The 144,179-nt window shown below is 39.7% G+C and overlaps 10 protein-coding genes across 12 annotated transcripts; 6 read left to right on the plus strand and 4 right to left on the minus strand.

Annotated features, from left to right (window-relative positions):
* Positions 1-26,276: 26,276 nt before the first annotated feature.
* card14 (caspase recruitment domain family, member 14) lies at positions 26,277-39,805 on the minus strand. 2 transcript variants are annotated; one of them, XM_053341183.1, is made up of 20 exons: positions 39,494-39,805; positions 37,422-37,559; positions 37,010-37,335; positions 36,102-36,260; positions 35,865-35,984; positions 35,317-35,442; positions 33,998-34,147; positions 33,795-33,911; positions 33,170-33,270; positions 32,577-32,632; positions 32,282-32,342; positions 31,408-31,615; positions 31,195-31,321; positions 30,214-30,454; positions 30,071-30,134; positions 29,850-29,970; positions 29,571-29,735; positions 28,756-28,871; positions 28,394-28,509; positions 26,277-27,380 (listed from the first exon to the last, which is right to left on the minus strand). In XM_053341183.1, exons 1-20 carry the CDS (start codon positions 39,705-39,707, stop codon positions 27,173-27,175), a joined length of 2,934 nt encoding a protein of 977 aa, XP_053197158.1. In that variant the 5' UTR covers positions 39,708-39,805; the 3' UTR covers positions 26,277-27,172. The 2 variants fall into 2 exon arrangements, with proteins under 2 accessions (XP_053197158.1, XP_053197150.1); XM_053341175.1 differs by having other exon boundaries at positions 31,408-31,624.
* Positions 39,806-45,648: 5,843 nt separating this feature from the next.
* ccdc40 (coiled-coil domain containing 40) lies at positions 45,649-53,354 on the minus strand. Its single transcript, XM_053327166.1, has 18 exons — positions 53,226-53,354; positions 52,863-52,968; positions 52,282-52,418; positions 52,092-52,175; positions 51,522-51,741; positions 50,562-50,719; positions 50,344-50,466; positions 49,968-50,089; positions 49,446-49,689; positions 49,153-49,335; positions 48,740-48,985; positions 48,413-48,626; positions 48,135-48,304; positions 47,942-48,033; positions 47,459-47,573; positions 46,760-46,948; positions 46,516-46,674; positions 45,649-46,087 (listed from the first exon to the last, which is right to left on the minus strand). Exons 1-18 carry the CDS (start codon positions 53,352-53,354, stop codon positions 45,836-45,838), a joined length of 2,943 nt encoding a protein of 980 aa, XP_053183141.1. The 3' UTR covers positions 45,649-45,835.
* A 1,524-nt stretch (positions 53,355-54,878) lies between these two features.
* Positions 54,879-85,125, minus strand: LOC128381238 (testis-expressed protein 2-like). Of its 2 annotated transcripts, XM_053341203.1 has the most exons (13): positions 84,990-85,125; positions 84,337-84,426; positions 68,566-70,108; positions 67,013-67,213; positions 66,382-66,697; positions 65,914-66,149; positions 65,471-65,656; positions 64,737-64,836; positions 59,352-59,478; positions 58,376-58,489; positions 57,738-57,947; positions 57,138-57,258; positions 54,879-57,014 (listed from the first exon to the last, which is right to left on the minus strand). In XM_053341203.1, the coding sequence occupies exons 3-13, from the start codon at positions 70,081-70,083 to the stop codon at positions 56,865-56,867; spliced, it is 3,279 nt and encodes a 1,092-aa protein (XP_053197178.1). In that variant the 5' UTR covers positions 70,084-70,108; positions 84,337-84,426; positions 84,990-85,125; the 3' UTR covers positions 54,879-56,864. The 2 variants fall into 2 exon arrangements, with proteins under 2 accessions (XP_053197178.1, XP_053197170.1); XM_053341195.1 differs by lacking the exons at positions 54,879-57,014; positions 57,138-57,258; positions 57,738-57,947; ... (2 more) ...; positions 84,337-84,426; positions 84,990-85,125 and adding an exon at positions 74,845-74,971 and having other exon boundaries at positions 64,475-64,836.
* A 1,055-nt stretch (positions 85,126-86,180) lies between these two features.
* On the minus strand, positions 86,181-87,352 carry LOC128381288 (myeloid-associated differentiation marker-like). The gene has a single exon (XM_053341264.1). The coding sequence runs from the start codon at positions 87,120-87,122 to the stop codon at positions 86,223-86,225; it is 900 nt and encodes a 299-aa protein (XP_053197239.1). The 5' UTR covers positions 87,123-87,352; the 3' UTR covers positions 86,181-86,222.
* A 5,935-nt stretch (positions 87,353-93,287) lies between these two features.
* On the plus strand, positions 93,288-95,491 carry LOC128381264 (perforin-1-like). The gene is made up of 3 exons (XM_053341226.1): positions 93,288-93,299; positions 93,440-93,975; positions 94,105-95,491. The coding sequence occupies exons 2-3, from the start codon at positions 93,440-93,442 to the stop codon at positions 95,294-95,296; spliced, it is 1,728 nt and encodes a 575-aa protein (XP_053197201.1). The 5' UTR covers positions 93,288-93,299; the 3' UTR covers positions 95,297-95,491.
* Positions 95,492-102,148: 6,657 nt separating this feature from the next.
* LOC128381279 (perforin-1-like) lies at positions 102,149-104,451 on the plus strand. Its single transcript, XM_053341251.1, has 2 exons — positions 102,149-102,684; positions 103,124-104,451. The coding sequence occupies exons 1-2, from the start codon at positions 102,149-102,151 to the stop codon at positions 104,289-104,291; spliced, it is 1,704 nt and encodes a 567-aa protein (XP_053197226.1). The 3' UTR covers positions 104,292-104,451.
* A 3,249-nt stretch (positions 104,452-107,700) lies between these two features.
* On the plus strand, positions 107,701-109,843 carry LOC128381272 (perforin-1-like). Its single transcript, XM_053341238.1, has 2 exons — positions 107,701-108,236; positions 108,450-109,843. Exons 1-2 carry the CDS (start codon positions 107,701-107,703, stop codon positions 109,636-109,638), a joined length of 1,725 nt encoding a protein of 574 aa, XP_053197213.1. The 3' UTR covers positions 109,639-109,843.
* Positions 109,844-121,097: 11,254 nt separating this feature from the next.
* LOC128366457 (perforin-1-like) lies at positions 121,098-123,068 on the plus strand. The gene is made up of 2 exons (XM_053327179.1): positions 121,098-121,630; positions 121,901-123,068. Exons 1-2 carry the CDS (start codon positions 121,098-121,100, stop codon positions 123,066-123,068), a joined length of 1,701 nt encoding a protein of 566 aa, XP_053183154.1.
* An 8,330-nt stretch (positions 123,069-131,398) lies between these two features.
* On the plus strand, positions 131,399-133,350 carry LOC128366466 (perforin-1-like). The gene is made up of 2 exons (XM_053327190.1): positions 131,399-131,934; positions 132,162-133,350. The coding sequence occupies exons 1-2, from the start codon at positions 131,399-131,401 to the stop codon at positions 133,348-133,350; spliced, it is 1,725 nt and encodes a 574-aa protein (XP_053183165.1).
* Positions 133,351-137,735: 4,385 nt separating this feature from the next.
* LOC128366476 (perforin-1-like) lies at positions 137,736-139,889 on the plus strand. Its single transcript, XM_053327203.1, has 3 exons — positions 137,736-137,781; positions 137,961-138,490; positions 138,707-139,889. Exons 2-3 carry the CDS (start codon positions 137,961-137,963, stop codon positions 139,887-139,889), a joined length of 1,713 nt encoding a protein of 570 aa, XP_053183178.1. The 5' UTR covers positions 137,736-137,781.
* Positions 139,890-144,179: the final 4,290 nt, after the last annotated feature.

The raw sequence follows: 144,179 nt of genomic DNA on the forward strand, positions 1-144,179 counted from the left end.
CAATCCTAATGTTACGTTTTAGCTGCAATTTGGGGATATTTACGCTTTTCCTTCAATCCTGGAACCCCGTTGTCAACCCCTCCCAAACTCCCTGGAGTAGCACTCAAACAGCCCCTTGAGACCACAGATTTACAGGATCATCTTCCTGTATGTGTGTATGTGTGAGCATAGAGTGGTTTGTAGATTGCTGAGGGGTATAGATTGATTTGGTTCTGTTAAGAAGAGAGGATTTGTGCCACAGCGAAGCTTTAGCTCCTTTAAAGTCTCTCTCTCTTGATTTCTCTCTCACTCTCTCTCTTTTCAATAGGGACAGGGAAGTAATTAACAGCTACTTAAATTCCCTTGATGGATTTTGTGGACAGAGGAGAGAGGGGAAGGGGGTTGTGTGGTGAGATGCGCTCTATCCTCTGAAGCTTAATGCTGCCATTTGCTGAGTATAATTTTGTACTAGAGATTTTTTTTAAGACTAGTTAGAAAAAATGTATTTCCTGATGTAACATTATTCAGTAATGAAGCAGAATACTACTAGAAGCTGCTAATACATTATGAAAGCCTCTTTGCATTTATGCCAGCGACCATTGATTGCATCAAAATTTAAACTCCCTCCTAGCTCTGTGGTTCAGCACAGAGCTGCCTTGCCTCACATACTGTACATGCTTTTAAGGCTTATAAATCCCTGTCCAGCATATTCTATGAGTCAAACTCTATATTATATTCTTTACTCTTTAACCTGCAATCAAATAAAGACTTAACTCCTGAACATCCTGCTCCTCTTACAAGTTCCTTACACGTTTTAATTATTCACACCTCGAACGTGAACCAACTTCCTGTTGACATGTCCCCACTTGTCAACAGGAAGCCAATAAAGTCTATACTGTCCACCACATTTTTACAAGTAAAGTCAATCACAAGCACATTTCACTCCACCGATCAAACAGTAGTCTCCAGATGGAAACGGCAGCACTTCCTGTCAACATGGTTCACCTTCCTCTCCAGTCCCCCTGTGCTAACGGCTGTGTCATGTGTGTCAGGGCTGCCAGATCAGATGTCCCGTGTTCTGCGCGGATATCAAACCAGACAATGGACCTCCTGCTGCAGGCAGAGAGAATGCCGTCTACCCAGAAAGCATTCATTTCCCTTCTCGGGCTAATCCTCCATCCCAGGAGAGACAAGCAGGAGGCTAATGAATACAGAGGAGGAAATGTGAGTCTGTAAGGCGCTGCATGCTCTACACCATCAACTGCACACTGTCTTTATATACGAATACACATTGTTTGGATAAATTCATGGATGTAGTAACACATCCACACATATACTGCACACACACACACACACACACACACACACACACACACACACAGTTTATTTGCTTTGTAAATCCTATCCAAAACAGCAATTAGATAAGTATCATTATGAAATAATGTGATTATGGAACTAATATGGCCTACTTTCCACACAGGTGACCATGTGTGCGTGTGTGTATATGTGTTTGTGTGTGTGTGTGTATATGTGTTTGTGTGTGTGTGTGTGTGTCTTGTATAACCATGCCAATGAAATATTCACTGTCCATCAACCTCAGCTTACCTCATGCTGTTATGCAAGCAGGAGCTCAAACACAACATTTTGTTCAGTTAAAGTATTATTTTTTTTGTCTGTTTTGTTCACATAAGGTTTATTAAAAGTTTCCATTTATGAAATTTGTATTAAATTAAAATTAGATTTGAAAGATAGATTAGATTTAGATTAGACATTCTTATATTTCTAAAAGTCAGAGTTGACCGTATTTGCAATGCACAAATGAATAAAATCATCACTTCTTATCTAGAAAACAAAATGAAAAAAAAACACCAACATACACAGAATGTTGATTACATCAAATGAAGAATAACTGCAGTTTGTGGTGGAGCCAGCTCTATTGTAATCATCATGAAAAATGTATTAATACATGATAACATTATTCTTTGAATTGAACTAACATTAATAATATGCACTGTTACCGTTTTTCATAACACATTTTTTTTACCAAGTCTAACTTCTGTTCTTTGTTGCTGCAGTGACCTGTTTAAAAAAAGAGTAGTGTGGCTTTTGTTGGTGTGCTTTTTAGAATCAGCCTTTAACACAACACACTGTGTTAATGTATTTGTGTCTTTTACCACAAAAAATAGGCTTGTCTCACACAGTTTTGGTGATATCATGGTATTACTGTAGCTATAATGTGAGGTGGCAGAAAAGGAAAGAGTCTTGATTCTGTGAAAGTGAGGGCTAACACCTCTAAAGCTACCTGTCCAGCCAAACCTGTAATTTGCGTCCATCAGGTGTCTGATAGCTTTGCTATAAGTACCTACCATTACTAAGAGCATGGCTGGGGACTGATCGACGCAGCTGGAGGTGTGGCCCTCCTTACCTCGTGTGCTCACAGATACACACACCTCTTAACTTAGGGGCTAAAAGCATTATCAAGGCCTTTTACACTTCACTGGATCAATATATTGGCTCTGAATAGAAATTATTACTTCTATTTTGAGAACGTTTGCTTGAGATTACCAATTGAGGAGATTATATTTGTGTGTGTCTGTGGTGTGTGTGTGTGTGTGTGTGTGTGTGTTAGTGTGTCAGAGTACCAGGGCCATCTCAAGCTGAGGGACAGATGCCTCATGAGTGCCCTTCACCTAGATCGATAGCCCTCGCTCTAGGTTTTAATTAGCTAATCAGTGGAACATGGGCTTTTAAGCGCGGTGGAGAATGCGTTTAAAGCCTGTCGTCAATACCTGTTAAAATGGCTGTTTCAGCTGTGGGTGCACATGCAAGGCCATTGACTTACAGGCACAGTTTTTTAAGGCATTTGAACTAGCTTAATGCTGTAATGAAACTCAACGAATAAATGGAAGGGTAAGGTGAGTTAAACAGCCAGGAATGGTCACAAAACTGCACAGAGGTATCTGCTCATGGGTGTGTCATCATTAGTCTCCAAGAGTGCACAAAATAGAGACAGAATTAAATTTTCTCATTATTTGTCTGTGAAACTTCCCCTGAAAAAAAAAATCACCTGCCTGTAAATGATTCTTCTGCTCTGAGTAATGCTGCCTTCCACTTATTCCTCCAAATTTGACACAACACTTAATTCAACTATACATTTGTAACTGTTAAGCTTTCTGTTAACATCATGTTGACACAGATATGTTGACATTCATGCAGTAACAAGCGGTCAGCTTACACACTAAGATTAGCAACACAACTGCTTGCAAAGAGGATGTTTGTTGGCTTACAAAGGAAAAAGAAAAACTACGCCCCGGTGGATCCTGGCTGAGTTGTTTCATGACTGGCCACTGTGTACACTTGTCACATACTGTAAATACCAGAGGGATCAAGATGGAGTGACACAGCGCCAAGAGACAGGCTGAGTATTCAGCAGCCACTATAAACTGTTTGGTAAATATGCTTGTGTGTGTGTGTGTGTGTGTTTGTGTCAGAGGTCAGGGTGGGGAAGAGTGTGTGTGGCAATGAATTGGGATGGCTTGTTTTCTGTGTGAGTGTCAGTGTGTGTGAGAACGCCCACATGTCACAAACCCTAATTTATGAGCTTTTCAGGCATGTCAGCAGACCCAGTGTGCGTGACTTGGTGCCATGTATTTGTATATGCATGTGGACTCTGTGTGTGTTTGCGTATCTGTTTACACAGTCACGTTGTGGGGACATGCTTCCCTTATGGGTACAAAAATCTAGTTCCCTTCACATAAATCATTATTCTTAGGGTGAAAACTTTGGTTAAAGTTAAGGTTAGTTTTGGGTTGTGTTAAGGTTAGGGTAATTGTTAGGGTTAGGCATGTGGCGGTTGTGTTTAGCTTAGCAATTCTCCTGAAAATGTAATGTCCTCTCAAGTGATGGAAACACGCGCATGCGTGCGTGTGTGTGTGTGTGTGTGTGTGTGTGTGTGTGTGTGTGTGTATGTGTGTGTATGTGTGCCTGCCTGCCTGCTGACATTCATGTTTACCTTGAGCTCAAGCGTGGAGGTGGTGTCTGAGTTTAGGTGACAACATGCCAGTGGTTTTCCAGAGCTGCACCATCACCTGTGGTCATCTGTCAACTTCCAGGACAGTACAGAGGCCTCTGGATGAAACAATCTGAATAAACCACAGACTGGAGGATGAAAGACAGAAAGACAAATACACAGAGGGAAATAGGTTATTAGTTTATTACAGCTAATGCAAGAGAAAAATAGAGAAAAAGACAGGACAGGGACAGCAAAGGAAGTTAAAGGAAGTCAACAAGAGCTAAAGCTGAACCACTAGGCTTTTCTACCTGAGTGACACTTTGCATTTCCTCTCTGTTTCAAAACTAACCACTGCTTATCTCTGGGACAACTCCCACATAGCCACTAGTGGCCTGTAATTATGACTTTAGTTTGATTTAGCTTCACTGTGATGATATGGCGCAAAGTTAGAAAAACACAACTGATGCAACCTAGAGCAACTGTTTAGTCTCTCAATGCTCAGACATTTGCATGCAGCCACAACTGAAACAAACTTTGCTTCCAGATCCAACATATATGTGCACATACACAGAGTTTCAGACACACATGTTTGTATATACACAAGCATTTTTCTGGGACCTCTGTGGTAAAAAGTGACATAAGATAAACTACTTTTGACAACCTTGAGAAACCACTTTAAAAATACTGTTTTATCCAACTGTATCTACAGCGAGAGTGACCAAAAGCTCAAGATAGATATCCTTGTCGATTGTGAGTCACCCACTTTGTCTGGTGCCCTGCTGCTGCTGCCGGATGTCTTGGTTGAGACTATCCCAGCGGCTTTGCTGCTAGACAATGACGACAGCCTCTCATCTGTGACTGCAACATCTTTGACCTTTTGAAATCTACCTCCAACTTCAGTTATTAGTGATTTCCTGAAGGTTATGGCCATGGCAGGGGAGTGTGTAAGGTTCACACTGTTTGTGCCTATCCTGCTACGGTACACCTGGGCAATATGCTTCTGCATTCTCCCATGATCCATGATGACTCAGGGAATGAGGTGAGGAGGGTGTCTGGTATTTGGTTTTTGATGCCTGTGAGGTTAACCAATGGTCACACCCAGTTTCATGCTCATGTTAACTTGCTGGGTTGGGATCCCTACTGCTCCACGCAATTTGGATTATAAAATAGTAGAAGGGCCGCAGCGATTAACCTGGGTAGGGCCCAGTGAGGCAGTCCCAGTGGCGACTCTAGCTTGTATGGCACCCTGGGCATTATACACTGTGAGACACACATAATCAGTGGGCAATTGCATACATGTGATTGGAGGAGAGTATTACCCATAGAGCCCAGTAGAGGACTCTATGGATAATACTCATATGGAACCAGGGTTAGAATATTGTATGCTTCGTTTCATCACATCATTGAAATGATGAGGTGAGACCAGTTAAATAATTCCTCATTGATTTCCTTGTTACCTTTTTATAACTACCACAAAGGTAGAGCAGTAGAGCTGGGTACCACATGTATCTCTACAAAACATCATGGCAATCCATCCAGTAGTTGTCATTGGATAACAGTTGATATTTCTGACTGGAACAAAGTAGTGAACCAACTGACCAAAAGATCAACTTTGCCATCCCAAGCGCCACGCCACTAGCTTTGCTACAAAGAGGCAGACATGGAAAAGAACGACTAAGCACCTAATCCACAAAGAATGGATTGCACCCACCAACATCACTGTGAATTGTGCAGCATTTGCACTCACAATCTGCTCTGTTTCAAGATCTTATCCACAAAAGATTTTTGCGCTAATAATACGCTGGAAGAAACACACCCATAACGTTATGCAGCTAAGTGCAATTTGCCCTTGTTTTGTTTGTGTGAACAGAGCAGTTTCCATTGTTTCAGGCTTTCCTCCTCCCTGTATGCCTTTAGGCACACAGGGAGGAGGAATGAAACTGGCAAAGAGCGCAAAAGCCTCAAGCTGTGCGTCTTTAATTAATAGAGGTGGTGACACACAGAACTCCCCACAAACACAAACCAAACTTTCATGTATTTTGTTTCTTTCACTTTCCTAGTATTTCACATCTATAATATCATCAAATGAAATGTCAAATGCCAGATTACAGCTATTAATGTGACTCAAATGTGGGTTGGATAAATGCCTGAATTAGATGGGTTTTTTTGCCTCGTTTGCTCCGGTTAGGAGCCGTGCAATCATTTGGTGGATTTGGCCCCAAGTTTTTCAGACAATGTGATAAGTGGCTTGTAAAGACACTGACATTGATTGACACTGTTGGGTTGTCAGTGCTTTTTTATTGATCATCTTTTTGGCAGTAGGATCATATTCACACATACAGTATATGCAAATAGCTTAGCTGTTGTAATGTGTATTTCCCACACAGTAGAGTAAAATAATTGTGTTTATATCCAAATAGTTCCTCTCAACAATATATTACTATGTGATTACAACATCCATGGAAGGCCATCAGTCCTTCCATGGATGAAGAGTTTACCCTGTGTGTCATCATTACAGTGCAAAGCACAAAGCAGAGATAAAGCTTCTCCCAGTTTTATTACAAGCTTTCAATCAAACGAGGCTCTGTCACTGTGAGACTTAATTGAAAGTTAAACCTTTAGATTCTGTCAGCTCTTAGATAACACTGAACTATATATGATGCCTAGCTGGGGGTTTGTTTCAAATATTGTAGTCTGGAAAAACTGAAATACTAAGGATGACTTGAAAGAAAGAGGACTGCAATATTTACCAAGCATCCAGCACCACACATATTTAAAATATTTTAAGATACATTCTGAAGGTCTTGTCTTGGCAGGCTAATTATAATGTTCTTTTGGATTAAACCCTTCTCCCTAAAGCAATAACAGCTTAAGCAGGAGGTTTTGAAAAAGGCTCATGCTGCCCTTTGTGGTCTAAGCAGAAATGTTTCTCATTTGATAAATCCACTTTCTCCCCATGAAGACGGCTGACCTTCAAACGTTATGATTTTAATCACTTTCAGATAAGACTAACTTCACAAAATCCGTAGAGACATTTTTCCGAAAGTCCCTGCAGCTCTTTGTTATCAACAACAGCTTCAAAAGATTATTGTCGTGTTTTTTAACCACAATAAAAACCCACACAAAATAAATGAAAAGGGAATTTTCTGAAAACTGAGCTCTTTTTCAGAGCTGTTTTGATTATTATTAAGTGTTAAAGACAAAACCCTTTCATTTAGCTTGCTGTATTAGTACTATATACCCCCAGATATTATCATGCTAGGGCTGTTATAATAATCACAACACAGCCATTCCACACTATAGACAAGCTGCAGAGGATGGCAAGCAACCACAACAACCATGGTTTTTTCTTTCTTAAAAAAAGAGAGACTAAGCCCTTCTTGTTTTATACTTAAATGCATATGTATTCTTTCTCCTGCGACTCCAATGGTCCAATCTGGTGGCTCTCGAGGGGCCCACCCACTGCACGCAGTGCTGCCCAGCCCTCAGAACATAGGCCTCAGAACACAGGGCTGGGCAGCAGTGAGCTGACTGGGGAAAAGTTCTGATGCTGAGTAATTAAAAACACATCTGTAAGAATATTTTGTCTCGGTTAAGTCTCCCGGGTTGCAGCGCGGCTGAGCAGGCTGCCATTTAACCTGCGAGGTAAAGTAGCTTTCCGCTTATCATACAATCTTAAAGCGCTTCCAGTCAGACTCCATTCATAAATCCCAAATTTAAGGGGACTCACTGTAGGCCAACTTTGTTTCCTGCCACAACAGGAAGTGTTTTCCATGTTCAGGTAGTACTGCTCCATTCAGCTGACATGTATCAGACTAACCTGCCTTGATTGTCTCACACAAAAAAGGTGCTAATATCACATTGACTGCATACTGCGCTGTTGAGCTACCTTGAATCACTGCAGGGGAAATTCCTTCACCATGACAGCCCTAAATCATACACAGAAATCATCACACTAGATAAAAAATAAATTATTTAAAATGAATAATTTCAAACTATGTACTGTGTATGTCTTACATTTTAGACATGATGAAAGAATACAGCGACCTTAGAGAAAGACAAAAAGCAGAGAATGCCTTATAGGAAAATTTAATTAAATTCAGGGTCTGTCACTACTATATTCTGCTGGCATGCACACAGTTTGCTCTGCCACATCATCTGCCTGCCACAGTGCATGAGATCACCAGCACATTACCGCTTTACAAATCCATGGCTGCTTTTATGAGGTGTGATTGCTTGTCCCTGAGAACTCAGGGGAATTCAATATTTTTTCAAAAAGGTATAATACACACCAGTATCTGGCAATAAAAGAAAGAACAACAAAAGTGTCCATTTTCACTAGAAAAGAGAGAAGTAGGAAGAATATGAGTGAATTGGTCAGAGCGCAAGGAAAGGAGTGTGTGTGTGTGTGTGTATGTGAGGAGAAATCATTCACTGGTTTAATATGATGACACCAGGCCGGCCAAGGCCATTATCAACCTTGTAGACTGCTCTGAACACAGACAGAGAAGCAGAGAGAGAGAGCACATCCCCACTTTAATAAAAGGGACCCTTTGCCATTGTCTGATTAGAAATATCATTTCCTGATGCCCGTCTTTTTCCCTCCATTAAATTGGTCAGAGCTGAGTAGGGATAGACTGTATATAATAAGCTGGAAGGAAGGAGGACTGTAAAATAACTGAGGTGACAGACAGAGAATGCCTGCACATGCTAACAGGCACATTCTCACACACACACACACACACACACACACGTATGTGTGCACAGACATCTACACACCATCGTGTGCTTGCTAAACCTGGTAAGGTGCGGGCGCTTTAATCTAAATCGTCTGCCTCTGCTCTGATTTGCTTCCATGAGTTTAATCTCCTGCCTCTTCAGCCTGTCCCTCAAAGAAAACACAGGCATAAATAAACCAGTAGCTTTCAGCAGGAACACACACACACACACACACACACACACACACACACACCAGGTGACCTACATAACAAACCTGATCACCATCATTAACAGCAGTATCGTCTGGTATTGTGCATCAGTGTAAATCACATTATTCATGTATTCACACTGTTACTGAGATGATTGTTATGTAAAGTGTATTCCAGTGTGACATCAAGCAGTTGTATTTCATTGCTATCACTGTGGCTTTTACTATCAATTAGTATCATAATTATTCATGAGGCTAATTATCATGTCATTTTTCACGTGTAAGTTAGAATCACTGCCACAGCAAATAGATAACGATTACTATTATTAAATGGTTCATCTCCCTATGTGAGTGTGCGTGTGTGTCTTTGCATGATTACATTATCATCACGAGGAGAAATGGCCATTTTAGAATGAAACAGACACTCCTTCCCAGCTGAGTGAGGGAGATGGCCTGATAAGTAGGGAGATAATAAATAGCCTGATCCTGTCGTGAACAGCATGCAGACAGCCTCACACGCACACACATGTTAACTCTCTCTCTCTGCCCCTGTGGCCAAAAAGGCATCTGCTGCTCATGCTGATGTCATCTGGAGATAATAACCAGGCCCAGCGTGGCACCGGGCCACAGGCAGCGCCTCAGACCCCCCCCACACTGCATGGGCTTACTATGATCTGGCAACCTGCAACTGGGTGGACTGAGGACCTGGCAACCCCCAGCTGGGGGGTTTGGGAAGGTGGGGAGATGAGGGAGTGGGGGTGTTGTAGGCATGCAAAGTATAGCCGCTGGGCTGAAGGGCACCAACAGTGAACAGTTAACAAGTTACTCTGGGTATGTTCGATGTCTGGCAACCCACAACTGGAGCGGATATACAGTTTTCTCCCCTGCTAGGAGCCCGACAGCCTGGAGTAACTGTACAGCTCAGGGAGTGGCACTGCCTGCAGTTGAGGTGGATATTTGACAAACAACAGGAACTGTAAACTGGCAGCAAAATCCACATGTAACCAAAGTCCTCCAGTGAACACAACCCTCTGCCTTTGGGTGTAGATTGTATGTCAAGCCGTGTAAGTGTCCTGGGTTGTGCACAGGTGAGGTCATTGTTTGTACATTGTTAGCTTTGGTATATTTTCAATTAACAAGGTACTAAATTTCAATTTCCAGTTGCTTTACTGGCATGGTGCAGTAATTCCATGCACTGCCAGAGATGTTACCATTCATGTAAAAGAGCAAAATATTAACAAATCCCAATATTTACCAGTTTTCATAAAAATGTGAAAACTGTATTTTTTCACTGACAATATAGATAATACATTTGCATTTTCACTCTACATAAATGTTATATCATTCAAAAACTGGGAAGAATATTCTGGCTATTTAAGGTGTTTTGATCAAATTCAAATTAAGCCTTAAGATACAGAATTAATGCCAGAGAAGGTTTAATAATATAGCAATGCACAGTCAAACACATAATATGTCTATGAATATATTTATCAGTCCCCCTGCTACCCATAAGTTGATACAATCATCTTATTCCACACTGCCAAACTTCATTACAGAGTGCATATCTGTATCAGCTCATTCCAAGTCTTCATTAAAGCTATATCATGGTTTCCCTGGCTTAAGTATTCAAACCCAGGACTCCATGAAGCCCTAAATAAAATACTCAGCTGAACACCATGTATAGATGTATTTCAGTGTGTGTATACCCATATGGGAATATATGTTGGGGCATGATTGTACAGTAACAGTCAAACTTATGGACACTTTATTCATTCAAGTTAATGGGAAGGTGTGTCTAAAGTTTTGACTGATGCAATAAGTGCATATAGAGGTATGACCACATGTTTATGTACTGCATGTATCTCTCAATTTTGTAAGTAAAGTGCAGGCTTTAAAAAACAACATTTCCATTATTTTGAGAAATAAAGATTGTCTTAAAATGGAAACATTCTAGATGCTATCATCTTATACACACTTCCCCAAAATCCAGCCTGACATATTTTATTTCTTTGGAAACTTTGGGACCTCTGCAAGAAGGTTAAATTAGGTTCTGTGGTTTTGAACAATGTTTGGCAGTACATCATGTACGTACTTGTTATGACTGATCAGTAGGTCAGTGAGGTTTAAGGGATGAAGATGTGTGTGTTACCGACATTTTAATCTGAATGGTCAAAGTATGAGTAGACTTATCAAGACTTCCATATTTAATACTGTAGCTAAACCAGCATTTCTCTCCGTGCTGTCTTTTACATTCCCAGCAAAGCACAGACGCACACACACAAACTGACATTATGTTACCACAAGGTCGACCACTCTCGCCATAATTCACCTTGCCAGAGTCCTCTGCGGGTTAGTAAATCTATCTGCGTACACGATCACAGTGAGGTAAGAGCACAGTATCTGCTCACCGCCCTCATGTGCTGAAAGGGGCTGAAACGAGAGAACAGAACTGAGAAATTGAGTTACTTTGGACAGGATGGCTCCCTCTCTCACCGCCCACCTTAACTGTGGTCCATTATAGGAGCTATTAAAGGAGCTAACAGGCGTCAATCTGCCCATTTGGACAACAGCGAGTGGGTGGACTATTAAGTGGCTGCCTCAATGGCCTCTCCTATTGTCTTCCTCTTTTTCTCTCCCACTGACACACTCAACCTTTCATCTGCTCCGTTTTCTCCTCTCTGGTTTCATCTATTCATTATTTCTTTTTTGTGTCAATCTTAATTATCTGCCTCTTTATTTCGTATATGTCTCAAATTGCCTTCTTCAATTTTACATTCATCTTGCACCTTCTGTCTCTTTCTTGATCTACTTCTCTCTCTGTCTTTTCTATCGGTCTCCCTCTTCTCTTAGACCTGCTATCCGTGGCCATCACCCTCTCTGCTGCCTGTGTCTATGGAGAAGAAGGAAGCCTTGAAGTAGAAGAAATCAAATTGTCTGCTAGCGTCTAATTCCCCCTGACATCCACTTCAGCCTCGCTGTCTTTACCCGCATCCTGGAGGGAGGAGCGGGGAGGAGAAGGAGGAGGGGAGTAGGGAGATGGAGGATGGGATGCGGTGGGGGGTAGTAAATGAAGGAGCAGGGGTGAATGTGTGTATGTGTGTGTGCGCGCAAGGGAAAGTGTGTGTGTGTAGGGGGGGCAGTTGGCTGCAGGCGGATTCTGACTCCCTGTGCTTCTTGTCAGATCGACCATGGATCAACCTGCGCCTCAGACCTCACCTCAGCATGAATTTCCAACACATGCACACCTGCACGCACACACACACACAAAGGACAAACTACTACATCCTTCTGTTATAATACAGCTACAAATAAATTATTATTTTTGGGTGAATCAATATAGCAGATGTTAGTAAGTTAGTAAATATGGACATGCATACATGGATATCAAACATTCTTATACTAAACGCAGAGCTAGACTGGTATATTAGAGGGCCAAGGTGTGAACATATTAAAGGATCTAAACTTAATTTCCCCTTCAGCTTTGATATTTGTTGGTAGGGATGCAATGATTCATTTTATTATCAATTAGTCTTCAACATGTCAGAAAATGGTGAAAAACATTGATCAATGTTTACCAAAGGCTGAGAAGCAACCAAAAAAGAATCCACAACCCAAAAGATACAAAAGAAACCAGAAACCAGGAACTGTTGATCGACTAATCAATCCATTGATCCTCCTCTTCCTGTAGGATCCTATGGCATTTCCAGGCAAGAAAAGATATGTAGTCCCAAGCATGTAACAGGTTTGCCTCAGGGTCTCCTACCAGTTGGACGTGCCTGGAATACGTCCAGAGTGAGGCATCCTAACCAGGTGCTTAACCACCTCCGTCTGCTCTTTTCGATGCAATGGAACAGTGGCTCTAATCTGAGCTCCCTCTGGTTGTCCGAGCTCCTCACCCTAACTCTGAAGCTAAACCCAGACACTCTCCTCGGCTGCTTGTGTCCGTGATCTCAGTCTTTCAGTCACTACCCAAAGCTCATGTCATGATCATAGGTAAGGGATGGAACATAGACAGACTGGTAAACTGACAGCTTTACCTTCAGGCTCTGCTCTTTTTTTACCACAACAATCTGGTACAATGCCTGCATTACTGCTGATACAGCACCTATCAGCAACCTCACAATCCATCTTACCATTGTTACGAACTGGCTCAAAGTCCATAACAGAAATGGGAATCACACATGACAACACGTATCTAAAATAATATTTATTACAAACATAAGTTAAATAACCAGTAAATAATCAGTTATATCCGTCATGAATGCAGTGTGTGGATGAGTGAAATGTGTGGTGCGATATGTGCCAACTCAACCGAAACCCAAAAGTCTAACCCATCTGGTTGGTGGAGGCCTGGAAGGAAGAGAAGAGAGCAAGTAATTACAAAGCAGCCAGCTAAATAGGCTGAGGCCTAAACTACACAGGTGTAGGTAGTTTCCCTGACGTCCTCTAGTCCCACCCACTGGCTCCTGAGCCAAGAAGCCCAAGGAAAAAGGGAGAGAGGGACGTCACACCCTCCCCCTTAAAAACTTCCAGGTTGACCATCCAAGACATGTAAACCATTCCACTTAATGCAGAATGTCACTTAACATTAACTGAAACCAAACTGCCTTCCAATTGTGAGTGTGTTGTAAACAAACCAACTTGGCCAAATACTTTTGACACCTTCCATGCGCCAAGCCGTCACCTGGTACCACCTCAGCAACCTTGGGTCCTTAGGAGCAAATTAAGAGGCAGATTAAATGAGAACAGGTGTAACAGAAGACATGTCAAAGCAACAAGACAACTTTAGGTCCAACATATAAAGTTGTAACAGCTATGCAAACTTTTTTCACAGGAAACAGTGAGAAGCTATGGTCTATGATAAACACCTGAGCCCAAATATGCCCAAGTATTCACCAAGTCATCTGCAGCTAGACAAATCAATGTCTTGCCCTTACAAATCCCAGCTATCCAAACCACAACACTGGAACAGAAGATACCAAACCAAAGTAGACATACAAAAGGATCCTCCAACCAAAAGCACCAAGGCTAACAAGCCACCAAAAATGTCCTGAGACACATGTGCCAACACAAAGAGGACCTTGCTACACCAACAAACCCCATGCACAAACAACAGCATGAGCTGTAGTATCTTCTACCAAAGCTGACAGACTCCACATTCCAAATAACAGTCTCACTGTCATAAAATCCAGTTCCATTTCCAAACCAAATTGGGTATATGTTAGTCCTAAAGTATACCTGATCCATTTAACACTAAAGCATGTTCCTTTGGCCAGTTCCTAGCAACCACCACTTTATATTGAGACATATTGGCATTATTGAATTTGGAAAGCATGTGCAAGTTTCAGGTACAAAAGCACAGAACAAGCCATTACCAACGCCTGTGGGCTACAGAAACAGACTTTTAACATTAGTGCTGGCACCATAAGTACAATACAAGGTATGGGACAGCCATGATCACAACCAGACCTTCCCCAACCCTATCTAACTGCCACCAAAACTATCTAACTCCACTCAACCCTAGTCTTCGTGCCACTACTTGTGGGGGGTTCTTATGCACTGCAAACCACTGGGGCAGAAGAGCAACTGGAAAACCAGCGACCCCTCCGCATCCAGGGACGTGCTCCCGAGACAACTGCTCTACCCACGTTTGCAGCCACATTAAGTATGTACATGACCAATCCCCTAATGGGAAAAAGCCACTTAAACCTAACTGGGGATCCATGAGTCAACAAAAATGGCTATCCCAATCCAGGCATTGCAATTAAAAAGGCTAAACACTTACCAAATGCAGATCAGTTGAACTAAAAACAAAACAAAAGTTAACTGAATAAAACCCAAACAGGGCACAAATGCTACTCCTATTTCCAACCCCACAACCAGAATCTATGGAAGAACAAACAAATTCATGTGTGAAACCCATACACATTGGCAACACAATACATGCTACCAAGGCCTATTCAAATGCCATGTGAAAACAGCATGCCTAAGGCTGTAAGCAAATCAGTCAGACAACCAGTCTCACAAAAATCATGTCATAATCACATTACGCTTTTAACCTTAGCAAGACAAAGTTTAGACAAGCCCCCATTTGTTACGAACTGGCTCAAAGTCCATAACAGAAATGGGAATCACACATGACAACACGTATCTAAAATAATATTTATTACAAACATAAGTTAAATAACCAGTAAATAATCAGTTATATCCGTCATGAATGCAGTGTGTGGATGAGTGAAATGTGTGGTGCGATATGTGCCAACTCAACCGAAACCCAAAAGTCTAACCCATCTGGTTGGTGGAGGCCTGGAAGGAAGAGAAGAGAGCAAGTAATTACAAAGCAGCCAGCTAAATAGGCTGAGGCCTAAACTACACAGGTGTAGGTAGTTTCCCTGACGTCCTCTAGTCCCACCCACTGGCTCCTGAGCCAAGAAGCCCAAGGAAAAAGGGAGAGAGGGACGTCACACCATCACTTGTGAACAAGACCCTGAGATACTTGAACTCCCTCACTTGGGGCAGCAACTTACTCCCAACCCAGAGGGAGCAGTCCACCTTATTCTGGTGGAGCACTATAGCCTCAGATTTGACGGTGCTGACTCTCACCCTGGTCGCTTTACATTCAGCTCCATCTCCATACACCAATAAAGAGGCATACCAGCCATGACAGCCAAAAATGTCCAGAGCCTGCAGCATCTCAGGATGAATCTCATCCACACTTGGCGCCTTGCCACTGAGAAGCTTTTTGACTACCTCAGAGACCTCTGCCAGGGATATGAGTGCCATGGATATGAGTGAGATCTTCAAGTGTTCGTTTCATCACCTGACAATGTTCCCACCAAGGTCAGCAGTTCTCCACCCTTGCTTAAAACAGCCTAGGCCAAGCCCTGCTTTTCCTTCCTGAGTTGCCTGAGGGTTTGCTAGAGCTTTTTGAGGCCAACTTAAAGTCCTTCTCCATAGCATATCTGAACACCTCCCACACCCATGTTTTTGCTTCAGCAACTACCTGCACTACTGCCCTTTTGGCCCTTCACTACCCATTTGCTGCTTTAAGGCAACCCTGGACCAGCCAGACTTGAAAGACCTCCTTATTCAGCTTCCAGCAGGTTTTCGGGTTGCCACCTTGACAGGCACCGATGACCTTTCTGCCACAACTCTGAGCAGCCACAACATGGCCCACTCAGATTCCATGTCCCCAACCTTCCCTAGCTGAAATTCCTAGGGAGGTGCGAGTTAAAGGCCTTATGAACAGGGGTTTCCACAAGATGTTCCTTATCCACCCTCACTACTCATTTGGGTCTCCCAGGTCTGTCTGTCAGCCTCTGCCACCATTGAATCCAACTCACAACCAGGTGGTGATCAGTTGACAGCTCTGCTCCTTTCTTTACCCAATTGTACAAGAAATGCAAATATCTGCTGACACAACTACAAAGGCAACCAAATCTATAACCTAAGGTGTTCTGGTACCAGGTACACTTATGAACAATATTATGCTCGAACATGGTTTCTGATATGGCCCATCCATGGCTAACACAGAATCAAATAACCATGCACCACTTGATCAGGCAGGCCGTTCCTTTAGGTTTCTCTGTTGTTGCCCACGCAAGCATTGAAGTCCCCAAGCAGAACCATGGACTTGCTTGGGCAAACAGCCAACATTTACTGTATCAAGAGCTTCGGCTCTTACAAATGTTTAAACAATTAACAACTAATTAAGATTAACTGAGCAAAAATGTTGTGTTTAAGATACAAATGATAGGCTGTATTCTTGCATCTGCAGCAACATAATAGTACAGTAGCAGGAATCTAAAAAAAGATGTATAAAAGCCCCAGTACATTATTTAAAGAAAGTGCTTGAAGTTGGTTGAAAGTGTCCAAGCTTTCATTATTTATAGAACTTTGCAGCATATAAACTGCATGTTACAAATGTGCAGTAAGTCTATTAAGTAAATACACTAACTGCTCAACAGTTGTTGTCAACTGCATTCTGCACACTGTCTTAGTCAGAGCTTGTTGATGCACAGTACATACAGTATATTCTTAAAAAATACCTGTTTGATATACTGTAAAATTATCAGCATTTTTACTCAATTTCAGCATTAGGATAAACACCAAAAAGCCACCATAAAGGTATACTTTGGCTTTTGTATCTTAATAAGCCTTGCTGTTGTGTGTGTGTGTATATATATATATACATACATACATACATACATACACATACACATACACATACACACACACATATATATAAAATTAAATTTAACACTGCTTATAACATAGATGGTTCCACATTTTAGTGTTTTTAAAAAAAGATTAAAGTCAAATTCATTCTGTGACAATATTCTACTGGCTACAAAGTGGAATCAACGGTTGATACCTTTCATTGAGACAAAACCCATGAAATGAGGTAATAACAGGAGACCTCCAGTCTCGTCATTATCTGTGGTTTACTGTGAGTAAATGACATCATTATTAGAGAGTATTGATTGTCTTCTAGCTGGGTGACAGCAGGTCATCTAATAGATGGTCCTTATTCCAGCCAGGGCTACATTTATAGACTGGAGAGAGCTTAAGACCAACACATTAGCGCTTCACTGGCAATGGGCAGTAAAATACAAGATGTGATTATTGAACAGAACATTGACATTATGTCTGTTATTTATATTAAGACTGAAGAAATGAAAACATCTATGCTTGTATTACAGTGCTTACTACAATTCAGTAATTTTTGTGAAAATCACAATAATCATCCATTTAGAAATATACATTTGTGCTCATGTTAGATATAGATAGATATATACTTTATTGTACCCGAAAGGAAATTCGTCTTGGGTGCTGAGACCACTGCTGCCAGAGTTAAGAACAAAGAAAGAAAATAAAAGTAAAGTTGCACATTTGCACAACAATAATACTTGACTGAATTGCACATTTGCGCAACAATGTTCAAAAAAATAAGTTCAACATGATCCCACTTGACTTTTAAAACAAGTTACATTAAACAACAATTCACCCTTCTGTATCTGCGCTGTGTATTGCTGTTGTGCTAAACAGCACTGAGACAAGGAGTTTTCTTCTAATAAATTACCTAAAAGGCACACAAAAAACTAAGGATATTATTGTCTTTTGATAGGCACATTCTCAATGAGATTTGGAAATATTTTCCACACAAAGCACACTGCTATTTTACATGACCAAACTCTAGGAGTATTTGACTGTGACTGTCTTTATTAGCCAGCTTTATGTGTGTCTTCCTCACTGTCTCTCTCTTCCCCAAGTACATACATTTTTTTTATAAACCCTTTATTCTTCTTCTGCTTTCTTACTGCTTCAATGTTTAAAAGAGTTACAATCAATTCTTCATGTCTTTTCAGACATGGAGTATGTTTCATTGCTGGCTTTCCCCACTCTGTAAAAGTGATGCCTTTTTTCATACAAGACATTTGTCTTTGAGTGTCTATGAGTGTTTCTTCTGACTTTATTCAGACATGACAGAACATTTATTGAAAGTCATAAGCGTGCAAGACTGATGAGAGGATTCACCTCAACAACTTAAAATACGCTCTTTCACTGTTTCCTTGTATGCTCTTTGTATTTCATTCTATTCATACATTTAATCTACATAAAAATCTTTGTGACAGCAAAAACGTTAACCCTATATGAAAAAGCAAAGTAAAAGAAAAATCTTAACCTGAAAGTGAATGCTCTTTTCAACAAAATAAATCTTCTAAAGTTCTCGCCTTTAACTCCTTTCTTTTGCTCGCTGTATCTCCTCCTTCTTTCTCCCCCTCTCTCTCTGAAACCTCCCTCTCTTCACTGACTGAGTAGGATGGTGCTGCCAAGTGGTCGGGCCATCACCGCAGTGACTCTGACCCTGGCATTGTGTATCTCTGACTCTCACTGACCTCTGGGCACAATGGCTCCACTCACAGCCTTCCAGCCTGCCTCAACCCTCACTGTCAGCCAGAGAATGGAGGGGGAGAGAAGAACGGCTGGTGGAGGAGGGTGGGTGAGAGGAGGGTAAAGAGGGAGAGAGAGGTATGTGTGTGTGCATCTGTATGTGTGAACATGCATGATACAGTAAGTCAACTTGGTTCGGTGACAACTGTGGTATTGCTTACATTGTAAAATGCACATTACATGAACCCTAATGTTTCCAGTATTTCCTCTAACTATATTTTTGCTCACTGTTTGACAGCATCACTCACAGACGCACATGCATATGCGCACACAGACACACATACATCTGCTATCTTTATAAAGATTTGGATCATATGCGTCTGTACAAGAATGTGTGCAAACAAGTTTTGTAGTGTAATGATCTGTGGTGTTGAGGAAGAGATGCCAAACATCCCGTGACTGCTTGTTCTCCTTCTCTTTTATTTTCCTTACATATACATTTTATTCAATGAGATTTATGTTTCTGGTATTTTAAAGATGGACTACTAATTGCTTCTTAGTTTGTAAATAATCGGTTTAATATACAAACAGGGAGTGTAATATAACAAACAAAGCAGTGCTTGTTGACTACTTGCTGGTGTTACTAAGCCGGGCTTGTTGTGGCACGTTCACAGTTGACGATTCCAATAAAATCCATTCAAAGAAGACAGCTCACTTGAACCTACATTTTAAATACGACACGTGTCTATTTTCAAATACTGATATAAAACAAAAGCCCAGTAGTGTGACACTTTGCAAGCTTGCAGTGGACTGATTTTAATAAACAGTGAGTCCAACACAACTCAGAAACAAACTATTTTGCTGTCAACCTGTCACTACATGGTGGCATGCTAGAAGTTACAGATTGTAGTTTTTATATCCTATAATAAATATTCCTGACTGTCTGATGAGATATCATGCCTACACTTGCTTGAACATGAGCACTTATCAGTTTCTATACCAGTGACCTGCAAAAACACATCAGTTCTTTCAGCTTATATATCAAAAACATAATCTACTGTGCATATTTGTAGTAGATGATTACACATGTTGGATGATTATAAATGGTGCACACATTCCAATACAGTATATTAAGTAAATCTCATTAACAGGCTACATTTACATAAATTATACAAAAATCAGGTTATTGGTGATTACAATCTATTTTACATGAGCAACAAAAAAGTGACAGAATAACCAGTAACACATTAGCAATTTAGCTATTCTTAATTACAGTTGCTCCCAGAAACAAACAAAAGGTAATAATGAAGCACAATGGTTGGTTCTTTTTTGTGTTTTGAAATTTGCATTGTATCTGGATTTTAAACTTAATATTTGTGCACTCACTCTTGCATAAATTTTGATGCATGCGTGCTGGATCTTCAGTGAATGTCTCTTGATATTTGTGCTTTTACCTTATATCTTGTATATGTTATGTCCTTGAGGGTCATACTTACTTTTGTTTTTAAATGATTCCCATCCCTCTAGGAATTTCCAGGTTTGTAGTCTGTTAGATGTTAATCTTTCTTTAATCTGATACATTAACCTGTGTGCATATTTGATGTTTTATTGTAAATGCTTTGTTCAACAGGATTACAATATTACTGACATCTGATTTGCAGCTATTTGGGTCTCCTAAAACTCGTCAAACTATTTTTTGATTATAGTTCAGTACTCACTTTTGATGCAATGATTGACAACTAAGCAGAATGAGGTAGAAACAAGCCTTGATGTCAATCCTGCTTCCTTCTCATCAGTGCTTCAAATGCATTGCAATCACACTGTAGTGTGTATTATTTTACACTGTAATGTCACATTTGATACATACCTTTGTGATCAAACACTACACACCTTTTATTTTATCTGGTCAGTGCCACAAGGCTACGTGCATGTCTTTAGAGCTAAAATAAAAGCAACTGATGATAGACACTGTTGGGCGTTGATACTCCTATTGTGCACTGACAAACTGTTGACTGAGAAGAGTATGTGTGTGTATGTGTGTGTGTATGTGTGGGTGTGTTGCCTGGAGAAACTCACACATGGGTTTTCAAGCCACTCCTATGTGACGTCTTTCACATCATGCCAGGTCATCTGAGGGTCACTCTGTGAGGAGAGAAGTGACTTCTACGTTGGTTTTAAATTCCATCCCCAAGAACAACAAAATTCAAGAATGAGTTCAACAACATTTTTGCTGGTTGGCACTTAATTAGAAATGGTTCATTTACTGTAAATTACCATAACTATCAATACATATCAGAGCGGTGTGGCTTTTTTGACCAGTTTTATCTGGTGCTGTGTGAAATTACTTCTAAGCAAACCCTTTAAATCTCCACTAATTGATTAATGAGTTAATTAATAATTTTCACATTAACAATAAATCAAATGAATCATGGTCATTACCAATTCTACTGGTTCCCTCAGTTCTATTGAGTTTTCAACCTGTTTTAGCCTATTGTTTTGGTTTCCAGCCCATGACTCCTCACTCATCAACAACATTTCTATATGCAGCGGGCAGCTGTTTGTAATGAAACAGCTCTGATAAAACTACTGTACAATTCCTGCCAAGAACCCAACAGCAGACAGGCAAAGTAAGTGACTAACTGTTTGAAGGCAGAGACACATATTTCCCCCATGAGTTTGACACAGAGCTAAAAAGGAGACTGAATATTGGACTTACATTTGCCAAGTTTCCAGAAACACTCCAAATGACTCCCATTGAAGGCTAATGTTGCTGAGTGTGTTGGAGGGTAAATAGGCACCCATTGCCATAAATCTTTATTAAGTGCCATTAACTGTTTTTAGGTGTGCCACGGCAATAAAAAATAAAAAATTAGTCAATATGGCTTTAATGTTTATCAAATCAAATAAATCAACAGTATTACCATAATCTTAAACCTGCTTCTGTCAGGAGGTGTGTCTGAAATCACTCCCTTATTTAGTACTCCCTCAGGGGATTTATTAATCTTTCGTCACTGACAGGTGTAGTGTTGCAATACTGTTATTTTCATACATCTGTAAGATGTGACACATTGCATTGTGGGATTGTCAGTAGACAGCGGCGTAAATGCAATGGATACATATTTTTGTGATTTTTTGAGGAATCCCAACACTCAAATAAAATGGACATACAATGTAGTGTAGTATAGGAGCTCTGATCAGGCTAAATAAGTGAAAACACCTGTGTGGGTGGACCATGTGTGAGAGTTGGTGCAAGCAGAAGGTGTTTATTGACTACCAACGGCAACAGGAAAGAATAATATAATGAACCAATTATTTTGAAATAAAACCCATGGCTTACATCTTTGTTGCAAATGATACATTTTGGGCCACAGTGACATAAGCCATTTTCATGCTACTGCACACATAGCATCCTCATATTCATATCATGCAACTCAAGTTACAGCTGTTGTGTAACAATTTTTCCTTTTTTTCCCCTTCAATTTCAATTTGTTACTGAGGTATGAAAAATGTACTGAGTAGAGCTCAAGATGGCCATATTGTTTTTAATTAATGTGACAGTTTAACTCTCACATCAAGGAGGGAGGAATTTGGCAGTGAGAGGCGTTTCTGATTGTAAGATGAAAGCGTTCACACTTATAGTGCACAAAGACACGGCTCCTGACTGTAAATCTCACAGATATGGACATAGACGACAGACAGATATGCATGCATACGAGGGCACGCACACACACACACACACACACACTGTGATTTAGGGTAATTGTAAATAACAAGTCTTCTGCTCTGACATCAAACCTCTATCAATTAAACATCAAATATTCCTCCCAACAGTTTTTTCTGCCAAACACATTCCTTATTCCTTTAATCCCAAAAACTGAAACTCAACCCAGTTAAAATGCCAGTGGAGAGCGAGCGAGGGAGCAAGGGAGAGAGAGACAGGGGAATCAAAGCATGTTAATCTAGCCCTACAGTGCAGTATGCAAGTTGCATGTGTGTGTATGTTTGAAAAAAGAGATAGTATACAAAGAAGGAGCCAGAGTAGATGCATATAATAATTTTTCTTTTTGAACCCCCCCACCCCTCTCTCTCTTTCTTACCCCTTCCTCCAGCCATCCAAGGTTTCTTTTTCTCTCTCTCTCTCTCTCTCTCTCTCTCTCTCACTGTGTCACTGTCTATAATGCACTCTGACAACACACAAATCACTGGAGTGGTTTCCCAGCAACAGGGGGGAGGGTTTGGGGTTTTGGACCCTGATGGAGCCAAAAACGTCTTCCAGGAGAGGAAATTGATTCAGTGGAAGTCTTAAAAAAATCCTTCAGATCCAGTCAATAATCACCACCAGATAAAAGAGGCGGGTGTGATGGTAGGGGGTGTAGGGAGCATTGATTATCCTTGTTTTCTGCTGCCCGGTACACACAGGCAGTAAAATCAAGAGCTGGGAAACAGCCACAGAAACAGCATGATAGTCTGATGAAAGACAGTGGTGCTTTGGGCTTGTGGTCAGAAATCAAATTGTCCCCTCTCATCTTCCCCTTGCTCTTCCTTCTCTCAGTAGGAACCATGTTTTCCTCCTCTCAACCACTCCCTCTTTACTGACATTCATTTCTCTCTGCCTCCCCCCTGAGGCAGCTGGAGGTCATAGCACCATAGCTTTGAGCTATCAAAAACGATTCCCAGTCACTAACTGTAAACTGCACCTGATTTGTTTTCTTTTTAAAGACTTAGTGACTCATTATTTCCTCCATGTGGTACCACCTTACACAAAGACACACTTACAACGTTTTTAAATGTCAGTAATGACTTCCTGGAAATTAGTACTTATTATAATTTGAGATATAAAAATAAAAAATACAGTCACCTGCCACTTCATTAGCCTCCCCTGTACAATCTAATTCAATCCAATATAACAGCTCTTCCATAAATTCTACTTTTTTCAGTTTTTGTTAAGGTGATAATTCTACTTTATGTTTATTACTGAGGTTGTACTATGTGGTGGTGGTGTACTGGGGTGCATTATATTGACTGGTGTTCCTAATATTTTGCCCACCTCATAATGGAGTGGACAAGATATTAAGAACACCATTCAATATAGTGCACCATAGTACACCTCAATGGCCCACCATGACCTCAATAATAAACAAAGTAGAACTGTCAGCTTCTTGACAATGTTAACAAAAACTGAAAATGTATAAACTTCATAAATACAGAAATTACTTACTTACCTTATGAAGTGGTCAGTGACCATATATGACTCATAACATGGCAGCCTAAAAATATTTTAATATATGTGTGATCTGTAAAGCACTGAGAAATTATTTACCAACATTTAATTCAATCATTGCAGTTGACAAATCATTTACAATGGGCAAATCCTATATAATCCAAGTATTCCTAATTGTAAAGTTGTTTACATAGGATATCATTTATGAGTATAGAGCCACCTTTCTGAAATAGGCTGGAAATTATCTGTAGTATAGAGTGGATAAAATTACAAAATTGTAATTCTATTCAATAAATATGATGGTTTTATTACATTAAACTACAAGTAGAATTTTACACGATATCATTTGAATTAAATCAACTTGGACATTGTAGCTTTCTTGCAATGTTCTGCTCCTCTGTGTTCAATTGTAACTCAGTGTGAACCCGCATTAAAGTACTCAGATACATGAACAGGTTTAAGAGGTGTGAGTTGAGGCCTGAGGACAAATTGTCAATTATCTGCAAAGCTGTAGGCTAAACTGCACAGTGTGGCTACAGTAAACTCTTTAATCCCTTCTACAAATGAACTTGAAATATTTTAGGTAAGTTTACAGAACAAACACAGTCCAATTAAGCTAGCAGGAGTTATTTTACCTGTCTCTCTGTCTCTCCGTGCAGCTGCAGCCAGGTGAAACCCCTCCGGTGTCGAGGTGTTTGGACAAAGTTAATAATATTGACATTAAATAAACCAAACACGGACATACAGGAGGCGCCATACTGCGACGTCTCCTCTTGGAAGCAGCGTCGATTTTGCTCCCTCGTGTGGTGACGCAGCTCAAAAATACCGCCTAAATCGCGCACGCGCCGCAGCCTCTCAATTAAAGCCTTAATTAATTGCACCTGGGGCGTTTTTAGAACATGGGATTATAATTATTAATGTTAAATATAAAGATAGAAGATTGAACGTTGAACGGCTTTAGTCAAATAATTGATTAAAAGATAGACCATGTCATAAATTAAGATTGTGGAAGAGCAGGCGTTGTTCTTTAAGTTTTGTTTACTCACCAGTATGCTGTCAACATACTGTAGGGTAAGAACACAACTGAAGTTACTGTGTGTGTGGAGTATGTTTGTTTTCTACATTATACCAGGCAAGTGTCATATTTTTCAAATCAAAGTTTTGGTACAAATATTCAACATTGCATATTGTTTTTTTGTCTCATATTAAACCACAGGACTTATTATCCTTCTCAAACAAACCCATAAACTCACCATTTTAAATATACAGATTTTATTTAAAGATGATGCATATGTCCAGGTAATCATTTGGGTTTTAGGTCACTGTTTTGTTGAGGGCTTCTGCTGGCTCCAATAGAACAGTCTGTTGCACCTCTGGGAGAGCTGCATCACTCTGTCCCCTCTGTCTATTTTTGGAAGTAGAGAGGGGACAGGGGTGGTCTCAGAGGTTGCACTCAGAATTTTCTTCTTTCTTGGTTTGGAGAGGGAAGGTGGGCCCCTCCTGCTCTGTTTCCCAGTTTTCCGGCTGCATGTAGAAGGACCTTTGTTCAGAGTATCTATGTGTGGATGGTCTGGGGGCTTCAAATGAAGATGTGGCAGGAACACAGATCTTAGAGGCTACAGTCTTTCCAGGAAACAGCACGTTCTTGCCCTCCTCACATGCAACTGGTCCATAAGCTTCACATAGCCAAGAAGATAACATTTATACACAAATATCATTTACAGTCATACAGTACAAAAATATTTAATAGATTATTTCACGAATGAGTGTTACCTTTCCTTCTCTGTTTTGGTATCATCTGGTTTTCAATGGAAGACATTGTGTCATCTAGTGTAATTTGTGCTGTGAATCTTCAGATTACTATCAGAACTTTTAGATGGACATTATCATTTAAAAAATAATAATATGTACATGTTATTCTTTAAACTTACACATATACATTCCTCCCATTTTCTTTAAAGTAAAATTTATCGGAGCTGAAAGTTAGAGTAATGATTTTCTCTTTTCGCACACTTTTTGTATGAAATGTAGCCTGTCTTCATTAAAGCCTGAACTGATTCCACCTGAGACATTTTGAAAATAAGAAAGACGGATATTAATCTTCGAACACCGGAGAGTAAAACACATAAAAGGCTTTATTTGTTCTGAAGAATCACCCTTTTAATCTTTCCATCTGAACCTTTTTATCTTTCAGCTGCTTTCAACTTCATTCACATATAGTAGTTTTTGAAAACTCGGTAATCGAAACATTGACAAAAAACACTGGGGCTGCAAAAATAGTAAGAGTAGCGACGAACTGCAATATTATTTAAATATTATGAGCCTCAAACTTTTATGACATATACCATTAAATATTGCAATCACTCATGTCAGGATAGTTGTTAGTCTACAAATCTATAAATATGTTGTGGAAGAACAGAAATGGTCACTGATGTTGACTGACCAGTACATTTCTAATTAATATTTAGAAAAAGATTTTGGAAATAAATCATTTTTGTCCTTTTAGTCTAGTTTTACCAGTTCTTTTGTCGAATTTAGGCCCACAGTGCTAACACTGGAACACCACTATATATATATATATATATATATATATATTTATTCTTTGATTGTTTATTTTAATAATGATCACATTTGATGCAAACTGAATAAAACTGACGGAAACGTGCTGTATTCTAATTAAGTACATGAAATGGTTTTGGCACATCCACAGCAATAAAAGGAAATCCCTCACAGTGGGAGAAATTGATCTACAACATATTGTAGAGATACAGTACATACTCATAGTAAATGTCCTCATGTCAAGTATACATTTGACCTAACACCTGTATTTGTTTTAAACAAATGCCTCCAAAAGGGAGGCAACACACAACACCAAAAATGTTTCTGGGTGAAGTAAAGAATGAATACATTGTTAAAAAGAAAATTACACATTATGAGAATCCTTCATTCACCTAGTTACTCATAAGTATCATAGATACATACATGTGTTTACAAAAATAATTGTAAAGTTTGTTTATACTATTATCAATATATTACACTGTTTTATCATGTTGATGAAAAAGCCCTTTTCAAAATTAAAATTCTTCTTCTTATTTTTTATCTTCTGCATTCTGATTTTTTTTTCTTTCTATTTTTCCGTTCACCACAGGTCAGGCTCCACCCAGACGATCTTCTTCTGCTCTTCCCAGATGATGGTCCGCAGGCTGGTCAGCAAGGAAGTCTGGTCACACCAGGACTCTGAAGCCACGTTGTGATACAGACACGGCAGCTTGTCCAGCAGGGGCTCCTCGCTCCTTGAACACGCCAGCAGCTGCTCTTCTGACTGGCCGTGGCGTTGCAGCTTTGACCTAGAAGTGTTGAGAGAGAGAAAGAAAAAAAGAAAGAAAGAAAGAAAGGAGTGACAACATGATTTTTTGATCCAGTTTTTGCTTGCTGGTTTTGGTGGTGCTGGTTTCAGTTTTTGTTCATAGTTCTAATATAGAAAGCAGTATCATAACAATATATTTCTCTATTGCACAACTACAATTGAGTTTGACTGTACACGATTATTCAGTTACATAAAACACTGAACATTAGGTCTTGAATCACAGAAAACAGACTTCCTTCTAGGTGCATGTTGAACATAAATCATCACAGCCACAAGAGGATATCCTGTAACTGCTGTGTGGTTTTTATTCAGTGGAAGAAGACTGAACATTGCTTTTCTGCTTTTGCTTATTCAACTGATAAACAGAGGCTGTTCATTAAAAATGAAAGCCTGTTTTTTGGTTGAATATCATTCAGGGAAATGTAGGAAGATTACCAGATTTCAGGGCACTACTGAAATACACTGAACGTGGCAACATCGTGATATGCAACAGTGTAATAAAGGGTGGATTACGTCTTTAAAGTTGAGCATTTCATGTTAATTATTAAGAGGATGCAACAAGGAAGCGAACCACATTTAAGATGTAAAAGCCTCCATCATTTCTACTAATATTTACTCAGTTTATGTCTTTCCAGGATTGTAGCACATCAAATGTTTAATAAATAAATTCAGACAAGTGACACAAGAGGTCATGAGAATTATTGTATACCTGCATAGCATGTAATCATGACTTGTTTTCAATGTGTGATGTGTACTCTTCCATTTCACAGTAATGCATGTGTGACTGCAGTCAGTATGAGTAGAAACTTAATGTGGAAATGAATCTTTTTCTACAGCAATGAAATATGGGGTCAGATATCAGTGTGATGAGCAGTTCACAGACAGATAAGTACTCATACGTGTACTTTACAGAGATTATCTGAATGTGATATCAGAGTCTTGAGCAACCACATGAGCTCTGTCAGCATTTGTATGAAAAAGGAGGGAGTTTACCTCAGCTTACGAGCACTGCGGGCAGACTGTCTGATAAAAATGATGATAGGGAAGATGTCTGCCCTGTGCAGGCGACGCACGCAGTCCAGTCCCAGCGGCAGAACACAGTGAATTCCCTACAAGATGAGAAGGCAAAAAAATGGAATATGAGTACAAAGAGATTTTTAAATAAACACAAAAGAAGTACAAAGAGGAAATATAGAGAAAAAGGAAATATGTTTATGTGCAGGCAACCTAATAACTAATTAACCATTTACTGTAGGTCCTTCCCACCCTCTTTCACACCACTAGTTCCTACAGTAAGTCACAGCTCTTGAGTCACTAGCCATCACAAACTCTGATTTGGTGTTAAAAGCTCTGACCTTCGCCATGATTTTCTCGACGCTCTGCAGGGTGTAGCAGTTTCTTCCCTGATCACACTCCTCCAGAATCTCGGACCTCTGCAGTCGGGCGGCGTGATCACTGGAGCTCAGAGCCTCTGCAGCATGGGAGGGACAAAAAGGAGTGTAAATAGAAACAGACAGGGATGGGAAGAAGAGATAACATAGTATATGAGGTCATGGACATCATTTTCTTTCAAGCTCGAAATGGAAATGTGTCATTTTATCTCCAGTCGTTGTATAATCTGTGATTTATTTATGCATTTTTAAATTGGCGTATTATCTTAAACTTTATTTGATTTTTTTCTGTATATCCTGTATTTTTATTCTTGTAAATATCCAAGTCTTATGCAATCAAAATTTACTACAAATATCATTCAAAATTCATTTTACCTTATCACCACAGGGACCACTGGCTAGCATTTACTGTCTTTATAGCCTCAATCATTTTTATTACTATTTATTCTCAAAGTTTATTTCCTTCCTGACTTTCAGCAACAGACAAACCCATAAAATGTCAAACAGTGTACAATATGAGATTGGTTGTTTACTAAGGCAGCAAAACATACTTCTATTACAGCGTGACATCAGAAATAGAGGGAGACATACATAAGCTATTTCACCAATAAAACTTGTGATCCATCAAGACAAACAACCTTATCTGCCGGCTCAGGAAAGTGTGTCCCTGCTCAATATTGAACATTTTGACTTCAATGGTATACGCTCAGGTGGAGAAAGATATGAAATATGAGTGCGCAGAGTTCCATGTCAGTATATAACAATAACATTTCTCTTACCAGGCTTACAGAGCTGAAAGCCCTGCCAGCCTCCCAGCTTCTTATCCAACATGCGTCCCAGAATGGTGGGCAGCAGCAGCACGGGCCTGCAGACGGGTGGGTAGTGGGGGGTGACCAGAGAGTAGGGCATGAGGGTTACACAGCTTCTGGGTGCTGATGCGTCACCTGCACGGGAAAGAATACACACTGTTATATTGTACACATTTGCAGAATATTCAAGAAGAAATGGAGCAGAGTACTTTTGTACTTGTGTGACTGTACTGATACATGTTCAGGTACCTGACTCTGGGCTCTTGGTCTGTTCATCCTCCACGCTGACCCACAGCGGGTTCCTGCCAAGTCGCCCAGTGCTGACAATCCTCACTGCTTTCTGTTGATTCTGAGCCACCACACGGCCAGCCTGGTGAGAGAGAGGAATATTCCAAGGTGTGATTTAACACTGTGGAAATGTGGATTGGAGGGGGGGGGTTATTGGATGGCAGTAAATAAATTATTCTTACCTTTTTAGATTTCTTTATTTGAAAACTCATTTCTTCAATTGTTCGAATCAGAAGTCCCTGTGCCCTGTGACATCAGAAAATCATGACACAAAAACCTCCAGTATTCAAATACTAATGTCTACATTCTTCATCAGTGTATCTACCTGTAATAGTTGGGTACAGTTCCACTCTGGAGGTCCAGAAGTTGACAGGGGTGCACTTGGCTGGCGTGCCATGAGTCCACAATGCCTGCTGGTCGTGTGTTGGTCACATGCAGGATGTCGTTGCAGGAAACAGTCAGGGTGCCACTAGGACCAGCAGGGAGAGTCATGTTGACGCGCACGTAGAAGGAGTCTCCTGAGGATGTCTCATTGTTCTGCAGCTGCTGCAGCAGCAGCTCATAGTCTGAATAACAAGAAGAGAAAAACACTTAAACTAAAGCCCCTAAATATTTGTATCTGACAAATGATTTACATGATGCAATCTGTTCAGAATTAGACTTCTAGTGTTCGTTGGGCCAATATCTATAAAAAAAATCCACGGTCCTCCACCCATCACACCCAATAGAATTATGTGTACACAGACAGAAACAATTAGATAAGAGGATTTAATGGACAACAGAGGAGCCATTAATATTGGATTGTCTATTAAACCCTGCTGTGGGCTTTGCTTTGTTTGTAGAGTATGTAAACGGCAGCCATGACATGAATGCAAATTTGATTTATTTACTTGTGAAGTTATTAAACTGAAGTTTGTTTTTTTTCAGCCTAATTGATACTAACTAGTATAGTTTAGAACTCTAAAATCACTGTGATCTGCTATAATATGATGTTGTGTATGTAAAAAGCAAATTGTTGTGTATCTGAAAATGAAATAGGCAAAATGTTTTTTGCACAGATTGTCCCAGTGCCAATGAACTGGAATTACGCTTTAAACCATTTTAGTTTTTATCATGGAAAATATAAACTTATATGACTTATTTACAGTATGAATATTTAGGCCATTTTGGCTTAAAGGAAAAAAGATATGTTTCAGAATGAAATGTAACATCTACATTTAAACGCTGTAGAAATGATTCATACACCATCTTGTTTTGTTGAAGATGTCTCATTAAAAACGTGTCAGAAAAACACTGTGGGAGGTACCATCTTGCTTGGGCCGGAGGGAGAGGTGGCAGAGTCCTGTGATCTGGCCGAGAGCCCATACAGCTTCCTCTAAAGTGGAATCCTCCAGCACCATCCTCAGAGCCTTCTTGTTCTGCTGGTACTTCACCTGCAGAGCAACAGTATGATGAGAAACACCTTCACAGCTAGCAAGATGAATACAAGTACTGTGCTCCCAAACACACTTCCACTTACCTCCACTATTTGTGCCCCAGGGCTGATGCCAACAGTGTTGGCAGCACTCCCGTCTGTCACCTGGTGCACAAACACTCCGGTCTTATTGCCTCCCAGCACTGTTAGCTGGCTCAGTAGCGCCTCCCCCTGGAAGGAGATGGTGAGAACGCGGCCGTTGACCCGAATGGCTTTTGGGCGAGAACGCATTAGGAAGGGCGGGGCCGAAGTTCTAGACAGGCTGAGAGAAGATAAAGAACGAATAAAATGCTTAATTAAACACTTAAATCATTGCAGAGATTACAGTTTACTTTCATGACAAAGAAACATTTTACTTCATGACGTAGCTGAAATCCATTAAATACTGTGCTTTGTAAATGGTAGAACAGTGACAGTTTTAAAAAAGTTGAATTCATAAGCAATAAAACCCACCCTTGTACACCTTAAAGTTACTTGATTCATTAAAGTCATTGTATTTATTGTTCGGTTGCAAATCGTTTGCAGTCACCGTCTGCAGTCTAGGACCCACATCCTGTAACACATGCTCAGTTGTATGGGGACAGGTGACAAAATATTCCACTTTTATTTATAGTCTATGGGTTATGAATACATGTTGGAGAAAAGAGCCAAAACAATGACAAAGCTCTCACTGCCCTACTTCTAGTCTGCACTTTATGAGCTCTTACTGGATGTTGTGTGTCATTCAGTAGTGTACATTATTGATTATTAATCTCCAGTGCCATTATTAACTCTACTGAATTTATGATTTACCTCAAGACTATGCACAGCCTTCAGTGTGCAGTGTGTCAAACACATTCAGGTAGACTCCCATCTGCTCTACTGAAACATGTTAAGTAACATGAAGCTGTCTATTTATAACAATGATGGATCACCTCACCTGTCGGCGCTGGTGCATTTAGAAGAGGAAAGCCTTGGAGTCTGTTTGTCTTCACTCCCCACTAAACAAAAGAGAGGCTGTTTAATGATTTGGCATCAAGGTTGTTTCCCTGGAAATAATGTGCCAGGGTTAATGTGTCACTTTACAGCTGTGGCAAGGGGACAACACTGAACAAAAGCTGATGAAGGTCCTGCTAAACAACAGCAAACCATAAACCCCCTCTACCTCCACAACAATGCACACACAAGTACACAGTCACTTAAACAAAGAGAGATCATATGTTTTCTATGCATACCGCTGGGGAGGAACACAAAGTCTTCCAGTATGGAATCAGTCTCTGCTGTTTCCAGGCTACAAGAGAAAAAAACAGCCACATGAGCACCTGCGTTAGATTTCTCTGTCTCCGTCTTGCACAAACAACCAGGAGCACACACAGTATTAATCCTGAGGTGCACACTTTATACCGAGTTCATTTAAATAAAGAAGAATATGCTTTTCATTTGAGACAACTATCTAGTTAGACTGGTTTGGTGAGGGGTGTGAGGTTGTTGCACTATATGTTGAATGATTTCCTCTTGGCTGCACTTATTTGTGTCTTTTTTTGGAATCGTCTGATCCTAATTTAGCCCCTCTTATCTCTGTAAATTGATAATCCACCAGAAACAGGACCCTGTCACATTACATCAACAGAAAGGAATGCAGCAGACAACACCTGGACTGTTAAAGTTTGTTAAGAGCGACGGAACATATGTTGTACTTTCAAATAAAATGATGAAATGAACACACACACACACACACACACACACACACACACACACACAAACACAAACACACACACACACACACACACACACACACACACACACACACACACACACACACACACACCTGCTGTCTGCATACAGAACTTCCTCCCTTCTGCGGATCGAGTCTGGACTGGGGGGCTCTGCGTTCCGGGATCGGATACTATTTGCTGCTGTATCTTCATACTATACACAAACAAATATAAAATCAGAACAATGCAGAAAAAATGTTTTAATGTCTATATATTTCAAAAAGGGGTAAAAATCTTACAATATGACCACCAACATGATTGTTTTCAATACCATAATATAATTTAAGCCATTGAACAAAAACATATTTTTTAACAAACCCCTTTCCTCATTTGGGAAAATCTCCCAAACTTCTCGATGCATGGATGTTTAATGTTGCCTTGACAAAAACATAAACTGAATTATAAAACTAAACAAAAAATCTGATTAAAGTAAACAGGGCTAGGAATCAAAACTGAATTCCAGAACTGGACAGTTTCTCGGTTTTGTGGACACGTTGCGGTCGGTGTTCATAAAGTATGATATCTAGTGCTGAAAAAAATCATTATGGCTGATCTTACACAGACACACACACACACACACAGACACACACACACAGACACACACACAGACACACACACACACACACACACACACACACAGACACACACACGCACACACACACACACACACACACACACCTCAGAATTGAAGGATGTCATGGGATTGACTGCATCCATTCGGCACAGTCTACGTCTATTTGGGAATGACGATTCTTCACTGCTGGACCTCCGGCTCTCCCAGCCGTCCTCCCTCTCCTTTGACACAAACATAATGCGCCACATTAACATCATTATTCATCATGTACATCTCTATGCTCATATTTGTTTGTGTGAGAAATTACCTCAGAGCTCTGTCGTTCTTCTCTGTGGCTGTGTTTGCCTTGCAGGCTGAAGACCCTGTCCTGGGTCTCCACCAGCTGTGACCTCAGGGTGTCCTTCTCAGCCAGGATACGAGCGATCATGGCCTGAGCTTCGTCCCTGGACAGGTACGCCTAGAAGCACATTAGTGCTCATATTTATTTTACGCAGAATCAACCATGCACAGACACACCTTGTTCTTTCACCTTGCTCGTTCATGTAGATAGATACAGTAGAACCACGTTTATGCTCCATTTAGAAACCACAATGTCATGACAACCACAATACTAAACTTTTCAAACACCACCTGTAACATAAACCAGGATACACATGTCTCATACAGGGATTTCCTGACTAAAGAATAATGGCATGATGTTAACAAATATGCGTCTGTGGTTGACACCATTTTGATACATTCTTGTGAACACATCAACTCAGAACAATACATGATAGAATCTTGGAGAGGATATAATGTTTGAGTCACATAGCACATATAACACAACAACAGTACATCAAACAATACAAATCAGGTGACATTTAGTGCAAAGATAAAGAATAAAGAAGAATAAATATGAACGTGACTTCAAAGTGCATTAGTACAATAAATAAACAAGAATGAAGATTGCATAGTTAATGGGAGATAGAGTAGGCCACTCTGAATAGGTGCGTTTTCAGGCGGGATTTAAAGGTAGAGACCTAGAGAACCTCTTGCATGCTACATGTATATCTTATCTCACTAAAGCTACAACAAACATCTTAGGCTCTTAATCCACAATGATAATTATTGTAGGACACAATGCAACTCAGATATCGCTTGAAATCAGGAAGTTGAATTAACACTTAATCTTATGGACATATGTGTCCCACATTACACAGCAAGCATGAGCTGGTAATTACACCCAGGAGCTGTCAAGTATAATCAGTCTTGTGTTGTGGAAGTCTTGCATAACTCTAGTGGAGCAGTTGGCAGCTATGTGACTACTTGAAAGTTCTTCAGGTGTGAACAATGAACATTATGAACAATGTCCCATTATGTAAAGAGGAGCGAATGGAGGTGAATGAAAGAGAAGAATAGCACGAGAAGAACCCTTTACTGCAGGTGGAATGTAGCAAAAAGAGTAATGTGTCCAGTAGAAGAGAATTGAACTAGTGTCCCTTCAGAAAAATAAATAACTACACACCTTATCAACAAGGAAAACAAACAACATGATGTGATGGAAGATAAAAAACTGATTCTTTAAATTTGTTCAAAAGGAATTTAAAAGGGCGTGTTTGAGTGAAGGCACTGATATAAGTGACTTACTAGGTCTCTCTCTGTCTGGACCTCCCTCATCTGGATCTGGATCAAGGTGCTCTTCTGCTGGTGCATATTACAGTCTAGGGTCAGCTGCTGCACCTGAAGGCTCAGGCACTCCTTCTGATCCAGGAGCTGAACACAAATACACACGTTACACCAATGAGGCGTCAGGGATTTGGGGTAAGCATTGCAGACACACATAGAATCTGATGAGTAAGTTTATTTTCATACAAAGCAACACATGGAACATTTGAAATAAAGAGTGGTGCTATGTGGTATTGCCATTAAAAAAACAAATGTAACTCTTTAAATTCTAATTCAAAGAGACTGTTCAACTATGATATTATTTGATGTCTCCACATAATGCAACACTGCTTAGAAAAACTGCTAAAACTGGACATTTTCCATGGTTATGCATGGCAGCCCACAGCTACTCATTTCCATGATGATTTCCAAAAAGCTGAATTTGCATGGCATTTCCTGATGTCCTGATGTTTTTGGGACATAAACAAACACACACACACACAAGCAAATACACACACACACACACACACCTCTTGTTTCTCTCTGACCAGCTGCTCATTTTCCCCTCTGTAACACCTGAGCTGTTCCGCAAGCTCCACCTGGCTACCTATGGCCTCAGCCAGGTCCTGGGCCAGAATGTCCTGACAAGCCTGAGAAGGACACAACAGCGACAGCAGATGAGATATATGAAGACATTTTATTGACTCTTTCACTGTAAACCACATCTGCTAATAACATAGAATGATTAAGTTATAAATTATTCTCACTGGGTTCAGCTTTTCTGCTTTTGCCAGCTGGCAGCGCAGAGCTCTGACTTCCTCTTGCAGTTGCGGTGTGGCAGGAGTTGAGGCACACCTGATCGACTGGCGCTTCTGGTACTCGTTCTCCATCGAGGCTTTCTGCAGCTCAGTTTGCAGCTGGTACACCTGCTAGCACACAAGACAAAATAATGCAGATGGAGCGATTAATCTGTGGTTTAAAAAAAAATAGATTTTTAGTTAAAAACATTTCCATTCGTTTGCCCAAGGTGCCATCCATGGATGGTTTCATTTTCTCACCAACAATCCTCTAATGTATTCAACCTACAATTATACAAAAGCAGTGAATCCTCATGTTTGAGAATCCAGAACTGTTGAAAGTTTTACATTTTTGCTTGATAAATGACGAATAATGTGACTGTAAAATACATTTTTACTAGTAGTTTTAGTTGATACAAATATTATGAATGTGACTCAAATGGTTAATTATTACAAATATTTGCTACTATGTCACCTGTATGTGTATAAGAAAATGACATTGTTTCTGTGCTTTAATTACATGCCATTGCATACAGAACCATGTGATTGTAGAACTTTGAAAAGGTTTAAATATGTCTGAGAGATTGATCAAAAAAAGGCCACAGCTGGTGTTGAAGATGCCAAGAAATCCTAAAAATGCTGGAATGTATCCCATAATACAATGGTGTGAAGGCAAAGCACCTCTAGAGTCACAATAGAAGTTATACAGCTCTTTTCACAGAAGGTGTCCATTTGCATCGAGCTACAATGCTCAGATTTCAGTTGTTTAACGTTGACCCTGTTAGGAGTTTCCACTGAGATCACCGCTTTGTGTTTCAGAGAGCGAGGAGAAACTGGATTTCAGAGTTTGTCAAGGTTAGAAAGTGAGAATCACTGACCTGCAGGTTGAGGTCATGGAGGCGTATGTTCACAGCAGATTTCTCCTCAATGGTTGCTGTGTAGCGCATATACAAGTCACACTTCTCATCCTTCAGCTTGGTGACTTCACGTTGCAGAGAACACAAGTGTCGTCGTATGTGTTCATTTTCAGAGTGAAGACATCTGGACTTCTCTTCCTGCTCCATTAACTGCCTGATTTCTGACTCCAGGGTGGTGCAGCGTGCTTTCATTCTGCCAGCCTCACAACGTGCCTCCTGGAGCTCTTTCTGCATCCCGGTTACTGCTCTGACCAGATACTCTGTCAACTCTGAATACTTTATCAGGCCTGCAAGGAGAGTGATGCAAGTCAGACATAAAGCAAGTAAAACACACATTTTCCATTAAAATGCAGGAAGACTTTAGGCCACAGACCGCTGAATTTAGAAGGCTCAGTGCTGGGCTTGCGTCCAGTGACCTGGGTGTACAGAGTCGGGTAATGGATCATCAGGCTCTCCAGCAAAGCCACACCACCATTTCTCCCCTGGGTCCTCAGCAGATCCAGCATGTAGCCTTTAAACAATAGAAGGTAATTTAATACCATCTATAACTCCAACCCTAACCGTTGACAAAACAGATTTCATATAAAGATAAAAGGTCACGTTCTTTTACATGGATACAGCTTGATTCAGAAACAAAAGCACTGCATTATTATTTCCCAACAATAAGAATGCAAATTGGACCTATTATGTTAATTCTCACCTTTATATTTTTATATTTCCACTAGGATAGCTTTGCATGATTCACAGTTAATAAACTCATATATGTTATAACAGCCATTCATGCAGCCCTTCAGTTCAGCCTCTGTCTCTTAACAGGTAGTCTCAGGTTATGTCTCTTGAAGGCCCTCATCCCGATGATTCCACTCTACTCTGATCTCAACTTTTCAGAATCATGCCAGAGGGCAGCCATATTAGAGTTGTGTTAACAGGAACCTTTGTTATTTTTGGATTTAAACTTAATTTTGTGTCTAAGTGACTAATGGGTACAACAGTTTTTGAAACTGGTCCAGTACTGAATGGGGTTAGATTCAGCTGGCAACCGGAAAATGGGCTACAATGTAATCCGAAAAGGCAATAGCAGCCTGTCAATGTAAAAGTGCATGTTTTTTGCCACTGACAGAATTAAATTATTATTAGTGTTTATCAAAATGATGGAAAAGAACATAAAGAGAAATAAAACTTTTTTCTTTACCTTTCCCTTTATCCAGTCTGCTTGCTATTGTGCCTGACCAAGTCTCGCTCAAGAAAAGTTTTGTTCTGAAATCTCACGAGAGTTGAGTTGTTGTCGGAATCAGCTAAATATTTAGCCATGACACAGTTGGAGAGAGAAGTGCCTGGAGGAGTTTGTTGTGTTGGAGGACAGGAGGCGTAGCTTAATGTTATCTAAAAATGTTTCAATGTCATAGCTAAAGATTTTGCTGATTTCTGCAATAATCTAACTCTTGCGAGATTTCATATGGCCCTGTTGAATTACATTGCAGCCTGTTTGCCAGCTGTAGCGCTCTCACTCAATACTGGACCAATTTATAAAACTGTTGTCCTCATTAGACACAAAATGTCTAATGAATGAGGAAAGTAGCGTCTAGGTTGAAAAATACCAAAAATTCCCTTTAAATTACTGCCAATGCAAACCCAACATTTCCTGTTTTACACACAGCTTAGAATTAAAAGCTTTTAAAAAAACTAAATAACAGGAGACTTTTATTGTGAGGAATTTACAGGAAATTAAATGTCTTCCTTACTTTAGCAGAATTTAGAATATTAGCAGAAAAATAGCTATAAAATAGTTGACACTAAAGCATATGAAGATATATACTGTAGGATCCATAGGAATAGTAAAAGCAGCCACAGTGATGATGATGTTTGATGAAGAGTTGCGCACCTCCAACAGGTAAACAACTTATTTTACTTTGCCCTGCTTTGTAATGGGAAAAAACTCAAAGAGTGCCAGCTTGTCTCAAGTCATGGCTCGGAGTGACTACTGCCAAAATATTGAAAAATGCCATAATGTGATCAGAGCGGAGAAGTGAAAGTGTACACTGTTGGGCAGATGACCATATGAAGAAATCGGTCACAAGCTTACATCAGCTCGGGTTGACAGTAGAAAAAACGCTGAGACAGAGCAGTTAAAAGCCGGTGCTATTGTAACATTATATATACATATATATGACCTAAAATAAGGAAAAGCACAATAAATCCCCTTTACATTTTTGAAGAATGTGTTAATGAGCATGCAGATAAGCGCTTAGACTCAGTCAGGAGACATGGCATGTTGATTTTACTGAGACATATTTGATGTCAGTACAGCAGGTGTTACAGGAATGTCCTTTTTCTCTTAGTAATGCAATCTACAGTTAATGTAAACAAGCCAGGTGCAGTAAAGAAAAACAAATAACTGACGTGACATCTACGCTTTTAACTAAAATATCAAGTCAAGATTCTCACTGGTTCTCATGCTGCGGTTGGTGAGGTTGTGGCAGGAGAGGATCTCGTCCTCATCCATCTCGGTGAGCACCCTGGCCTGCCTCAGGTACGGGATCAAGGTGCATGGTCGCACTCCCAGGCAGATCCGATGGCGGTTGTCATTAATCAAGTCCCATAGTTCCTCCTCGGCCATCTCCTTCAGGTCCGGACCCTCTGCAACACACTCCCCCGCCATCCTGAGTGTGTTGTGTTGTGTATGTGTGAAAAAGCCTACTGCTGCTGCTGAGATGACGGACACAGCTGGGGTGAGCTGAGCAAACACACACCCTTAGTGGTAAAGACACTAGTCACCAGCTCATTCCTTGAGCTTGACAAAACAGCAGTCTGACTTGAAGAGAGCAAAAAAAGTATTATAAAAAAAATCCAAGCCACACCCACGTTTGTGTAAAAGCATGCATGTGTTTATGAGTGGGTGTGTAGGAAAACCTGTCAGACAAGATCTCTGTCTGCGATGCAGCACAATAAAGAGTGTTGGTATAAACAGAGGCTGGTGCTGAAACACAGTCTCTCACAACACACAAAATCAGATATTAGACACACACACAAAAAACATTAGTCAAGTGAGACACACATGCGTCTTTTCCATTCACACGTTTGTTTGCTCTCCAGATCACATCACAAACCTCTTCCTCACTATTCTTTATGAGATGTTTGTTGAACAGAGTCAGGCGGCAGCCTATTCTGTAAATATACAAAGGCTCTCTAACGCTGTAACATTAGATGACATGCGAGTCCACCTTAATAATTCCTAATCACAATAAAGCAAACACACATACCACACTGCTGACGAAAGCAAACACCGAGCTGTCAAGTGCAAAGTCCTCCTTTAAAGAAGGAAATGAGGTTGGGGGGGGGGGGGGGGGGGGGGGGTGCGCTGGTGTGGGCTATGACTGTAAGGTCAAAGAGTTTCTCATCCTGCTAGCTAACCTACCAATCATGTACCGTAAAGGGTTTATGCTAACAAATAAACGTTATCAGGACAACCTATTGTAAATGACTGACTGGCATACAGACTCTGCAGGATGTCCGGATTCAACTCACCAACAAAAGGAAATATGGAAATGGGAAGTCATAACGGATAGTGTTTATATCTGTAAAAACATACATGTTTGACTATGAATTGCAAACATTCATGTTGGGCATGTCTTACAGGGGATGTAAACTGTCTCTCATTCACAGAATTACTTCTGTATTTTCAGTGAATGAAGGTAACAGGAAATTGCTACAATTAGTGATGCATTAAGGTGCAAGTAGGCTACCAGTAAACTGCAACAATAAAAACTATTACTCAGAAAATGATTTGATGATGTAACACCTTGATAAATGACGCATCACACAGTCAACAGCTAAGAAGTGAGATTTCTGAAGTGGTGGTGATGCTGCCAAATTGTAAGCAGTCTTTCAAATTCACAAACCGCATGGCTTAAGTACTCAGCACAAAAACACATATTCATAATACGTTTACAAAAAGGAGTAACAAAATATGACTCCCCCCAACCCACCCAACAATACATCTATAAAACTCAGTGCTACTGTAATATGACCAGCCTCTGCCAACAGTGCAAATCTTTATCATCTCAGTAAAAATCATTTCATACAGTACAAACAGGAAAATGCCACACTTCCAGGGATTTCCCCGTTGGACATGTGTGATAGTAGACAAGGCAAACACAACAGTGATAAAAAATGAACTGCTAATGCAAAAACAAAAACAAACTAGCACATTCTTTGATATTTGGCTGCAGAACAAGTAGTACTTACATCAAAATTACACTATACGCTTACAAACTACAAAATCAGGAAATTCATAGGGGAATGTGATACACATACTCAATAAGTTACATGTTTCATTAACACCAGATAATGGCTGACTTTTACCTTAGAGTGTGACTAATGGCAGCTCAGGAATTTCACACAGTTAACTCTAACTAAGTAATAACACTGTAACCACAAACACGTTTTCAAGATCAGCAGAGACATTCTTTGTACATGTAGCAACAAAAGACAATTCAACCTTAAAACCTAAAGCTTAACAAGCAGTTTTTCTGTGTGAAGTGGGGTGTGTTCCCATTTTCACTTGCTTAGTGTCACATATGTAGGTAAGACTAAGCATACATGTCAACTGAAGCGTACTCTTCACTAGACTTGGTCGGAGGGTGAGAAGCAGATAAATGACTTGCACTAAAACTTACTAAGAAAGTAAAAGTTATTATTAACATATGAAATAATTAAGTTGAGAGATGGCACAGTTCCAAATCTATGCTATTTTTTTTTGTTTTGTCAGGTTACTGAACAATGAACAACCAACAACAAGTCAAACCCACAAAGCAAAACAAGATAAGAAAGAGAGAAAGAAGGGGAAAAAAAGAAGAGAAAGAAAATTATATATATAGTCATATGTACATGCACATTCATAAACCTATAGATGCACTCATAAACCAACATAATGTATGCATACCCATGCACTCACATACTCATTCTTTTACACATGTATACATATGTATATATACATATGTTGGTAAATGTTAGATACCCTCCTCTTACAACTAGGATCTAACTCCAGTAAAGTCTTCAACATATTCTCAACTGTTAAGCAGGGAAATGAGAAGTACTTTTTGGCAAAACTGTGTACACTCTTAAAACCAATGTGTTGAAAATAACACAATTTTTGTTGGTTTTTAACACATCTCTATGTCCAGATAAGGACAACACAGCTTGCGTTAATTTTAACATTTTGTGTGGAACTTTGAACTCTGTGTAGAACTTTCCCCTCAGGGAAATACTGAAATTTAACACATTTGTTGAAATCATCATTGCACAAATAATGTGTTGATTTCTAACACATTTGTTTTAAGAGTGTACCTGCAGTGCTATTTTCAAATGTGTACATTTTAAGATTATTCAACTAGGGTTTTTATCTTCTCTATCTTTAACAAAGTACAGGGAAGTGTCTGTTATCTATAGTAATATATGATCTTGTTTATAAGAGACCACTTCCTAAGGTGCTGTTAACTTAGACGTCTTGCTGGCTCAGTTGAAGCTAATTTTGATGCTTTTGTTTTACTCTGGTGTAAGGTGTTTGTGAAGGTTTAGAGAGGTTAAGAGGAGACTGAGTTCATTATATTAGCTGTGTGTTCATCCATGCTCCAGAGCTTGCGTGTGAATGCTTCCAGTGCTAGTGACTCTATAGGGTTCCTGCGGGTACTGTGGAAAGTCCTAACAGACACCGTACAAGAAGGTGCTCACGCTGAGCATGCTATCTGAGGAGCCGGTTCCACAGCATTGCATGCATACGCCACGTGCGGATGTGCTGCGTCCGAGGATAACTTGCACGTGCTTGGGTCCGTAAAGCCACCAGGTAGACCAGGTACTGCACAAGTTGAGGGAGTGAAGTACTTTTGGTGTGTATTTGCTGTAAATTAGTCACAGTCATGAAATAAAAGCAGATTTTTGTGTGCTACAGGCAGCCATTGTCGGTTACTGCTCACAAAAAGACAGACAATTGGAAAAAATTTGATTGGATCAACTCTAACAAGTAGTTTCAAACAGGAGGGCTTTGTCACTGAGAAAACCATACGTTATCTTTAAATGAGCAGTACATTACTTAGCCTCTTTGTCCCATGCACTTCATATTTCAGTTAGTACATCTATTTGTTTTGGACCAAACGTCGTGAAAAAAACATTTTTCAAATGATTTAACTCTTGAAAAGTCTTCCTACAGTTGTACTACCACCAGAAAATGTTACCCTTTTAACCATAATTAAAGGTACACTGTATGTTGGTATTATCCTCCTGAGACCCAGCCCATTGACTTGTGTCCTTTGTACTGGACATTTTGTTCACATGCAGTTCTTTTTACTCTTAGTCTATCAATCCCTGCTCTATTGTGAAGAGAAAGGACATCCTGGGCTTTCCAGTTATATGATGTGACAGGCTGGGATGCTGGGAACTTCCACTTTCTGTTCTTTCAAAAAGGATGGCATAATGGTAAGCGCATTTTATAAAAAGAGAAGAGATAAGTCAAATATTGTTTATCTATTGTTATTTTACTATAATATTCATATACTGTGTGTACTTGTTTATTAATCTGTTAGGAATGTTATGTTTAGTTTTGAGAGCAGTTAAATTATTTGTGTTTGAAATAATCGTTATTTTATGAATGCCAACTGTAGAGATTTCCAAAGTGGTGTCATAAAATATAAGCAAATGTTCTGAGGAATCCAATGGTTGTGCTTGAGTATGGACAATAGGAAACCATATTACATTCATAACACTGGAATTGTCCCAATAATGCACTACCAGCTGACCTCCTGCTCTTACCTTTAATTTATTGGTGTTTTCCCCCCATCAAATCAGATTGACACCTGTGCTACCTGGGCTTCCAGACTGTTAAGATGACCCTACAACCTGTGCTGACTGGAGTCCAATTCAATACTTTACTTTTTCAGTACACTGACAAGAAAGTCTTTTCGATTTGCCAGCATTCACAAATCAAAGAGAGCTGCGAACTAGAGAAGTGTCTCTTAATACTAGTCCACATGAAATAAAGGTCATCTTTGGAATACCATTCAACATGGCCTGCTTTAGTTATCCAAGAGTTAAACATTTTTGGGTTAAAAAAAACAAAAGTGCCAAAACAAAATGGCAAGGAATAGGTGGAGGAGCTGTCCAGCCAGGCAGTAAGTTCCAGGCAAGCCAAACCTACAAGGTCTTTGTCCTTGGTCTGATGCTCGATTTCAAAGTGTACCAAGACAAGAATACATTTAGGGGCCCAAGGTTGGGCGTTGGAGCAGCAGCAGTCCTACGCATGGTTGAATTTGTTCCCACAGGAAGTCACCTACCAATACTTCAGAACAACTGATCTCATGGATGCTTCCATTGCATGTCAAACAGAACCAGGAAATGAATGTTGCGAGTGATCATTCAATCCTTGATGTTGCCATCACAAATTCCTGGATCCACTTAAAGTCTGACAGCAAAGCACTTAACTGACCAGTGAAGAACACTGAACAGTACCTGGACTTCAAATTGCACCCGGCTGACGAGCTGCTGGATAGTCCAGAACATGATTGAAGACAGTGAAGAGTATGAGCCACCAACCAAAATGAGGATTTCACAACAATAAGCCATCTATGCGCAGACTAGGTGCCACACACATACCAGAGATGATGGAAATCAAGCATGCAGAACCATGTACAAATAAGGGCTGTAAAAATATGACGTAACATGAGGTGTGCCAAATACAAAAGGTGCCAAAAAAGAGGAATTGCTTCCAGGATTATCTCCACTAAAAATAAAACATGCAAAAGAAGAAATTACCATTTAATCACAATAAAAATAAATGTATCTCTTCTACTTTAGTTCTACTGTTCCTTGTTCAAATAAACACACTGATAGGAGTCAAGGGGACATTTCACACTAAAATGGTCCTGTGGTCCACTACAGTGGACATGCTTTAAAATAAGAAAATAATAATAATGATAATAATAATAATAATAATAATAATGTATATATATATATATATATATATATATATATATATACACAGTATACATTTGTGTAAAAAGTCTAAATTGTAATATGTTTGATTTCTTTTAACCTTAAACAAGAAGAAAGTAATTAGATGTTTTTTTCATTGGTTCCCTGTATATATTTATGTAAAATGGAACTGATATATAACCAATGTAACCAACAACACATCTTGTTTGGCAACAGTATACTATATTAGAAAACGCTGCTGTTTCACCAGACGTCAACAGGAATAACTGGACTGTCGGCATAATCGCTAAGTGCTTTGAAACTCACAAAATGAGGATGTGACTACAGAGATTAAGCATCTATGAAATATGATCATATTGACCCAGCGCAGGATTTAAAGAGCTCAAATGAGCTGCTGTCTTCCCTTTTTTCAGTTACTGGCCAAATGAAAGTTGAGTTCAGTACATGATTTAGGTTATCCAACAGGGAATTAAAAATGTTCTTGTCAGTGCTGGATTAATGGTTTGGAGAATGGCCACACTGACCACCTTTTATTTATGCTTCCACGAGATGATAAATCAATCAGGAAAGTGGATGGATAGTAGCCAAGTACTGTGAACAATTTAATAATTTTGTATTATTTTTTAATACACTCTTTATTTCATTGTGTTGTTTTCCTTTAAAAGCACAACAGAATGCATACATCAAAATAAATGACCTTACTTATCTATTCTTTCCCTCTTATCTTCACCACATTTTTACTCACTTTCCCTCCCTCTGCACGTGTCCTGTACTCACTGCCATGTCTAAATCCTCCCCTCAATCTCAGGACGTCTCTTGCTCCAGGGCCTGTGTGCGTACTGCCAGTGATAGCAACAGCTTGCGGAACGCCCCCTGGTGCTGAGGGAACTCCTCACATATGCGATGCAAAATAGTGTCGACAGCGTGCACACGCTCCGTCTGGTTCTGCAGAGCGGCTCCCACGGACTCACTAGTAGATAAGGCTTGGTAGCTACCTTCACACACCCCCTGCAGCTTCTTGGTCTTGCTCTGCAGTGCCACCAGGTGTGAAAGGTTCTAGACAGGCAGAGGGAGATACAGATAATGTGGGGTGTTTATGTGTTTTATACTTTTACTTGCTAAATGTTCACCACAGACCACAGAAAATGGAACAAACCGCAAGTAGTCACCTCTCTATTTTTGTCTGGTGGGAGTGGTTTCCATTACTGGAAACTGTGATGCTGTTGTCATAGTTAACATAATCCAGAGAAAATAACACTCATCACACCTTCACTAGAATTATGCATGTGAGTTCTGAGTGGAGCTATTTTTACCCAGGGAGTTTAATGATAAATGATGACATTAGGTGGCTCCTTTTCTTTACATATACAGTAAACTGGTGGTAACACAACATTGTCAAAGAAATTTACAGTCTATCTCTGAGGCACACAGTATTGTCAAGATTTATAGTATATGTAATGCAGTACAGTGTATAGGCTCCTTACCCTGTCTTTGGTGTCTTGGAGATTTACAACGTCAGGGTCAAGGAGGAAGGTTTTACCTCCCAGTTCTATCAGCTGCTGCTTCTGCTGTGCAAGCCTGTCACTCAGACTCACCTGGCTCTTCTGTAGGTCCCTGATCACTCGCTCACATTCTATAGCATGCTGAAGACATAAATACTATATATGAGATCATTGCGCAACCTCCCACATGCAAATATGCATACATGGAAACTGGAACATTTTCTACCTTGTGTGTTTCCTGGATCTTGCGCTGCAGCCCCTGGGTGATGCGGCTTAGCTCGGCCTTTGTGGTCTGTTTGTTAGAGCTCTGAGCCATGGCCTCCTTGCGAAACACGATGGTCTCCCTCCTCGCCACTGTGTCTTCACTCTCCCTCAGCAGCCGCTCCTGCTGCTTCATCAGCTGGCTGACTCGCACCTGCACAAATATACACATACTGACTACAGTTCACAAACACTAACACAAGAGCATGAGTCATAAAGAATAGCACGCAAAGCATCTCCAGGCTATTATACCTACAATCCTTTTATATTAGGGCTGCAACTAACAATTATTTTCATTATTGATTAATTGATTAATCTGTCAATATTTTTTTTGATTAATCAATTAGTTTGGTCTATAAAATATCAAACAATAACAATCACTGTTTCACAAAGTGCAACATGATGTCCGCAAATATCTTGTTTTGTCCCAAACAACAGTCCAAAGCTCTAAAATTCAAGTCACAGAAAATTAAAAGAACCAGAAAATATTCACATTTGAGAGGCAGGAATTCAGAATTTGGATTCCAGGCGATTAATCGGTTATCAAAATAGTAACAGCTATTATGACAGGCCTACATCTATGAACACACAAAAGTATAACAGTTTCCATACAATCATCTTGTACCAAAATGTATAACTCATTCTGTTTATGTACTGGGTTTACCTCCATACGGTGTATCTCAGACTTCATCATCTGCATGTCTCCCACACCAGAGTCCACAGCTGACCGGGTCTCTTTTACAAGCTGAGTCTTCTTCTCCCATAGCATAATCTGCCGCCTATCGGCCATTCACACATACACAGACACATACACACAGACACAGACACACACACAGGACTCATGTTAAAAAAAGAAGGGAAAAAAAGCCTCCAATATGTGAGGTATGAGCTGTTTTTGTAAAGGGAAAAAGATAAGAAAACCATACTGATACAAGCTAACAGTAACTGAGTGATTACATATAGTAATATATGTAATATAATATATGTAATATAATAAGTAGTTATGTATGAATAATTAAAAAATCATACAGTAATGATACACAAATATTAGTTTTGATAAATATCTCATCTGGGATTTAAATTTTTCGAATGATTAGCATCCAGACAAACAAATATGAAATCGGGACAAAATGAATGTATCACTGACTCAGCCTCCACCAAACTGTTGAGGAGTCTCTCTTTTTCTTCCTGGGTCTTCTCCTGTTTCATCTGCATCTGTAAGGACTCCCGCTCTGCCTCCTAAACACATCACATTACAGCTTAAGATCATTCTCCATCAACACTGCAGGCAAGAACAAAATTATGAATGCATTATTAATGTAAAAAACGCAAGGTTGTGCCTTCAGTCTGTGAACGAAGTCTGTCTCCGTCAGTGCGTTCTCCTGCTCCAGGGCCTGGCTGAGCTGACCGTTCTTGCTCAGCAGGGTGTTAAGCTTCACCAGGTCTTCTTTAATCATCTTTGTGTTCTTCTCCAGCTCCGACTCCTCACGGTGCTGTACTTCAATCTGACCTGGTTGGATGGGGTTGTGTGTAGAATGTATGAGTAATTTTATTATGAAAGTTTTGAGATAAGATCTTGTTACATCACCAGTTGCTTCTTTATAAATATATTACATACTCTCCAGGCGGATTTTCTTCTGCTGCATGCTGGTGTACTCTGTCTGCAGTTTGAACATGTCCTTTCTATTGGCCTGTATCTCCTGGGTCATTCCTACTAGTATCCCCTGTCGTTTCATCCAGAGCTGCTGTTTACTCTTGATATCCGCTGCAAGCTCCTCAAGCTGATCCGTTACTGCGTCTGCCTGGATTTGCAGGGGACTGAGATCTTCATGCTGGAAATGCAGACACACAAATGACAATATAAGAAGAAGATTTTGTTATTTTGATCATCTATCAAGATCAGCAACAGTCCACTAGGGCTTATAGGTGCCCCATAACTTCTCACCCCAGTGCTGGCCACGATTTGATAGATCCTTTTGGTGTAGTTGGTGATGGTGGTCTGCTTTTGTCCAATGAGTATAAGAAAGGAAGACATCTTAGCCTGGTTGGACGAGAGCAACTTGTTGAATTTTGAGATCTCCTCGTCCACCGCTTCTTGAGTGAGGGCCAGGCTGTCCAGATTCTGGCTTATCATGCTGCTCTCCAGGCGCACAGCCACTATCTCGCTCTCCAGCTGCCACAGCTGAGAGATCTAGGGGGGGGAAAGGGATGATGAGCAAGAAGAAGAAGACACTATAATTTGTCTGCATCTTCCATACACGTTGTAAATGCTCTTGTAATGACTCCATTTCCAGTTTATAATGTTATATCATAGAGGGAAAGAAATAACGGCTCAAAACATCACAGCTACATTTTTACCTTGTCCTTCTTGAGTGTGACTATCTTGTCGGTGAGCCGTTGAGAGTACTTGGCAGCCATGTTATGGGTGAGCTTCTGCTGTATGTGGGCCATTATCTTGTCCTCTAACTCCAGACGCAAAGCACTTTCTTTCTCTATCTGCCTCCTTTGATTGTTCGCTTCAGTCTGGTGGGTACAGGTTTCCTAGAGTGATGAAGGAAAGGAAAGGATTTTGGAGTAGTTACAGAGGGTAGAAAGGGTAGAAAGATAGGTTCAGATTGCCCACTAAGTAACTTTCCTTGCCCTCCATCTACCTTCGTGAGCCTGGCGAGGGTCCGCTCTGTCTCCCGCAGAGTGCGGAGGCAGGTGCTGTAGTGGGCCTGCAGAGCTTCTTGATGGGTCTGCTTCTGACTAATGAGCTTTTTGGAGGTGGCAACGTCCATCTGGGACCAGTTCAGCTGCATCGTCAGCGTCTCGTTTTGCTCCTGCTCCTCTGTGATGGATTTCTTGTAGCCTTCCATCTCTCTGTCCAGAAGAATCACCTGATGCTCGACCATGCTGTGGAAAACAAGGACAGATGAAAGGGGCGAATCGTGGTTTCATTTTGTGTTTTTTCTAGACACATCTGCATTTTTAAAAATAAGTTGGGGCCTGAATCATATTTTGTTGCAGTGATTGTAATTTTCGTTTTCATTTCCCATTTCACTTTTTTGCCTGAAAAGCAGAATAAATCAAGAATCTATCACCACATAGAATATACAACATGCTATTCACTGTTTATTACGTGCATGTCTGGAAGACATGGATCAGTAACAGGTAATATTCATCCTTCTCACCGTACGGCCTCCTGCATGGTGCTGAAGGCCTCGTCTCGTCTCCTCATCCCCACCAGACTGCTGTTCCACTGCTGCAGCAGCTGTTTACGCGCCATGAGTAGAGACTCCATTTCCATCTCGGCCTGCACACAGACACAAACACAGTTTTAAAAAGACTTCTGTTTGATTGTTGACTGGCCTAATGAGATTTTTTTGTTTTAAAGCTGCACCCATCAATAACGTCATTATCAGAAAGCTATTGTCAGCATTAATGATGTGATTAACTAACTGTACACACATCTTACAACTTCCTGTCAATTAATATGACTTGATTAGCAGTGCTAATTAATACTTTAAACTTACAGGTATTTAATGTCTTATGATATACTGCATTTACCTCAGAGAAGGCCTCTTTGGCTGCCTGTGTCTCCTCTGCTTGGGCACTGGTCTGGGCCTCATGAATGGCTATCTGCTGTGTCAGTCTCTCCATGTCCTTCGTTAAACGCTCCACATACATATCCTGGTGGCACAAGAGCATTTCAGCCAGTAAATGAATCAGTGTTAATGTCTAATAGAATAGATATCTTTTTAAGTATTTGACTTCAGCCCGTTCACCTGTTTGAGTTTCTGTTCTTCAGCCTGTGTTTTCTCAGCTCCAGCTTTGCGTGTGGCGTTTTTCATGGATTTGACGTTAGAGCGCAGCTCTTCACTGACTCCCTGTGTGAAGATGAGGTGCAGAGCCAGGTTGTCCATCTCCGCCTGTAGCTGGGACACTATGGACACACAGGAGTCGGCATTAACAGAGTGCCTTTAATGTGTAGTTTAGACATATGGACTGATGCTGAACTGCACAGTATTGTATTGTATATCCAACAGAGTGAGCTACAGTCTGTTTTTAATACATAGCCTTAGTTGCAATAACAAGAATTAAGTCTCTTATCAGTGTCAATTAACTTTTCAACCTGAAATCAAAACCAATTACAATGTCAGACTCAATTTAATCAAGGTATATGTTACAGTTGAAACTGAAATATATATATTGCAACAAATTCTTTATTTGTGTAACTCACATGGCTTCAACAAAGATAATCTTGGGCACTTTGTGTGTCACCTTTCCAAACACTGAGTTACCATAATAAACAGATGAACTGATGTTGCACCAAATGGAAAGGAATTATTGTCCTGTGAATGCTGCACCTTGTGATAACCCTAATAAAGTATTTCCTGTTCCGGTGTGTGTCCACACCTCTGAGTCACTCTTCTTAGGAACAAGTGAGTGTTGCTGAAAAATTCAGCTGTGAGACAGGTGACACATTGGGTTTTTTTATCATTTTAAACAGCATATTAGTATGAGTAATATTTATATAATAATACTATATTTTACAGTTTTAAGTAATTGCAGGCAAGTCCTAACTCAACCCAGATTTTGCAAATATCTATAAACATGGTGCTATCATGATAAGATATGTTTGATTTGTTAGTCAGAGTTTGAAACTGGTGCAGTGGTTACACCTAGAATTAAAGTGAATCCTGGATCAGACCACCAAATGGCCAATCAGAGAGTAGCAGTCTCACCATAGGTTCTAGCTTTGCTCTCCTGGTTGGTATTACTGGAATACTCGCTCTTCATTGCCTCCAGCTGATCCTGTGCCTGTTGGTGTCTGGCTTCAGCCTGGGCCTTGTTCTGATTACGGTCGTCTAGCCTGGTCTGTAGTTTGACCAGTTGTTCCTGAACCCCAAACGTCTCTAAACATATATCCTGTATGATGCTGGTGTCTGTCTTCTCTTTCACCAGCTGGGGCAATGGGAGAGAGAGCAGAGAGGAATCAGAAAATAACTCATCAAAAACAGTCTGTCTTCCACACATTATTTTGGTTTGGTGATTTGATCCGTTATAATTGTATTATTTTTATGCTGTGCCTTAAAACGATATCCTGCATTGAGGAAACGAGCTGAATAACAAGTTGAAATGTACTTTCTACACATGTCAACAGCACCATCCTCTGGACAAACTGAGACCCCATAGATGTAACGTCAGGAATTTGTTTTTACCTGTATCTGTATGTGAACTACACGTTGTTTGCTTCTTTATATGTATATCAGAGTATATGAACACTACTAGAGCACAGAGGGAAAGTAGCTTACCTTCTCTCTTATTCCCAGGTTGAGCCTCTCCAGTTGCTTGCTGAGCTGGCTGGTCAGAGCAGCTTGTTGTCTTCTAACCAGAGGCTGTCGACAGATTAAACACAGCATTGGTTATTCTCTCCTTTAAGAGCAGTCAACAAATTAAATCTGTTTATTTAATAACCACTGATTGTAGTACTGAAAGACACACATGATCAGCATCAAGAACGATAAACTCCTCCTCATCATCATCATCATCCATCAGCTGCTCTTGATCCTCCATGGGCTCTGGTGTGTTAAGGTTTGATAGAGGGGGTGTGAACAAAACCTGGGCAAGATTTTCTTGCTCTGAAACACAAGAAAATAAAAAATTCTTTGACCAATTGACTTCAAATTAAAAAAATATATAAATACTGCTGAATTATAAAGAGCTTATACTTAAAAGTCGATTTTATTTTTTTGTGTCTTTTGCTGTGTCTTCTTAATGCATACGATCCGTATATGGGTTGTTTCTCTATATGCTGGCAAGCTTTTGTTGCCATGTTACAATTTTTGTTCAATGCAAATACCCTTAGGGACAATAAAGGCTATGTTAATAAAGGTACTGTAATCTTACAGCCTGGTATATATTGTGGATGGTAATGTTTCCCATATTCATACTCAACTAGACTGGTAAAGGACCTCTACATTAAGGGAACCTAAGCAAGCTGGCTAAAATTAGCTGTGTTCTACTGTCATTCCTGGTTGTTTTGTACTGAACTGTAAATCCCCAGCAACAAGTGTGTGATTGACCTAAATTTCTATCTGCAGGGGGGTCTTCATCAGCACTGGTGAGTTCAGGGTGAGACTGAGGAACCAGGTCATCAGGCTCTGGTCCTGACTGATCCTGTGAGCCACCCTGTAATACACACAGAAAGCATGTATAAAGGTCCTTGAATGGTTAGGATTTTGACAACATGTAACTGCATTTAGGACTTTTACAACAACTAGCAATGTTTATCCCATAGGACTAACAAGGTATGCAACACTATAATAGGCTTGAACTCCTTGGTAACACCTGGACACAAGATGAAGCATATATCCTTATTACCAGAGTAAAAAGTAAACATATGAAACACAGCAAAAAAAGTAGCATGACTCAGCCTTTTCCCTCACCTCTGTAGCAGGTGACACATTGACTCCACAATCCTCTGCTGCTTTGTCTTCTCCATCCTGCTGCTCGTTGTCTCTCCCTTCTGGACTGAGGGTTTCTTCCCCTCGTCCCTCTCCTCCAGGGCTCTGCATTGAGACTGTAATGAACGCATAATTACGTTAGTAATGTAACTCTTCTCTAACTCATTTATTTGTCTTAAATAGATAGTTTAATGTTCGTTTATTAGGACATTTTTAGCTCGACCTTTGCAGTAAACTAACTTTATATAGTTGGTACAGAAATAACACTTTCAAAGCCTGTCAAGACTTAACAAGAGCACCCAACATTAACTAGGTTAACGTTACCTAACGCTAGCTTAGTTGTAACCTGTTAACATCCTCTGGACCAGGGTTAGCTTGCTAGTTAGCGTAGGAAAACATGAACACAGTGTATCGCTAACCTTAGCTTTTGAACAAATAAGCGTATAGGTAAATAACTTAATTCCATTTTTTAGCTTAAAGAAATTATTATTTTCTCACCTGGGTTGCACTATCGCAGATAGACCACCGCACTAACGTTGCTAGGCAACCGCAAACATCCGACGGAGGAGGGGGAGTAGTGCTCATCAATCCAGCCGAAATGTGTGTATGGCCTCTCATCTTCAAGCTGTAGGGTATGTAATCATTCCCGGTACAAATGCCTTCTCTAAAATCGCACCTTGACTAATCTACCAATTTATTTAAAGCACATTCAAGTCCTGTACAACACACTGTATACAGCTGTAGTAGTTACACTGCAAATTAAGATATAACCTATGGTGAGTTATTTAAATAACTTAAGAGGGGAGGAGAATTCAGATCATTTACTGAAACAAAGTGTCAATTCATCAGTGTGAAAATAGGCTACTACATTGCAAGTAAAACTACATGAAAAAGTATATGTAGTCTTATTAGCAGCTTGGTATAATAAGTATTTTAGTAAAAGTAGTGGTTTGGTCTTTCTGAGTGACTGATATATTATATGACATCATTAGATTATTAATAGTGAAGCGTCAGTGTGTAAGCAGCATAATACTGCTGTAGCTGCAGCTAGTTTCAACTACTCTATATAGGCTACAGTTAGCTAGTTAAGTCCAGTGGTTCCAAACCTAGGGGTTGGGCACCTCCAAAAGGTCAGTAGATCTATTTGAGAGGTCGGGTAGATGATTAATAGGAGAGGAAAGAAGAAAAAACAAACACTAAACCTAATACACAAATCAGTTTTTTGGACTTTTTCTCCAATCTTTGATTTTTGGAGAAATATTGGATCATTTGAACATTTATTGAAATAAAACCATGTGAGAAGTTTAGAGGGAAAAATCACATTTGGTGCAGCAGATATAGACTTATCAGCTCCACCAAATACTCACAGAACACAACTCATAGACATCTGAAATGTGACCCTGACAACACACTGCTTTTTGTAAGATGTCAAAAGCCTAAAATGTTGGAAACCAGTGGTTTAATCTTTAACAATGTATTTTAAAAGCTTGATATACTGTCCATTGTGTCAAATCTTAATCTGGAAAAAAAGAAAATCTGAAAAAGTAAATAAATAGCAAGACCTACATCTGAAATTCAGCATACATTTGGTTTTCAAATTCCACAGCAGAAATAAACATTTGCAAAAACAAAAAGGCTTTAATTGACATATTTATTTTGCTCTATAAATAAGGCAGATACACAATCACTGAATTTGGCCTTAAAATTACATGTAAATTTTTAAAAAGTCATTAATAATTCACAGATGCAAATCATGACCTGATCTTCATATATCCTCAAAATTCTTCATTCTGTTTAACCAAATAAGTAGACAAAAAAAATACAACCACAACCAACCTCATGAAGTCATTCAAAAACAAATACTTAACAAAACGTAACCAAAAGAGAAAAAACAATCATATAGAACAAATCCATTTAATGTTACAGTGCTTTAGTATCCTTATAAAGCAAAAAAAAAAAGGAAAAGAGAAAACAAAGTATTAATTACTGTAAACAATGTTAATGCAGGTATTGTAGCGCATTTGTAAATATTACCTCATAATGCTTTATTGATTCAGGATGTGTACCTTTGAGCAGAGAGACATCTGGCACTGTGGGCCCAATCAAAGGACTTTGGTTAACATTAGAAATATATCCTGGTTAAAAAGGTACTCTCAGAAAGTGAACCTGTATGTAAGGCTATACATTCTTGGCAACAGATGTTCTGCTATGTAGTACGTACCTTAACTTGAGCTGAGTGTCAAACCACAATGAAGCTCCTGTCTACATACAGTATGGCCGATAGAGTCTTTTTTTTTTTTTTTAAAGCACTGTCACATAGTAAAGTTGGTCATTTAAATCCACTGCCAACACTATCATCATCACCATCAACACCGTTAAGTATTAATGATGTGTAGGTAAATACACCACATGGTATTCTATAAACATAATGATTGACATTTGAAAAAAAAAAAAAAAAAAAAAGATATGCAAGATGAGATAGTGTTTACCACAAGAAAACAAAAAAGGAAACTTTCACTTGTACTTGTGCAACAGTTTGCATACCCCAATCAAAATGAGACTGGGTTAAAACTATTTTCATACAACATTAGGAACCAAAATGATCCATACATACATTCAACAGACAGAGTTAGATGCCTTGTACTTCTCAGACATACGCTTTTATATAATATCTTTACAAGATCATACATAGTGTTTCTATCATTGCACTTACTGTGTTCATTTACTTGTCATTAGTATGGAATTTACATAGTGAATGACACTTTTTCCTTAATTATGCAGTACGTTTTGCACTTGAGCATTAGGTCCATACAAGACATGGATAAGGGCATCATTGGCATAAAAAGTGGGGTGTTGGCAAATGAAGGGTTCAGGGTGTGGTCACAGCATGAATGAATACTGTTAGTTAACACCTGATTAAGAAAAAAAAAAGCTGACATAAAGCCACTTCAAGGTTTAGACAAGAGTTTCGTATGATAAATAAACAGAACATCAAGTATATGAGCTTTTTCAAATACACTTTTTAACCTGCCTACATCTTTATTAATTCTTAACTCTCCTTCACACACTAACCATTTAATTATGAAACACCTCTAATTTCAACATACTATCATACTTAAACTCTCCACTTGTTGGATGTCTAAACTAAAAAAAAAGGGGCTACTGTGCTCCATCTCACTCTCCGGCCCCAGTAGAAACTAGTCATCTGCAGGCTGTAAGGTATCTGGTGAATGCTTCCATATTAATGTGTTCATGGGACATTGTGTACTTCTCTATCCCCAGAAATTCCCCTTATTAACTGAAACCACCCCCGCGCCTGAGCCAAATATAACTCTTCACATATCAGTGCCTATTCAGTAGCTTCTTACTATTATATAAATCCTTCAAAGACTCAATAAATACTACTGAAAAGAGCAGCGGCCAACAGTTTATCTTTAGTGTTTCCTTGGCTAACTTCGACCTTGTTGCTTTAAAAATTCATATTGTCGCTACTGTGGGAAGTGAGAAAGCCACTCTGTATGGGAATGTGTTTTGTTTTTACAGTAGTGTCTGACCTATCCACTTTGGCTCCATTTCCCATTTTGAGACTTCATAAGCTCAAGGAAATACTGTAAACATTCTTCATGGCTGGCTGGGGCTGTCCCTCTCTGGATGGGAAAGCTCTGGATCTGCTGTGGGCCCGACTAAAGGGCCACCTGATGTGCGATGGTCCATGGCAGAATGCATGATAGTCAGCCAAACATCATCCATGTTTGGCATTACAAAGATTTTCTAAACAGAGGAGAGATAGAGTGATAGGGACAGTTTATAACACATATAATATCTTGGAATCTGAGTGATTCCAACCTGTTGAATTCCTTCTATGTCTCTAAATAGCAGAAAGTCAATCAATACCTGAAACTCCTGGTCCAGTTTTTTCTCTATCCAGTCTGTAACATGAATCAAAGTGACTTCTCTTTCTCCCAGTTTAGGTCGGGCCTTCAGTTCCAGGTGTGGCGGCTTCCTAAAGCCATACCTGTAAAAGAAAGCAGACAACAAATTGATCTATTTACTAACACACAGCTGACATATGAACAAATGGTATCAACACAGATTATGGTTACCACCAGCAGAGGGCACCAATGCACTGCACCAAGAAAAATACATAAAATACTACTTTTCACTTCTTCAATTAAGCATGTTACTATATTGTACTGTAAAACAGTTCTGAGCACTAATGACCTTATTATGTATGTTTCATGTGAATTATCCACCATGTAGAAATCAAAGTATGCTTTATCTTGTAATAAAGTCACTGTTGACATGAGAGGAAGTGGGTTAATTAAGTCATCTTAAAGACCTTTGTTTGCAACAGACTTGGCTGTGTTTGTCCTTCTGGGGGAAAGTGCTTTCTCTGAAGATGTAATTACTTGTTACTATGACAAACATGGGAATTCACTTTGCACAGCATTCCACTGATTATGGAGCAGGAAAAACAACACTTCCGTCACGTACCATATCCTGTCGGTGGGTGGAGGGGGGATATTGACAGCCAGTGTTCCTCGGAGTTCCTGCACCTCCACTGTGAGCAGGAGCGGTGTGTTGGACACTTCCTCCATCTTCTTCTTGATAAACTCTGTCTCTGTCGCTTTCTGGAAGTATTTGGACTTGGCGATTTTGTCCACGAAGCGCATGATCTTGCTCGGTTTGTGGCCTCCAACGTAACTGTATTGAAAACATGATGAGGGTTAAAGTCACATATTAGTTTAGTGACATCTAATGTCTAATAATATAATAATGTTTAATTCCACTTTGGCAAATAAATGAGTGATGTTGTGCTGGTCAAGAGGGTGAACTGATTTAATGATAAACTGTGTGTGAGTGCAAATGTATTGTTGGCCAACAGTTATGTCATCGGTCTTAGTTTCAATAATTCTCATTCAGTACTTGATTTTTACTGCAAGGTTTTCCCTGCCAGAATTACTGTTTCCATGGTTACGACAAGGCAGAACTTTTCAAGCATTTTCTTTTCCTCTTTTGTCTTTTTCGTATATGATTACTAAGGAAACATTTATCTCAAATGCAAAGCAAATCTACCTCAGTAATCTAAATTTAAATCTATAAATCTTTAAATACGATGTTTTCATCCTCACCCCTCTGCTCCCAGCGACTCATTTGTGAGCTCTGAGGAGTCTTCCTCATCTGACGAGCCTGCACTGGATGACTCCTCATCACTGTCAGCCAGGCAGTAAGTCCGTGGCCTGTGTCTACAAACACATGAACAAACAGAAAAATGGATTAGCGCACACACGCACACACACACACACACACACACACACACACACACACACACACAAACACAATATGTGTGTTTCACTATGCTAATGGCTGCATCCTATTGTAAAGTGCATTCAAGACAATACACACAAACACAAGGTATGGGCACAATAAGTGAGAGATGAAAGTGTGCACATGTGCGTACCCATGAATGCACATGTCTACAAACACAATAAAGCTCTAGGAGCATTTACTAAGTTGCTACTGCTACATCTTCCACACTGTTTTGTCCTTTCAGTTGTAATTTGATGTGAAACTGGATCTGGTTTCTGTATAAGGTCTGAGGTAAAAACTGACTCACTTCTCATTTACCAGCTAACAATCCATCTCTGAAAAGTATACTTACCCTGAGATCGACATATTACTGAAAGATGAAAGCACTAACACACTAGGAAATTAGTATATTAAGAAGAAGGCACTAAGTGGTATTATGAAATGTGACAACCTCAAAAATGGAGGCATGCAAAGTTGGAGATTAAGAGTTGAAAAGTCAAGCAGCACTTACCAGATACAGAAATGCATCCGATTAACAGCCACATAAAAGTAGAATCCAGAGGGCAGAGAAGGGAATAGCAGAGAAAAGAAAGGAAAAGATATAAAAGACAGAGAAGATATAAATCTCTGAGTAAGACAGGTGAGGTGCCAGATGGGAAGTGGTAGACTTCTGACAGAAGCAAGTATACTTTCTTAGTGTCAAGTAGAGAGTAAAAAGGCAAATCAAACCAAGAAACATCTCAGGGCTTTTTTTCTAAAATGTCTGTGTTGGTGGTGACAAGATTTCGGCTGTCTTACCCATCTTTGCCAAACTCCCCTAAGCGGAGGTTTTCTCCCTCCTTTCCCAGGCGAATGAGGTTCATCTTGGTCTCCAGGGTCATCAGGAAGGAGCCGCTGTAGGAGAGCTCCAGGTCAAACCACAGACCTGCGGGATCACAAAACGGTTATTAGAATGTAGATCTGAGATAAAATTAAAGAAGTGAAACCGAGAGGTGTATGATTTGGGGATGTGAGCTAATATGCATGAATTGGTGTTCGCAAAGGTATTGTTTGACTATTCTCTAATGACTCATTTTACAATTCATACTATCACTCAACCGTATTTACAGTTGATACTTGGTTGAGGGGTGTTTTTTTAGGTAAATCTCCTTGACATAGAGAGCACTTCTGTCTGCAGTACTTCTTCATGCCTTTTAAATCACACTGTCTTTCCTTTTTTTCCCTCTGCTTCTCAGATTCTTCCTTCACTTTGCTGCCCTTTCTGTGGCATCTCTCCTTCCCCCCAGCATCACAGAAGCAGGGACCCCAGCTGACTTTATTTTCTTGATCCCTCATCTTAAGTCACAGTAAAAGACTCGATTAAGGCAAAGAAAAGAAAGAGGGCGAGATCGCTAGGTCCTTTGAACGCAGAAGAGAAACAGTTGGACAGCATGCAATCTTCCCCCGCTAGACTGCCATTTGATATCAGCAGGGGGCCGGCTGCATAAACAGGGTACTCTTTCTCTATTCCTTTAACCCCTGCTCTACCAAACCTGCTGTAATATAGATTATATAAACTCCTCAAAAGCCTCCATCCAAAGCCTGGCTTTTCTTTGTTTGTGTGCTTTACAACACAGAATCACATGCTCTTGTGTACAAAGAGGCACATTTAACCATACACTTGGGTGCAGTTTCTTTGTAAGCCATTGGAGGGCAGCAGAGTTCAACAAATGATGCAAGACAAAATGATAAAGTGAGTGAAAGGAAAAAGGCCATTTGGAGAATCTAAACCAAAACACATTTGTGGTAACTAAGGCATATGTGCATATGTGCAAAGCACAAGTCCACACAGTGTGTAAGTACGTAATGGGACATTTGGTGCACACCCACCCAGAGCTGTATTTAAATAACTGTCCTGGTAGCAGCGTAAATGATCCTGGGACATAAAAGTAAAAGAGGAGTCGTTCAGATTGGTTCATAGATACATTGTGAGAAAGCAGACAATATGGGGACAAACAGCATTAAAGCTGTGTGCCCTCTCCTCGCTGCTCTGTTGAGGCCTGAACACCAGCTGGCTGTGCTAAATGATGTGATAATGCAAGGAGTCTGGTGTGCCGGAGAGAAAAACAATCAGAGAGTGAGTGCAAGTTAGAGAGAAGGAGAAAGTGGGGGCGAAACGAAAGCAGTGAAAGAACTTTGAGCCAAGGAGGTTAGAAAGTCAGTATGGGTTTGAGAAAGCACAAAGTAAAAATAGGCAGTTAGGCAATCAGACAGACAGAGAGAGTGAACATGCTGGGTCTGCTGAGCCCAGTGGGCCTGGCTTCACCCACCGGTCCTGGGAGGCGTGTTGGATAATAAGGCTGTGTCTCGCTGGGTCAGGGTTTATGCAGGGCACTGAGGTTTGTTGGTATGGGGAGAGGAGAGAGAAGCCTTGGTACAAGCTGCTGGATCAGGGCAGTTCTTGCTTAATTGGGGTGAAGCCGCATGGTGAGGAGTCAGGAGTGTGTATCGCGCACACACATACACACACACACACACACACACACACACACACTGCAGAGAAATGCATTCACACATGCAGGGTGACTGCTTGTCAGAATTTCATAACTACAACAATAAACATGCAGGGTGCACGGGCACAAACGTACAAACACACAGAGACATTTGCTTGTGGAGACATGCAGACATACACAGCTGGAGAGGGTCATCGATCCATTGCACTCAGCATGCTTATTTCAGGAAAGGGCGGGGTAAGGCAAGGTGAGGCAGAACTTGAGATGTCTAGAGGATACAGCCACAGTAACACCAGTGGAAATTCCAAAAGGAAAACTAAACCGACTAGAAGCTTTCTAACTATCACTTCAAGGCTATTGATCCTGGAAACAAACAACAGAGAGGCAGAATGAAAAATTAATTTTCTCTGCAGAAGTATGAACAGAGGGCTCAGTTACAGTTACATATAGCTAAGTCAATAATAAGTTTTTGTTGTAAGCATGCAACTCTTTCCTGCTTTCTACTTCCTAATTACAGGAAATGTGTATAAGAAATGAGTCTAAGTCTGTCACGATAACTATTTTCATTGGACAGTATATCGTCTCAGAAATAATCACCATTAACGATATTATTGTCATTTGAAGATTATTTTACACCACTGATATAATAGCATAATAATTCAAGGGAGGGGGGACTGGAGAGTGGGTGCTACACTTCTTTAAAAACACAGACTGCCATAATGGGCTAGGACAGAGTTATTTACCTTTACTGTAATTCCATGCAAGCAGAGCCGCTCGCTTATTCAGTCTCCACTCAGGACGTGCACAGTGAGGAATGGAGGCAAATACTTACTCAGCCAATGTGACATGAATAGCCTCTTAGCTGCTAATGTGAAGTGTGGAAAAATTGAAGTAAAAAATGATCAAGGTCAAATCCAGTCTATACTGTTAGTCCTTTATAGACATGATGATGTTGATAATTACCCTATTGCACTGTGACAGGCCTAAATGAGGCACTTTGCTGTTTTACATTGACACAGTGATCTGGAGCAATACACTTGCAATCTGTTACGAAAAAATCATAACATTTGGCAACATATTGAGGTTTCTAAATGAGAGCACAATTAAAGCCGATGAACCATCAACAACATCAACATAATGGTGGCCCGTGTACCCTGATTGTGTTCGGAGTGTCAGGAGCCGTTCCAAGAAATGCCTTTGCCATCTCAGTGGGAGATGGAATCAATTCCTGCTCTCATTATAAGGTTATGTGAGTGCTGCAGTGATAAAAATGAGCCAGTGACTCATAGCACAGGAGGGAGGAAGAGAGATACCGAGACTAAAAAAGCGAGAACGGACACAAAGAGGAAGATGGTATGAAAGGGAATGTAAGGGGAAGAGAGAACTGGGAAGAGAGTTGGAGACAGTATATATATGAAACAGATGAAGAGACGTGTCTGTGGAGGAAAAAAAGCTAACAGAATGTGAGGGAGAATGAGAAAAGCAATGCAGCACAAAAGAGATGGAAGGCTCACTGCTGACGTGCGTCTGGATGATCATAGAAGGACTCCTCTGACAAATGGCGTACAAAGCTCCTTCTGATCAAAACTAGAACACAGTTGGCTGAAAACTTTACTGCTCCTTCAGCCACTGTAGTTGTGCAACACCAGCAGGCAAACCTATGGTCCCCTTACACAGCTAAGACCTCACAAAGCTAAGCCTCTACAGATAAGACCTGCTAAAATGCTTAGAGACGCATTGTAGTTCACTTTACAAATCAAATTCCATTACACTCCTGTAAACAAAGCTGCCACTTATTAAGTGTTTTCCAGGATCTGCAGCGTGCAACACCTGTGGTTAAATATACAGTATGCATTAACACAAATTGAGTGCATGTACACTTTCTCGGCACATAAGCGTGTTCATACATTCATAACTCTAAGTGAACTTTAAGAAGTGTTACTCTTGGTAAAAAGGTTTGTGGCAGCAGCTGTAGACCAAAAGAGAACCCACAAGTAACAGCCATGTCTCTCTAACCTCAAGAGTACCACTATTTTAACAAGCTGAGTAGGTGTAAGTGCATATTATCCCACAGTGTGATGCACAGTTGACATAGTTTTGTCTGTGCTTTCTGAGTGGTACAATTACTGTTGTTATTGGCTCCAATTACAGTTATACTAATGCATGCTTATTGGCCTGAAAAGCAAATGATCTTTGTTTTTGCCACCTTTTTTATTTTTTTGCATTTCGAATCAGTGATTTTTGCATTTCCTTTTTTTTTTTTGTTATGTAATGCTGAGGCTGATTCATAAGCACATGACATACAGTACATTTCTTATCACAAGCATTGAATCAGAAATGAGATGATGCGACTCGTGTCATATTGATGTTTTTAGCACTGTAAGTATCTACAGTAAGTCAGTTTGTGTGCAGAGTAACGGCAGATGGAGAACAAGTCAAAGTCGCCCACGGACGCTGCGTCAGTGTTGTGACCTCACTACTCATAGCAAGAAGGCTTGAGAAAGAATGGGAGCAATGAAAGACCAGTCATGAGACAAAATGTCACTTCTGTCCACACAAACTTGTTTCCATTCAGTGCATTAAAAAAAGTCTTCACCCCATTTGGACATTTTAGACTATTTCTGGTACTCCAAAGTTTTAAAAATTAAATTATCTAGATTTTGGAAAGATTTCAACAATGCTCCAATTTGTTGCTATGAATTTTAGCATTTGATTTGAATACATAGTGAAAGGACACCATCACAGGAACATCATCTACTGTATGTTCATTCATTGCTACTCATTAGCACTCTGTCAAACTAGCACAACAACCCCCCCCTCCCTTTTCCCACCTTGTTTACACCTCTGAACGTGGTGTTACTTACACAATTTGTGTACAGGGTGATGGGAATTGTGAAATGTGGGCATGATTGTAACTTGTAAGGAGCTTTGTCTTGTTTACTCCACATATACCGTGAGCTCCTGTGTGTGTTTGGCTTTATATTCAAGAATGTGCAAGGGGTATAACAAACGCTAATCTTCATTTGTGTTAAGGAGACCCTGCAAGTGACACAGTGAGAATGTGTAAACACTTGAACTGACCACACCTGTATGATCATATTGAATACAAATATTCTGTAGTTTATTGTTACAAAATGTATACGTTACTGCAGCACTATATTTAACTGGTACATGTTTATGTTATTAGGATCTTGTTGCTGGAATAGATCTTTGGTACAAGCTGCATGAGGGTACTGCATGCAAGTGTCTTTTGAGTGGCCAATTTTCACTATTTATTTATAATATTTATTTATTTATTAAATCTTGTGTTTTCAAGCATTTCATTCATCATCCAATGTGTGAAAATGTTTTCTAGCTGGTTCTTTTTGTAGTATGTGTGTGTGTATTTGACAGTGTACATGCCACTTAAGCTAACAAAGTGCATCCTGATTCCTTGATAACTACCTTGCATTACCGCCTGTTTATGAGTTATCTCTAATATAGACATAGCCAACTGATCGGCAGCTGATCAGTGTGGGGGTGCTGTGCTTTTAAACATGATAGACTACAATGTTGCTCTGTGGAAAAGCCAATACTGCGCAGTAAATGGAGACTTCCAAAGAAATCATGCACAGAGCTCAATTTACCACTGGTTCAGCATTCTGCGTGTGTGTGTGTGTGTGCGTGTGTGTGTGTATGCTTTCTCTCTTGCCTCGATAGTCTATGGAAGGTTTGGATGCACCAAGGATCCTGGGAGTGACCACACCCATGTCCAGTTCTGTCAGGGTTAGCTCATTCATGAAGTAAGGCAACTGGGAAAGACCAAAGGATACAACAGAGATGAGCACAGTGTATATGAATACTTCATTTGTAGATATATGATATAACCAAATATGAAAATATTGCATGAGTATATCATCTGTGATTGATTAATATTGTATTGTAAGAGTGGATGCTGTATATACAGGCACACTCACACACACACACACACCCACCCACCCACGAATGAGACACTCTGGACTGCACCAAACCTTATAATCAACATCACTCAGCACTTCCACCATTGTACCAAGACTACTATATTACCTGCAGTCATGCACAACAAAACATTGTTATAATGAAGAAAAACAAGTTTGCCTGGGGGACAGGATCAGAAAGAAGAAGTGGGATAAAGGGATAGAAGTGAAGGTTAAGAAGTTTGTGTCCCTCTGTCCTTGAGCCCTGTGTGGAGCCGCTGGGGCCTGAGAAGAACTGCACAAAGACACACACTGATATTTGGAAAGCTTGTGAGTGTGTGTTCCCACATGTGGTTTTCTGCAAGAAGGTAGGCATGACTAATTTCTTGTTATTTCTTCTCAACCCTCTACTTTAACTCGTCCTCTTGTTTGCGTGTTTCAGTTTCAACCACTGTTTAAAAAAGGAGAGGGCCTTCCTTCTTCCACTCACCCGTATCTTGCTGAGCTTCATTTGAATCTTCTTGGAAACCAGTTCAGCCCAGTAGGGCTCGCTCAGGAAGTCCCAGAAGACCCGGCCGAGAGCCGCATTCACCCAGGCAACATGATCCTCCTCCTCTTTCTCCTCCTCCTCCTTCTCCTCCCTGGGCTGCGTCTGAGCTGAGGTGGTGTTCAGAAGCTAATGACAAAGCAGGCAGAATAGAAAGAAAAAAAAGAATACAAAAAAAATTAATCTTGTGTTTCTTATTTAACCCACAACAATACAATCTTATTCTACCCTTTACAAGGATAATCCACAATATTAGCTGCTTGTTCTTGTTTGGAATTACATAATTGGTTGGCACTGTAAATGAGATTACCAGTTTGTGGTCTAATAAAAGGAAACTAGAGAGAAAATGTGTTGAATAATGTTAATGGGTGAGGAGTGTGCTCTACCTTCTTATCAGCTCCAGGGCTGCTCTGTGGACTCTGGAGAACAGGGCTGGCAGCTGTAGGGCTGGCCGCCACCTGTTTTGGCAGTAAAGAGGCCATGTAGACACTGTAGTCCAGCAGTGGCTTAGCTTTGGCACTGCCCGATGTTGAGGAGATCGAGGAGTCCTTTGACCTGGGCTGAGATCCCAGCGCCTCGTCCAGACTGCTGCGGCTGCTGCTGCGACTGTGAGAACTCAGAGCTGCAGGCCACAGTGAATTTCAGAGAAAGGTGAGAAATTAGATGCTGTACTCGATGTTCCTAAAATAGCAAAACTTAAGTTAGGAGTTGCCACTTCGGGGATTTCAACAATTGTAGGCATAAAAAACACACAAAAGGACAAATAAAAAAAAGGGTTTATGCACTCTAAAATGGTCAATTGCAGAGGAGCAACTGATAGTGGTCTTGTTGATTAAAACATTGGTTCTGCTCACCGCTCTTACTCCCTGCAACACTGGACACTTTCTTCAAATCTGCCTTGAGCCTGGAAGCTGAAAGAAACCTCTGGAACCACTCCTCCTTCTCCCTTCCGGTCCTTCCAAACAGATAGAGGGTCAGGTCTCTGCTGGAGGAGGAAGACCACCCTCCCGTACCCTCTCCTTTATCCCTTGTGGTCCAGCTCTCACTGGCCTCCCACCTGTCTCCCTCGGCCTTTGACATGAAGTCATCCTGTTTGGCGAGTTCAATGCAGATGGGGTATTTTTTGTTCCATATACGCTTCCTGGCCAAGCTGTGAGGCACTAGACATACCTAGGGGAAGATTTAAGGAGAAAGTTTAGCATGGACTCCATGCCTTCGTCAAGCCTATAAAAAAAGGACAATTTCCACGCTGCAGTATTTGCCATTATCGATGATAAAATGTTGAAGTGGACTAAATTTACTATATGGTCTTGAATATCAGCAAAAGTGTTATTTAATAGAGATTTATCATCTTAATGTGTAATTATAGTTGAAATTAACCACAAAACCAAGTTACGGAAAGATTAAGATCAAATGTCCTTAACATTTCCAGAGCTTTAAGGATCTATATAATCCTATCAGGAGAAAAGTAATGTAATCACATACTTTGCTGTTGGTGAGATCATAGATCTTCTGACTGATGTAGCTGACGTCAGGTTTTGGTTCCTTGTGTGTGGCACGGCGGGCGACGTTGTGGTTGGGTTTAGAGAGGCGAATGGTGGAGCCCTCCAGCCGGACATACACAGAGTGTGTCAGTGTGGCATGGTATGTCTCTGGGTCGTAGTTTGATATCTCATTCATCCAGCCCTGGGAGAAGACATAACCAGTTTATATAATGGAGATTACATTTCAAGTTATATGAGAAAAAAAATTATATGTTTTGTCATGAACAAAACAAATTGCAAATCTAAGCATTTGAAGAGAGAAATGCTTTGGAGCAACAGCAAACACAGAGAAAATAACAATCCAACACTTTTTTTGTGGAAAATGAGGACACTGTAAATATCTGCTCACAGTGTGATGTCACCTATGTAACACTGTTAGAAAAAGGTTACCCGTCTCTTTCTGTGAACTTCACACTGATAAGAGAGTGTCTTGTAACTAGTTTGTTTGTCATTTGTCTTCTGTGTTGGACTTTGAAGTTCCTCTGGCTATATTAAGCCCCAGATCCACATCGAGCCTATTTGCTGCTTTGTCACTTTAATATGAAATCTGTCATGGAAAAGTTCCTCCTAAATTGCACGTTTGCCTTTGTATGCAGCATCCCACAGACACAGCCCTACACAGTGCCACGATGAAGTAAAATCTTATCCATTATATAAGTTCATGTCATGTAGTTTTTCATGATTTTCTCAAAAAGAGAACTCAACACTTTTGTGGTTTGTTGTTTTAATGTGTTAATGTGTGGTGGCACTGTTTAAAATAAAATGTCTAACTACATTGCAGAGAGGTATGAATATGTGTAAATATATAAAAATTTGCCCTTATAACCCTGTACAGGATAAGTGAGTTATGTTATGGATAATGGATGGGTTGATGGATAAATAAGTTTACTATTATGTAATTCTATCAATTACATAATAGAATTACATTGTCTCTGACAAAATGGATAATGTTGTATAAAGCCCTGCAGTCTGTATTGGACATGAACTTTTTTTCCATGACACACACACTGCAGCCCTGAGGCAACGTGACCCCGAGCACACCCAGTAAAAAATAACTCTTCACTGAAGGGTATCTCTGGACATATGTATGCATCTAATAGTATGCAATAATTTAAAAACCCCTGAAAATTTGGTTTCAAACCTGCATCACAGCTTTACCTAAATGTTTTTGTTTTTATAGTTTTCAAATTGCCCTGTAATAGGTTGTATAATATCCACAAACACAGGAGTGTCAGTGTCAGTGTGTGGCCTAAAGGTTGCGACAGGGTTTAAACACTCCTAATAACAACACAAATCAGAATTAGCAGACTAGGCTTAACTTTTAATACACTTCAGTTTTTAGTAAAAAAAATCATTATGTAATCCATCATGTAATACTCTTATAAAATGTTCTTATAAAATGTTCTGAGCAGTCATTGTTACTGGCCAGTCTGTCATGCTGTCTGCACTTTGAAACAAAAAAAACTAAACAAAAACTAAAAAAGATTCACTAACCTTAAATATTTCCGGTTCTTTAATGTCCAACTTTGTCAGATTCCACAGCTTCCCATGTTGTCTGGAATGTCTAAAACTGCCTGAAGGTTTTGGTCCAGTCAGCCATACAACACCAATGGCTAAAAAGAATCCCAGCCCAATCCCAAGCAGCATCCCTCCAATGTAGCTGGGGAAAGGTAATACAAAATACCCATATACCAGTACAGTGAGGATGATCAGGGTATAGTGTGGAACACTTGGTGCCGGCTCAATACTTTCCGTTTCAGCTTCACTGCATGGTTCTGTACTACCACTTAGTGGTACTCTAGTTTGACTACCAGTTCCAGTATCATCAGTTCTGTCACCATCGTCACCTTCGGTGTCAGTGCAAGTCTCGAAGTCCTCATTGTACAGGATGCAAAAGTCATCATCCTCCTGTCTTGCAAGAGCGGACATGGAAAGTAATGACGATTTGTTGGGGCTCTTAGTGTCAATAGAGGAGGGAGAAAGTGCTTCAGCTGGACCAGAGGCCCCACCGTTGAGGCTCTCGGCCTCCAACTCAGCTCCTTCTTCCTCTTTGATGCAGTAATTGTTGTTGCTCTCCATGTGACCATTGACAGACGTAACTTCGGAGAGTTCTGAGGCACTGGAAGATAGGTTTTTGGGTCGGTAAATGCTGCTGCTGCCCTTTTCATCCATAATCTTACTCAGAAGTTGTAGCGGTTCGTACATGACCTCAGAGAGACGGCGCTTAGTGTCTTCAATTCGTGCTTCCACTTCTGAGACTTTAAAGAAGCTGCGGGCATCTGGTGAGGTTAATGGAGAGGAAGGAGCAGTTTTTGAATCACCAGCCGATGACGTGGCAGCAGCTGACATCCGGGACTGTGTGAATTGCTTGAAGAGTTGCAAGTTAAGGCGGGGTTCTGGAAGACGGTAGGGCGTGGAGGAGGAGGAGGATGACTCCTGGGATGTATCTGAAGATAAGGATTTGACCAAAGACTTCATCAGTTGCCTATGCCTTATTGTTGGAGCAGTAACAGAAGAAACCCCGTCACGGGACTCAATGTCAGAGGAGAGAGACTTCACCAAGTTGTAGAAGGGTTTGTCACTGGAGGGAAAACTCAACGATTTAGTGGGAGAGGAATTAGAACTCGAGCCTTTCTGCTCGGCAACGCGCGATGACGGCGTTTGCGTGGGAGAAGCTTTGGCGTCACGTCTAGAAACAGAAGACTGTCTGGTGGATTCAGGAATGACAGCAGCCTCAGCTGCAGAGTACAACTGTGCCCCTTCAAACATCTCCTCACTTGCCTCTAAGCCTGTCACAATACTCGAGTCATCCTGAGTGGCTGAGGTAGGGGAGGCAGATGCCATGTACAGCCCTTCTTCCTCCTCCTCTTCCTCCTTCCCGAGAGCTGAGAAGTGGATGGTGATGGTCTCCTTTGACAGAGATCGCTGGACATGGAGCTTGGGAGATGCGGCAGGTGGCTGTTTGTCTGTGGAATGAGCGCTCTCTGCATGGCTAGGGTGCCGGCTGGTCATTGCAGTACTCCCACTGAGTCGCAGTCTGCAAAGAGGGAAAAGCAATGACAGTGACTTTAGTGTATCTGGAAACAACATCGACTGTACCACTCTATAACCCTGAAACTTTATGATTTACAAAATGTTGTGAAAACACTCAAAATCCTCCCAAATATCGGGGGCCGAGTATGGTAGAACTGTAGCCAACTGTCTTTTGATTTAAAAGCAAAAAATAGGGCACGCAACTTGCCAGAATTCAAATGTTTTGGTTACAGTTTAGGAGTGTGAGGTGATGCTGGAAGCTCTAGAAAGCTTGACCTTAGATATGCTTTTTGTTAGTATCAAGTCAGTCAAAGTTACTCTGACATATCTATTTGTTAAACTGCTTGTGACACCCCCTCTCAAACAAATGTTACACAATTTTAGACAGTTGTTTAGAAGAAAAAGATGACAAATCTAAAATTACAAAGTAGTAGATGGTATATTCTCAGAAGACCTTTGCTGTTCAATACAATACTGAATTACCAACCATCTATCTAGACATCTAGAAATGACCTAGCTGTATTTGCTTACTATTGTAACATTATGTAATTCATGTTTTCTGTTTCCAAACATAAATGTGGGTGCTAGCAGATGCAGTGTGATGTCCCTCAACCAACCAGTTTGGTTGCGTCACACTTCTGTTCACCAGCAATCAGGCATGTTAAATCACCACACATACACCTAGCGATTAGAATCCCCGATCCCACTCACCACCTGCCGATGCTCTTGCAAATACCCAGGGACAACTGTGCTCAAATACTGAGCAAAAACCAAACAGCGATCCAAAACACAGATTGTGTGGCTAAAAGAATAATCAAGTCTCACAAGGCAAAAGAACACTGCACATGTCTTTTTAGAAACAAATGATGTACTTGACGATGACTTTTGGACAAGGCTTTGCAGTTGTACTGAGAATCCTGCCAGTTCTAGCTTGTTGCTGTGAACTTTTAGACCACGTAAAAATAGACTTGGCTCATGGCGTTTTCAAACCTTAGCCAGCAAGCACTGAACAATATTCACAATGCTCCCACGGTCTCAACAGGTGATTATGACTTAACAATACTGTATTACAACACAGGCTTTGAGGGCACATGACCAGAGACAGACACCAGACTAAGTCCAAATAATGAACTGAGGGTGAAATAATGTAACACTGCATATATGATGCAGACTGTTGGCTGCCACAACGAGAGGCCTGAGGTACTCTGAGTGATCAACTGTCTCTAATTTCAGGTGAATTTCTATAGCACAAAGAAAATGATCCAACTATATGAAGGGTATAGTTAATAAAGAAGCCAGCAGACTGTCAGATATTAGATGTTGAATTTTCACAGCACAAATAAACAGTAGCTTTAAAAACTGCCAGACACCAAAGGTCAAGAGTCACCAAATCACTCGGCAATTACCCTTTGTGCTTATTCTAGAAGCTTTCAAGCATTAAGTTGTGTCTGCTTAGCTATAAAGCAACAAAACAATTTAAAAACATCACACCATGGCTTCCCATAATTACTAAATAGCTAGTCATTAAGAAACAAATCTCCTCTCAGCAGAGAGGTACATCAGTTCAGCCCGAGCCTTCAAACTCTGAAATTAGATGCATGACATTTGTAGCGATGAATTTAATTTGATAATAAGCTTCCTAGTGTAATTCAGAACTATGTGCGTATGATGGAAAGGAAGTCATTCTCAAACTGTACCTTTCTCTTAGCTACATACTTCACCATTCACATTCAGCATGTGACATTTTGTCAAAAACAAAATACCACACACATGCACATACACACACATACACATACACACACATACACACACACATACACACACACACACACACACACACACACACACATACATACACACACACAGTTTGAAACATCATACTTTTACTGTTGGGAAAACTATGCCATAGACATGTCTGCTAACACATGTGATTCCAGCTGTTGCCTCTTTTTGCATCTATGTGACATCCTCTGGTGTTGACAATAGAATTATGGTAATGCCTTGTTGACATTTGGCAATGGCATCCTTGTGCCTTGTCTGGACAACAGAGGTGGCATGAGGTCATGCTGGCTCACTCATATACAGGCTCAACTTGGCCACTCATTGTCACATGGGTCACGAGTGAGCTTGTTACCCACCCAGGCAGTTTGCCAGCCACCTCTGTCTGTCCCTTGCTAGGCAGCCCTCTGTCAGCACCAACACAATGAAGCCATTCTAGTGGACAGCCGGTTGGACATAGATTTTATTTTAACACACAAGACTACTGAAAAATCACAGTATTTGCTCACAGCGTATGAGGAATTAAATGGGGAAATACTGTGTGTGTTTGTGTGTGGTCTGTGGGCTGATTTTTCCTAATAAAACACCATGGAAACAGAACAAATACACAGAGGAAGACTGCATTTTTTATGCATTTGGCTGTCCATCCAATTGTGTGAAAGTACACATTGACAATGCAGTCCCTTAATGTCCTGGGAGCCTTTCCCTGAGCCAATGACCATACTTGGAGAAGGACACAGTGCAGAATGAGATCTTGCCATTGATGCTGATGAAGCTAATTACAGAAGCAACTCTGCCTCATTAACCTTCATGTTTTGCACAAACAGCACACACACTGGTAATGAGAAGTGAACTGAGTAGCTCTATATGCTTTTGCACAAGTCAATGTAATGCTCCAATGTACTGAAGACTTTTTGGTGAGGTGAGAGTTTCACGCAATATCATATTTGTTTTGACACAGTAATGTCTTATAAACAAAAATGTGGAGTAGCCTACAGTAAAACAGATTAATTCCTGAGAGGGTAAATACAATTTAATCTTGCATGCATTTATGAATCAAGTGTGTGTGCTTTTTTAAAGCAATTTTCAGGAAGAAAACACAATAAGGATCAACATCAAGGTGCAATTTTCCCATCTATAGAAAAAAAAGATGACAGGATTTTCTATAAACACTCTTCTTTAATCCATGCTGTAACTCCTTCTTGTATTATATCATACACATTTTGATACTAATAGACAGAGGTTTTTCCTTCATTTAGTGACCCCCAAAGAGATTTTAGCCAGCGCCAAAGGAAAACCACCTACGTCAAAATGATAAGAATTGGGAATAAAAATAGCAATTCAAATCTCTCTGTTTAATGGTAATTTATCAGACAACTGTTGCACAAGTAGAATATAGACTTAATTATGATGTCTTGACTTTCAGCAGTCAACTCCCCTCTCACCCACAGCCTCTTTATTTAACACATGTGGCTGGTGCTAGATAAATGCAGTCAGCTAAGCTGCATTGTTTTGACTGGGCCTGAATGCTCTGCTGTGAAGCTAGTACTAATGGAAAAAAAGACTTCCTGCAATTACTCATAAAATAAACACTGTTTTATTCCTGGGGAATATCCTAAAAGTGCTGAATCACCATCGCAGCATACTGTTTGCATCATGCCCCTTGCCTAACGCCACACGCCTCGCCCTCAAACTCACTCCACCCCCCTCTTCCAATATCGTAATAGAATAATTTCTTTAACCCGTGATTTAAACGAATGTAGCATCATGTGTGTAAAACAATATCAATAAAAAAGGGCAAAACTCAAACAGTAGAATTTAGATTATAGATCGTCTTTCTTATCAAGCCCAGGACCTGAACCAATAGTCCAACTTGGTTTCCCAATTGATGTTGCAGCTAATGAGATGCTTCAATATCAGGCTGACCTCATCTGACGGACCTTTTGTTCTCTTGGTATTGCTTTCTGAGAACAAGACCCTTGACATCTGTCCAGTCAACAAAACACATCTCAAAATGTACAGAGAAGCCTATTACTTATTAGTCAAAGACTGTCTTGCAGTGTTGACTGTCACATTACAGTGTTCTTTTCATAAAGGACCAGAAAAGGACCTGTGTAAACCCTACAAAAGAGATGGTTTTAAGATATGTGGTAATGAGCAATACAAGCAATATGTACTAAAAGGTACTGGCAAAAGTGGGTATTTAAGCTCCTTCCATTCTGTTTTTGTGTGTAATTTGGATATTCTTACTAATGTCTGGTCCAAAATAAACATTCAAAGCACAGGGAAATTAAACACCATGTGTCATTAAACCTGGCCCTGTTTTGATAGAAGTAAAAGCACCCTTTAATGTAGTGTAGCACAATTAATGAAAGGCAGAATAAGGTACCAAACATGCTTTTTATTTCAAGAATAGTTTGAGGACAATGTATTATTGTTCTCCCATTTGTTCTGGGAGAAAGCCTATGTAGAGGAGGTCTTTGGACTGTGCCACAGTAGACATGGATCAATGCAGCCACAAGACACGTTGTCTTATTAGTGAGCGACGCAACTGTTGTTTTGTCTTGACTGGCTGGCCTCTTGCTCCTGTATTTTGCCCAATGACTAATGAGTTCAATACGAGATCACGGGCATTCTCTAAGGATTTTACACAATGTCATAAGACAAAATGTAGGAAGTCACTAACTGAAGCAGAAGTAGCTGAATGTAGTCAGTTGAGGAAAAGTGCTTCCACCAAATGAAGAAACAGGAATTTACAACATTGACAAAGACAAATGTAATAATTTAACTATCAATTACTGATGTTATAACACTGGAAGTGTATATATAAAGAAAAAGAAGTGAAAATCCTTCTTTCTACATCTAACATTTACTTGGAAATTCATATAAGCTGTCATTACAAAGCATTTTCGGTTCCTTAAATAATCACAGTTCTCCGAAGAGCATGACTAAGTCTCTCACCGAGTGACCACCTATTGCATGACCTCATTAAAGCTCCAAATCACACTTCGTCAGCCAGTCTGGAACCAAGGATATGACGGTCAGGGAGGAAAGCAACCCTCCCACATACCAGGCCATGTGTCATTCTGACAATTTCACCTCTTCCTCTGCAACACATTAGGAAAAAGAGGCGTCTGGCGAGCTTCTCAGAGAAGCAATCTGCAATTGTTTTGTGTCTCACAATAGGAAATGCTGGCTCCTGGATATCCAGACACGTTTATTCTCGAGACCAATTCTACCTTGTATTTTTCAGGAGAATCCTAAGCAACAATAAGCCACATTAAAAGGGAGTCAAGGGAGGGGCTATATCATTGATAGACCTGGAATAAGTACTGGTGGCAACCTATGTAGAGCAATTATCCTCAGATGAGACCCTCTGAACAGAAGCCACAAAGTAAGGAGGCCTCTGATGGATTGTAGGCCCTTAAAGTATTAGTATGCTTCAAACAATGTGATTGAATGTTGATCAGCATCAGCGTCTAAAAGCCCTTCCCCTCATACCTCTTCGATTTCTGAATTTCGGAAACGTTTCGAGAATGAAAATCTGACAAGCCCACCAACACCAACAAATGTTTGTGGAGGAGAAACAGTATGCAGGGTTTAAACTCTCTCACACAACCACTCATGTCACTGCCTTAAAGGTTGCACCACCAACCCCATTTAGATGAGTATTGCGTCACACCTTATGATGGAAGGCTTTTTGCTCTGACTTAGAACATGGACATTTGGAGAAGCAATAATCCCCTTTGCCTTCAGATGTGATAGAATGGCACATTGTATAAACTAGTTTGTTTGAAGAATACCCTGACCTTCTGCATTTGGTTTGTGTCTCACAATAAAAATACTGACTGGATTTCCAGACAGGTTAATTCTGGACTTTTAGAGCGGTTGGCCAAGGCCACAGTGCCAATAATAGTGTTAGAAAGAAGCTGTTTTGTGACATGCTCCCTCATATGGTGCTCTCAAAACAAATAATTGGCCCCTTTTTCTTAATACTGTTCAACTAAATCCACTCCTAATGACCAACTACACAATTTGCCTTGGGCCAAGCAAAAATGTGGATCTTTGTTTGATTCCTGGTTTCATTGTGTAAAGGTTTACATTAGCAAGTATACACATGAATTAACAAGTCAACATCCTCACATCAGTGTCCCTATCTCCTAAATACATGCTGGCCTGAGATATCAATAGAACTGCCTGACAGTGTTTCCGGCGTTTTCAGCTCAGTAACCACACTGTGAGAGTATTTTGCAAGTCATCCTGCCTGTTGCTTTCTGCCAATATAATACCACATGCCAGTCCCCCCTAAGAGCATCTCAAATGTCATACACCACTGTTTCAGAAGATACCAGTGGCATTCAGATGAAGCTTGCTAGGAAACGGAGATTAAACTACAAGACTACAAGAGAAAGAGATCTTGCAAACAGGACTCACACATCCCACTGTGGAAGAAATCATGAAATCCCAGACCAATAAACCTTATCCAGGTTGCCTAGTAAGGGATTAGAGAAAGTCTCACTTTGAATCCTGCTGTTTATTTGCAGTATTAATGGCTTTCCCTGTGCCGACATTGACAGTTTAACTAATGACTTGCAAAGTGCCTCACAGCCCAGTGATCACATTAATGCTACTTAACAGTTAATGGCCCCACAGGAAATGATAATTCACAGATATCTAATAGCTGACCAAAGAGTATATGCCCTAATGCTTTGAGGTTGTTATTCAAAAGTAAATTTTAAAGGTGGGAGAAATTAGAGCTTAACATGACTGAATATATATCATAACAGAATTGTTGTTTGTGCCCGTTTGAGAAATTATGTGAACACTGTGAAGGCCAATTATGTACTTACACTGGGTGCTAAATATAAAACTGATGGAAATGATCTGTTCAGTTATGTGGATGCAAGTCTGGTATGTGACATATTTATCATACTTTCACACTCCCTTTCTATGTTACAGCATATAGTGTAGACAAGTAAGCAGAGCAGTATGATTGAGTTCAATGTTGCTAAATGAATTAGCTGAGACTCAAGATGTATGAGAGTGAGTGATTGAGAGACTAAGGGTGATATACTGGTAAATACATGTCTAAACGTCCTTTCAGATTACAGGTTCTAGAGACAAATGAACAACAGCCAGCCAAACAGAACCGAAACTGTTCTCAAGAATGCAGATAAACTGGTGAGACGGGTGTGGACTGATGAGTGGCAGTGAGCTCAGTATGAACTGACTGCCAGCCTTCCTCTGCCAACTACAGCACACTTTGACACTGAAAAAAAGATAACCAACATAGTGTATTGACTAAATATGATTGTTATTTCTTGTGGAAGGTCAGTGTAACACTTTCATTCTTCACAGCCACAGATAAACTAACTACCGGTGCCCCATTTTGCTTGAGCCACACTCATTATCACTGCTGTTAAAACCTTACGACTCTGGATGTTTAATGGTTGGAAATGTGTGAATTTGTCTTCTGACACTCAGTCAGGGGGGTTATTAAAATTAATAAACCAATGTACTGCCTATAATTCCTAAAATATTACAGCCATAAAAAGACACTCAGCCTTTCTTAAATCCCTGAGAAGACTTTTTGATTTAGAAATATACAGTAAGGTTTCTTTTCGATGACAGTGATATGCCAGAGAAAATGTACTGTGTCATGCAGGAACAATGGACAAAGGAAACAAACAATGTCAATGAGAAACAGTAAAGTCTCTAGGCCACTGGACATATGGTTGGACCTTAATGGACAATTCTGTTTGAAAGTAACAACTGTTGATGGAGATACGCTTACTATTGACAAATGTGGACATAGTGGTTTTCCTGTTTTTTTTTGTTTTTAAAAAAAATGTGTGAGTATAATTAAAGCTGTCAAACATTTTCATCTGGACTCTGTACCTATAGTTAAAATGATGAGAAATCAAATATTGTTTGTGGTGTTTAAACAACAAACGTAATGTGCAGCCATCCCAGAATTTGTATTAGAAAAGCTTGTCCATCCGAACCACATAATACTACTCCAACACCTGTTTGGCTACACTGTAAATTCCAGGTCTCTGCAGTTTCTTAGCATTTAATGAGATCAATGTGTTAAATGTGCCAGTCATCCATGATGTCATGGGAAAATGATGTAGGAAAATACACGTCTGATAACAGGACATGACGTATATTTGTATAATAAAATATTTCTCTGTATACCTCCACAGATAATATTACTAGACAAGGGTATCTACATGGTTGTTGTCATTATATAAAAATGCAAATGACTGATTACAAAGTTTGCACCTTTTATGGGATGTTTTTATGATGCTCAAAGTCCACCCAGAAGAGTTTGATGTTTCACATGAGACTTGATTCTTTCCACTGACATTCAAGCAATGTTTCACCATCAAAAGCTCAGCAACAAGATGAGTTAGATTCCATACTGATAAACACAAAACAAAAACAAATATGGGGAAACATTTCACTGTGGATTTTACAAGCAATGCAATTATTTTCTATGTTTCTTCCTTGTTTCTCTGGCATTCAAACAATCTTATAAGCAAGCCATTATGTGAGATTTCTAAGAAACAACACTTGTTTTCAAATGGCCATTAGGATAGTTGGATTGCTCAGTTATTGGCAGCAATGGCTCAACTGTCGAGCATCACAGCAATGACAACACACTGGCTCGTGGAGAGCATGTGACAGAGCGTCCACCGGGACTAGGAAGTAAAAGTGAATCCTGTATAAAGAAACAAAGAGAATGAGAAGCAAAGAGCAGGCTTTCATACTGCAGTGACCCTGCCTTTAAAACTACAAGTAACATAACTGCTATTACTCAAAAGCTACATAAAGAAGCCATGTGTCTCTGAACACAAGTGATACTCTGTAAGGTTCAGCCTATTTCATACCATGTAAGTTCACTGACCAAGGCGTTGTTCATGTTAAATAATGCAACCCTCACTTAACTGCTTAACCTTGTCAACAAGCCCTCATTACTTTTGAATGAACTCCTTGGCTACAGCAGTGACAAAACTGTGACATGGATCAAGCACAGAAGTACCTCTAGGATCCAGTTACAGATAAGACCAGATTCAACTGGAAACATCTTTTTAAAAATGTTTTTAAAAATGTGTTCTCTTAGTAAACTGCACTTAGCTTTCAGAGCTTTTGTTGTTCTTTTTTTTAGTGTATTTCCTTGTCATAAGAAAGCTCTTACATTGGTATTTTAACAAGCAACTGTAATAAAAAAACCTAGCAAGGGGTGGTCACATGTTGGGATCTTCCTATTAAAAGCAATACGATGGGTACAAAACAAAAAAGAATTACGATAAACTTTTTTTTATTGAGCTCAAGAGGTCATCCATGTAATCCTGTTTTTGCAGATAGGCTATAAAGACAAACCAAGACTGTGTTCATAAGGCCTTGGCCTAGTTAAAAGTGCACGGTTTAGTTATGGTTTAGACTTCTGAGAAAACTAGGGTAAACACTGAGCAGTTACACTCATCTGATAGGGAGTAAACACAGAAGTGTGTAAAAAAAAAAAAAAAAAAACTCCAGTTAAATTCGTCTTGTCAACATGACAACATGGGAAAGGTGCAGTGTTAGTCCAGGCCTTTGGGGCAGCCATCTGCCCAGTCAGCCACATCTGGTTGAACCCAGGAGAGGACTGGACCAACTTCCTGCTTTTGTTCAACAAAGACTCTTCTGTTTCCCCAAATAGCTCCCCGTACATGCCAAATGTCAACAAACTACATTCATTAATTTCCACAAATATAGAATGAGAAACTGACAAATATGAGATTGCATCACATCAGAATTAACCTTAAGAAGTGTTTCTCTCTGTTGATTTTTTTCTTCTCCTTCTTTTCTGATGACATTTACCACACCTCTGACTGGCTGCCTTATCTGTCTGGAGTAATTAAATGTTCGTTCCACTCTATACAGTTCTATCGCAGCAGGTTTCTGGGGCACATGTGAGACATCAAACGCTGTTGAGAAGCTACTTCACAAGGGAATAAAAGATCAAACAAAATCTACGAGCAATGGGTTGTCGGGCTGAACATTTAATCATTAGTAAATGCGTTGATTTTTAAATATTAAGAGAATAACTGCTGCAATTAAACTAAAATGAAAAATATCTTCTAAAATGATTTGTTCCTCTCATCTCATTTAAGAATTATTGTGCACTCCTGGCCAACAATAAGTCAAACTGAAGCGTAACTAAAGAGTCTGGAATGCTAATCGTACATTAATTGTTATTGGCGTTGGGCAAAGAGAAAGGAATTGGGAAAAGCATTTCTCAGCCAAACTGTAATGACAAAAGACTACATTGTTATGGAGTGTGAGAGGCAGCTCATGGGAGACTGAAACGGTCTGTGTTATGTATTGTGTTCCAGACTAATCTGTGGATCGTGGTGAATGACTGCTGGAAATTCAAAAGGAGTGGCTTTAATCTTGTAAGAGACAGCTGCACTATTCCTCAGGGCTCAAATTAAAATGGCAAATTTCACTGATGTTCAGACATCTCTATTTTTTTTTCTCCCCTGGTTAAAAAAAAAAAAAAATGCTTGCACAAAAAGAAAAAGAAAAAAAACCCGCCTGTGAACATAGTGTAGCTTTGTGAATAATGCCTTGGTTTGAAGTGAGAAACTCTTAGGTAATATTAATAGACAGGCTATATTTACACATCTTACCACCTTGCCTCTGTCTCTTTCCTCTGGTAACAAGTGATTATTATGAGGGTGGTAGGGGAGATGAATGATGCTGTCAGCACACAGTGGAGAGAGCACCTGAAACAGGCTTGTAATTGCTGCTGGCTGGCAGGCTGACACATTCTCCTGATGTCTTAGTAATGGTCATTATTACAGGGGCGGGGGGAAATGTAGGTGAGGGAGTAGCACCTGTCTGTAACAACCGTGGTGTTTTTCTGGCACCTGCATGAATGAAGAGGAAGCTCAGAGGAAGCAATGCTTAGCTGCAAAACAAAAAGTCTAACAATGAATGACAGATCTGGCATCCTTATTATGGACAAACTGATAAAAATGAATGTCAACATAGCTTTAAAAAAACAAACAACAGAAATAAACAACAAATCATGGCTTTGTGTAGGTTGCACAACCAGGACCTGACTGACACATATTGCAATTATCTAGAGATCTATGAAGAATTCAATGGAAATGCACGAAGATAAACCTCAATGTGCAAAGATCACATGTTTAACAAAGCCCTGGAGATTGCTCTGATAAAGACTGAGTTGCCTCGACAAGCGCATACTCATGTGACAATAGACTGGGCCAAATATCTTGGCATTGTTGTAAAGACAGCCGACTCTGCCAAGCTAGGTCAAAGTTTAAACTATTTTATCACTTCAGTAAAAAAAAAAGAAGCAAACACTAAATAAATGTATTTCTTTATCAAAGCTCTGTATGGATGTAGACTAGAAAACAACTTGAGAACATGACAAGACAGCTGATTAAGCAGTGAGTGAGAAACCGTCAAGCAAGGCACTAACCAGCCTTTATTCAATGGATTACAAAGCCACGTTGTTAGAAGACGAGGTTTACATTCATTTTTATATCCAAATGAGCCTCGAGTCCGGAGCCTGAAATTGGACGTGTTTAAGAACCAAAAGCCAAATAATTGTTGTATGAAAGACCGACACATGACCTACCTTTGCCTAAAAGTTAAAAACTTATCTTGTAACAGTGGATCAGAGATAACAAAAAGAAAAACAATGTACAATATCTAAAAACCAGTAGACACCATTGTGTACTGTATTGTAATGGGCCATTATAACAGAAGAGATTTGTTCCTTTAAAAAAAGGTCAGAACATAAGTAGTCCATTTATCAAGTTGTTTACACATCTGTTCTCCAGAAAGCTATAAACGGTAGCAATCATTTTAACAATTTCACTTGAAAGGAAATATATTACACTACACAACATATTTCTTTCACCAGCTTGGTCCAAAACAAGAAGATTTCAGTGGTAAAAATAGGTTAGACCTGGTGAGAACTTGGAAGGCCATGAAGTGAGTCAAGGCTATGAACAGGTGTACAGTCAACAGGGGTGTGGGCCAATTTCTATGCAGAGTACGATAAGCAGCACATGTTCCTCGTCTCAGGGTGAAGGATGAATATGACACAAAAAAACAGCAGATGACAAGGTGCTGCCACTACCTGTTTAACCGCATTGCAAAACATAAAAAAGGGCTCAGACAGAGCTGTTTGCCTTCCAAAGGAAATAACAAGACACTGAATCCTATCGTCAGTGAAGGCTTCGGCGCTTCAACCAGTGCGAAAGGTGTGTGACATCCGATCAAGAGTTTGAACGGTTGAATGTTCAGCAGCGGGCCGAGCTCATGCTTATTTTTAAAACACTCGCTCAAACAGGCAGGAAATGAAAAAAATGATCCTCTCAAAATCATTTGGATGTACTGCCGGCTGTGCTGCCGAGAGACACCAAAGTGTGACATCTCCCTTCACTGCACCTGCTGCTCCAAACCCTAAACCCCCACTCCCCCACCCCTCTCCCTGTTCTGTCTCTCACAGGTGTTAGATTCCTGTTTGTGCTTTTGCTTTTTCTAACAAACTGACACCTTCCTCTCTCACTCACCTTTTTCTAACATAGCAGCTAAGCTAAGCACATACAGCGTACCTGTGCTGTTGTCTTATCTGTGGTAGTGAGTTAAACTGAAATGATAACACTGGTGTTATTTTATCTTTCTATTATCAACATGTCCAATTAATTTATACTATATGACCATCAAATAACAATGAATGTGTCTTACTAACCAAGCCTGTAGCTTTTCTGTCCTACCCATTGAACAAAAACCACAATAAAGAGTTGTACACTTGCATTTGGGTGGGATATTCTGGGCTGTTTTAGTTATTCTCTATCAACTCCTCATTGACATATTTCTTGTTCTGAATACTGGAGCCAATTAGAGTCTGACCAAAATCTTCACATATTGATACAATATGGAAATTGAAATATGAAATGTATGCAAAAATCACACACTAAATAATGAAAGAATGCTGTGCAATCTAATTTAGTCACAGTTCTCCTTGATACTCACAGCTTCTTGGCTCTAACCCCTCTGAGTAGGAAAGAAGCAAAAGCCAATTAGCTGATAAGTTGAGAGAAAACTAATTGGCAAATATTTGGATAACTGATTCATTGTTTTATGTCATTTTAGAAGCTGGAACCTGGAAAATGTCAAACAATCTTCAGTTGCAGCTTCTCAAATGTGAGGATTTGGGACCCTTTACTTGCCTTCTGTTATAGGAAATCAAACATATTTTTCCTTGAGCTCTGGGAACAGGTGCAACCCTTTCCACTGTTTTCTGATAACAAAACCATCAGTCGATTAATTTAGAAAATAATCTGCACATTAGTCAATAATTAAAGCAGTTAGTTTCAGGATCAGGACCTTAATAGTGTGACAACATACCTGAGTCCTTAAATCATCATGTGATGAATTATGATAAGGAGAGAGACAAAAGGAATTTTAGATATTCAACAGCACCAGGAAACATTGTGCAGTAGTTGAACAGTAGCAGTGGACCATAACATAACAATTTTTGATCAATAAATCAACATTATACAACTTAGGCTCCAAGATAGCAAGCCTCTTAATGGGTCCAAAACAATAAGCCTCAGATAAGCACTCTATTGTAGGCTTGTCCCTTGTTATATTAAATGTTGAACTTCCGATAGACAAGACACTGAACTCCAACCAGCACACCAAGTCTTGTATAGAAGAACAACACCTACATGTAGAAAAAGGAGCAAGAGACCACCATCAGCATTAAACTGGTTCAGTGGGTGGTGGTCATTATGCATAAAAAGCCTGCATAGCAAGTCACTTAACATTTTAAATATACCTTTAGGTGACTGTGTGCAAAGAAACCTGTAAAACACCTTTCTCCTATTGACTTTAAGCATCCACACTTCAACGTATTAACTTATAGGCCCTGAAGTGTGGATGTAGGCCCACATTTGTAAACTGTTTGAATACTAAACAAGTCTCTCCTCTTGCTCTGGGGCATTTTAGTCTGTCGCTTTCGTGACGTTAGATTAGTCATCTAGAAGCCAGGTTTGCTGAATGCTTATCAGCCTATTATATTTCCAATTGTCTTATGCATCACTGCAGGGTACTGTCAAGATGGCAAACCTGTTCCCATGTCATAAAACAAACACCATATAGTGTGATCTCCCTTGTTTCTGTCTTCCTTCATGTATGTAATATGATGGATATTGTCTTGATAATGACCTTAAGTTTTCTTTGAAACCTTGAATTTATATATTCCTACTCTGATCTTTGTTAGTCCTCCTTCCTCTCCCCTTTCTCCCTCTCTCTCTCTCACTCTGTCTCTCTCTCACTAAGCAGACTTTGCCCTAGCATAGGTCATTTGTAGCTCAGGAAACGGATCAATAATGAGTTCAAATTTACTGGCAAAGTGCTTACCTTGTATCCTCAGTGCCATTCAATCCAGCCTGGGGCTTGCATCTGCACTACTGCAGAGTCAAGTTTCACATGTCCGTGGTGCTCAGGGAGCTTTTAGAATAATCATGACCAGCAACAGAAAAAGGGCAAAAATCAGTACAGCTGGAAATACACAAACACTTCACTTGGTAAACAGCTGAGTGTTTAGATTAATGTGAAACTAATAGCCTTTGTGTATAGCGTGTGTACTCCAACTGAACCATATGGTAATCAATAAAAAGCTTTCCTAGAAGTAGCTAGGTTCATATATATTAACATATATATGTCTTGTTGGGAAGAGTGATACATTATTGGCTAATAATTATGCTAGCGTGGTCTAAATAAAGACTTGCCAAGCTTTAATAGCAAACCTAACATCGTCTAGTGAAACCAGCCTGTCTTGTGATGCAGGTAGGATAGTAAGCTAACAACACTGACTCACAGGCTTTTGTTGGTTTAATTAGCTCAAATTTTACATGATATCAAACTACAAGCTAACGTCAAAGACAATTTAAAAAAAGTAAAGTAGCTTGTTACAACTTGAATTTGTTTGTTAGTTCGTGTTGGTCGAGGTTATCTCACCCAACTCAGGCTGTTTCAAAAAGAGACGTGTAAAAAAAATAAACATAGCTCACCATGTCCGGGGAACTTCATTTTTGTCTGGATACGCGGAATAGAACTGTACGTCGGGAAAAAAAGTATTTTTTCCAAACACGGTAACGTACGATAGCGATTGTGTTAATAGCTCCACGTACCAAGTTGTTTGGTCGCTCAGCCTGTTGACAACTGACTGGACTCAGCTCCTTAAAGGAACAACGCTGGAGTCAGTCCGGGCCAGAGTAATCGAGTTCGAGCAGCAGGATGTTAGGCTCACTACGTGGTCAGAGCTCGACGATCTATTTTTCGATAGAGCCGCTTATAGGGCTTTGAGCAGATGAGGCAGATGTGAGAGTAAACAGTGTGCAATGTAAATAAGTTGTTGCAATGTTGCACAGTCTTAACAATGCAAGAAAAACGAATTTGGTTTTATTACCACGTAATATGAACCTCAAATTAAGTAAGAGCCATCGTTAAATGAATAGTTAAATGAATAGTTTGCCCTACACAACAGACAGTTAATAAAAAGTAAATGATGTCTGGTGTTATTTATCTAATTAAACACTGCTGCAATAAATGTTTCTTGAAACCAAATACATTTCTGCTATAGTAAACAGCTCAACCATATATTTTACATTTAAAGTCCAGTCCTGTGATTTAAATAGGGGTACATGCTAATGAGAGTGTTGCCATCTAGTGTAATTAAAAGGTAACTGTAAACCATGTCAGGTTGATGAGAGTATGAGTTCAACATTTGAGAAGTGTATGATCTGAAACAAGACATTAGATTTGGAATATTAATAATCTTTCAATAATTGGATGAGAAATGTTTAGTCTACAGTCGTTAGTCTTAGATTTATGAGTGGTAAATTCTTTGTCTAGCTATCTCTTCAGTACAATTATTATGTCCATAAAGAATGATGTATGCTTATGAGTCAGTGCACAGGTCACATAACCACGTAACATAGTGGTTGTATAGTATGTATGTCATAGGGAACCACACCATAAATGTCACACTACTTTCTCATGTCTATAAAACCAATCTGATCTGTAGAATTCACTTGAAAAATACAATGCAATCATAATGACCCGTTTAATACTTTTTTTGTATTAGGTTTAATATGTGAACGTGTAAGTTAGCATTGTAGAGACAGTTTGATTACACAGCATTGGTTAAAAGCACCCATTCAATTTGACTTTTACATACTTGCCAAAGTCACAAATTTCTCCTTATCAATTCAGGACTGTACATGATGAACTTCACATTCAGTTCATGTGTGATTCCTGTCACACAGAAGTTTAATGGAGAAGGCAAGGTCCACTGTATAGGCTAACAGTGTAATAGTGGCAACCACTGTTTCCATGATAACCGGCTCTGCACTTTTTTTGACATTTTGTCGAAGGTCTCCAAATTGCAATATTTTGGTAAAACAAATCACTGTGGCCACCATGTACAGCAGCACTCCAATCAGACTGAAGCCAGCCAAAAATCTGTCAAAAGGTAGAAGACATCGTCCTGCAAAGTCCCCTAATATTACCACTAGTATTACTAGAGATATGAATAAACAGATACCATATGACACGCCGGACACCCACAGCTGCCAAACTGTTTCACTTGGATTGCGAACTGTGTCCACAATCAGCAGTATCATCTGACAGCCACCCCACAATTGGACTATCTTGAGCAGACCAGGCATGCTGCCCATGTAGCCTCTTTGCTCATGGGCTTGAGTGCGCAGGATGTAGGATTCTGAGGCATAAGCGAAGAAGGTGACACAGGAGGCCACGGCAGCCGCCACAGGGCGCGGCCAAACAGTTTGGTGGTCCATGATGATCCAAGGGAAAACCACAGAGGCACTGAGACACATCAGTGCACCTAGGACTGCCACTGTCACTGTCAAATTCTTCCAGGATATTGGGATGAGGCTATGAAACTGGATGACGGAGAGAATGTGGATAAGGAGGCTGAGGGTGAAGAAGAAGCACCAGGTAAACATGCAGAAGACCTGGAATGTGTTGATATGATTGACTTGATATGAGTCGCTGCTTAACTCCGATTCCTCTAGTGAAGCCACCAGACTGAAGGTAATACAACTGGATAAGACTTCCCATGTCCGCACAAAAAAAAGAGGACTGGCAAAGTCTCTGGCCTCTAGTACAATCACAGGCATTGTCACAAAGTTTAATCTCAGTGATGTAGTATCCAAGAGTCTCAGTTACTCTAGACTTATTTTTAAAAAGGTTGTGGTTCAAAAGCTTTGTCAACCAACAAGTAGTGTTCCAAAAATATCCATCCAATATCGTGCTAGTCCAATAGAGTCCATCGAAAAAAGTCACCTGAAACAAATCTCAAAAACACTAAATCACTTGAACCATGAAAATAAAACACATGCTTTCTCTGTGTTCTGTTCACCGGCACTTCATCCTTTTTACATAAAGAGTAACACTTCAAAATTGCACCTCTTGGATTGTACTTCACACAGCATAGCTGTCAAAAAAAAGAGGCCTCGCCTACTTCCTTTTTGAGGTTGCAGCAGTGCACTTTCAGTCGCACTGGAGGTAGGTGCAAATGACCACAATAAAAAACATATGCAAACAACGCTATCTGCCTCCCACCCTTGATTCTGATGAAATGCTGTTCCTTTTTTCTGAGATGCCAGAAAAATAAACGACATATTGTACTGATTCAACAGCCTTTACCATCACCTGCCTGCCTCTTATCAACCACTTTGACCTCACTGGCAAAACAAAAATATGATGACAGGTAGTTCTCTGAATAGTTATTTACATGGTGTATGAAGCTGTCTGTGGGGCATTTGTAATAGATTTGTTGAGGGCTGTAGATCATTTGAGTGAAGTGCTGCTCAGAGAATCTGGTTGAGGGATGTGAATCAGCTCTACTCTCAGTGGAGAAGAATCTGATATCTGAATCAGAGGAGTCTTTTATCAACTGACACTTGGAAATGTGTTTGAGTTGCTTGATGGAAATAAGATTTGAGTATCTGTGTGGGTGCAAGCAGCAAGCTGTAAATCTTTCATTGTCTGAATGTATGTGTGTTCATGCACATGTGTGCTAATGTGTTTCTCGTGTATGCTAAAAGTGCATGCATTCACCTACTCTATAAAGTGTTCCTATGAGAATACATATGTGTATGTTTGTGTGCATGCATGCTTTCACAGAACAGATGCAAGTATGTTCCATGTATGTGTATTTACACAAGCAAAAGGGTCCTCTGAAAATCCCAGCCAATCACTTTGCATGTATGGGCACACCTGCTCTCTGAGTTATAAATAGATGGTGGATACAACAATTCCCTTGTGTCACACAGCTCAAGTAAAAAAAAAATCTGTTTTGACAGATGGGAGAAGACACACTCCACTAAGACAGAAGATAGCTAATAAACAATGGTAACCAGCTATTACAGAACCATGGCTGTGATGTGCGTATGAGAGGTTTGACTTCATTTGTCATCAGCTTAATACAGTAAAGATGCAACCTCATCAGTTTATGGTGAAGGCTCAGATGTGTAGTCAACAATTGACTTCAGTCATAGTGATTCAGCCTATCATATTTAAATATGAGTTTCATTTTATTTTCGTCTTTCAACAAAACTTAAAAGTTCTTCATTTTTTTTCCCTTTATGACAATGCAGCAACTCTTTCCTTTAATTTTTTGAATATTCTTTTGAAAAATTATTTTTGAATAGTCAATGTTCTAGTGATTGTTGCATAGAGAAGCACAGAGAGCTTTGAGAGCTATTGAAATGAAAGTAAGCCCTACTCATGAAAACAACTGTTATGAATAACTGACATTTGTAGTTATTGTGTTTCTGCATGAAAGTAGTGACCCTCTGTGGTAACAATATGAACTGCAAGTTTTCAGAAGACCTAGAACATAGGAACACAGAGATGAGGACTGCCTGTAGTGCTGGAAGAGCAGCAGCAGAGGGTGGACTTATAACATCTTCTGTTATGAGCAGAGATGTAGAAGAGGGAAATGCCATCTGTACTAAAATGTCAAGTTGATTCAAATGTATCGCTTTTCTTTCAATAGTACAATGTAATCACCATCCACTGCAGACAAAAATGTTAATTATGGCAATGAATAGCACACCCTTAGTATACAAGTTTGCATAATATATGTACTATCATTACCATCAACTTGTTTTGTAATGATTGTAAGAATTGAGTCTGTTAGAAAAGTGTTGTCCAAGCTGACAAATATAGAGGATTTAAATGGGAGAAATCATAAAAAATAACCCCATAAAACAAATTTCATACTGGGTGTTGTGACAGTCACTTACAATAGGTAATAAACAACATGGCAATTTTCATTTGCTGTTCAACACATATAAGTGTTAGAGTGTTAGGGAATTATTTAGGGTCAAGCCTTGATATCACAGTAAAGGCAGCACTATCATCTTGGTAGAGAGACATACTGTATCTCTCCTTGAGACAGTGAAGGCAAAGCATGAGCCACTGTGATAACAGTGGTGCAGCATTAATATGGCAAACAAGGTCAGAGGATATGACTCCCTAAACACACAGATGGGTAACTGTGTTTCCTTGTTTGTAGAATAACGAACCAATATGCAAATTAAATACTGTATATGCATTGAGTATGACCATTTATGGGCATAGAGTATTCTTGGCACTATCTGTTATTCACGGAAGACAGTTTCCTCAGAATCGTGGTGGTGGCGTGCATAAGAAGGGTGTATTGAATTAATTGAATTAATACTCCTTGGCCAAGCTTCAATAAACATTTTCAGCTCAAGACATCGTGAGCTCCTGGGCACTTTCTCTACTGCAAATTCTCTAGAACAATAAATATATGGCACATTTACAAATGGCTAATTTAGCTGAGAGTAGAGCTACTTATGTTATTTCAACTCACTGGAGCATAAAACAATGTGACTTATATTTACATGTATCTTTATAGTTCAGTCAGTTCTTATATAGATTTACACCTATATCATGTTGTATTTCTTTAACAGGTATAACAGATCCTCAAAAAGTTCCATATAACACATTGACAGCAATGAAATGAAAGGACATGCAGAAAGCACTCTTGGATAAATGTGTATCGGTGAATAATAACAGAAAACAGTGGGATCATGAGACCAAGATTGACACAAGAAGCCAGTCATTACTTTCGAAAACAGCTCTTGTATAAACTATACTGTATTAAACTGCAGAGATTATTTGCCATGTGTTCTATAAGGAGCCTGAAAGGGAAGATGAGGTGGCCTAAACTAGTTTGTCTGTAAAAGTTGGAATGGAATTATTATTATTATTATTATCATTATTATTATTGACAAATCACTAAAGGTTACCTATACAAATAAATCTTAAGATGTTAATTACAATTATACTATATTATTTTAAAGTGATGTTGCATTCAACTTAAAAAAAAAAATCTACTGCACAATCAAGCTTCCTCATGCAAGTAAATGTGATCAACCACATGAGTAACTGTGAATTGTGTCAGCTGTGCAAAACAAATGTGTGAATCTGGGGTTTTTGTGGTGTGGGGCCAGGACAGGCAGGGTTGCTGTGGAGCACTATCTATATTTTTACAGTAGAAGTTTCTTGTCTGCAATCTTGTTGACTTCTACATTTGCTGGAATGCCACAGCTAAGATTAATACAACATGCATCAAATGACCATGTAAACAACTCTGCAAAGCCTGTAAAGAGCTCTGCAAAACAAACTTATAGTTTCACAAATCAGTCACCATATAAATTTAGAGACTGTTTTGCAGTGTTTTACGGTGGGATGCATTTGCAAACTTGCACAGCTTCATTACGACACAGGAAGTTTGTTTCTTGAGATGACTATCACTGTGCTGACAGCAACTCACAGATATGACATTTACCACATACAACCACCAGGCATTAACAGTGCATAGAATGTACCTTACTTAGAGTTACATATTTTACTGTTTTGCAATCAATCGCAATGGATATAATTAGGATTTTATACATCTCAACATATTGATCTAAAAATCATGTATATAGTGAAAATAAATGCTTGCATACATATTCAATCACGTATGTAATCAATACTTGAATCTGGATGCTCCAACAGCTGATGTACTTGTGAAACCCATGTCACATGTCACAGTTTGTGACTGATGTTTTAATGTTGACTGATGAATGTAGGGGTTAAGAAGTCAAAGTATTAATGCTGTTAATGCAGAGTTTTATATGTGACCTTTTCAATGTATGGTGCAAACTTTCTTTCAACAATGGCACAGATTAAATGGAAGCACATTCAGAATGGACCTGTGGAGTTCTTCAGTTGTATCATTCATTATTAGGTATCATTACTGTGTTTTGCACGAAGGAACCTGATTGGAAAAATAATTAAGAATAACAGTGAGCTTTCTCATTCAACTGAATAAGATATCCCAAATGACATACAACAGATGAACAAAGCTGAGCAAAGATTAACAGTTTGACGTCTACTTAACCAATGAGTGCCTTCTTCCCATCCCACGTTAATCAAAATGTTAAACAGTATGAGGATGGATTGTGCACTCACTCTTTATATTGGAATGACATTTTGTAATCGTAGTTTAATTTACAAAGCATTTACTTTGTACATTTAGACATCATTTGGGGTGTTTTAAGATATCTGCAAACTTGCAGCACTAACAGCGAGCACAGCTGTGGAACAGGAAGTCTGCATGCACCTCCAGAGACATCTGTCACTGTTCTAAATGTATTGCCACTACTTCTGCTGCATGTTGAAAGATCTCTTAATTTTACCTCATTGAAAAATCCAGAATCTAATACTACATAAATATCATTCATTACAAAAATAAAAAACAGCTGGATGCATATTTGTGTTTCCACATCAGTGGTTGTATATTCAACCAGGATTGGCTTCCACATGAGTAATGATGTTTCATAATCTGGCGTACATGCCTTAGATTTGAAGCAAGCACAGAAAAAGAAAAAGAAAATATGGACATACATCATTCTGCATAGTTTTGGTCATCCACATGAAGAAACAGTAAGTGAAACACATTTTCGACTGGCGTTAGGGAGGCGTTAACTGCTTTAAGATTATCCAAGCACCTTAGATTTATTCTAGAACTTCATTAGATTATTTTTGTAATATATAAAACTATACTATTAGATTGACATAAGTACATAGCCAGTGGTACAGCCATCTGCAGAGGTCAACAAAGAAGATGAATGGAGATCACCAGCAAGGACAATTGTGAGTCTTTTTTAAAAAACTTTTTTTATTTTGCTGGCAAAATCATGTCAGCAGTTCAAGTTTTGAAAAACAGAAGACTGCATTTAGTTATAGTGGTGAAGAGGACATTGGATATAGCTGGCCAAACGGACTAGACAAGTAAGAACTCAGAAAGACGGAGGCTTAGTGTGTGTGTGTGTGTGTGGGGGGGGGTCTCTTTTTGTCACCCACATTTAGTGAAGCCCTTGATGGTTCTTACAGAAGGAAGGAGACACTGGATATGTTTGAGAGAGGGAAGATGAGAGGAGGGTTGAGAGGGTGAATTGATGTGTAACATGGTATTAGGATGATGGCTCGGACTGAGGCTCCGACCATTCTGATCATCCTACCCGAAATGCCAGTTGGCCCACTGGCACCGTCTGCTGACTCTTCTGCCCTTTTAATTGTCAGCCTTAACCAGCAAGTGCATACCGGTGTTCTCAACCACACACATTGACCATACAGACGGGGAGAAGGGGAGAAACAGGAAATGATGAGAAAGGTAAAAGAAACACATCTCATAACATCACCTGACTCTTTGTATTAAAATAAGAGCAATAATGATGTTTTATGATATGACAATTAGATGTCTGATTTAGTCACAAAAACCATGTTGTAAAATTCAGGGATAGATTCAGGGAGTTTCTCTGACCATAACAAAGGTCAGAGAAACTCCCTGAAACATTGTGATAATTAAAGGTACTATTTCCCTATAGGCGACTTCTTCATCATGGATACAAAATCTATAGGGTTATGGTTAGGGGATAATCATAGTCACTGGATTTAAAAATCTTGTGGCTGGAAATAGGAAAAGGATGAGGAAAATCGTCAACATTTATATATGTTATCTGAACTGTGCCAGTGCTCCAGGTCATACTTACTGCATCATCATCTTCTTATCTCTAATCTTAATCAGGTGTGAGGAGAGTAATCACACAATTTACTGAAGGTTTAAAACAACTGATTAAATATGGATGGTTAAAGATAAAATGTGTGAGACTAAAAGGCAATGAAGACTCCACCTCCGCAAGCTCAAAGCTGTATATAAGTCAGACATTTAAAGCTTGTGGACAGAGCTTGCTGTCAACAGTCACAGTAAGGTAAGACCCCTTCTTCTTTCTCTGCGTCCAATACCATCATCATTAGTTTAATGCCATCATATTTCTATTTGAAATTGTACATTCAAATTGAAATTGAATTTCAATTGTATCCTCTCTCATTGTTTAACCCCTTCATACAGATGACGGTGATGTGGCAGCTCTTGCTCCTGTGGTGGGCATGGAGTCCTCTGTGTCTGTCATCCAGTGTAAGCTTCATTGGTACACCACAACAGTGTCAGAAAGCTCACTTTGTCCCTGGTTACAATCTGGGTGGCGAAGGCTTCGACATCGTCACGATGCAACGGAAAGGTGCCTATGTCATCGACACTGAAACATGGAAACTTGGCAACGACACTTGCAGGCTATACCCTAACAGCTACAAGAACAATGAGAACCAGAAGGTCCCCGTTGCTGTAGTGGACTGGAGAAGCCTCCCACAATGCAGTTTAAAGGTCTCCAGTACATCTTATGACTCTGTTGAAACTCTTGTGAATGATTCCACCTCAGCTGTGTCCAATGATTGGAAAATTGGCCTTGAAATCCCAGTAGACCCTTCTGTCACGATTGGGGTTGGCTTTGGAGGTTCCCACTCCAAAGAATCAACCTTTGCCATGCAAAAGTCAAAAGAAGACCGCTATAACTTCATGCGCCATTCTGTCCACTGTAACGTCTACCGGTGAGTATGTGAACAGATATTTCTGTCTTCTTGACATTAACTAAAACAAAACAACATGAACAGTAACATTTAAATGATATAACATTATTATTGACTGTTACATACTTGTTTGATTTCTGTGTTTTACAGCTACAGACTGGCTACAATACCTCCCCTGAGTCATGAGTTTAAATCAGCTGTCAGCTCCCTTCCTTCATATTCACATAACACAGAGTTCATTTATCGTAATCTCATTGATACATATGGCACACATTACATCACACAAGTGACTCTGGGAGGGGAAATAAAGGCAGTCACTTCTGTCAGGACCTGCAAGGCAACCATGAATGGACTGTCAGCAACAGAGGTCAAGGATTGTTTGTCAGTTGAGGCTTCGGCTAGTTTTGCACAAACTGCCAGCATTAAGGCCATGTATGAACACTGTCAGCAAAAGAAAAATGAGTTAGGCTCTGATGAAAGGTTCAGCAGCTCATTTAATGAGCGTACCACAGAGGTCATTGGTGGAAACATTAACATAGCTGGTATCCTCTTTCAAGGGCAGTCAGACCCCTCTGTCTATAATGCCTGGCTTAACTCACTGAAAGAAACACCTGATATTGTCCAGTACAACATAAAGGCTCTGCACACCATACTGCCAAGTGTTCATCCAGCCAGTGCCGGACTGAAGCAAGAGGTGGAGAAGTACATCAAGAAAAATGCGGTGTTGAAAAAATGCTCAGAGTCATGTCAAATTGGGCACAGATCTAGCAAAAGGGATCCTTGTGCTTGTGTTTGTAACAATAATCAGAATGTGAAGTCAAACTGCTGTCCTGCTGGGAAAGGTCTTGCAACGTTAACAGTTTTCAGGCTTTATGCAGAAGAATTGTATGGTGATGTGTGGACTCAGACAGATGGTTCAGTGGAGGTTAAATATGGTGACCAGATAAAGCGCACTGCCATTATATTAGACAATGATAATCCTAGGTGGTCAGAGAAATTTGAGTTTGGACCTATTGTCATTAACATGAAAAACAAGCTTACATTCAGTGTTTATGATGAAGATACTTACTGGGACAGTGATCCACTTGGCGGGTGCTCATTTGATCTGCGTAGGGGGCAGGTGAGTGACAGCTGCATGTTAAATCATGGTACCTTGTTCTTTTCGTACATAGCAGAGTGCGCATCAAGTCTTGGTGGTGACCAATGTCAAGAGTACATACCCTCCCCAATGAGTGATTCTCTGTCCAAGATCTTCTACACCAGAAATGGGGTCCTTCTGGGAGAGACAGGAAAGCAGCATGCTAAATCTCTCAAGTTTAGGCCAGCTGTTAATGTGACATGAAGTGATGAATGATATTAAGATTTGATTTCATGATTTCATGATTGCTATATTACTCATAATCTGCATCTTTGGCACTGTTACTCTTTTGCATGTTTCTCATGTTTGACTTTTGTGTGCAATAATAATGGCACATGGTATATATTAGTTAAATTCTCTAAATGTGTTTGTGTGAACACAGTTTGATAGCCTACTTATTATGCTTCTTCTCTGCCAATAAAGCAATGACAAAGACAACAGAAACGTCTGTGTGATTTTGTATGTTAAAAAGTATTCTCTGATTTTGTGGTTTACATATAATATTGCAATTCTTGCTTATAATTGTAAATGTATAAATATAGCATATATAATTTGTCCAAACATTTGAAGACAGTGTGCTCAGAGCGTACCTATTAAATGAGATACTATTGTATAAGTATTTTTTGTACCTTATTATCCCTTGATACATTTTCCTCGGTACTACTCTGCAGCTACAACTGCAACTGGGAGGGGCTACCCTTGCTGTAGGCTGTTTAGGGGTAGAGATAATTTGTATACATATCTTTATATAAATTAGTATTTTAATTACTGTCTCACACTATTACAGCAATTGACTGCTGCTCAGAGAATATGTATTTTTTCAAATAAGCTACATTGTAGATTCAAGATTTAGAATAATTTACAAATACTGTTCAGAGATGAAAAGGAAGGAGCTAATTCTAATTGTATTTAAATGAGCAAGTTTCTTCTAACCAGCACATTGTTAGGATTCCATGGTGTTGCATCTAAAAGGAAATGCATATGACAACCAGGCAGAGTCATGAAATGTGAGTCAGGAGAACTAAACCCCAAAATGATCAGGCACAGACCAGGTGGACTCAGAATGCAGAGACAGGGACACAAGGGTTCTCAAGCTGTTTAAATCACACCAAAATTCAAAAACCGACAATCCAATTCACAGGGCAGAGGTACAAAATCACTAGGCAAAAACTCAGAATCCGAAAAGCAAAACTGGCCAGTAACACTAGGAATAAATACTGAGAAATAGACACTGGAATGCTGACAGCAATCTGACAAGACAATGTGCTCAAGACAATATCTCAGTTTTGTCCTGATTTAACCGAAGGAAATTTTGGTTCATACAATTTGTTACTTGGTCTAAACAGTGACACAATGACTGTATTGGACTGTAGTCATCTGGGGACAGTGCTAGGTATATCTGCATGTCATCTGCATAACTGTGATAGTCTACATTACAGTTCTGCAGAATTTGACCCAAAGCCAGCATTTATAGACTGAACAGAAGGTCCAAGAACTGACCCCTGAGGAACTCCACATGTCATAGCCACTTGATCGGATTCATAACTTCCAATGGTCACAAAATAACTCTTCCAAGCTCTTCCAAGTAGGACCTGAACCAGTCTAGGACTGTTCCGCTGAGTCCTGCCCAAGTTTCCAACCTGTTCAACAGTATACCGTGATCCACAGTGTCAAATGCAGCACTGATATCCAACAGGACCAGAACTGACACCTTGCCTTAATCTGTGTTCAACCTTATGTCATTTAACACTCTAATAAGAGCTGTTTTTGTGCTGTGGTGAGGTCGGATGCCTGATTGAAATTTGTCCACTGGATTTCAAGAAATTGCTGAGTTGATTATAAACCACTTTTCAACGATCTTGGCTATAAAAGGAAGATTTGAGATAGGTCTGTAGTTAGTTAACATGGAAGCATCCAACGTTCTATTTTTAAGAGTGGTTTAATGGCAGCTACTTTTAGGGGCTTAGGAAACGTGCCTGATTGAAGTGAGCTATTTATTACTTGTCGCAAATCTGTTTGGACAGAGTTCACAATAGTTTTAAAAAAGTCTGATGGCATTGTGTTAAGACAGCATGTTGATGGTTTTAGATGTTGAACTGTTTCCTCTATGGTTTTTTGGTCAACTGTATTAAATTCATCACAGTTGAGTTATTCCTGGGAGGTCTTAGAGATTGCATCATTTTATTGTTTTGTGTTGATATTTTACCTTATGGACTGGATTTTTTCACTGAAAAGGCAAGCAAATTCATTGCATTGTTCTGTGGAAAGGAGATTTGTTTAGGGGGGTTTGTAAGCCAATCAACCATAGCAAACAGAGTGTGAGAGTTGTTGATGTTCTTATTAATAATTTAAGAAAAGTGTTGCTGTATAGCCTTGAGTAATTCACAGTTAAAATTACAAAGACTTTGTCTGTAGAGGTCATGGTGAATTTGAAGTTTAGTTTTTCTCCACTTACGCTCTGCTTTCCTGCATTCTGTTTTTAAAGCCTTTATCATCATAGTGTTCCTCCATTGTGTTTTCTTTCTGATCAAGGTCATCTTAGTTTTAATAGGTGCAACAGCATCCATAACATTTGAGATTTTCCAGTTAAATTTATCCAGGAGTTCATCAACTGACTGCACTCATAGTTGGTGAGTTGAGGGAATCTACTTCCGGTTGAGAGGACGCTGGCGTGTGTGTTGCCGCTTCTCAATCTGAATTTTAGTGTGTGTTTTGTGCCTTTTCAACTGCTTTGGACAGTTTGCTACTGCGTGTGGATGGCACAGTTTCTGTACAGTTTCTGTACCGACCTGATTCTTGATTTGCTGTGGCTGTTATGCTTTTTCGATTTGCTCCTCCATGGGCTGCTGTCATCCAGTTAGCTGCGGCTGTAGCTATCTTTGCCCTAGTGCTGGCTACTGGACCTCCGGTGGTTCGGTTGCGTCTGCCACGGCACCTGGGTTATCCGGACGTCTGGGATTGTTCGTCCCGGGAAGTTTGGACTACTTGGGCTGTTTTCCATCCAGCGATAGCGTTAGCCACCTGTAGCTGCTGCCCTGCGTGGACTATGGGAAGGATCCAATACACCTCCCCGGAGCTTCGCAGTCTTGATTCAAACTTTGCACCGGACTCCGTCTCCACTATTAAGGCCCTTGGACTCCTGCGTCGCTCCCGGTATATTCACCGGGGCTCCCGACGTAAGTTTATCTACTCCGGTTCATCCATTTCCTCCATTGTGTCTGTCTCCCGGTCTATGTGGCTTCATCACAACAAACAACATGTGCCTACTAGAAACTGTGTTGACAGTATCACTCCAATCCATTCTGCTTCAGCTTTGGACAATGCCCTGACATTTATGATGCTGAACGTGCGCTCCCTTAACAATAAACCCCTAATTATTCATGAAATCATTTTGGAACATAAGATTGACATCATATGCTTGACAGAGACTTGGCAGAAAAAGCAGGACTTTTTTGCTTTAAATCAAGCCACTCCACCGGGCTATGTTTATTTACAGAAGCCCCGCTCTGAGGGGGGAGGTGGGGGGCTGGCTGTCATCCATCCTGCAGACATCCTGATTAAGGAGGTCACTGTACCTGCTACCACCACCTTTGAGGGTGTCATTTTCACTTTGGCTGGGAGTTCTCAGCTCCAGTGTGTACTTGTATACCGCCCTCCCAAGGCTCCTGCTGTTTTTCTGTCCGAACTGTCTGAGCTCCTCACGCCTGTCTGTGCAACATCTCCATCCACACTTCTCTCTTCTGCTTGGTCACTTTAACATCCATGTTGACACTAGTGGCTGCAAATTTGCTTTGGAGTTTCTGTCACTGCTGGATTGCTTCAACTTTGTGCAGCATGTGCAGGGCCCCACCCACAGTAAAGCCACACGCTAGACCTGGTGTGTTCCACTGGCTTTCCCCTCACCAACCTACAGTGCCTGGACCTAGCAGTTTCCGACCACCATGCCATTGTCTTCAATGTTCCTGCCTCCCTGCCTAGGCAGCGCCCTAGACGGACCATCATGTTCAGGAACATTAAGACTGTGAGCACAGAAGCTTTGTCTAGCCTGATTGCCAACTACTGGACTACTGACTCCTCCATATCTGCTCCCGATGACATGGTTGCCAGCTACAATGCAGCATTATCTCTCAGCCTGGACGTTCTGGCCCCCCTTAAAATCCGGACTGTTTCATTCACTTGTCCCGCCCCCTGGTTTACCACTGAGCTTCGCTCCATGAAAGCCACTGGTAGGAGGCTGGAGAGGCTTTATAAAAGAACTGGCCTCACTGTCCACCAGCTTGCTTTCAAAGATCATATTACGGAATACAAGGAAGCTCTCTCCCAGGCCAGGACCCAGTACTATTCCACTCTGATTGGGTCACAACAAAATCATCCCAGAGCACTGTTCTCTACTATCAACAGACTACTCTCCCCCTGTACTGCCCCCCACCCTTCTGCTGGCTCTGACCTCTGCTCCAAGTTCCATGACTTTTTTCAGGCCAAGGTTGACTGCATCCACCAGCAGCTTCTGGTTCCACCCTCCAACTCTCAAGGGTGTCTACCTCAGGATGGCGCTTCCCCTGCTACGTGTCCCTCCTTCTCTTCTTTCACCCCAGTTGACGCTAGTCAGATAACTGAGCTAGTCACCAAGGCCAAAGCCTCCACCTGCTCCCTTGACCCCATGCCGACTGCTTTGGTCAAGGCCTGCCTATCTTCTGTCTGCCCGTCCATTGTGGACATTGTCAATGCATCTGTTCTATCTGGTTCTGTGCCCATCAGTCTTAAAACTGCCTCCGTTACTCCCATCCTTAAGAAGGTGGGTTTGGACCCCGCGGACCTCAGCAACTGGCCAATCTCCAACCTGCCTTTTCTCAGCAAGATCCTTGAAAAAGCGGTTGCTGCCCAGCTTACAGGGTCCACCACAGCACCGAGACCACCTTTGTCAAGATCACAAATGACCTTCTGATTGCTGCTGATTCTGGCTGCATCAGCATCCTGGTTCTGCTGGACCTGACGGCCTCTTTCGATACGGTCTCCCACTCAATCCTGCTCAACCGCCTTTCTACTCACCTTGGACTCACTGGTACTGCTCTATCCTGGTTCACTTCCTATCTATCCAACAGAAAACAGTTTGTCACCTTTAATGGATCCAGCTCCCACCCTGCCCCTGTTAACCACGGTGTGCCACAAGGTTCCGTACTTGGTCCCCTCCTCTTTACTATCTACATGCTCCCGCTCGGCCAGATCATCCGCCACCATGGTTTGAATTTCCATTGCTACGCTGACGATACCCAACTCTATCTCAGCACATCACCTTCTGCCCAGCTCCCTCCACAATCCCTTATCAACTGCCTGCATGACATAAAAGTCTGGATGACCACCAACCTGCTCAAACTCAACAGTCAGAAGACAGAACTCATGGTTGTCGCTCCCAAGAATCTGCTCCACAAAGTTGATGATCTTGTCCTTCAAGTTGATGGCTCCTGCATCTCGCTGTCCTCGGAGGTGCGCAATCTTGGTGTTATTTTGGACTCCAAACTCTCATATGACACACACATTAAATCTGTCACCAAATCCGCCTTCTTCCACCTAAGGAACATTTCAAGACTCCGTCCTTCACTCACTGACTCAGTTGCCGAGACTCTCATACATGCATTCATCACCTCACGTCTGGACTATTGCAATGCCATCCTGTATGGGGTCCCCAATAAAACACTGGACAGGCTCCAACACGTCCAAAACTCAGCTGCCAGGGTTCTCACTCGAACAAAACCCTGGCAGCACATCACCCCCACACTCAAACAGCTGCACTGGCTGCCAATTAAGTTCCGCATCACTTTTAAACTTCTTCTTCTCACCTATAAATCTCTTCATGCCGTTGCACCCCAGTACCTAACAGACCTTCTCCATGTCTACCACCCTTCACGGGACCTGCGCTCCGCTGATTTGGGCCTCCTGTCCATTCCCCGCACCAGAAGGCAAACCTTTGGGAGCAGGGCTTTCAGTGTGGTAGCTCCTACACTTTGGAACTTGCTCCCTCAAGACATTCGCCTAGCACCAACTCTGGACAATTTTAAATCTCTGTTGAAAAGGCACTTGTTCCTGCAGGCTTTTGCAGGCTAAATGTGTATGTTTGTCTGTGTTTCTTGTTATTGTGAAGCGACCTTGGGTTTTAAGAAAGGCGCTATACAAAATAAAGTTATTATTATTATTATTATTGTTATTATTATCATTATTATTATTATTATTATTGGTGACATAGCTATAGCCTCCATAAACTTTGCACTGGTATTCTCATTTATGTACCTTCTCCTAACAGACACAGAGGTTAACTGAACATTTGGAATGATCTGTAAGTCAAAGAACACAAAGAAATGATCAGAAAGAGCCAAGTCCTTAACATCAACAGAAGAAATATCAACACCTTTAGAGATAACCAGATCCAGAGTGTGGCCTCGAGTGTGTGTGGGCCCTTTCACATGTTGCAAGAGGCCAAAAGTGTCAATTAGAGCAGAGAGTTGTTTGGCATTACTGTCCATGTTATTGTCTACATCAATGTCAAAATCCCCTGTTATGATTAAAAAGTTGTAATCAGTGCAGATAACTGACAGCAGTTCAACAAACTCATCAATGAATTTTATATATATATATATATATATATATGTATGATGTCTGAACTGTGTCACTGCTCTCAGTCATAATTAAATGGCATTTGTCATCGTCATATCTCTTATCTAAATCAGGTGTGAGGAAAGCAAAAAAGTCACACATTGTTGCCGCAGCTATAAAACAATTGATATACATATAGGTGGTTAAACATAAAATGTGTGAGACTAAAAGGCAATGAAGACTCCACCTCCATAAGATCAAAGCTGTATATAAGTCAGATATTTTAAAGCTTGTGGACAGAGCTTGCTGTCAACAGTCACAGTAAGGTAAGACCCCTTCTTCTTTCTCTGCTTCCAATACCATCATCATTAGTTTAATGCCATCATATTTCTATTTGAAATTGTACATTCAAATTGAAATTGAATTTCAATTGTATTACCCCCCTCATTGTTTAACCCCTTCATACAGATGACAGTGATGTGGCAGCTCTTGCTCCTGTGGTGGGCATGGAGTCCTCTGTGTCTGTCATCCAGTGTAAGCTTCATTGGTACAGCACAACAGTGTCAGAAAGCTCAATTCGTCCCTGGTTACAATCTGGGTGGGGAAGGCTTCGACATCGTCACAATGGAACGGAAAGGTGCCTATGTCATCGACACTGAAACATGGAAACTTGGTAATGACACTTGCAGGCTATACCCTAACAGCTACAAGAACAAAGAGAACCAGAAGGTCCCCATTGCTGTAGTGGACTGGAGAAGCCTCCCAAAGTGCAGTTTAAAGGTCTCCAGTACAGCTTATGACTCTGTTGAAACTCTTGTGAATGATTCCACCTCAGCTGTGTCCAATGACTGGAAAATTGGCCTTGAAATCCCAGTAGACCCTTCTGTCACAATTGGGGTTGGCTTTGGAGGTTCCCACTCCAAAGAATCAACCTTTGCCATGCAAAAGTCAAAAGAAGACCACTATATCTTCATGCGCCATTCTGTCCACTGTAACTTCTACCGGTGAGTATGTGAACATACAGTATCTCACAAAAGTGAGTACACCCCTCACTTTTTTGCAAATATTTTATTATATCTTTTCATGGGACAACACTATAGAAATGAAACTTTGATATGCATGTACAGCTTGTATAGCTTATGGATTTACTGTTACATTGTATCAAAGTTTCATTTCTATAGTGTTGCCCCATGAAAAGATATAATGAAATATTTGCAAAAATGTGAGGGGTGTACTCACTTCTGTGAGATACTGTATATTTCTATCTTCTTGACATTGACTCTGAATTTATTTTTTCTGTTAACTGTGCTGCTACAATAGTTTATTTTTTATTTTGGACAGTTATAGTTGATAAAGACAGCAACTTTACTTAGAACAAAACATTTAAATGATATAACATTATTATTGACTGTTACATACTTGTTTGATTTCTGTGTTTTACAGCTACAGACTGGCTACAAAACCTCCCCTGAGTCATGAGTTTAAATCAGCTGTCAACTCCCTTCCTTCATATTCACATAACACAGAGCTCATTTATCGCAATCTTATTGATACATACGGTACACATTACATCACACAAGTGTCTCTGGGAGGGGAAATAAAGTCAGTCACTTCTGTCAGGACCTGCAAGGCAACCATGAATGGACTGTCAGAGACAGAGGTCAAGGATTGTTTGTCAGTTGAGGCTTCGGCTAGTTTTGCACAAACTGCCAGCATTAAGGCCATGTATGAACACTGTCAGAAAAAGAAAAATAAGTTAGACTCTAAACAAAGTTTCAGCAGCTCATTTAATGAGCGTACCACAGAGGTCATTGGTGGAAACATTAATGGAGCTGATGTCCTCTTTCAAGGGCAGTCAGACCCCTCTGTCTATAATGCCTGGCTTAACTCACTGAAAGAAACACCTGATATTGTCCAGTACAACATAAAGGCCCTGCACACCATACTGCCAAGTGGTCATCCAGCCAGTGCCGGACTGAAGCAAGAGGTGGAGAAGTACATCAAGAAAAATGCGGTGTTGAAAAAATGCTCAGAGTCATGTCAAATTGGGCACAGATCTAACAAAAGGGATCCGTGTGCGTGTGTTTGTAACAATAATCAGAATGTCATGTCAAACTGCTGTCCTGCTGGGAAAGGTCTTGCAACATTAACAGTTTCCAAGCTTTATGCACAAGGATTGTATGGTGATAGGTGGACTCAGACAGATGGCTCAGTGGAGGTTAAATATGGTGACCAGATAAAGCGCACTGCCATTATATCAAACAATGATAATCCTAAATGGTCAGAGAAATTTTCATTTGGACCTATTGTCATTAACATGAAAAACAAGCTTATATTCAGTATTTATGATGAGGATACTTACTGGAACAGTGATCGGCTTGGCAGGTGCTCATTTGATCTGCGTAGGGGGAAGGTGATAGACAGCTGCATGTTAAAACATGGTACCTTCTTCTTTTCGTACGTTGTAGAGTGTGCACCAAGTCTTAGTGGTGACCAATGTCAAGAGTACACACCCACCCCAATGAGTGATTCTCTGTCCAAGATCTTCTACACCAGAAATGGGGTCCTTCTGGGAGAGACAGGAAAGCAGCATGTTAAATCTCATTCATGATTACTATATTACTCATAATCTGCATCTTTGCCACTGTTACTCTTTCTCGTGTTTCTCATATTTTACTTTTGTGGGCAATAATAATGGCACATGGTATGTATTAGTCTATTTCTCTAAATGTGTTTGTGAGAAAAAAAATGTGATAATCTACTTTTTATGCTCTTCTCTGCCAATAAAGCAATGACAAAGACAACAGAGGTGTCTGTCCGATTTTATATGTTAAAAAGTATTCTCTGAATTTGTGGTTTATGTGTAATATTGCAGTGTATGCAAAGGTTGCCAATTCTCTTTCAATTACTTGATGAACCGACAGTAACTTCTTTACTGCTGATCTTTAGCAAGACAATACTGTGTGGGTGTCATTGTTAGGAATAGCAACATATATCAAGCATACTGACGTTGTGTTGCCCTATGTATTTTCTCATGCTAGATTGAGTACACTGATATCTTGAATTATAGTAAAACCTGGATGCAGAACATTACTGAACTAAAATGGAACCTACTCCAAAAACCCAAGAACACTAGCAAACATATATGTTAACCCTAACCCTAATCCATTCTATCTTGAATAAAAAGTAAGTTGTACAACCTTTTCTTGAAATATTTCAGGAGTCTCTCAGAGAAGGAGATGATGATGCATTCAAACAAATTTTTTTTATGAAAATTGAAAAACTACTTTTAAAAAATTGTAACTTTGCATACTTTTAATGCACCAATGCACTTACATTTCACAGTATGTCAGTATTATTTATTATAATTGTTATTATTATTATTATTATTTACTATTTCACTATTATTACACAGCACCTTGGTCACTGCTGCTCTGGACTGTATGAGAGGCTATCATATGTTTAAAACAGTTTGTGAACAATATTTAACACATTATCTTGTGATTTCATTGATCAAGTTTTCATACATTGAGCAATTTAAACCATGCTGAGTTTACCTGCACTCTATGCCTACACAAAACCATTTTTAAAGACAACCAAAGGTTTTATTAAAAGATAAGCCCTTTCAATCACAAACGAAACCAAAAGTTCAACAAATAAATGAATAGGATCTGGTGACCTTCTTCCTCCTCAGGATAACAGATGAGGAGGAGTCTGTGTGGTTTTGTGGTGGGCAGCGCTGAAAATATGCAGCAGAAAGCGATTTGGGTCTCAGAATGACACCAACAATAAAAGCATCTGTACTTTTGTTATTAAAGAATCTCTATTGATCTATTCATCTCTATTGATCTATTGATGAATGTAGATAATTCTTACAGTGTTGGTTATATACACAACTGTTTACACTGTATGAAAAGTTTCTCCTTCAGTTCACAAACAGAACTCATATGTTGTTAAATCTGCAGTTGTTCATTGTGCTTATCTTCATTAAATCAACTGATGATCACACCAGGCTGCTCCATTTTAACCACACACATCTCTACACACATCAGACTGGTTGGCTATAACTCAATATTCTTCCTTATTATAAATGACATGTCAGGTTAGCAACTCATCAACCTCTTTTCCAACTTTCTTTTCAGTGAAATTAACTTGTGTTTTATTCTTTAAAACAATTGCAGTGCAAACGCTGTTGTGTAACATTAATAACTAAACTATATAGCAGTTTAAGAGGTGAGATAGGCTACATTAGAGTCATGGCTGAAAAAACATTGGTCCGATTATGACTATTACAGTACATCATCCAAAGTTGAACGCCCCTCCCCCAATTCAAAACTTATTCCAGTGTTGATGACAGAGAAGATTTTTGTCCATATTTAGCAAAAATATAAAACAATGCTATTGTAATAACACATGGACATAGACACTGGCACAGCTATCTGTAGAGGTCACCAAATAAGTTAGATGAAGATCACCTGAGTTTAATTAAGGAGAACAGTGATCTGGAGGTTTCCAACAGCTGGTTAGTCTTTTCTTTTTTTTTCTTCTTTTTTTTAAATGTTGCTGTCAAAATCATGTCACAGTGATTCAAGTGTCCATTTCATGTGAATGTAATTGTTGTCAAGCACTTTGAGCTGCTTTCTTGTATTTAAGGTGCTATACAAATCAAGTTATCATTATTATTATTTTGATTATGTTATGTATTATATTGCCTCGTGGCTTAAAAGGGACCTGCAAGAAATCTGATAAATTGCCTCAGATGATGTCACTTGAATCAGTGTCAGTTGGGGCTGAAAACTACAAGTTTGAAGATAAAAAAAAGCTGCAGGTGTTAGGACGTAAGTTCAAAGTGAGGTTGCCAGACCTCTTTGGCTCGTCCTTATCTCTGCTCGAGACTGAGGGCTCAAAGGTGCATTAGCTGCTACTTGCATCATGTACCCTAACCTGTAACTTAACTGCTGGCAGTGCAGTTGCATTGTGGGTATTGTAGGCTTCAAGTTTTGAAAAGGAAGAACAATGCATGGAATAAAATATCTCTTGTTCTGCTGCATAGATTTTGATCCTTAAAAAAAATCATGATTTATAACATATTAATAATAAAAAACACAGAAATAAAAGTAAATTGTATAATTCCTATATCACACAAATATACAAATAAAACAACACACTTATTTGGGTTTGTGTTTATTTATTTTTAGTGTGATTGATTTTACTTTTTACATCAGCAGACTACTGTACAAAATTAGGTGGGCTAGATTCCCCAGCTCCTTCTGCCTCGGACTTTGAGTGAAGAGATCTGAGGTCAACGTTCTTTCATTTCTTCTTTTGGTGCATACCCTGACATGATATATATCGCCCCTATCAGAATCTGCCACTGAACATGGGTTGGGTAAAAATGGACAATTTGTGAAGGTCAGAGAAACATTGTGTGAATTAAAGTTACTATTTCCCTATAGGCGACTTCATCATCATGGCTTCAATAACCATAGGTTTAGGTTAGGGGAACAGTCTGGACTTGTGGTTGAAAATGGGAAACAGATGACATAGGCACATCAACATTTGGATGATACCACTGCTCTAGGTCATAATCATGGCCGTTAAGTGGCATTTCCCATCTACACGTCTCATCTTCATCAAGTGTGAAGGAAGTAAAAAAAAGTCACACATTGTTACTGCAGCTGTAAAACAATTGGTTGAATATAGTCGGTTAAATATAAAATGTGTGAGAATAACAGGCAATAAAGACTCCACCTCCATAGGATAAAAAATCTTATATAAGTCAGATATTAAAAGCTCGTGGACAGAGCTTGAGGTCAACAGCCACAGTAAGGTAAGGCCCCTTCTTTTTCCTTGTTCCTGCTTCCAATACCATCATCATTAGTTTAATGCCATCATACTATTGTTATTAGTTATTATTATTATAATTATTATTATTATTATTATTTTATTTGAAATTGTACATTCAAATTGAAATTGAATTTCAATTGTATCCTCTCTTATTGTTTAACCCCTTCATACAGATGACAGTGATGTGGCAGCTCTTGCTCCTGTGGTGGGCATGGAGTCCTCTGTGTCTGTCGTCCAGTGTAAGCTTCATTGGTACACCACAACAGTGTCAGCAGGCTCACTTTGTCCCTGGTTACAATCTGGGTGGGGAAGGCTTCGACATTGTCACGATGCAACGGAAAGGTGCCTATGTCATCGACACTGAAACATGGAAACTTGGCAATGACACTTGCAGGCTATACCCTAACAGCTACAAGAACAAAGAGAACCAGAAGGTCCCCGTTGCTGTAGTGGACTGGAGAAGCCTCCCAAAGTGCAGTTTAAAGGTCTCCGGTATATCTTATGACTCCGCTGAAAGTTTTGTGAGTGATTCTACCTCAGCTGTGACCAATGATTGGAAAATTGACCTTAAAATGCCCGTAGACCCTTCTACCACATATGGGAGCTCATTAGGAGGTACCCACTCCAGAGAATCAAAATTTGTCATGGATAAGTCAAAAGAAGACCGCTATAGCTTTTTGCGCCATTATGTCTACTGTAACTTCTACCGGTGAGTATGTGAACAGATATTTCTGTCTTCTTGACATTTACCCTAAGTTTATTTTTTCAGTTAATGGGGCAATGCTTTATTTTATATTTTGGACAGTTATAGTTGACAAAGACAGCGACTTTACTTAAAACAAAGCAACATGAATATTAACATTTGAATGATATGACATTATTATTGACTGTAACGTACTTATTTGATCTCTGTGTTTTACAGCTACAGACTGGCTACAAAACCTCCCCTGAGTCATGAGTTCGAATCAGCTGTCAACTCCCTTCCTTCATATTCAAGTAAAACAGGGCCATATCGCAATCTCATTGATACATACGGTACACATTACATCACACAAGTGTCTCTGGGAGGGGAAATAAAGGCAGTCACTGCTGTTAGGACCTGCAAGGCAACCATGAATGAACTGTCAGAGACAGAGGTCAACGACTGTTTGACAGCTGAGGCCTCAGCTAGTTTTGCAGAATCTACCACAATGAAGAGCACGGAAAAATTCTGTCAGAAAGAGAAAAATAAGTTAGACTCTAAACAAAGTTTCAGCAGCTCATTTAATGAGCGTACCACAGAGGTCATTGGTGGAAACATTAATGGAGCTGATGTCCTCTTTCAAGGGCAATCCGACCCCTCTGTCTATAATGACTGGCTTAACTCACTGAAAGAAATACCTGATATTGTCCAGTACAACATAAAGGCTCTGCACACCATACTGCCAAGTGGTCATCCAGCCAGAGCCGGACTGAAGCAAGAGGTGGAGAAGTACATCAAGAAAAACGCACTGTCAAAAAAATGCTCAGAGACATGTCAAATTGGGCACAGATCTAACAAAAGGGATCCTTGTGCTTGTGTTTGTAACAATAATCAGAATGTGAAGTCAAACTGCTGTCCTGCTGCGAAAGGTCTTGCAACATTAACAGTTTTCAGGCTTTATGCAAAGGGATTGTATGGTGATAAGTGGACTCAGACCGATGGCTCAGTGGAGGTTAAATATGGTGACCAGACAAAGCGCACTGCCATTATATCAAACAATGATAATCCTAAGTGGTCAGAGAAATTTGAGTTTGGACCCATTTCCATCAACATAAAAAACAAGCTTACATTCAATATTTATGATGAGGACAGTTACTGGAATAGTGATCCGCTTGGCGGGTGCTCATTTAAACTGCGTACTGGGGAGGTGAAAGATATGTGCATGTTAAATCATGGTACCTTCTACTTTTCATACAATGTACAGTGCGCACCAAGTCTTGGCGGTAACCAATGTCAAGAGTACATATCCTCCCCAATGAATGCTTCTCTGTCCAAGGTCTTCTACACCAGAAATGGGGTCCTTCTGGGAGAGACAGGAAAGCGGCATGCTAAATCGCTCAAGTTTAGGCCAGCTGTTAATGTGACATGAAGTGATGAATGATATTAAGATTTGATTTCATGATTTCATGATTGCTATATTACTCATAATCTGCATCTTTGGCACTGTTACTCTTTTGCATGTTTCTCATGTTTGACTTTTGTGTGCAATAATAATGGCACATGGTATATATTAGTTAAATTCTCTAAATGTGTTTGTGTGAACACAGTTTGATAGCCTACTTATTATGCTTCTTCTCTGCCAATAAAGCAATGACAAAGACAACAAAGGCATCTGTGTGATTTTGTATGTTAAAAAGTATTCTCTGAATTTGTGGTTTATGTGTAACATTGCAATTCGTACTTATAATTGTTCATACATAGATATATCTTATAAAGACTGTCCAAATATTTGAGGACAGTGTATAACCTTTATTTAACCAGGAAGTCACATTGAGATTAAAACCTCTTTTGCAAGCGAGACCTAGTCAGAGCATACCTATTAAATGAGATACTATTGTATTTTTTGTACCTTATTATCCTTAGATACATTCTCGTCGGTACTACCCTGCAGCTATAACTGCAACTGGGAGGGGCTTCCCCAGCTGTAGGCTGTTTAGGAGTGGAAAGAATTTGTATACATCATGTAAATCAGTAAAGAAAATGTATAATTTCAAATGAGCTCCATTTTACTCAAAAGATTCATGATACTTTACAAATACTGTTCAGAGATGAGAGAAACGGGACTAAATATGACTTAAATGAGCAAGTTTCCTCTAATGAGCACATTGTCATGGTGTTGCATCTAAAATGAATAGTACATGTCAACCAGGCGTAGTCATGAAATGAGAGTCAGAGGAACTGAAACCCAAAATAAAGGAAGAGAAAAACAATTTAAATACAGTAGTGAGGGTAAAGAGAAAGGGACAAAAAGTCAAAAGAAATAATAAAGTATTTTTGTATGCCTTGTTCTTCATGCTAAAACCAGTGGCCTCCATAATTGTAAAGACATTTAGCAGATGATAAACAACAAAGCATCCCAGCCTCAAAATATTTAACTTAATTTAATTTCAAAGGCTGCCAAATTTCTTTTCATTGTTTGATGGACAGACAGTAACTTCAACAAGACAACACTGTGGGTGGGTGTGTAGGTTACCATTAGACAGGTCATCAAGCTTTGTCATTGTTCAGATCAGCTACATATATCAATACTGACATTGTGTTGTCCTATGTATTGTTGTATTAAAGTAAAACCTGGTTCCAAAACCCAAGAACACCCGGAAAACAGGTCTGTTTGAAAGATGGTAGTCCCACTCTATCTTGAATAAAAATTATGTACAATCTTTTCTTGAAAAACTGAGATACCTCAGTAATTCCTCAGAGGATGAAATGTGGATGCATTCAAACATAAATTTATGTGGAAGGATTTTCCAAAAAGAATAAAAAAAACATACATTTGATGCACTAATACACTTAGATGTTTTAGTGTTCATTAGTTTTTCTACCCCAGTGCTAAAATAAACCTTGCTTAATTTCCCCTGTATTTGTTATAGTAATACTTCTACTAATAGTATAGTAGAATGACAACAACAACTTAAATATCAGTGGAGACACTTTTATGTGTGTATCCATCCATCTTCTTGCCGCTTATCCGGGGTCGGGTCGCGGGGGCAGCAGCCTAAGCAGGGAAGCCCAGACTTCCCTCTCCCCAGCCACTTCGTCCAGCTCTTCCAGGGGGACCCCGAGGCGTTCCCAGGCCAGCCGAGAGACATAGTCTTTCCAGCGTGTCCTGGGTCTTCCCCGGGGTCTCCTACCGGTGGGACGTGCCCTGAACACCTCACCAGGGAGGCGTCCGGGAGGCATCCTGATTAGATGCCCGAACCACCTCATCTGGCTCCTCTCGACGTGGAGGAGCAGCGGGTCTACTCCAAGCTCCCTCCGGATAACTGAGCTTCTCACCCTATCTCTAAGGGAGAGCCCAGCCACCCTACGGAGGAAGCTCATTTCGGCCGCTTGTACCCGCGATCTTGTTCTTTCGGTCACTACCCAAAGCTCATGACCATAGGTGAGGGTAGGAACGAAGATCGACTGGTAGATCGAGAGCTTCGCCTTTCGGCTCAGCTCTCTCTTTACCACGACGGATCTGTGCAGAGTCCGCATTACTGCAGACGCCGCACCGATCCGCCTGTCGATCTCCCGTTCCATCCTTCCCTCACTCGTGAACAAGACCCCGAGGTACTTGAACTCCTCCACTTGAGGCAGAATCTCATCCCCGACCCGAAGAGTGCACTCCACCCTTTTCCGGTTGAGCCTCGGATTTGGAGGTGCTGATTCTCATCCCGGCCGCTTCACACTCGGCTGCGAACCGATCCAGTGAGAGTTGGAGGTCACGGTCTGATGAAGCCAACAGGACCACATCATCTGCAAAAAGCAGTGACCCAATCCTGAGGTCACCAAACCGGACCCCCTCTACACCCTGGCTGCACCTAGAAATCCTGTCCATAAAAATTATGAACAGGATCGGTGACAAAGGGCAGCCCTGGCGGAGTCCAACCCTCACTGGAAACAAGTCCGACTTATTGCCGGAAATGCGGACCAAGCTCTGACACCGGTCATACAGGGAACGGACGGCCCTTATCAGGGAGTCCGATACCCCATACTCCCGGAGAACCCCCCACAGGATCCCCCGAGGGACACGGTCGAATGCCTTCTCCAAGTCCACAAAACACATGTGGACTGGTTGGGCAAACTCCCATGCACCCTCAAAGATCCTGCAGAGGGTGTAGAGCTGGTCCACTGTTCCACGGCCCGGACGAAAACCACACTGCTCCTCCTGAATCCGAGATTCAACTATCCGACGGACCCTCCTCTCCAGCACCCCCGAATAGACCTTACCAGGGAGGCTGAGGAGTGTGATTCCCCTGTAATTGGAACACACCCTCCGGTCCCCTTTCTTAAAAAGGGGGACCACCACCCCAGTCTGCCAATCCAGAGGCACTGCCCCCGATGTCCACGCGATGCTGCAGAGTCGTGTCAACCATGACAGCCCCACAACATCCAGGGCCTTGAGGAACTTGGGCCGGATCTCATCCACCCCCGGGGCCTTGCCACCGAGGAGCTTTTTAACCACCTCGGCAACCTCAGCCCCAGAGATAGGAGAGCCCACACCTGAGTCCCCCGGCCCTGCTTCCTTACCGGAAGGCGTGTTGGTGGGATTGAGGAGGTCTTCGAAGTATTCCTTCCACCGATCCACAACGTCCCGAGTCGAGGTCTGCAGCGCACCGTCCCCACCGTACACAGTGTTTACGGCGCACTGCTTCCCCCTCCTGAGACGCCGGATGGTGGTCCAGAATCTCTTCGAAGCCGTTCGGAAGTCTTTTTCCATGGCCTCACCGAACTCCTCCCATGTCCGGGTTTTTGCCTCAGCGACCGCCCTAGCTGCGCTCCGCTTGGTCTGCCAGTACCTGTCTGCTGCCTCCGGAGTCCTACAGGCCAAAAAGGCCCTATAGGACTACTTCTTCAGCTTGACGGCATCCCTCACCGCCGGTGTCCACCAGCGGGTTCGGGGATTGCCGCCCCGACAGGCACCGACCACCTTGCGGCCACAGCTCCGGTCAGCCGCCTTAACAATGGAGGCACGGAACATGGCCCACTCGGACTCAATGTCCCCCGCCTCCCCCGGTACATGGTTGAAGCTCTCCCGGAGGTGTGAGTTGAAACTCTCTCTGACAGGAGACTCTGCCAGACGTTCCCAGCAGACCCTCACAATGCGTTTGGGCCTGCCAGGTCTGACCGGCATCCTCCCCCACCATCGGAGCCAATTCACCACCAGGTGGTGATCAGTTGACAGCCCCGCTTCTCTCTTCACCCGAGTGTCCAAGACATGCGGCCGCAAGTCCGACGACACGACTACAAAGTCAATCATTGAACTGCGGCCTAGGGTGTCCTGGTGCCAAGTGCACATATGGACACCCTTATGCTTGAACATGGTGTTCGTTATGGACAATCCGTAACGAGCACAGAAGTCCAATAACAGAACACCGCTCGGGTTCAGATCGGGGGGGCCGTTCCTCCCAATCACACCCTTCCAGGTCTCACTGTCGCTACCAACATGGGCTTTGAAGTCCCCCAGCAGAACGAGGGAATCCCCAGGGGGAGTGTTTTCCAGCACCCCCTCCAAGGAGTCCAAAAAGGCTGGATACTCTGAGCTGCTGTTCGGACCATAGGCACAAACAACAGTCAGGATCCGTCCCCCCACCCGAAGGCGGAGGGAGGCCACCCTCTCGTCTACCGGGGTAAACTCCAACATACAGGCACCAAGCCGGGGGGCAATAAGTATTGCCACCCCCGCCCGGCGCCTGACACCAGTGGCAACTCCAGAGTGGACGAGAGTCCAACCCCTCTCGAGGAGACTGGTTCCAGAGCCCTTGCTGTGCGTCGAGGTGAGGCCGACTATATCTAGCCGGAACTTCTCAACCTCACGCACCAGCTCAGGCTCCTTCCCCACCAGAGAAGTGACGTTCCACGTCCCTAGAGCTAGCTTCTGCAGCCGAGGATCAGACCGCCAAGGTCCCCGCCTTCGGCTGCTGCCCAGCTCACTACGCACCCGACCCCTTTGGCCCCTCTCACTGGTGGTGGGTCTGTGGGAGAGGGGTCCCATGTCCCTTTTTCGGGCTGTGCCCGGCCGGGCCCCATGGGTGAAGGCCCGGCCACCAAGCGCTCGCCTCCGAGCCCCACCCCCAGGCCTGGCTCCAGGGGGGGGGCCCCGGTGACCCGCGTCCGGGCAAGGGACACGAAAGACCAACTGTGTTGCTCGTCATTGAGGTCTTCTGAGCTACCTTTTGTCTGGCCCCTCCCCCGGGACCTGTTTGCCATGGGAGACCCTACCAGGGGCATAAAGCCCCCGACAACTGAGCTCCTGGGGTCATTGGGACACGCAAACCCCTCCACCACGGTAAGGTAGTAGCTCAGGGAGGGGGTAGCTCAGGGAGGGGACACTTTTATGTGTGTAAATGATATTGACTAAATGATATGACTAAAACAATGATGGTGCACTGTTCATATTGGCATATCATCATGTCAGTTACTGACATGCAGTAGTTAGTTTGCTTCTCCTACTAATTACTAGGTACTGTAATATGAAAATTAATATTCCCTCCTATAAATAAATAAACTATACAGAAAGATTTGAGGTGTGCAAACATCATTTTACTGTGTGTCAATGATTTAAATTTGGAAGAAAAGTAGCAAATGATTTCAAATGCAAAATTATTATGAGTAGGTTAACAGTAGGGCTGTTATGGCCTTGAGAGTAAGGTTAACTGAGCTCAATATAAATGACCTCAGAAAGGAAACAGGATGAGTTTACTCTGCTATACAGTACAGTGTACAGTGTACAGTACATGCATAGCTTGTGCAATGCTGACTGCCACACTATCTTTTGTGACGTGGTCCCTAAAGTGAGATCTTTTCAAACACATGGGGGTTTGAGGGATGGGAGGGTAGATAGATAAAACAAATACAAACAGCACAGTGGCGGCGATTAGAACTCTAGCTGAGGTGTAGGTCTCGCCCCTTAATTATTCTAATTACTAGTTTTTGTGCCTTTCTGTCACACAAAGTTTATACACTGATATAGCATGCAGTACAGTTACAATATTTGTAATTTAATATATCATAATGCAATGTTTCTAAACATGCCAATTTGTTCTTTTTAGATTTTGTTACTTTCTTCATGTGTCACTATTTGAATTAAATTCTATTTATTTTCTATCTGCAAATTGCAACAGATATGCTGCACTATTAAAATGTGTTTGCTACAACTGGTCAGCTGTGCAACAGGTTTGTAAAGTCATACAGACCGCAACAAGATTATACTTCTGCTTAATTGCTGGCAGAGCAGCGCTGCATGATCATAAATAAAATGTGTGTGAATTTGTGATGATGAAGTGTGAAGTCCTATGTGACCCCATGCCTCTTCTACTTCTAAGCACAGAGATATAGCTTTTTATTTCTTACTGTAACAGTATTGGATTGTCTTTTCTTATTAGATATACTCATGTGCACTTATCTTTACTGATCCATTGTCTGTATTTTGTTTATCTTGTTCACAGTTAAACGAGGCAAACACATTCACATCATCATTCAAGAGTGAAAAATGCAACAGTTTATTTCAGTTGACTGTGGGATACAAATGAATACAAACAAAAGTCATTATAATTCTCATTTGTAATATACAGGATATGTCTACAGTACATGTTTTACTGATGAAAAGCTGGTCACACACCATGCTGTTCATTGACACTACTGTACATATACACCACATTAATATCCAATTATAAGCCTGTCAATGATAAAAATTAATTGTAAGCTACAGATCAAATTAGTTTTGAAGAATAGTCGCAGCACAGACACAAAAGCAATGCTCTGGTCTTGAATACATGCAGAGATATAAGACAAATATTTTAACCACTTCTGATGTACTACTTTTTTTCTACCACCATGATCGGACTCCTTTCAAACAAAATTGAAGTGCCCTTTGTATTCAACCATCTCATATTCCAATAATACGTTTACCCATTATCCATTAACAGTAATTTCCCTCCATGACTCATGCTGTGTCTTTGATAAAGGAAAGAAAACATTAAACTACATGTTCTTATGTTCTCATGCTCATGTAAATAAATATGGCTTTGCTTCAGGTCTCCTGCTTACTAAGTAGCATTGTTATGGGAGAAAACATGGTATCAGAAGTAGTTGAAAGTATCAGAAGTCAAATTGTTACTCTAAGCAAATAGGGGCTTTCTCAGTGTCAAATCATCTCTAGACTAAAGGTTTGTAAGGGGGCAGTGTATGGAACTTTAGACCTGCTAAAAATGGATCAGTTGTTTTCAGAGCACGACCAGGCAGACTACACAGATACAGAATTTGCTAAATGAAGAACACAAAACTCCAATCATGCAAAGGTGCTGTCAAATGAAGAGTTTCTTGTAGAGTCTCAAAAGACAAGCAGTCCGAATGACTTCTAAGGAGGGGAAACAAGGCCAAACGCTTGGGTTGGACAAGGAAACACCATTTTGCAGAGGATGACTGGAAAGTGCTATTTACAGATGAATACAAGTTTGAGATTTATACAGAAAGGTGTATGTAAGGAAACAAATAGCAGAGAGAATGATACCGCAGTGCATCAAACCAACCGTGAAACATGGTGGTTTCTGTCATACTGCTATTTCTTTGAACAGAGTCATGCTAGCTGATTAGCACTACTACCAGTTTTTGTCTCCCAAGTGTCTCCTGGCTGTTGTTTCATTTTAATGGACATCAATCTAACTTCTGGCAAGTAAGTGAATAAGTGTATTTTCCAAAATGTATCAAACATAACACACATTATGATTTGTAACAGCTGATAGGAGTAATAGATCTTTGAACATTGCCCCGCTGTTTCATTGAGATCTGATTTATTTTCGACACCAGTGAATGTCTCTCAGCCGATTTCCAGAACTTTCAGGGTTAAACTATCTGCACCTGGATCTCAAGGGGGTTTTATGGATCTCAAGGGGGTTTTATCACTCGCTAATTTCTCAGTTGTGTTCTTTAATTTCCCTTTCTTGTTCATAGGTTTACCCTGTTCGGCAATTGGGTTTTTCCAGTGTCATGGTGTGAAGGAAATGCAAAGTATGCTCTTGCATGACTGCACAGAACTTTTTAGAATCTGATAGATTATATAGATAATCAAGATTCAATACTATAAGTCCTTCTTCAGTCCTTCTGTGTATATTAGTAGTTTCACATCCAAATTTCATGTCAGTAGTTTGAGAGCCGTTTAGTACTTTATAATCCAATTTGCATTGAAGTTGTCTATTTAAAGTTTGAATTTTCAGTCAGACCTGCAAATGTTGATGAGTTAAATTTCTTTTCAAGTCAGTGGCTCCATCTTCTGGACAAATAGGGACCCTATAGATTAAGACATAAATATTCTACCTTCATGTGTCTTGAAATGCATGGTGTGTATGTGTAATTCAAAGATAAAGCCATCACTAACAGATGTGTTACAGAACTGCAATCAACACATCTAGCAAAGGAAAGCATTGCATTTCAGTGACTTTTGTGATAGAAAAAGTAGTGCACATGCTATAGATATTACAGCTTTCTCTCCAAATCTTTGAGTGCACTATATGCAGTATATATAGCATACAATTCACACATAGAATCTGCTGCAATTTAGCATATAATAAAAATTAGATCCTTGTGTTGATATTGCCCAACAATAGTTCTGGTGATGTGAAAGAAGCATTAAGTTGTTCAAAATGGGTTAGGAAGCTTTGGATTGGGTTGGCTACATGTACCTGATGAGTAGGAGCCAGAGAAGGAGACTATAGGCTGCACAAATCTACTTGGAGCTTCAGATGGTACCTGGAGAAGGGAGGAGAGATTTGAGCAGTATACATACAAATGAATCAAGTAGGGAGTGGTATTTATTCATCTCAGCAAACTGGCCTGGTCCAATGTTTGCAAGCACATACTGTATATGAAAGACTGACATATATATACAAGAATGCCCTACCATCATTATTGCCCTGAAGTAGCCAAGTCAAATTCCAGATAGGAAACCAATCCAATATTGTTGGGACCACAAACTTGCTGTTCACCCATGGTACCAGTGCATGACAAAGCCTGAGAGGTAAAATGGGGAAAATGTTCAAAACTGATACAGACTCAATGTTCACTTACTTGTAAAGGTGCATTACTTAATTTTGAACTGATAAGGGTATGATATAATCAAATATTTGGCATACATTTATATTTCATTTATATGATTATATTTGTTTTCTCTGAAAGTGAGTTTTTTATGGATCAGTGTTAAAAACTTCAGTTACATTATTTGTAATTCAATCTTGTGAAACAAGACTCAAGTGGGGTGATTATTTTTTAAGTATTTGTATCACAGCCACTTAATTCATTTCAAGCTATGCATATCTAGATTGTTTCTTGTGGCCCTTCAATGAGGAACCAGTTTCCAGCACAAGTTTAGATTGGCAAATGAGATAGCCATGATCGCTATCACGTACTGTGACAATTTTAACATTGGCTGCAACACATTTTCTGAGAAATGGACGACCACAACGTAACATAATAATTGTAAACAGAACAGCACTTGATGAACTTGTGAGGGCGAGGTGTGGAGTATTGGTGTGAACTCCTGCTCTTATTTCACAGCTTTACTGTCTTTCCCCCCATCAACTATAATTTTTCAGATGCAGCACAACTCTGTGTTGTGCTGTAGCTTATAATTAGGCATAAACCCAATTCACCATATGTCTAGTATCCTACTGTAGGCCAGAAGGAGACTGAAGCCTAACCCAGCATGCAGGGGGTGTACACACCTGGACTCAGGGCTAACGTGCAGACAAACACATTCACTTATTCAAAAGCTCCTACTTCTTTTAACTTGCATATCTTTGCACATTTAAGAAGAAGAAAAACTGAGCTAGAGTAGTGTCATTATCAAACATAGTCATTGTTGTCAGAAATCTGTTTCTTGTTGATAAAGTTGCCTTTGAGTGTGCATTTCATTTTTGTAGTTGTGTGTTTATTAGCTTTTAGTTGTATATTATTGGAATGACAGCAGGGATGTTTGTAGAGTATTTAGGTAGGTACATCTAAAATATAGATACTGTAGGTATTTTCACCTCTGGGCAGGGTATTAGCAGGGTTTTACAATAGGCTGGCAGTCCACACCTTTACTTGAACAAATGTGTTTAAACAGTGTCACAGCTTTTGTCAGTCAGATTCAGCTTTTTAATATCTGCATATACCTGAATTTAGCTTACACACCTACAACTTTGCTTTGGATAGAGCTAGCTGTTTCTAGTCTATGTGATAAATTAAGCTGACCAGATGCTGGCTGTAGCCTTATGTATAACAGACAACAATAAGAGTGGTATTGATCTTCTCTTCTAACTCTATCCCAGAAAGCAAATGAGCACATTATCCGAAATGTGAAAACTATAATAGAAATCTGACAAGCAATGCTCAGACACACAAATAATATCTGCCAGTTCTCAGCTGCAGGTCACTTTCCTCTTCTCTGTTGTCTGCAGCAACATCACAAACACTCATAGCCTGGAGGAAATTCAGTTTCTTCAGTTCCTCTTAAAACTAACCACTCTACATAAGAAAATTAAATAATATTTTGTAATAAATTGCTGCTTCTGTAATGCACTTAGATTTGTTCACTCACTCAGTCATCCTTTTACCTTTGGGTATTTGCTTCCAGAAATTCCAGTAATGGGATTTCATTTGATTCGTAATGGTGCAGTTCATGATTCAACAAACCATCTTACCATTAAAAAAGCCCAATTAGTGTAAGATGGCCTACTATTTAGTCTAACCTTAATGATATAAATTGGGTGGACAAACTATTACAAACTACTAACACAATTAAAGGAAGTACACCACAAACTACAACTTCCAAAATGACCTAAAAGTTAAATCAGCACCTATTTAATTTTAACCTGCTTCAACAAAAAGCTGCATACTATAGCCTTTATAATGGTATGATTTATCACCAGTATGTTTATAATTATATTTTTTAAAACTAATATAGATTTAAGATTAACATTTACATTTTTTAATTTTGATGAGCATTTTTTTTAAATGTATTTAATCCCTAGTTATGTGTAGATTAAATTTAGCATTTACAATACATTTAATCTTTTGTTACAAGCATATGAAAATATGAAAATGTCAATACATTTATGTTTTAATGTCTTCAATTATCTTATATTTTTATTGTGTTTATGTTTAATGTTTTGTCTTTTATGCTGCCATTCTACAGAAAGACACTGGCAATATGAACTGCACTGGACTGAACTGACTTGGACATTGTCAAATGCTGTGAAAACTGAGCTGTTATTTGGGGTTGACCACTTCACACTTACATAATTTTCATATTTATGCTTCAAATATTGTAGTAGTGTTGACCTCTCCTACTGGAGGTCGTTTGCCTCTTCTGTCAGCGCTACAATCTTTACATCATGGCATGAATGTTTTATTTCTTAACCAGTCGCCTTAATATTAATATGTTACAGACCCTATTTCCCCATTTGGGGCCATATTGTTTAATTTGATCTTACATTGGGTGGGTAGGGTGTGAAGTAAAAAAAAAAATGTGAAAAGTTGGCGAAAAAAATAGTTAAAATCTAATTTATTACATGGAGACTCCACCTCCTGGACATAGATACTTAAAGTGTGACTTTATGAGCCACTGAACAGATGGTGCTGTTTTGCACTAAAACTAAGGTAAGGCACCTACGACTTTCTTTCTGTGATACTTACAGTTTTTTGATAAATTGTATTCAAAATTCCTTGATGTCAATGTTTAAATGCCATCTATTTTGTATTGAAGCAGTACAATTAAAGTGGAATTGTTTAACAGATTATATGCACACATTTCTTTATTGTTATTTTTGTAATTTTTCATTTGATTTTACTGTCAATTCCTTCATATAGATGACAGTGATGTGGCAGCTCTTGCTCCTGTGGTGGGCATGGAGTCCTCTGTGTCTGTCATCCAGTGTAAGCTTCATTGGTACACCACAACAGTGTCAGAAAGCTCACTTTGTCCCTGGTTACAATCTGGGAGGGGAAGGCTTCGATATCGTCAAAATGGAACGAAAAGGTTACTATGTCATCGACACTGAAACATGGAAACTTGGCAATGGTACTTGCAGGCTATACCCTAACAGCTACAAGAACAGAGAGAATCAGAAGGTCCCCGTTGCTGTAGTGGACTGGAGAATCCTCCCACAATGCAGTTTAAAGGTCTCCGATAGCACTTATGACTCCGTCGAAAGTTTTGTGCGTGGTTCTACCTCAGCTGTGACCAATGATTGGAAAGTTGGCCTTGACATCCCTGTACATTCTGTCACTGTTGGTATGGCCGTTGGAGGTACCCACTCCAAAGAATCAACCTTTGCCATGAAAAAGTCAAAACAAGACCGCTATAGCTTCATGCGCCATTCTGTCCACTGTAGCTTTTACCGGTGAGTATGTGAACAGTCTTTTTGACATTAACTATGAATTTATTACTCAGTTTGATGAGCATAATTTAATTCTACAGTGTCATGTATACGTATTCTATACCTCTGTGCTGTAGTTATTTAATGTGTGTTGTTAAATATAGCATTCTCACATAACAAAGCTGTACTGTATATGGCAATAATTGTTTGAACTGGAAAAATGATCTGTAACATCTGAATGATATGAGAATATAATTGACTGTAATTTACTTTTTTGATCTCTGTGTTTTACAGCTATGGACTGGCAACACAACCTCCCCTGAATAATGAGTTTAAATCAGCTGTCAACTCCCTACCTTCATATTCATGTAGTACTGCTCCAATATATCGTGATCTGATCAATAGATTTGGCACACATTACATCACACAAGTGACTCTGGGAGGGGAAATAAAGTCAGTCACTGCTGTTAGGACCTGCCAGGCAACCATGAATGGACTGTCGGAGACAGATGTCAACGACTGTTTGACAGTTGAGGCCTCAGCTGGGTTTGCTAAATCTGTCAGTATTAATACCATGAAGAAAGACTGTCAGGCGAAGAAGAAGAAGTTAAGCTCTAGTCAAAGTTTCAGCAACACGTTTAATGAGCGTACCACAGAGGTCATTGGCGGAAACATTAATGGAGTTGATATCCTCTTTCAAGGGCAATCAAACCCCTCTGTCTATAGTGCCTGGCTTAACTCACTGAAAGAAATACCTGATATTGTCCGATACAACATAAAGCCCCTGCACACCATACTGCCAAGTGGTCATCGAGCCAGAGTCGGACTGAAGAAAGAGGTGGAGAAGTACATCAAGAAAAATTCACTGTCGAAAAAATGCTCAGGATCATGCCAAATTGGGCACAGATCTAACAACAGGGATCGTTGTGCTTGTGTTTGCAACAGTAATCAGAATGTGAAGTCAAACTGTTGTCCTGCTGGGAAAGGTCTTGCAACATTATCAGTTTACAGGCTTCATGCAAAGGGATTGTATGGTGATGTCTCGACTCAGACAGATGGTTCAGTTGAGGTTAAATATGGTGGCCAGACAAAGCGCACTGCCATTATAGCAAATGATGATAATCCTCGATGGTCAGAGAGGTTTGAGTTTGGACCCATAGTCCTGAACATGTACAGAAAGCTTAGATTCAGTGTTTATGATGAGGATAGTTACTGGAACAGCGATCTGCTTGGTGAATGCTATTTTAAACCTCGTCGTGGGAGGTGGACAGGGAGCTGCATGTTTGATCATGGCACCCTCTTCGTTTCATACAAAGTGGAGTGTGCACCACGTCTTGGTGGTGACCGATGTCAAGAGTACATACCCTCCCCAATGAGTGTTTCTTTGGCCAAAGTCTTCCATTCCAGAAATGGGGTCCTTATTGGAGAAACTGGTGAACTGTGTGCTAAATCAGTCAGTTGAGGCCAACTGGTGATGTCAGATGCAAGGAGAGCGGAGATTTATCTTTATGATCGACACAAGCACTATTATTTACTTCCAGTAGATAATAGTTCCTGATGGCTATTTTGCATTTACACCGCCCAATTTTCATTTTCATACGCTTTCAACTTTGATGACCACCCATAATTTTCTTCACAAATGTATTTGGAAATATAATGCAGTTTTTATGGTTTCATTCTTTGTGATGCTTGTAAAAACTACATCAGTGTCTATTTGATTATATGCAAAAAAAAACATTGTTCAATACCAACACTTGTCATGTCTGTGGTGAAAACTGCATAAACATAAAGATATTTCCCAAACATTTGAGAGTGTGCTCAAGTTTGTCTGGTTTAACAACAAATGAAAACGAATGAATTAAATTAAAGGATGACTAAGGCCTTCTTATAATCATGCGTATCACAAGATTTTAACCATGTATCAAAGGTTGACTCTTGTTGCTGTGAAAAATCTATTTAAAGTCTGTCCTGCATTGATGTCTAAGGACTAGCTTTTTTGGGTTAGGGATCTGATGGACTGTGGTTAATGTTCAAGAGAAAGTCACACTATTTGATGAGTAATGCTTTCTATAGATCCTGCCACAGTTTTATTCAATTAAAAATAAAAAGTGGTGATTTAGATTTTTTAAATACTCCTCAATGTAAATACATTTTCACTTCCTTTTCACGAAAACAAAAGTCAAAATTCTACTTGTACATGATTTTGTCATGATGCTGTACCTCTCAAAGCAGGTTTACTTCCTTTTTGAGGTTTCAGAAGTGCACTTTCAGTCTCATAAAAAACATTTGCAAAAACTGCTATCTTCCTCCCACCAATGATTCTCATGAAATGCTGTTCCTTTTTTCTGTGGTGCCAGAAAAACTACTTATACACTACATATTGTACTGACTCAACAGCATATACCATCACCTGCCTCTTATCAACCATGTTGACCTTACTGGTTGAAGCAAAAAAAATATGATGACAGGTAGTTCTCTGAATAGTTATTTACATGGTGTATGAAGCTGTCTGTGGGGCATTTGTAATAGATTTGTTGAGGGCTGTAGATCATTTGAGTGAAGTGCTACTCAGAGGATCTGGTTGAGGGATGTGAATCAGCTCTACTCTCAGTGGAGAAGAATCTGATATTGTGAAGAGTCTCTTTTCAACTGACAACACTTGGAAATGTGTTTGAGTTGCTTGAATGGAAATAAGTTTTGACTATCTGTGTGGCTGCAAGCAACAAGAAGCACTCTGTCTTCACACTAAAGCCTTCAGCTAAGTGCTCAGCATAGTCTGTGTTCTGGGAGACCAGGGGTTCGAGACACTTTGCAATAGTTTATTGAAGAACATAAGATTCACACTGAATGTATGTGCACCCATGCACATGCGTGTTGATGCATTTGGCTTTTATGCATACAATATACATAGAGTGGATGCATGTGCTTGCACGCTATAAAGTGTTCCAATGAGAATACATATGTTTGTGTGCATGCATGCTTTCACAGTGCAGATGTAAGTATGTTCCCTGTATGTGTATTTACACAAGCAAAAGGGTCCTCTGAAAATGTGTGTGTATTAGAGGTTTGTATATATTTCACCATCCCATAGTTCAACATAATGATTTCTTTGGACTTTTCTTTCTTTCTTCTTAAATTATTTTTCCATTTTTCCAAAGAAATTTTAAAAACATGAATTAATAACAATGACTTTATCAACAAAGAAACATGTTTTCTGACACAGGTGGTACAAGGTACAAGGAAGTGTTGATTTCAAACAGCTGTTAGGAATATGTGACATTTCAAGTCATCTTTGCATGAAACTATAGTGCCCCTCTGTGGTAACAATATGAAGGGCAACTTTTCAGAGGCCCCACAATATTGGAATAGAAAGATGAACTTATTGTTATATTGTGGACAGAGATTCAAGGAAACAAAGTAACTTACAGTAAATATGTCAATAGTAGACATAGCAATTATGTGTTTTTAAGGCAATATGTGCAGCTGTGAAATAACTATTCAAATTGTTTAAGTAAAAGTTTTAACACCATAGTGTACACATACTGCATTACAAGGTGTTAGCAGTGGAAATTACTCATCATGCAGAATCCTTTCATATAAAGTATAAAAGTATAAAATAATAAGAGAAGGAAATTATTACAGTACACAACAAAGCATTAGAAGTGCATTAGCCCTTCTGCCTATGTTGTGTGTTTTTCCCCCAAGCTAAGTTTGTTTTAACTTACCGTAAACCGATGTATAAATTGCACTAGTGTATCAGTCATTTTGGGGGGTGTCATGTTGGGAAAAATTTCTATTAATGACTGGTTAACACATATGTTTATACTCACAAAACTTTCTAAATTTACTTTTAACTGAAACACAATCAAAACACACATATTACACCTGAAACAGCGTGTTGGGTTAATGGTTAATGGTACGGTAATGATTTGATTAATTGAACTGGACCAGTATATTAACTCTGACCGGATTTGGTTTAGGCTATGAGTTTGAATTCAATCTTTTAAAAGAACACAATAACTTTACATATGTAATACAGTGTGTAGCTGTATGCTTACTGAGTCCCAAAAACTCTCCATCAGAGCTGTAAGTAGACTACTGCACATCATGCTTCAACATCAGTCTGGTCTGTAAATACTGAAACATCACAGCAATTACTTACGAAATACTTTTGATCAACACACATTCATTTTTCTGTATACATACAGCATTAACAGGTCATCAATAACCTATTTATTTTCATTAGCTGCTGAAACAGCTAAAGCAAGCAGCGTGTGCTTGACACCACTGTTTATAGGACGTTATAGTTGTGGATGCTCACATCATTATGTTTAAAATGATAGATATTGTTATAGTTATCGTTCTCAGTGTGGACAGCCTTTTGCATACCTACAATCATATGCAGATCCAATCTCTCTCTGTATTTTAAAGGTGAATAGGATACACCAGTGTATAAGACACACCCCACTTTTAAATGAAAACATATTCAGTTAAAGGTGCGACTTATACACCACTTTTTACGGTATGCTCTTCCTTTGTTTGTCTGTTAGCAGGGATATTAAAATGTTCTCTTCAAGATTTCCTAAGTTTCACAACATAATACATTTTAAAAACGTTTTAATATGCCAAGGCAGGGGTTTAAATTCTTCTCGGCATCCCTCTAATTGCTAATGGCTAATGCAAATGTACTTTTATCTTTCTTATCTCCTGCTTCTAACTTATCTGCAATTTGCAGATCCCTTTGAGTTGTCTCTGTTTTTTTCCTCTTCTTTTCACTCCTTAATTATAAACTAACTCAATACTACTCTCTAGCTCAACAAGTAGGCTACAAGTTAATCCAGGCTAAAAGGTTGTAAACACATTATGAATAAAGAGTACTCTAATGATTGATGATCTGAATGATGGTTGATTTCTTTTTCTATTAAGTATAGAAAAAATACATATCTAGCTAGGCTGTTTTTTTTTATCATGTTATACAGCTTTGGACAGGTCTAAACATAAAACCAACTTAGGAAATACAGTTTACATACATTAGTAATACACCTGATATAGTTTTATTTGCAAAAAAGCCTTGCAATGCAATTTATATCACAAACTGACATAGTGTCAAGGTTACAGCTTATACTGCAATGACCCAGACTGTTTAAATAGGGTCTGATTGTACAAACTAATGAGTAATACTGTACTATCATCAACTGACTTGAATAATGTCAGCTACAATAACTAGAAAATGTTTTTAAGGGAGCTTTATTTTCCTAATGTTCAGCCTACATAAAGGATACATTGATTTCTACTGTACAGTAATGACCAGGTTACTCCCTCATGAAGGCACCTTATAGGGTATACTATTGCATGTTCATCACTGGAAGGTCACTTACAATGTATGTACTTTTCTCCCAATAAATAGGCCTAGTTCATAGACTAAGTAATATGAACCTCATGTAATGTTTATGGACATCTCATTGCTTGCACTTGTTTTGTTAATTTTAAGGTTGTAACTTCAGTTGAAAGGGTTAAGGGTTAGATAATTATAATCACTCTGACAATCTTAAGAATTCATTGGCTTCACTCAATACAACAATGTCATTGTGAAAGCTGTTTCACTGGGGGAAATTTTAAAAAACCTAAAGATTTAGTTTGATTTTGTGTGAGCTTCACTAACATTCAGACAAGCATATGGCATTAGAGTGCTGCCTATACAATTTATTGCGTAACTTTTATTTTTTACTTGAAAAGAACATCCTGTACAGCAGACACATACAAATAAAGAGGAAGAACATGCAGATTGGGTATATGAATGAATGTGTGAATACGCTTTTAACTGAAAAGGGCATGATGGTGGGATGTATAACATACAAGGTGCGATGATACATGAAGCTTTACAGTCATTTATTTTCTAAGGTGGCGCTCCTATCATTTATAGAATTCTTAATTCAATTTTTGTGTGTTGTCATGTGCAGTCTGATAAGAAAATAGGAAGTTTGTTAAAAAGGTTCATCTTTACAAAATATCTTTAGTTGAATTCTTAATATGCCTCTGAAGGCAGCCTTGTAGAAGCCAATAATGTAATAACTTTCCAATAATGTAATAAAAGTCCTGAACCCGATAAGGTAGTAACTTTTGACCATTAACCTAATAAGTTGGAGCCGATAACGTAATAATATACTAATATCACTTTATTGAAGTTTCGTTTATTGGATATAACTGTGAAAATGCAGTGTAAATGCAAACAGTCTCTCTCTCTCTCTGTCTAAATTCAAAGTGCTTTATTAGCATGACTGTTTGAATAGAGTGATGCCAAAGATATAGGAAGATCAACCAAGATGTTTTAAATAAGAAGACAGAGAGAGAGAGAGAGAGAGAGACAGAGAGAGTGTATGCATTTTCACAGTTACTGTATATCCAATAAATAAAACTTCAATAAATAATGATATTAGTATATTATTATGTAATTGGCTCCAATTATTACATTTGTTTTTGGCCAAAGGTTATTATGTTATTGGCCTATGAATTTAAAAAACAGGCAAATGTATTATGTTATTGGCTCAGTTATTACAAAATCAGCCAAATAAGAACAAATGTAAGTCAAAAGTCACATTATCATTCACATGATGAGTGATCTGGACAGCCCACCAGTGAGTTTGAAATGAATGATAGAAGGTAGGACTGAACTGTTGAGGTTGAATGGATGAAGCAATTAGGAGGTTGCTGGCTGCATGAAAAAAATGTATTTAAAAAATGTTGTCAAAATTATCAAAAAGAACAAAAAGAATAAAAAGAAAGATGAGAGATGCTATGCTACTACTACTACTATGGACCACGTTTGGATCATGGTGGCATAATTACTTAGTAAGTTAAAAGAGTATCGCTAAGTTGTAAATCTGTCCAAAACAGGCCTCAAAATTGAGTCTGTGAGAGGAGTACACTTGTGATTAAGGCCACCAAGAGACATATGGCATATTTGAAGTAGCTGCAGGGTTTCATGGCTGAGATGGGAGACACTGTACTGTCAACACTAGTAACAGCTTTGTGGTACAGTGGGAAAGAACAAACATCTGTAGACTGAAACAAGAAAGATTCTTCTGTGATATGGTGGGACCAAAATTGAGCTTTTTGGACATCATTTTAAACACTGTGTTGCTTGTGAGCTGGCAGAGATGCAGCAGCCCCTCCATGAAGCCTGGCAGAGCTGTTTGGATGCTTCTCTGCAGCTCTGCAGCAACAAAATAACAGTTAATGGTGATATAGACATATTCAAAAAGACTCATTGCAATCTCTAATTTAAAAAAATCAGATTAATACATTGAATACAATTTGTTTCAGATCCATTTGTAGAGATGAGTTTTCACTTTGACTACCTTTGCTTTAGAAAAAAAAAAAACTTTTTTTTTTCATCAAGCTGCGGTTATCATCAGTTGGACTCACTTGCCCTCATCAACTATGTACAATTTGTACGTGTGACCAGCACCACCCATTACTGCACACTGGCATCCTGCAATTTGTGAATTCCCACACATGTTTTTCTATCAACAGATGGTAAGATGTGCAACAAGTTTGTAGAGCCACAGACAGCCACAGTACCGCATTTTTATCTAAAGGTCAGCATAACAACACCCTGTGATCACAAACAAGGTGTTGGTCAGCTTGTAAGGGTGAGGTGAGAAATGCTGGTGTGAACTCTCACTCTTGATGCATCGCCTAATTTTTTGTACATTTTGTTTTTGGGTATCTTTTCATTTGTAAACAATTTTTTTTTGTTTCACACATGACCATCAGTGGAAGCTTCTCAATAGCTCTAGACATAATTCATTTATACATACCTTTTCTTTATTTGCATATTCTTTTCAGGGTCACAGGAGTTTGGGGGTACACAACCTGGACAGGTTATCTATCTAAGGGTTAATACTTGGACAATTTCAACTTCTATTCCACCAACCTGCATGCCTTTGGAAGTTTGGAAAAAAACCAGAGCACTTTCACTCTTGTTGTAATGCAGCATTGACAAGCACTGATCCTTAATGCTCCCCCTTAAAAATGAAGCATTTATTTCCCAAATATTTTAGCTCAGCCAAACAATGATAAATCTTTTCAAAAGAGGAGGTTCACAGGATGTTCAAACATGTTCTGCTGCTGTTCACAGTGTTCAAAAAGGTGGGATTGACTTGATTTCTGGCATCCATTCCAGAAGCAAGAAACCATTTCAAATTCAAGTCAATCCAAGAGAAAATATATTTTGAAATCCTCTTTCTTTTGGTACATCATATCTGGGAACAGATTACAAAAACAAAATTAGAAGATCAAATGTCCTGACTTTTAATAAAAGTCAGGGTTCAGGGTGTAATGGAAATTCTTATTATTCATCTTGTCTGATCAAATGAGTAATTATGTTATAAGATTAGATGTATGTGTGTGTGTCATAATCTGCTGACCATGCCATGAAATGCTGATTTAGTGAACATCATTGAACTTTGATGGAACATCATGTATGTTATAATGTGCTGAGTAACTATTGTCCTGATTGTATACACGTGATGACGTGCCTATTGTGATGACATTGTTCTGTTGATAGAACAATGTCTTCCTTTCTATGATAATGTATTGTATATAATCTGACTGTTTCTGTTTCCTCTGCTCGGGGCTCGCTTTTCCATCTCACGCTTGAGACAGAAGGAGTCCGTCTGCAGACGACTGAATAAACTAGAGGTCAAGCTCCATAAATCCTGATTCCTACCATAATACAACTTGATAGTATCTTTGATTAGACCCTATCTGCCTGGTAAATGCCTTCTTATGAACTACACACTCTAATTAATAACACATAATTAATACTTCTTCTTAAAAAAATCTTCGTCTCAAGTATCATCTGAGACAATAAATGACATTTTGAAATGACATTTATTCGAGAAATGTCACAAGCAATGTATCCTAGTCCTAATATTTGCAACAATATCTGCATGAATAAAGTTATTTTATTTGTTGACTCATTTTGACAAACTATAGTAAAACAGATCTTTATTTGACATGTAAAAGAGAAATATGCAGTTTCTTTATCACTGGAATTGGAATAAATCAGTTTGCATATTTGGGTAAATCATTTGACCTTATCATTGTTACACATATCGTTCATGAAGTGATGTTAATGAATTTGATTCAATGTTTTATTGCACTCTCCGTTTTTTGTGAAATGTCATGAGTTGTTGAAGTTTCCTTCATGTTGGATGTTTTTAAAATATGCGTTTGTTTTTTCTGTGGAGCTTTGGAGAGGAGATTCAATAAATGAAAACATTTTGTCTTATAGGTATTAGATAGGCTGTCCTGTCAATGCTGCAGTCTCTTTTTTGTGGTATGTTCATTTTTATTTTTACATGTTTTTATCCAGCCCTATAGCTCAATCACAATGAAATGTCTCAGTCATGCAGTGATAATAAACATTTAATACATGAACCTTTCCTTTCCTGACTCATCTTAATATGTGGGGAAGTAAGTAAAAAAACATGTGACTGCAGCTGGTTAAAAATAAAATGTCATAGATTACATTGGCAGCAAAGACTCCACCTCCAGGACAGCAATATTATAGTATAGGTACGCCTTTGAGAGCTACTGAAGAAAAGCTTGTTATCTGTCTTCAGTTAAGGTAAGAAAGACACTTGAGTTTTTTTCTTTTTTACCAGCTGTTTATGTTGAGTAATGTTATCATCTTCTTCTTAGCTGTTGGAAACAAATTGTCAATTAGTACTGCAACTGTAAATTTCATGCATACCTTTCTGTCTACTTTTTGTATCTTTCATACAGATGACAGTGATGTGGCAGCTCTTGCTCCTGTGGTGGGCATGGAGTCCTCTGTGTCTGTCATCCAGTGTAAGCTTCATTGGTACACCACAACAGTGTCAGAAGGCTCAATTCGTCCCTGGTTACAATCTGGGTGGGGAAGGCTTCGACATTGTCAAGATGCAACGGAAAGGTTACTATGTCATCGACACTGAAACATGGAAACTTGACAATGGTGCTTGCAGGCTATACCGTAACCGCTACATGAACAATGAGAACCAGAAGGTCCCCGTTGCTGTAGTGGACTGGAGAATCCTCCCGCAGTGCAGTTTAAGGGTCTCTAGTATAGTTTATGACTCTGTTGAAGCTATCATGAATGATTCCATTTCAGCTGTGACCAATGATTGGAAAACTGACCTTAATTTGACGGTAAAACCCAGCACAGTTTTTGAGCCAATCTATGGAGGTTCCCGCTCCAAAGAATCAACCTTTGCCATGGAAAAGTCAAAAGAAGACCGCTATACCTTCTTTCACCATTCTGTTGACTGTAACTTCTACCGGTGAGTTTGTGAACAACATTGAATTGATTTGTTTAGTTAGTTTACAGTTTTGTTACCTAACCTAACCTAAACCTACATCCCAAACTGTAGTTAATTAAGAGTGAGATGGAAAGTACAGCAAATCAATAAGACAGTAATAGGGCCTAAAACAAACAGCAGTAACAGTGACAGTAACATCTAAATGATATTTCATTGTGACTGACAATAATTTGATCCCTGTTTTACAGCTATGGACTGGCAGCAAAACCTCCCCTGAATCATGAGTTTGAATCAGCTGCCAACTCCCTTCCTTCATATTCAAGTAAAACAGAGACATTATATCGCAATCTCATTGATACATACGGTACACATTACATCACACAAGTGTCTCTGGGAGGGGAAATAAAGTCAGTCACTGCTCTCAGGACCTGCAAGGCAACCATGAATGGACTGTCGGTGACAGAGGTCAACGACTGTTTGTCAGTTGAGGCCTCGGCTGCATTTGCACATCCTAACAGTATTAAGTCAATGATACAACACTGTAAGGCAAAGAAGAAGAAGCTCTCTATCCCAAGTTTCAGCAGCATGTTTAATGAGCGTACAACAGAGGTAATTGGTGGAAACCTAGTTGGAGATGATGTCCTCTTTCAAGGGAAATTAGACCCCTCTGTCTATAATACCTGGGTTAACTCATTGAAAAAAAGACCTGATATTGTCCAGTACAACATAAAGCCTCTGCACACCATACTGCCAAGTGGTCATCCAGCCAGAGCCGGACTGAAGCAAGAGGTGGAGAAGTACATCAAGAAAAATGCAGTGTTGAAAAAATGTTTAGAATCATGTCAAATTGGGCACAGATCTAACAACAGGGATCGTTGTGCTTGTGTTTGTAACGGTAATCAGAATGTCAAGTCAAACTGCTGTCCTGCTGGGAAAGGTCTTGCAACATTATCAGTTTTCGGGCTTTATGCAAAGGGATTGTATGGTGATAAGTGGACTCAGACTGATGGCTCAGTGGAGGTCAAATATGGTGACCAGGTAAAGCGCACTGCCATTATATCAAACAATGATAATCCTAAATGGTCAGAGAAATTTTCATTTGGACCTATTGTCATCAACAAGAAAAACAAGCTTAGATTCAGTGTTTATGATGAAGATACTTACTGGAACAGTGATCCGCTTGGTAAATGCTCATTTGATCTGCGTAGGGGGCATGTGAGTGATAACTGCATGTTAAATCATGGTACCTTCTTCTTCTCCTACATAGTAGAGTGCGCACCAAGTCTTGGTGGTAACCAATGTCAGGAGTACATACCCTCCCCTCTGAATTCCACCATGGCCAAGGTCTTCTACACCAGAAATGGGGTCCTTCTTGGAGAGACAGGGAAGCAGCGTGCTAAATCTCTCAAGTTTAGGCCAGCTGTTGAGCTGAAGTGACATGGAATGATGAATGATATTACGATTTGGGTTTACGATTAATGTTTTGCAGTAGTTGTTTGCATCTATTACTTTTCTTTTTCTTTGACTTCTCTGTGCAAAATAATTCCATATCTTTGTAAAAAGTCAAATTGAATACCAAATTATGTTTTTGAGAAACTTTGATAATGCAGTTTGTTTGCTTCTTTCTTTTTAACATGTATGTTACAATATCTGCCAATAAAGCATCAACAAAGACAATGCAAGTGTCTGTGGGATTTTGTATTTTAAGACGTACTGTTTATTTTGTAATCATATATGTTACGCTCTTTTTTTTGTAATGCACACTTTTTTATTGAAGTTTAACACACAAATAATACAGGCAGGGAAAGATCAATTCACTTAATCAGGTAACCGTCTAGGTCAGAAATATGCTCCCTATTGTAAATGAGTGTAGTATGAAAACAAAACAAAATGAACAAAACCATTTTTCATAAGGAGGGGGGGGGGGGGTATGTTTTCCTCCAGTGTCTTAGTAGTATCCGTTTAGCTGTTGTTAGAGCCAAAATAATCCATCTTTTCTCAAAGCACGAAAAGTCATTGTCCTGAAGCTCAGTGGTCGATCCCAAGATAGCCAGTTTTGCAGAGATTTGGAAACTTTTGTGCAAGACTTCAAACATAATCTGATTAATGTTATTCCACCAGTCCTAAAGTGCTGGGCATGTCCAGAGTATATGTAGTATAGAAGCACCACTCCTGTCACATCTCCAGCAAGGGTCTGCTGGTATTAAGTTCCATTTATAAAGTTGTTTTGGCGTCCGATGCCATCTATGTATTATTTTCAGTTGAATAAATCTATTACCCATTTCTTTGTATATTGTATCAATGTTATCTTAACATGATTTCCAATCCTCAGGAGATATGTCTATGGCCAGGTCCCCTGCCCAGTGTTTTTTAACCTTGAGCAAAGGGTCACATAGTTGTTCCTGTAATAAATCATTGATCTTAGGAGTAATGCCCTTACCTGAACTCGATCTAATCAGCAGTTCTTCAATTGGGCTACCTGTAGGGCAGGTAAGCGGACCACCTAACCATTGAGACAGGGTGCTTTGCATTTGGACATACCTCCAGTATTGATATGTTACGCTCTTAACTAATTTTGGAAAGTAATGTGATTGGTTGAGTCTTGAGAAATAGAAAAGGGAGATAAAAAAGGTAAATCAATATAAAAGTCTTGACACATTGGTATATTTATTGCTACATGTATGTTTCACATGCTTTCAACCATCCCTTGTTAGCTACATTTCTCAATTTGTCCTATCTGCACAATGGTAATACATTTCTGCAAAAACCCATCAAACTCTTATCTCATCTCATCTTATGTGAAGAAAGTAAAAATATGTGAATGTAGTTGCATAAATATAAAACGTGTTAGATTCTAATAGATTATATTGGCAGGCAAGACTTCGGGATGTCAAACCTTCAAGTACCCGCTATTTATCTTTTATCCACAATACTAATTAAATCACCTGCATGAAACAAGTAACTTGTGGATTTTGTTTGTGGATGTGTGTGACCATCACTGGTCGTCAAAGCTTTGTCACTGTATACAGTAGCAGCATGCATCAGTCATGCACACACTGTGTTGTCCTTGGGTTGACAGACTTAAAAAAACACTGTTGAAAGTATGAAGCTGTGTAATGCCATAAGGGCGTATTAACTGCAAAAAGACTATAAAGGCTATATGATCATCTCCACACACCGCAATGTATCATTTTGACATTTTGGTCCTTTTACAGCTCAAACTAATTAGATAAAATGTGTAGACCAGATAACCTACATTTTAATAAACAAATTGTGTCTTGTACTTCCAGTTACTGGGAAATATTTCCATAATTATCCTGACCTTAACCAAGCAATGCTAGTGCCTAAACATAAATTTAAGAGTGTAATACTGCTTCATTTAATACCAGCGGACATAATTCTGTAAGATCTGATAGTATGGCAGAAAATAAATGAAATTAAGGCGGCCAAGAGACATATGGCATATTTGAAGTAGCTGCAGGGTTTCATGGCTGAGATGGGAGACACTGTACATTCAACACTAGTCGCAGCTTTACGGCAGAGTGGGAAAGAACAAACCTCTGTAGATTGAAACAAAGAAGATGCTTCTGTGATCTGATGGGACCAGAATTGAGCTTTTTGGACATCACTCTAAACACTGTGTTGCTTAGGAGCTGGCAGAGATGCAGCAGCCCCTCCATGTAGCCTGGCAGAGCTGTGTGGATGCTTCTCTGCAGCAGACTATAGAGGGTTACTCAGAAGTGGCAACAAAATAATAGTTAATGGTGAAACAGAGATATTCATAAAGACTCATAGCTGCAATCTCTAATAAATTCAGTTTAATAAGATGAATACTTTTACAATTATTTTGTATTTTATATTTCTAGTTGATTCAGTTCCATTTGTAGAGATGATTTTTCACTTTGCCTCTTTTTGCTTTTGAAAAATACCAAAACAATTTCAATTATATTTACTTTAAAAGACAATTTCAAGCTGCGGTTATCATCAGTTGGACTCACTTGCCCTCATCAGCTATGTACAATTTGTACGTGTGAACAGCACCACCCATTACTGCACACTGGCATCCTGCAATTTGTGAATTCCCACACATGTTTTTCTATCAACAGATGGTAAGATGTGCAACAAGTTTGTAGAGCCACAGACAGCCACGGTACCGCATTTTTATCTAAAGGTCAGCATAACAACACCCTGTGATCACAAACAAGGTGTTGGTCAGCTTGTAAGGGTGAGGTGAGAAATGCTGGTGTGAACTCTCACTCTTGATGCATCGCCTAATTTTTTGTACATTTTGTTTTTGGGTATCTTTTCATTTGTAAACAAACTTTTTTTGTTTCACACATGACCATCAGTGGAAGCTTCTCAATAGCTCTAGACATAATTCATTTATACATACCTTTTCTTTATTTGCTTATTCTTTTCAGGGTCACAGGAGTTTGGGGGTACACAACCTGGACAGGTTATCTATCTAAGGGTTAATACTTGGACAATTTCAACTTCTATTCCACCAACCTGCATGCCTTTGGAAGTTTGGAAAAAAAACAGAGCACTTTCACTCTTGTTGTAATGCGGCATTGACAAGCACTGATCCTTAATGCTCCCCCTTAAAAATGAAGCATTTATTTCCCAAATATTTTAGCTCAGCCAAACAATGATAAATCTTTTCAAAAGAGGAGGTTCACAGGATGTTCAAACATGTTCTGCTGCTGTTCACAGTGTTCAAAAAGGTGGGATTGACTTGATTTCTGGCATCCATTCCAGAAGCAAGAAACCATTTCAAATTCAAGTCAATCCAAGAGAAAATATATTTTGAGATCCTCTTTCTTTTGGTACATCATATCTGGGAACAGATTACAAAAAACAAAATTAGAAGATCAAATGTCCTGACTTTTAGTAAAAGTCAGGGTTCAGGGTCAAGCTCCATAAATGCTGATTACCATAATACAACTTGATAGTATCTTTGATTAGACCCTATCTGCCTGGTTAATGTCAATTTCTTATGAACTACACACTCTAATTGATAATACATAATTAATACTTCTGTTAAAAAATCTTCGTCTCAAGTCACATTTCAGAAAATAAATGACATTTTGAAATGACATTTATTCGAGAAATGTCACAAGGAATGCATCCCAGTCCTTATATCTGCAAAAACATCTGCATAAATCTTGAAGTTATTAATTTGTTGACTCATTTGACAAATTTCATTAAAAACAAATCTTTATTATACATAGTATTCATCTTAAAACGAGATGATTACCATGTAAAAGAGAGACGCAGTTTCTCCATGACTGAAATAAATCGGTTTGCATATTTGGGTGAATCTGTCATTTGACCTTATCATTGATACTACCACAAATCATTCACGTAAATGAAGTTCATTCTATGTTTTACTGGACTCCACTCTTGTAAAACCTCAGTTGTTACAGTTTCCTTCATGTTGAATGTTTTTTTTGTTTTGTTTTAAGAAAGAACAAATGATTTTAAAATATTTTTTCAGTGGAGCTTGGGAGAGGAGATTGAATAAATGACATATTTTTGTCTTATAGGTAGTAGATAGGCTGTCCTGTCAATGCTGCAATCTCTTTTTTGTGGAATGTTTATTTTTATTTTTGTTTTTAACCAATGCTATAGCTCAATCACAATGAAATATTTTAGTCATGTAGTGATAATAAACATTTAATGAAAGAACCTTTCCTTTAACATCTCATCTTAATATGTGGGGAAGTAAGTAAAAAAACATGTGACTGCAGCTGGTTAAAAATAAAACTTGTTAAAACGTCGGCAGTAAAGAATCCACCTCCAGGACAGCTAGACTATAAGTTAGGTCCTTTGAAAGCCACTGAAAAAAGCTGTCTGTCTGCAGTTAAGGTAAGACACTTCAGCACACTTCTTCTTTTTTACCAGAAGTTTATGATGAGTAAAATCTTCATAACTGCTGGAAAGAAATTGTCGATTAGTACTAAAACTGTAAATTTCAAAGTGTTTGCATTTGTTCAGTTGATTTTATGTGCATGTCTTTCTGTCTACTTTTTGTATCTTTCATACAGATGACAGTGATGTGGCAGCTCTTGCTCCTGTGGTGGGCATGGAGTCCTCTGTGTCTGTCATCAAGCTTCATTGGTACACCACAACAGTGTCAGAAGGCTCAATTCGTCCCTGGTTACAATCTGGGTGGGGAAGGCTTCGACATCGTCAAGATGCAACGGAAAGGTGCCTATGTCATCGACACTGAAACATGGAAACTTGACAATGGTGCTTGCAGGCTATACCGTAACCGCTACATGAACAATGAGAACCAGAAGGTCCCCATTGCTGTAGAGGATTGGACAAGCCTCCCACAGTGCAGTTTAAGAGTCTCCAGTATTGATTATGACTCCGTTGAAGCTTTTGTCAATGATTCCACCTCAGCTGTGACCAATGATTGGGAAACTGACCTTAATTTTAAGGTAAAACCCAGCAACGTCTTTGAGCCGATCCATGGAGGTTCCCATTCTAAAGAATCAACCTTTGCCATGGGAAAGTCAAAAGAAGACCACTATAGCTTCTTCCGCCATTCTGTTGACTGTAACTTCTACCGGTGAGTTTGTGAACAACATTGAATTGATTTGTTCAGGTAACTTTACAGTTTTGCTTAACCTACATCCCAAAACTGTAGTTAATTAAGAGTGAGATGGTAAGTACAGCAATCCATTTCGACAGCAATAGGGCCTTAAACAAAACAACAGTGACAGTAACATCTAAATGATATTTCATTGTGAATGGCAACAATTTATTTGATCTCTCTGTTTTACAGCTACAGACTGGCAGCAAAACCTCCCCTGAGTTCTGAGTTTGAATCAGCCGTCAGCTCCCTTCCTTCATATTCAAGTAAAACAGAGCCATTATACCGCAATCTAATTAATAGATTTGGCACACATTACATCACACAAGTGTCTCTGGGAGGGGAAATAAAGACAGTCACTGCTCTTAGGACATGCCAGGCAACCATGAATGGACTGTCGGAGACAGAGGTCAAAGATTGTTTGTCAGTTGAGGCCTCGGCTGCGTTTGCACATCCTAACAGCAATAAGCCAATGATACAACACTGTGAGGCAAAGAAGAAGAAGCTCTCTATCCCAAGTTTCAGCAGCATGTTTAATGAGCGTACAACAGAGGTAATTGGTGGAAACCTAGTTGGAGATGATGTCCTCTTTCAAGGGCAGTCAGGCCCCTCTGTCTATAATACCTGGCTTAACTCACTGAAAGAAACGCCTGATGTGGTCCGCTACAACATAAAGCCTCTGCACACCATACTGCCAAGTGGTCATCCAGCCAGTGCCGGACTGAAGCAAGAGGTGGAGAAGTACATCAAGAAAAATGCAGTGTTGAAAAAATGCTCAGAGACATGTCAAATTGGGCACAGATCTAACAAAAGGGATCCTTGTGCTTGTGTTTGTAACAATAATCAGAATGTGAAGTCAAACTGCTGTGCTACTGGGAAAGGTCTTGCAACATTAACAGTTTACAATCTGCATGCAGAAGGACTGTATGGTGATGTGACGACTCAGACAGATGCTTTAGTGGAGGTTAAATGTGGTGACCGGGTACAGCGCACTGTCGTTATTCCAAACGATGATAATCCTAGGTGGACAGAGACGTTTGTGTTTCACGACATCAGCATGGACAGCAAGCTTAGATTCAGTGTTTATGATGAGGATTCTTCCTCGAACAATGATCTGCTTGGCAAGTGCTCCACTTATCTGCATAAGGGGAAGGTGAGTGACAGCTGCACATTAAATCATGGCAATCTCTTCTTTACGTATAAAGTAGTGTGTGCGCCAAGCCTTGGTGGTAACCAGTGTCAGGAGTACATACCCTCCCCTCTGAATTCCACCCTGGCCAAGGTCTTCTACACCAGAAATGGGGTCCTTCTTGGAGAGACAGGGAAGCAGCGTGCTAAATCTCTCAAGTTTAGGCCAGCTGTTGAGCTGAAGTGACATGGAATGATGAATGATATTACGATTTGGGTTTACGATTAATGTTTTGCAGTAGTTGTTTGCATCTATTACTTTTCTTTTTCTTTGACTTCTGTGTGCAAAATAATTCCATATCTTTGTAAAAAGTCAAATTGAATACCAAATTATGTTTTTGAGAAACTTTGATAATGCAGTTTGTTTGCTTCTTTCTTTTTAACATGTATGTTACAATATTTTCCAATAAAGCATCAACAAAGACAATGCAAGTGTCTGTGGGATTTTGTATTTTAAGAGGTACTGTTTATTTTGTAATCGTATATGTTACGCTCTTAACTCATTTTGGAAAGTAATGTGATTGGTTGAGTCTTGAGAAATAGAAAAGGGAGATAAAAAAGGTAAATCAATATAAAAGTCTTGACACATTGGTATATTTATTGCTACATGTATGTTTCACATGCTTTCAACCATCCCTTGTTAGCTACATTTCTCCATTTTTCCTATCTGCACAATGGTAATACATTTCTGCAAAAACCCATCAAACTCTTATCTCATCTCATCTTATGTGAAGAAAGTAAAAATATGTGAATGTAGTTGCATAAATATAAAACTTGTTAGATTCTAATAGATTATATTGGCAGGCAAGACTTCGGGATGTCAAACAAGTACCAGCAATTTAAATCAATATATCTTCATAAGACATACATATCTTTGATCCACAATACTAATTAAATCACCTGCATGGAACAAGTAACTTGTGGATTTTGTTTGTGGATGTGTGTGTCCATCACTAGTCATCAAAGGTTTGTCACTGTATACAGTAGCAGCATGCATCAGTCATGCACACACTGTGTTGTCCTTGGGTTGACAGGCTTGAAAAAAACACTGTTGAAAGTATGAAGCTGTGTAATGCCACAAGGGTGTATTAACTGCACAAAGGCTATAAAGGCTGGTAACTTTCTATTTACTGTGCAGTCATAGCAATAATATTAATGTACATTTCAGCAATAAAGCAAATAGATAAACAGATGTATTTCCCAAAAGCTCCACATCATGTTCTAAGAAGACATTGAGTAAAATCTGAAGGATCTGATCTAAATCCTTCTTGTATAATGAATGTTAATGAAACTTTACATTACACTTCACATATATGGCACTGACGTTAAAGGTAGACTGGGATTTGCATGCTGTGTCCCAAAAAATGCACTTCAGTTAAGATAAATTAATTATCATAGTTATGGTTACATTTTAATAAACACATTGTGTCTTGTGCTTCCAGTTATTGAAGACTTTTTTCCATATTAATCCTTACCTTAACTGAGCAATGCTAGTTCCTAAACATAAACTTTAAGAGTGTAATAATGCTATATTCAATACCAGCGGACATAATTCTGTAAATCTGATAGTTTGGCAGAAAATAAATGAAATGCATTATCAATAAATATTTTACTTATATGTATTTTGCCAGATACAGCGATGAACATTTCATCATAATGTTGACAGAAAACATTATTGCAGTGGCTTTATGTTTCCTTCAAGATGTATTTTCTGTTGCATTTTAGTAGTGTAGCCAATACAAATGTAATTTCAAGGAGACAGGATCGGCAGTAAAGATACACAAGTACATTTTTATATTATACTGTAATAGATGATACATAATACAGTAAAGCAGAAGGTGTCACATTAAAGCATTTAGATCCACCCCTTTATCCCCACTTTCCTCCTGCCTGGTATCAAACAATGACCCCTTTACTACCACACATTATTCAGACTCGCCCCCTCTTCCAAAACAGGTCATCTTAGTTCTTCAACTTGACAATCTCCTGCTGGCCTGGCTTATCCACACCCCATTCCTTTCTCCTTCCCTCGCTCCTAGAAGAAAAGAGACAGAGACGAGGGGATTTGCCTCATGGTAGGTAGCTGTTTTATGTGAAGCATATGAGAAAAGAGAAGAAAGGAAAGAGGTTTTTTGGTGAGGCTTGGCAAAGAGAGCCAGGAGCCCACTTGAGGGGCAGTGGGTCTTAGAGCTAGAGGATTTGTTTGGAGAAGCCCTCTCCAGCCAAAAGGAGGATTAGCTGCGCGCAGGTTCCCATGGAGCCAAGGCGAGGTGGAGAGGGCTTTTAGAGGTTACCACACCCTTGCATGACTACACATGCATGCAGACACACATGCACAAAAAGTTGTACACAAAAATACAAACATAACCGTAACACACACATGCACCTAAAAGGACATTTCCTTGGATACAGAAACTACTGTAGGGCATATAGCACTGACTAATTTGCACAATCAAAACAATATAATAGCATAGATATGTTGACTAATAATATAGTTAACATTCAAGCAATATTTCATATTATGAATTGGTCAAACAAAAACCAAAATAAAGGCCTGGATTCTACTTTTTCACCTAAAGACTAATTTTCACAGCAAGACATTTTCACCTGTTATGGTAGAAAAAGCACAGGTATTACTAATACTATTAATGATGGCTTTGTTCTGTTCAAGTGTCCCACTCCCAGTAAGTCATGACAATGTGACATTGAGCCAGCATGCACAACACCAGGACCCCGAAACTGAAGCAGCTAAATGTATTTCAATTCAGCCATCATTTATTTTATTATTGACAACTTTGACATGTCAAAATCTCTTATGTAATTTTTTATTAACAATGTTTTGTCAGTCTCTTTACATATTTACAACTATATAAAGTCATTATGATATCCATAATATAAAGTTTACAGCATGAGCTACAGCTATTAACAAGATGAGCCACAGCAAAGACTATTTATGTGCTTTAAATAATCTACAGTTTTTAGTCCAGGACTCACTATAGTGAAAATTTACTATAGTCTTTTTACACTGTAACTTTCTTTTCTCTGTTCTTTGCACACACACTTGCATTAATGCAATCGGCTAGTGTGAGTTATCATTACCATACGTTACCATTATCAAAATGAAACCTTTGGCTCATTGATAAATTCCAAATTCTGTTGAAATGGGCCTAATTTTAACAGTTTAACATTTTCAGAGCCTGTTCACAGAAAGAGGATCAAGACACAAGATTTGTATGAGTTGTGTCTGCTTCCATCTGCTGGCCCAGGCAAGGAATTGCAATTTGGTAAGTAACTTCAAAGTTTAAGCATTGACCATGAGGTTTCCTGTAGTCTTGCTGAAATTTAAAAGAAGGTGAATAAAAATAAAGATTTCTCAATACTTAAATGCAATTAGCGATGTTGACTATTTTATTGATGGTAGACATATTTCTGTTTCTGTTTCCCTTTTCAAATATCCCAAAAGATATTTAGGAGGTTTGAGGTCAGAAGCCCTCCTTGCTCTTCCTTGGACCTAAAACAGTGCTGGCATATGGTGCACCTTAAGGGTAAATGTCCTGTTGAAAATTGAATGTTTAATTAAGTTAGATAGTTTCATTTCAAACATGCAAAAATAAAAATAAAAACAAAATAATAAAACACGACAAGAATAACAATATAATGAATGAAACAATAAACCTAAACAACAAACTCAATAAACAAATTCTCTCCAGAATGAATAACTTGTCTCTGCAGGTCAGAGTTGGTCCTTTTTATGGTCCATGGAAGCTGATTTTTTTCACCACATCAGGAACCAGAGACTCATCGCCAAATCCGAATATTTCCCCCCTCATATTTGACTGTAGGGTGTGTCCCAGTGTGTCGGCCTGTTTTACTCAGATCTAATGGTAAACAAAAAGTTCAAACTTTGACTCAAATTTTCATAAAGTTATATTTGTTTAATTCAAGGTCAGAATGTTGCTCTCCGTGTTAACTGGTACTCTGACTTTAAAACTATCACTTGTATGTGATGTACTTGATAACAGACCACCAAATGCTTATGAACATAAATATTCATACATATCACTGCTTTAAAAAACCTTTTAAAGACCTAGGTTTAAAGGCTAAAGTCTTTCTGGCCTGACTATATATTCAGGAACATTATTCCTTTAATAATGCAGGAATTTATTCTTTATATCATCTGTGGTTTCCTGAGGAAGGTACATTCTGTCACTTCTTTCTTTAATGTATTCATGTTAGTGACAGTTGACGTGTAAATGAACTTTATTAAAGTGCTGTGAAGACAATAATAGGACTTGTGTTTTACAAAAACCCTCATACTTTTGAAATACTGTATATGTGGGTATGTGACTGTATTACTGTAGCTTGCACGTCCTATACGAGTGGACCCCCATTGCGATATCGCCATCGAAGCAGCTGCCATGACTACCACCCCTCCCATCATCAACTTACCCAGTTGCTGTGGCTGTCCACGGCAACC

This window comes from Scomber japonicus, chromosome 2 (genome assembly GCF_027409825.1).
Source record: "Scomber japonicus isolate fScoJap1 chromosome 2, fScoJap1.pri, whole genome shotgun sequence".
Lineage (NCBI taxonomy): Eukaryota > Metazoa > Chordata > Actinopteri > Scombriformes > Scombridae > Scomber > Scomber japonicus.

Bases quoted from the DNA above. Each gene is read 5' to 3' on its own strand.
- LOC128381279 (XM_053341251.1), top strand. From the start codon at position 102,149: ATGACAGTGATGTGGCAGCTCTTGCTCCTGTGGTGGGCATGGAGTCCT. The intron at 102,685-103,123 runs GTGAGTATGTGA...TGTGTTTTACAG, and splicing joins GTCCACTGTAACTTCTACCG to CTACAGACTGGCTACAAAAC.
- card14 (XM_053341175.1), bottom strand. From the start codon at position 39,707: ATGGCGGGGGAGTGTGTTGCAGAGGGTCCGGACCTGAAGGAGATGGCC. The intron at 32,343-32,576 runs GTATGCATAGAA...TCTTTTGTTTAG, and splicing joins CTTTGTGTTCCTCCCCAGCG to TGGGGAGTGAAGACAAACAG. The intron at 27,381-28,393 runs GTAAACTCCCTC...CAACACTTCTAG, and splicing joins CGCAGTGCTCGTAAGCTGAG to GTCAAAGCTGCAACGCCACG.
- LOC128366476 (XM_053327203.1), top strand. From the start codon at position 137,961: ATGACAGTGATGTGGCAGCTCTTGCTCCTGTGGTGGGCATGGAGTCCT. The intron at 138,491-138,706 runs GTGAGTTTGTGA...TCTGTTTTACAG, and splicing joins GTTGACTGTAACTTCTACCG to CTACAGACTGGCAGCAAAAC.
- LOC128366466 (XM_053327190.1), top strand. From the start codon at position 131,399: ATGACAGTGATGTGGCAGCTCTTGCTCCTGTGGTGGGCATGGAGTCCT. The intron at 131,935-132,161 runs GTGAGTTTGTGA...CCTGTTTTACAG, and splicing joins GTTGACTGTAACTTCTACCG to CTATGGACTGGCAGCAAAAC.
- ccdc40 (XM_053327166.1), bottom strand. From the start codon at position 53,354: ATGCAGAGCCCTGGAGGAGAGGGACGAGGGGAAGAAACCCTCAGTCCA. The intron at 52,419-52,862 runs GTCAATCACACA...CTTGTGTTTCAG, and splicing joins CCCTGCAGATAGAAATTTAG to AGCAAGAAAATCTTGCCCAG. The intron at 49,336-49,445 runs GTAGATGGAGGG...TCATCACTCTAG, and splicing joins CCCTCGCCAGGCTCACGAAG to GAAACCTGTACCCACCAGAC.
- LOC128381238 (XM_053341203.1), bottom strand. From the start codon at position 70,083: ATGACCAGCCGGCACCCTAGCCATGCAGAGAGCGCTCATTCCACAGAC. The intron at 67,214-68,565 runs GTTAGTGAATCT...GTCTTCTCCCAG, and splicing joins AAGAACCGGAAATATTTAAG to GGCTGGATGAATGAGATATC. The intron at 64,837-65,470 runs GTGAGTGGAAGA...GGTCTTTCCCAG, and splicing joins TGAAGCTCAGCAAGATACGG to TTGCCTTACTTCATGAATGA.
- LOC128381272 (XM_053341238.1), top strand. From the start codon at position 107,701: ATGACAGTGATGTGGCAGCTCTTGCTCCTGTGGTGGGCATGGAGTCCT. The intron at 108,237-108,449 runs GTGAGTATGTGA...TGTGTTTTACAG, and splicing joins GTCTACTGTAACTTCTACCG to CTACAGACTGGCTACAAAAC.
- LOC128366457 (XM_053327179.1), top strand. From the start codon at position 121,098: ATGACAGTGATGTGGCAGCTCTTGCTCCTGTGGTGGGCATGGAGTCCT. The intron at 121,631-121,900 runs GTGAGTATGTGA...TGTGTTTTACAG, and splicing joins GTCCACTGTAGCTTTTACCG to CTATGGACTGGCAACACAAC.
- LOC128381264 (XM_053341226.1), top strand. From the start codon at position 93,440: ATGACGGTGATGTGGCAGCTCTTGCTCCTGTGGTGGGCATGGAGTCCT. The intron at 93,976-94,104 runs GTGAGTATGTGA...TGTGTTTTACAG, and splicing joins GTCCACTGTAACGTCTACCG to CTACAGACTGGCTACAATAC.
- LOC128381288 (XM_053341264.1), bottom strand. From the start codon at position 87,122: ATGCCTGTGATTGTACTAGAGGCCAGAGACTTTGCCAGTCCTCTTTTT.